This window comes from Schistocerca cancellata, chromosome 3 (assembly GCF_023864275.1).
Source record: "Schistocerca cancellata isolate TAMUIC-IGC-003103 chromosome 3, iqSchCanc2.1, whole genome shotgun sequence".
Classification (NCBI taxonomy): domain Eukaryota; kingdom Metazoa; phylum Arthropoda; class Insecta; order Orthoptera; family Acrididae; genus Schistocerca; species Schistocerca cancellata.
Genome location: NC_064628.1, coordinates 775,708,928 through 775,810,014, shown reverse-complemented (window position 1 = coordinate 775,810,014; position 101,087 = coordinate 775,708,928). Strand labels below are relative to the sequence as shown.

Sequence of the window (101,087 nt, the reverse complement as noted above, 5' to 3'; positions counted from 1 at the left end):
CTGTATAACCATCCATAACTGAAAGTTTGGCCAGTGCATGATTCTGTGCACGAACTGACCATAAATGTATGGGGATTCAATTTGGGCAGTCTGGGTGGCCAAATCATTTGATAGACTTGTCCAGAATGTTCTTCAAATCAATTGTGGCCTGATGACATGGTGTGCTGCCATCCATAAAAATTCCAGTGTTGTTTGGGAACATGAAGTCCATGAGTGTCTGCAAATGGTCTCCAGGTACCTGAACATTATCATTTCCAGTCACTAGTCGGTTCATTTGGAGTAGTAGACCCATTCCATTCCATGTAAGCACAGTCTGCACCATTATGGAGCCACCATAATCTTGCACAATGCCTGGTTGAAAACCTGGATTCATGGCTCTGTGGCATCTGCGCAACTGTCAAACCTTACCTTCAGCTTTTACCAACTGAAATTGGGACTAGTCTGGTCAGGCCACGGTTTTCCAGTCATCCAGGGTCGAACTGATAATGGTCAGGAAACCATAAGAGGCAATGTTGTGCCATTAGCAAAGGCTCTCGCAGAAGTCGTCTGCTGCCATAGCCCATTAACGTCAAATTTTGCTGCATTGTCTTAAAGGATATGTTCGCCATATGTCCCACATTGATTTCTGGAATTACTTCACACAGTGTTGCTTGTCTGTGTAGCACCGACAACTGTATGCAACTGCCACTGTTCTTGCTCATTAACACTTTCGCTGCGGCATCGGTGCAGGCCTGCAACTCTTCAGTGCAGCCCGGCAAAGTGTGGGTGCGGTCCGGTAACACTCTGAAATGGCAGATACCGCTTGGAGCTGACGCTCCTAAGCACACCTGAACTACAGGCTGACATCAAGATCTGTAGGATCATGTTCTATACTGACTTAATGACGACACCTTAGATGCATTACTTCAAATACGCTTCAACTGTATTTTGGTCATATTTTAATGTCTGTTTGCTGTTTGACACCTGTAGGGGTCACAGGCATCATTCAAATGTTCGTGATATGTTGATAATGTAACAAAAAATACAATTCAAACAAGCAACAAATCCACTGCATTCATGAAAAATTTGGATTCAAAACGCAAATTCTTAGGAAAGAGAAAAAGGAAACTGGATTCATTTGAAATTATATTTACTTCAAATGTGCATTTTTAAGATTGACTCTGACAGAGGTCGTCAGTTTAGTAGCATGTTTGCTCATGGTATGAGAGATTTAGCCGTCTACATTTATCAGACACCCAGGGGACACCCGGATGTGTAGAAATTAGTAAGCGAAACACACCGTACGTGGAGGCTTCTCTTGTGTCCCCCCATCACTTCAATTGCGGTGCTATTAAAACAAATTTAGCCCATTAAATTCTTTCGCAAAAACTGCAGTGAACACTTTACAACGCAATAAGAAATAAGTTGACTTAACACAACAGAAAACCTCATTTTCTGAATACTCGTGAAAAAATTTCTAACCTTTCACATCATAAAAAGAAAGCATGCAACGTCAAAAGAAATAAAAGAAGTTGTCTTTGATAATCGGAATTTCCGCGATATTATCGTGTTTTTGCTACTTATGGGAAATTATACGGCAGTTCAAGCAGTATCCAGGTTTGTCTGGGCAGGTTGTACACTAGTATGGTGTATCAGTGCGCTTGCCTTGTTCCGCGCTCTTCTTTCACCGCTTCCTCATAAGTTGCTTCTTCCCTGCAGTAGCTTCCCGCTTTTGCACATCGTGTGTTCGTTTGGGATGTTTCTTGCTCACATTTCGCGTTACGTCCATTGGTGGAAGGAAACCCTTTATAATGTTCATTCTGTAATGGTACGTCGTCGTTTTATTTCCTGAGTATTTGTTGTACAGATATAGAGAATTGAAAACTAGCATATCAATGACATGAAGGAATAGTTTTTTCGGCCAGCTGATAGTCTTTCATTCACATAAATAATACGGTAACATTTGATCTTGTTTATCAGTCCTAGACATACACCCATTGTACCTAATAATAGGCAAAGGTTTCGTGACTATTTGCTGGAGCACATTCGTCACTTGCTCCATAACATTTAGGTGTCCTGTTGAAATGTAGGAAACCTCTCGTCGATCCTTCCATTTTCCAATCATAACTCCATTAGAATACCGTACAATTCTCTCTCCTCTCCCAAGTTTTGTCGATACAATGTCTTCGGGGGTATATTTCCTATTTAATTTCAGAGTACCTGTAGAAAGTGTTTTTAGGTTCAACAGAGTTGTAGCTAAATGAAAACTGTTACAATAATTGTCCAAGTAAATGTGATGACCAACATGCAGCTTTTCTGCCATCAATTGCAAAATGACCTTTTCAGCGTGACCTTTTACCCCCATATCTCCACTACTTCCCATGTACACAGCGCACTTATTTATGAAACCATCTGGATTGTTGTGCATGTACACCTTAATGCCATATTTATTACTTTACTTTTTATGTATTGTGTAAATGACAATCCTCCCCTCTAAAGAATCGTTGATTCATCTATTGATAAATCTCTTCCCGGGCAATACACTTGAGACATTGTCGTATTAAAATAATCCAATATAGGTTTTATCTTATATAAACGATCGTCTGGTTTCAGGTTTCCTGGAAGTGGATTTTTTTGCAAAATGCAGAGAGCGTAATACGATCAAATACCGGTCTTACACTCATTGCTATTCCTCTATTCTCAAACAGTGGTTCTTTCTTCCAGTAGTCTTGTAATCGCGGATATTTAACGTTTCCCATATGTAACAAAACACCCAGGAAAACTAGTAATTCGCCTATACTTAGAGGTTTCCATTTACAGATCCTAGATCCCTCTTTTTGTATTTTCACTCAGCAATATGTTGACTGCGTTATCGTTGGTTTCGTCAACCACAAGTTGCAGCAATTCGTCTGTTACCAATAATTTGAAGAAATCCATAGGAGAATTGCCAGCAGGATGATTTTGCAAAACTTCTTCCTTCGTAAATTGGTGATACTGCATATTATGTGGTTCTTTATGCCAGGACTCACCTTGATTATCTCCATGTGACAGGTCGGGATCTTTTTCGTCGTCGATTTCCACACAATCGTCGTGATCCGTATCGTCAGATTCGTAACTGTCATGAAACAGATTCGAAAGCTGTGCTTCCACACTGACATCACTCTGCAATTCTTCTGCAGCCTCTAAATGACAGTCTCTGTGGTATGCCTCGTCCTCACTACACAGAAAATCATTTTCGTCTAGTACACTAAGTAACTGTTCCTCTGTCAATTTAACACCTTTCCTGCTCCTTTTCACATTGGAAGATCCAGGTGTCGGTTCATTAGCTGCCATTACAAACAATATATGTTCTATAACTGACCACACAAAAGAAAAGTTTACACGCTTATAAGCGTCAGCCGCACTAGCTCATGGCTTGTTTTGACGCTTATAAGTGTTAGCCACAGTGAAAGTGTTAAGGCCTTCAGCCACCGTGTTGTCCATGGTGAGAGTTAACATATGAAAACTGGTATTCTCAGCACACTCTGGACACTGTGGATCGTGTAATATTGAAATCCTTAATGATTTCTCCAATGGAATGCCCCATTCCTCTAGCTCCAACCACCATTCTGCATTCAGAGTCTGTTAATTTCCGTCGTGCGACCGTAGTCACATCGTAGATATTTTCTCATGAATCACTTGAGTACAAATGACAGCTCTTACATTGTCCTTTTATAGCTATGTATGTGGTACCATTGCCACCTTTATGTACACATATCATTATCACATGACTTTTCTCACCTCAGCATCCTAGGCACTGTGGAAGACCATCTGTCTCAGTAAATAGAAATGTATTCTCCACCTGAGGCACAGGGCTTGCGTGACTATCCATAGCTGTCAGTGAACACAGATTGTTGCACCAGTTATGGCTAGGTGGCAATGAGTTTGCTGTCTCCCACCACATGGGCTCTGAGCCACTGCAGTGAGGACTCTGGAGTGCTCCACTTCTATGGGGTACTTTTGGAACAACCTGAGGTAGGGTAAAACAAAGTCGTACTAGAAGTACACTTTACCACACACAGTAAAAGTGTTCACAGAAAATAGATGTGGATATAATCTGTAAATTTGTTCATCAAAATAAAAAAAAATCTAAATGTATATTAAGAACATGACACTGGATTGCATTTAGCTTGTATGGCAATAGTACTGAGCTGGAAAAGAATGGAAAATGAAATTAATGCAGTGATAAACTGATAAAGAAATTCAGTTTGACATGTTTTCTACTCACATTTACACTGTGTAGCCAAAAATATCCAAATATGTCTGAAAACAAAGATTATGTGACTTACCAAACGAAAGCAGCGCTTTCGTTTGGTAAGTCACATCATCTTTGTTTTTAGATATATTTTTCCCGCGTGGAATGTTTCCCTCTGTTATATTCAAAAATATCTAAAGATACATTGTTGTATAAATGAGAATAATCAGTTTTTGAAAATATATAATTGGATGGATAAAAGATGTACTCACGAAGCTATGGCAGGAGTAAACACATCGGCGCAATACTGGCCTAACCCACATTTTTGGAAAAATGAGATATTTGCACAGAACATCACTTTACGCCCTACCATCATGTCCTACAATCGCCAGACATGTATTCGGACACCATGGACAATGTGGCAGTGTCAGATGTTGTTTATGCACCATGCAGTGCCATATGAAATGGGGTGCAATAGTGGCCTATGCCACATAGGCCACTATTGCGCCATGTATGCATAGCGAGTAGGCTGGTGGGACAGCATACCATGTGTCATACAGCACGTAATGGCCAGCGGAGGACACAGCTGCAGTATATACTCACAGTATTGTGGTCGACACACCACTGAACTGTCACTAGTGTTTGCGTACTACAGAACGACTTGCAGTAGCCCTGGTGATGTCGAAGCCGCACTGCGACGTAAGGATGGTGTTATGTTCCCTCATTGGACTCATACGATGTGATATGGACACCGATGCAGGTAAGGAACACTTCCATTTCATACCTATTTGGATATGTGTGTGTGTGCAAGTGTATACCTGTCCTTTTTTCCCCCCTAAGGTAAGTCTTTCCACTCCCGGGATTGGAATGACTCCTTACCCTCTCCCTTAAAACCCACATCCTTTCGTCTTTCCCTCTCCTTCCCTCTTTCCTGATGAAGCAACCGTTGGTTGCGAAAGCTTGAATTTTGTGTGTATGTATGTGTTTGTTTGTGTGTCTATCGACCTGCCAGCACTTTCATTTGGTAAGTCACATCATCTTTGTTTTTAGATATATAACATTATACATCGATTTAAATAGATTGAGGTCTGTAATACTCAGCAGAATGTTTACAGATATCTGCAAAATTATTAGATGCAAGATAAAGTAATATGGCCTGATTGGAAGGAAAAATCAGATGTTATAGCAGAAAAGACAAAATTTAACCATCACACAAAAAGAAGGGACTAGAGAATATGCTGTTGCAATACAACCCACACCATGTAAATCAGCAGAAGAAAAATTACATAAAAGTACTACATCAGAATATTCAATGCACAGGTAACTAAACTAGAACTAAACTCCTAAATGAAACACAACCAGACAGTACGAATCAGTGGAAATGGGCTAACTGAAAGTCAGATAGCTAACCTAACAATAAAGGTCAATATCTTATCCAGTTACATCCCTAGATATAAACATGGTGGGGTTTCTGCATACATTAAAAGGGGGAAGTCTTTAATGACTGTAAACAGTAAAGGTCTGAGAGTACTCATAGCTAGAGAAAAAGACTTTGAAATTACTGGTGTACTGACAAGTACCTTTAAAGTGTTTAGTGTGTATAGATCACCAGGTAACAACTTTAGCAGCTTTCTGAAAAAATTTGCAAACTTACTATGAATTAATATGGAGAAAAACATAGTTACATGTGGAGACATCAATATTGACATGTGAAAAGAATCAAAAACAAAACAAGATTTTGAAGTACTGTTAATACAGTGTAATATGGAACCAACAACTATCTGCACCAACAACAGTGACTTCTCAAAGTCAGAGAGTTATTATGGACTACATCATTACTAACATTAGTAGGTGTAACTATCTACATCTACACTCTGCAAACCACTGTGAGATGTATGGCAGAGGGTGCGTCCCATTGCACCGGTTATTGGGGTTTCTTTCTTTTCCATTCACGTATGGAGTGCAGGAAGAATGATTGTTTGAATGCCTCTGTGCATGCAGCAATTATTTTAATCTTATCCTCACAATCCCTATCTGAGCGATACATGGGGGGCTGTATATATTCCTAGAACCATCATTTAAAGCCGGTTCTTGAGACATCGTTAATAGATTTTCTTGGGATAGTTTATATCTATCTTCAAGAGTCTTCCAGTTCAATTCCTTCAGTATCTGTGACACTCTTCCCCAGATCAAAGAAACCTGTGACCATTTGTGTTTGCCCTTCTCTATATATGTTCAATACTCCTTGTTAGTCCTATCTGGTATGGGTTTCACATACTTGAACAATATTTGGGAACCAGTCACACGAGTGGTTTGTAAGCATTCTCCTTTGTAGACTGATTGCACTTCCCCAATATTCTACTAATAAACTGAAGTCTCCATCAATAAACACTTCTGGGCTAAGTTGCCGTGGTCGATCTGTAGAACTTCTTCTCCCTGACGTTTCGTTCTCAGCTATGGAGAACATCTTCCGAGGTGAGTCAATGAATCAGACTCAGACTCACCTCCATAGCTGAGAACGAAACGTCAGGGAGAAGAAGTTCTACAGATCGACCACGGCAACTTAGCCCGGAAGTGTTTATTGATGAAGACGCCGGCCGTGAAAGCCTACATGGAATGAAACTGAAGTCTACTGCCCACTTTACACATGACTGAACCTATGTGGTCATTCCATTTCATATTCCTACAAAGTGTTCCTTCCAGGTATTTGTGTGATTGGCCAATTCAAACAGTGACTCATTGATATTATACTCATAGGATACTACATTTTTTGGTTTTCTGAAGAGTAAAATTTGACATTTTTGAATATTTAGAGCAAGTTGCCAATACCTGCACCACGTTGAAATCTTATCAAGATCTGACTGAATATTTATGCAGCTTCTTTCAGATTGTACGTCATTATAGATAACTGCATCATCTGCAAAAAGGCTGATTTTACTATTAATATTCTCTGCAAGATCATTAATATACAATACAAACACTGAGGGCCCCAACGCACTTCCCTGGGGCACACCAAAAGTTACTTCTACATCTGCCAATGACTCTCCATCGAAGATAACATGCTGTGTCCTTCCTACCAAACAGTCCTCGATCCAGTCACAAATCTCACTATATACTGCATATGATCATACTTTTGAGAATAAGCATAGGTGCAGCACTTTTTGGAAATCAAGAAACTCTGCATCTACCTGGTTCCTTTGATCCAAAGCTGTCAGTATGTCATGCAAAAAAAGTGTGAGTTGGTTTTTACATTATAAATGTTTTCGAAATCCATGCTGGTTGGCATTCTGTTCAAGATATTTCATTATGTTTGAGCTCGGAATATATTCTACAACAAATTGATGTCAAGGATATTGGACAGTAGTTTTGTGGATCACTTCTACTGGCCTTCCTGTAGATGGGTGTGACCTGTGCCTTTTTCCAAGAACTGGGTACAGATCTTTGTTCGAGGAATCTACAATAGAATATAGTTAGAAGAGGCACTAACTCAGCCACGAATTCCGTATAGAATCTGACAGGGATTCCGTCGGGGTGTGGAGCTTTGTTCAATTTTAATAGTTTCAGCTGTTTCTGAACATCACTGACACTAATACTTATTTCACTAATCTTTTCAGTGGTATGAGGATTAAATTGACGCAATTCTCCAGGGTTTTCCTTTGTAAAGGAACATTTGAAAACAGAGTTAAGCATTTCAGCTTTTTCTTTGCTACCCTCAATTTCAGTTCCTGTCTCTTTCACTAGGGATTGGACACCAACTTTGGTGCCACTAACAGCCTTTATATATGACCAGAATTTCTTTGGTTCTATGAGTCACATGTAGTCCAAACAGAAATGTTTGATTGTCATGGACGGCTGATCTGCTACTGCAGAAGTAATGACATAGCATCTGAATCAAAACCAACAACTAAAGAATTCAGGATCATAAATGAGCAAAATATCAACATCTTTAGAACAGTATTAAGTAGAGAAATCTGGAATGAAACTCTACAGGTGCAGAATGTAAGTGAGAAGTATGGTTCATTTATTACAACAATTATATACCATTTTAATGCAGCATTCCCTAGGGTAAAGAGATAAGAAAAGCTTCAGGATCAAACACAGTGGATTACGAGAGAAATAATAGAGCTGTGTAGGAAGCTCCAGACTCTGAGATAGATGGGTGAAGCTGAAAACTACAAAATATTACAAAACAAGTACATAAAAATAATAAAAGAGACAAAAGCAAGAGCAATTAACACCACCATAATGAACTAAAAAAGATAATAATAAATGAAGGCTGTATGGAATGCAATTAATAGTGAAAGAAAGGAAAAAGATGGATCAAACAAAGAAATAGAAATAAGATCAATGAAAATAGACAACACAGTGATTGTTCAAAGAGATTTCAGGATTGCAGCTGGTCATCGTAAACTTCATTCCATGATGTTTCGGCTGGACAACTGCCAGTCATCTTCAGGTGAGCAGAATGAGGATTGACGAAGACGTTCTCTGCTCCGTCTTATGTAGTGCACTGATGATACTGCCACGCATGTGTTGAAGTCGCAGAGACAGAAGAGTGATGGCTTGGTAGGACATTCTGTTTGTCGTAATCCCACTCACACTGATTTGTACTTGCATTCTTCAAGTTGCCATCAGCCATCCCAAACCATGAGTGTGCTGAAAACCCTTGTGCACAGGACTCATACAGTGTCGGAGATCAGAGAATTTGCCTAAGGAACTTGTACATTTAAGGATGGTGTTCAGAGACAATGGATACTCGACCCAGCAAATTAATAGGTCCTTCTCAACTAAAGCCAGGAACCGGGAAGTGGATAAAGAGGAGAACACGCCAACCAAGTCCCTAGCTTTTCTTCCCTTCGTTGGAAATACCTCCTTCAAAACAGTGAGGATTCTTAATAATTTTCATGTGAAAGTGGTTTTTCATCCACTTTCTAAGATTTTGGATCTGCTGGGATTGGTGAAGGATGATTTGTTTCTGCAGAAGGCTGGAATTTATAAAATACCATGTCAATGTGGTATGGCCTATATAGGACAGACAACGCATACAGCGGAAGAGCGTTGTACGGAACAGCAACGTTGCACTCGCTTACTTCAACCCAGTAAATCTGCAGTTGCAGAACATTGTATTTCCGACGGACATTCAATGGAGTATGACAAAACTTTGATTTTTACCACAGCAACAACCTTTTGGGACTCCATTATCAAAGAATCAGTTGAAATACACATTGTGGAAAATCTAATGACCCATGACAGTGGTTACCAACTGAATAACGTGTGGAAACCCATCATCTCCGAAATTTGCTTGAGACGAAGATGCCAGAAGACTTTGATAGCTGCAGCCAGTGACAATACTAATGGCAGCTGAGTCTTGCAGATCCACCAGCGAGGGCGCTGCCACTAGGCGGTGTGGTCCTTCTGTCTCTGAGACTTCAACACATGCGTGGCAGTACCATCAGCACACTATATAAGACGGAGCAGAGAACGTCTTTGTCAGTCCTTATTTGGCTCACCTAAAGATGGCTGGCAGTTGTCCAGCCGAAACATCATGGAATGAATTTTACAATGACCGGCTGCAATCCCGAAATCTTTTTGAATAGTTGATTTGCCGGGAAAATTTTAAATTTTACAACACGGTGATTAGAGATGATAGAGAAATAGTAAACATACTAAATAATAACATATAAATGTGGCAGAGAATTTAAAATTGGAAAGAAATAATTCAGAAAGGAGGTTTACTAAGGTATCAAAAAATTGGGCAGAACCGTGTTTTTGAAACCAGTCTTAGAAGATAAACTGAGGACAAATGTACAGAAACTGCAGTCCTAGATATCAGCTGGTGGTCATGAAACACTGAATCACATACTAATTACAGTAAGTGAGCAAATAATTACACCATTGCAAGAACAGCTCTTGTAGAGATGGGATTTTTCCAGAAAAACTGATGATAGCAAGATAGCAGAGTGGAGTAGTGATCAATAAAGGGGATAAGGATGACTCCAAAAATTACAGACCATCTTCACTGATATCAGGTTTCTCAGGAATCCTGTAAATGCTTGTGTATAATTGGTTAGTTGGTTGTGTGGACAAACATAACATTTTTGTACCATTACAACATGGTTTTGGAAATGGTAAATCTACAGAAACAGCAACTGTGAGTCTGACAGAATATATTATACAGTTCTTAGATGGAAAAAAAATTGTATCTGAAGCGTTTCTGGATCCCTCCAAAACATTCAACACCAGTGACCATGAAATACTGATTTGAAAATTGGATAACTATGACATTCGAGGGCAAGCAGGGGAGTGGATAGACTCATGCTCATTCAACAGGAAATCATCAGTTAGCCCTGCTCCATGAACCAGCATCGCTTTCATTTCACGAAATGTGTAAGTTGTTGTCCAGTTATCACAGTAAGTGCACATATGACACTGCAGTGCTTGTTGAGTTCTATTGTTGTTATAAACAGCCCTACCATTCTTACCAGGCTTGGGCGGCCAAACTCCATCGGCTCAGTCACAAATGACAGTTTGTAATGGATGCTTATCAGGATTTCTATGCTGATTCTATGGTCTGTGATGCTATCATTCAGTTGGCTCTTGACAGGTAAGTGCGTCAACACTACAGTGCAAGAATCCATCTTTGGCTGAAGTGTTGAATATTGCTCAATCTTTTGATGTATCTCGTGCTGCTGGTGATCAGATTGAGGATTGGTGTGATGTTCGTGCAGTGGCTCCTGTTCCTGGTCATCACATATCAGTTAGTTCTCAGGAGGAGGATGACATGGCAACTGTACGAACATGGCCTCCACACTGTGCCGGACAGCAACATGTCAAACAACAACCATAGCAGCAGCAGTGCTCGGTGCTCCCATCTTGCCCATACTGTTTTGTGCAACAATACAGGGCTGCATGCCCTAAGTGCTGGGTGACTTGCAACAACTGCAGGAAAAAGTACCTATAGCATCTGTGTGTTATTCCCAGCCTTCTCCTGCAGATATGGATGTTAATTGTATGCCTCCAATGTTTACAAATAACAAAAAACTGTTTATTGGAGTGCAAGTGGTGGTCAAGGAGGTCAAACTACACGTGGACTCTGGTGCAGCTTTGATATTGCTAAACTCACTAACCTGTGTGTTCTTGGGATATCCAGCATTGCTTCCAGTTACTCAACATTTGGTGAGTTGCAACAAGCAATATATTCCAGTTTTGAGGCAATTTACAGTTCGAACAATGTATAAGTCTGTGATTCATTCCTTATCTTTTCTGGTACTGGATGACTTTGGTACTGACAATTTGTTTGGTCTGGATGCTTTCAATGTTTTTGGTTTTTCCATTGTGGATCCAGTGCACCTCATTTCCGACCAAGTCCCTTACCAGTAGTTAGATCCCCTGTGTTCTGAGTTCTCACCTCTTTTTTTGTGTGTTAGGTTGTGCCATTAATTTTATGGCCGGCATTATCATGCAACCTACAGTGCAGCCATGCTTTTCCCTTGCGCACCTTATTTTCATGGCTTTGCACATACAAGTGAAATCAGAATTGGACAGGCAGACATTGTTGTGGGTCATACAACATATTACATCAAATGAACAGTCCACTACCCTTGTGATTGCTAAAAAACTGAACTGTCAGCTTTGCCTCTGTGATGACTTTAAAGTTTCCATTAATGCTCAATTTATAATTGACATCTACCCCTTTGCCCCATCAGGACAAGTTGTTTGTCAGACTCACAGGGGGCCAGTTTTTCTCTAAAACTGATTTATCTGGAGCCTATTTACGGTTTCCGTTGGATGCGGCTCCTTGTGATTAATATCCTCTTTGGGCTGTACCAATATCAGCATCTCCTGTTTGGTGTGGCAAGTGCCCACACAATATTTTAGCAACAACTAATGATGTCTGTTCTGTTGTTCATCAACTGCCTTGATGATATCACTGTGATGGGTTCATCTATGGAAGAGTATTTATGCAACTTACACTCCTTGTTCAAGGTCCTACAAGTGCAGGGTTGAAATGCAACTTGACCAAGTCCCAGTTTTCTCACCTGTCCATTACATATTTGGGGTTTGAGGTTTCTCAGGAAGGTGTAAAGCCTTTACATCATGATGTTGCCACTATCACAGCTCTGCCTTGCCCTTCCAGTGTCAAAGAACTCCAAACATTTTAAAGGAAAATTGCCACTATCACAAATTCATTCCAGGTGTGGCCCATCCTCTCCACAAATTGCTCTAGAAGAACTCTCTTTGTCAGTGGATGCCAGCCTGCGAGTGCACGTTCATGCTTTTGAAAGATAAATTATATTCTGCTCCTTGTTTGGCTACCTTCCATCATGGCCACCACTTTGTCTTGGTTACAGATGGCCTCCAGTATGACCTTGGGCCATTCTCACACATCACTGTGGGGATGGTTCGAACATCCGATAGCTTATGCCTCAAAAATGCTCAACTCCACTCAGCAGTGCTTCACCCAAGTTGAAAAGGAAGTGTTTGCTATCATCTACACCCTCAAAAAGTTTCATTTCTTCTTGTATGGGTCTAAGTTCCAATTCATTACTGACCACACACCCAACTATGAGACACATTTTTGACAGACTGTGCAGCATTCCACTGTCCCAGCTTCTGATGTGGCCGGATCCTAGTTTTGATCAGATGAGCTCCTTTTTTTTTCACTTAGATGTTGAGGTGCAACTTACAGTGAAAGATTCATTATTCACAATGTTGATAACGGCTGTTATGTTGGGTCTGAGTGGGGTACTTTCAAGTGGGGAATTCCCCAGGGATCAGTGTTGGGGCCACTCCTTATTTATATAAATGATATGCCCTCTAGTATTACGGGTAACTGTAAAATGTTTCTGTTTGCTGATGACACTAACTTGGTAGTAAAGGATGTTGTGGGCAACATTGGCTCGGTTTCAAAAAGTGCAGTACATGACCTAAGTTCATGGCTTGTAGAAAATAAACTATCACTAAATCACAGTAAGACTCAGTTTTTACAGTTTCTAACACACAATTCAACAAAACCTGATGTTTTAATTTCACAGAACAGGTATATGATTAGTGAAACTGAACAGTTAAAATTCATGTATGTTAAGATAGATATTAAGCTGTCATGGAAAGCCCACATTCAGGATCTTGCTCAAATACTTAATACTGCCATTTTTACTATTCGAACAGTATCAGAAGTGAGTGATCGTTCAACATGAAAATTAGTGTACTTTGCTCATTTTCATTCACTTATGTCTTATGGTATTATATTTTGGAGTAACTCTTCCCCTTTCTAAAATGATATTTTTGGCTCAGAAACGGGCAGTTCGGGCAATAAGTGGTGTAAGTTCACAAACCTCTTGCCGACCCCTGTTCACGAGTCTGGGTATTTTGACATTGGCCTCTCAATATATATATTCCTTACTGTCATTTCTTGTTAACAATATGAACTTATTCCCAAGAATAATCAGCTTTCACTTGGTTAATACTTGGCAGAAAGAAAACCTGCATTTGGATTGGATTTCCTTAATTCTTGTGCAGAAAGGTGTGCAGTATACTGCTGCATCAATTTTCAATAAGCTACCACTCAAATTAAAAAATCTTAGCAGTGATCCATGCACTTTCAAATCAAAACTGAAGAGTTTCCTCATGGGTCACTCCTTCTATTTTGTTGAGGAGTTCCTTGAAAACTCAAGTTGATTCTTATTGTATTGTTGATTGCATTTACTTATGGACTGACTTTCTTTGGGTTCATGAACATTTATTTTTATCTGTTATTACTTTTATGTTGTAATTCCAAGTACTGACAAGTTCCATAATCTTGGAGATTTGCTCCTCAATTTGGTCCTATGGAACTTGACGTGTAAATAAATAAATAAAATTCTCATGTTATTGGCTCCCAGATCACAGCTACTGTTACTGCTGATCTGGTTTCGCCTAGTTCAGCATGGTTGGCCAGACAGGCCTCTGGGCAGGGCTTCTGATCCTCTGCGCAACTGTTTTGCCCTCTGTCACCACCTTTCGGTGTTTTATGGTGTTGTTCCTTTAGCTGGGAATGGGCTGTCGTCCAGGATTGTGATCCCAGCTGACCTATGGTGGGATGTGCTTTAGCTCCTATATCTGAGACAAGTCATTGGCCTGCTAACACCTGTTTTGGTCTGGAATTGACAGTGACACTGTGTCTCTTGTCGCGGCCTGTTCTCAATGTGCTACAGGTAGCACCATGGGTGCGGCATGCGCCCATCCTCACATTGTGTTCTACAGCTTAGTGTACCATTTCTATGTTTGTCATTTACTTGAAAGTGGATGAAAAAAGCTTTTGTTCTTTTCGGCTGCACTAGTGTTTGTGTCTAGCATTATGACATTTTTGTTTTGTTTTTGACTTGTCCTATTTTACATATTACACACCCATGTACTGCACACCATGGAATCCTACCATATCAAATAAAATTCAGTTCAATTCAGTATGAATGTATTAGCATGTATGGTGCACACATCAAAAAAGTTTTGCATCACCTTGGTTCTGAGAGTTGCAGAACCTGTACAGAAAATTGGAATAGAGATCAACATAAACATCATTTGTGCCCTTTCTATTGCTCATGAAAACTACACACTGCATGTTGTACCACCGTACAGCGAGACCTTCAAGAGTGGTGGTCTAGATTGCTGTACACTCCAGTACCTCTAATGCCCAGTAGCATGTGCTGTTGCATTGATGCATGCCTGTATTCGTCATGGCATACTATCCACAAGTTCATCAAGGCATTGTTGATTCAGATTGTCCCACTCCTCAATGGCGATCCAGTGTAGATGCCTCAGAGTGGTTGGTAGGTCACATCGTCCATAAACAGCCCTTTTCAGTCTATCCCAGGCATGTTGATAGGGTTCATGTCTGGAGAACATGCTTGCCACCCTAGTTGAGCGATGTCATTATTCAGAGGTAAGTCATTCATAAGGTATGCATGAAGGGGGGGGGGGGGGGGAATTGTCATCCATGAAGATGAATGCCTCGCCAATATGCTGCCTGTATGGTTGCACTATTGGTCTGAGGATGGCATTGACGTATTGTACAGCTGCCACGGCACATTCCAGGACCACCAGCAGCATTCCCAAAACAGCACGGAACCTCCACCTTGCTGCACTCGCTGGACATTGCGTGTAAGGCGTTCAGCCTGACCGGGTTGCCTACAAACACATCTCCAACGATTGTCTGATTGAAGGCATATGTGATACTCATCGGTGAAGAGAACGTGATGCCAATCCTGAGTGGTCCATTTGGCATGTTGTTGGGCCCATTTGTACTTGCCTGGTGTTGTGGTTGCAAAAATGGACCTCACCATGGATGTCGGGAGTGAAGCTGCACATCATGCAGCCTATTGCACATAGTTTGAGTCATAACACAACGTCCTGTGGCTGCACAAAAAGCATTACTCAACAAGGTGGCATTGCTGTCAGGGTTCCTCTTGGCCATAATCCCTAGGTAGCAGTCATCCACTGCAGTAGCCTTTGGATGGCCTGAGCAAGGCATGTCATTGACAGTTCCTGTCTCTCTGTATCCCCTCTGTGTCTGAACATCATCACTTTGGTTCATTCCGAGACGCCTGGACACTGCCCTTGTTGAGAGCCCTTCCTGGCACAAAGTAACAATGTGGATGTGATCGAACCATGGTACTAACTGTCTAGGCATGGTTGAACTACAGACAACACAAGCCGTGTACCTCCTTCCTGGTGGAATGACTGGAACTGATCGGCTGTCGGACTCCCTCTATCTAATAGGCACTGCTCATGCATGGTTGTTTACATCATTGGGCAGGTTTAGTGACATCTATGAACAGTCAAAGAGACTGTGTCTGTGATACAACATCCACAGTCATCATCTATCTTCAGGAGTTCTGGGTGATGCAAAACTTTTTTTGATGTGTGTATATACCTTTGTGTATTAACATAGCCACAATGTGTTTTGTCATTTCTTTATCACACAGCTGCTGTTAATTTTGCCACAACATATGTGCTGAATTTTAATGTCTATTTTCATTTATTTGCCTGCTTAGGGTAAATGATACTTTATGTTTGCAAACACTAGACATTTTCTGTTGTTGTAAATGTTATATTTTTATGAAAAAATGCTTTTTTCTGTATTTAACATTTTGTTCTCATTAGCCCCATGTCTTTGTGGAAACACAGTATAAGATTTCTGGAATTAAGTAAATCAATAAAAGTCACATTTCAATTTGCCCTACAAGGTTGTAATGAGGCTGCTTTTCGCTGTCCCATGATTTTTATAGATGTGTCATCACTACTATGTAACATTGTTATAACATCACAACTACCTACAAAAATGCTACAGAAGAGAAAGTTGTAGAAGACATCTACTACTAAATGATGTGCATGACGTGTTTTTTTTCACAACAGTGCACGAATCTTTAAAGTTTGAGGAGTTTTCTCTTTGTTGTATTTGATCTGACTGAAGCTCGAGGACTGAGTGCAATAAAATTACAGTGCTTAAAGATGTATGATGGCTAAATGCATAGAGATTTGCACAAATGGCTCTAAACTCAATATATTTTCCTACTTAGACAAGACTGTGGACAAGACAAAGTGGATCTGAGAAATGTGTAAGTGCTATTTTCAGCCAACAAATAATTCCAGACAAATTACACAGGTTTGACAGAATACATTGTTCAAAATACTAAGTTGAATAGACTTGTGAAAGTATGTAGTACTGCGAAGGTCAATAATAAACAACTAGATATGCTATCAAATACATCTTTATTCATTACACATACAGTACAAAACAAAACATGTCCTCATGACAACTTACGACACTAACAATTACTGCACATTGATTTCAGAACTCACCTTACACTATAGTGTGGAGGCTTGAGACTAATTATGATGTGCTGTTACATACAGCATATGCTGAATAACCAGTGGTATAAGTTGAAGTTGTGCAGTAATGTTGCTAGTTAATATTTCAAACTCAAGACAGAGTTAACACACCAGACTCTTCAGGTATTCCATCAATATGGGGTATCTGTAAGATTCAAATACAGACAGTTTCTCAGAATGGAGGATAAAGAGCTAATAGTGCCAGGCCATCATTATATGACTTAAGAGCTGCACTAGAAACAACTGAGGTGGGTCAGAATTTATAGGCAAGTACTGTCAAATAAGTGAGCAACAAAAGACCATATGTAATGTATATGATGATCGGTAACAGATAAATTACAACTGGTCAGCATAATATATGTGGCATTTTAACTGTACAGTGACACATACATAAGTGAGCAGCTGCTTGCAGTGTTCTTCTATTACCTTGGTGTAATCTGCTTGGAATACCGCTCTGGTGTGCTAACCTAATGGAATGTGATTTTCACATTTCATATTGGGTGCAATGTCACTGTAAATGCAGCCTGAAGCTGAAACACCTCCACCATCTATAGTGGCTCTGTAATTTTGCTCTCCAACTAGAATATATTTTATGTGCATGTGAAGGGAGGAGCTAGAAAGGTGTTCTAGTCAACTGTGGATAATCCATTAGATAAGGGTGTGTCTAAGCCTTCTTCTCAGTGTCCAGCAGGGATAGCATCAGTGATTCTTGAATTGGTGACTATGACAAAGTTGTCTATGACGTTCAGCTGAAATACAGGGCTTAAGAATGACATATGAAGAGAGGTCCATCCATGTTGGTCTTGAACAGTTTGTCTCACATTCTGCAAGCTTACAGTGGTGTCAAGATAATAAATGCTAGTAGAATTCAAGGCATGGTGACATTGCAGTGGAACAAATAGGCAAGTCATTCCACAGAAGTATCGGAGATCTCCACCTTAATCATAGGCCAGTAACATGCAGAAGCTGCAAGGCTAAAATACAACAGCGGACATATGAACCCAAATGTGCAGACCCAGATTATAGTGTACATGGTAGCACTGGATGAGGTCTTGATCTGTCACATGTACCAGATTAGGAATAGTGTGATAAGAGTACTCAGGGAGGATTTCCACAAACTTTCAGTCTCCCAGCATAATACCATGTGTACTACTCAAAAACAGCAAGCTCTGATGTGGAATCTTGCAGTGCATCTGCATCTTGAACTATTGGACTGTGGATGGAAAAGGAGCATTAATAATGTGGTGACCACTGTTTTTTTTTTATGTAGAATCCAGGGAAATGATGTGAAAAACTATAGCTGACAAGTATGAGAGGTTTTAAATCACAAAGACTTGCATCAACAACCTTATCCAGCTAGGACAAACAAAGATACCAAAAGGAAAATCTGACAATGTATTCACCACAGGAAACCACATTTATGCCTTGGAAAACTGAAGCCCAAGTGCTCCTCTGATGACATTTTTGACTGACATCAGTCCCTTTCCAATGAGCATGAAGTGTGGCTATAGCTTTCATTCTGGTCATTTCCCAATGACAATTGCGAAGAAGCACCAGCACGCAAGTGGGCAGAGATTGAGGAATGATCAGTCCATTCCACTGATCCACACTTTGTACATCAGTTTTAGGTGATGGCAGTGACTCTGTCTAGCAGCAATCGGGTAACTCCAGTGCTGTGGGTTGGACTATCTTGTTTGATAGAAACTAAATAACACTGAATATAACTGAGGAATCTGAATAAGGTAATTGACATTCTTGGTTTGAACAAATTTATACTTGCAACTAACATCACATACATCAACAAGCCACATTTAATATCACAGTGACCTTAATACAACTGCATTGGTAGTTTCACACTCTAATTAAATTTCAGATGAGTTGCATTTGATGTGAAATATTCACCATGTTGCAGATTCAGCATTTTTGCAAGGATCTACCAATAACATTTTGTGTCGCTGCCCTTCTCTCCATTGTTTCCATCAGGTGTGGATACACCAAATGTTCAGTTCTTAAGAGGGGGGGGCACATTTTTTCACCGTCCCTCTCTGACCCCTCCCACAAAAGACATAATGCCTCTTATAACACGTTGTAATATAATCATAATAATTTGTTTATATTAGTGATTAGTTCAGTGATTTTTCTTCCCTTTTTTTGGGAGGGAGGTGGGGAAGGGTCATCAGACCCCCTCCCCTCCCCCCCCTCCCAGCTCCCTCCCCAAACACTTGGATCTGAGCGTGTGTTCAATTCATTTAATTTCAGAGAATTTAATTTGATTAAAGTTCACTTGTATGATAGGGTAAGCGACGGTCCCCAGTCATTACCATTCCTCTGGTGATGTTATTCCTTAACGGAGAACCTCTGGTTGTTTGTTCAGAAAACATAAGTGATGCAAAATGTTTAAATTGGTCCTGAAAGCATTCTTGGGTGACATAATTGGTCAATTGGTTAAGTTGCCTGCAGTAAAGAGGAAATCCAGCTTCAAATCTGAATCTGGCACAAATTTCCATTTATTGTGACAGTCAGTCAGTCACAGTCAGCACGGATTGAGTGATGGAAATTATGGAATGAAAATATTTGTAGAAAGGATACTACCATCGTCTTCAAAGTCATATGAATGCAAATAAGAAGCTTTGATGATAAAAGTAGCATAAAACCTGGATTACAAGCCACCTGAAAAACATAATTTGAGTCAGTAGGCCTCTGATTACTTTGTTTTTTTTTCCCCTTTAGAACTTTATGCAAGAGAATACTGGAAAAATATAGAACAGAGGCAGTGAACTTGTCACTGTGAAGCATGTTGAAAATTTTGTAGCTATCTAGTTAGTTTAATGTTTCATACTCCATTTTCATAATTTGTATGAAAATGTTATGTAACAAAACAGGTTTAAATGCTAGCTGATATGATTTGTTTGTGTGTATTCATGATTGGTAGCCATTTGGATAACAGTAAATAGCATAATATTTAAATTTAATAGAAAGAGTGAACATACTAATCTTTTAGAATACTCGAACATCTGCTGGCCTGGCTGTGTGTCAGACATTTTATGTTGTGTAGTTCATGTAATATGCATGCTGCACACCTTTCTGAAACGTGTGAAACTTCAATGATACCTAATGAAGGATTCTTTTCTTCTAGTGTTACAGATTTAAAGTCATGATGTACTACTCTCATCACTCACTCTCTTTCATTGTAAGTGTTTTGGCAGTCATAACATGGTGCCCACTAGGTCCTACGCTTACATAGATAGTTAGTTCACCATGTTCATCAATGACGAAAGACGAATAAGTGTAAGCAATGGATTGTGCTTTCCAAAATGATAATGTTCCAAATTTGAAAATTACAAAGCATGTTTATACTGCAATGAAATAACGCTGCCACCAGATTTGAATATTATTATATTATTGAATCAGTGTGGTCTGTATCTCAAAAAGGTCAGTAGCAGTGGTAGTGGCGGTGGTAGTGCTAACAGCAGCAGTCACCAATGGAAATCCGTGCGTTACTTCAAATGGCCCGCCCAACTTTGACGGGACCAAGACTATACCAACGATGTATGTACAAAAACCAAAGATATACCACTTCGCGGTAGACACAATTATTATCGTAGTTGAGAATATCATCTTAGTTGTTTACACTCGTGATTATCAACTGTAGCGCCGGGAAGAATTTGTTTCCGTCAGAGCTGTGTTTATTTATGCGAGCGGGAGAAGGAAATGTAATATATTAACAAATTATTATAAAAGAAAAACAAATGGCAAGTATTCGTTATGGTACCACATTATCATATTTTTCGTAGACATATGAAAATATAATGTTTTAGTTTTCACAGCGCGAAACCAAGTTAGTACGTGTTATTAGTTGTTACTCATTTATGTGTATTGTTTTATGTAATAGAAGCAACAGGATTCGTGATAGCGGTAATGAGAATGTTCTGCTCGACATTTTTTTTTGTTAAGGACGCATAATAATGGACCTTAGTAGCCCAATTTTTTGATCTTCGATAAAGGTAGTGCAGTGTCTGACGTACTGCACTCACGCTCAGCCAGTTGGATTCTTTGATTTGAAGACTAATGGCGATATGGTTTTTACAGTAAGACCACACCTAATTCTTCTGCCCTTGTCAACCGAGATTGTGCTCCGCCACAAAGCAGACCTACCTAGCTGTCAACAGAGCGCTAATTTCTTCTACTGACTTTATTTTTGCGGACTACATTTGAGATGTGTTCATACAGTTACCAAATGTTTACACGACACTGAAGTTTTACATAGATTTTATTGCTTAATGTTTTAATCCTCATTTCTCATGCTTCCTCCACTTTCTGATTTCACCACCAGAAAGCAGTCATGTAGGCCTATCTAACTGGATTGAAGCAGTTGCTTGTAGGTGATAAGTAATTCACTCTTTAACTCCACTATATTACTCAAGACATTGCATATGCTCTGGGAGATTGTGGAATTCATTTATGTGACTTCTCTCTGTACTAAAGTTAAACTCTCAGTCAATCTAGAGATTTTCTTTCGTCCTAGAAGGACCATTTATTATGAAACTTTTTTTTCCAGACACAGTCACATTTTATGTTGCAGTCACAACCAACTATGTGTATGAAATAAGAGGAAGTTCACTATATGTCAATCACTGATCTCCTCCGAGTACAGTGGTTAAGCACACTGGACTCACATTCAGGAGGATAATGGTTCAAACCTGCATCCTGATTAACGTTTTCTGCGATTTCCTTAAATCGCCCCAAGCAAATGCTGGGATGGCTCCTTTGGAAGGGTACAGCCTATTTCCCTCCACATCCTTCTCTAATCTGAGCATATGCTACCTCTAATGGCTCGTTATTGATGGGATGTTAAATGCTGATCTCCTCGTCCTCCTCCTCCTCCTCCTCCTCCTGCTGCTCCTCCTCCACTGATGTCCTTTGATTAAATGACATTTTTCCAAAAGATTACAGAACAATTGTCAAAATGCTAAGCTTTTTAAAGAGAAATCTGCAAGATTTTTGACACAAGGTAGGATTCTTGTAACATTCTTCTGTATTCCTAAACTGTTGTCTCCGTCAGTTAAGTTTCCCCAAATAGTAATTCTGTACCTAACTAGTGACTAGAAATATATGTGGAGTGTTCATTGATTTCTTCCTTTTTAATCACCTGTAGTTGTTGTCATGAATATTGCAAATATAACTGGACTGAGATGCTTCATTAAGTCTTGGGTAATGGATTTATAGATGAGGTAATGAATGATCTGTTAATAGTCCCTAAACTGAGCTCAGTAAAAGAAATATTTCTTTTATTTCATTGTTTGAATAGGTAAGTTAGACAGTCTGGTATCGTATGAGAAGTGTTGCACTGTGTGTATTAGTCTTTTCATGGTATAACACTTCACTATTTGCCTTGACACAGTTGATATCAGATGTTTCAGGGGCTGCTCATTCTGTATGAGGACTATTACTGCTTTTTATTTTTGTACTTCTGACATCTGCAAGGAGGACAAAATTTTGCATAATGTAAATTGAAGTAATCTGCTGTGTTGACTCCTTCATAATGTTATATAACCATCATAATTAGGGTACTGTGGCTCACAGTATCTCATGCAGGTCTACAATAAAGAATACAAGATATTAGTAAAGAATTACCAGTGCCCCTCACCATGCCAGTTCTTTTGTAAAGGCGTGTAGTGCAGAAAAACCCAATAAACCAAGAATCCTTATCTTTTGGAGTAATTTCTGATTTGTAAACTACACTACTGGCCATTAAAATTGCTACACGAAGAAGAAATGCAGATGATAAATGGGTACTCATTGGACAAATATATCATACTAGAACTGACATGTGATTACATTTCCACACAGTTTGGGTGCATAGATCCTGAGAAATTAGTACCCAGAACGACAACCTCTGGCCGTAATAATGGCCTTGATACGCTTGGGCATTGAGTCAAACAGAGCTTGGATGGCATGCACAGGTACAGTTGCCCATGCAGCTTCAACACTATACCACAGTTCATCAAGAGTAGTGACTGGCGTATTGTGACAAGCCAGTTGCTTGGCCACCATTGACCAGATGTTAGCAGTTGGTGAGAGATATGGAGAATGTGCTGGACAGGGCAGCAGTTGAACATTTTCTCTATCCAGAAAGGCCCTTACAGGACCTGCAACATGCGGTTCTGCATTATCCTGCTGAAATGTAGGGTTTCGCAGGGACTGAATGAAGGGTAGAGCCACGGGTCGTAACACATCTGAAATGTAACATCCACTGTTCAGTGTGCCGTCAGTGCGAACAAGAGGTTACCGAGACGTGTAACCAATGGCACCCCATACCATCATACCGGGTGATACGCCAGTATGGCGATGACGAATACACGCTTCCAATGTGCGTTCACCACGATGTTTACAAAACACGGATGCGACCATCATGATGCTGTTAACAGAACCTAGATTCATCTGAAGAAATGACTTTTGCCATTTATGCACCCAGGTTCGTCATTGAGTACACCATCGCAGGCGCTCCTGTCTGTGAGGCAGCATCAAGGGTAACCGCAGCCATGGTCTCCGAGCTCATAGTCCTTGCTGCAGCAAATGTCGTTGAACTGTTGCTGCAGATGATTGTTGTCTTGCAAACATCCCCATCTATTGACTCAGGGATTGAGACGTGGCTGCACGATCCGTTACAGCCATGCAGATAAGATGCCTATCATATCGACTGCTAGTGATAAGAGGCCGTTGGGATCCAGCACGGCGTTCCGTATTACCCTCCTGAACTCACCGATACCATGTTCTGCTAACAGTCATTGGATCTCTACCAACCGAGCAGCAATGTTGTGATACGATAAACCCCAATCGCGATAGGCTACTATCTGACCTTTATCAAAGTCGGAAACGTGTTGGTACACATATCTCCTCTTTAGACGAGGCATCACAACGACGTTTCACCAGGCAACACCGGTCAACTGCTGTTTGTGTATGAGCAATCGGTTGGAAACTTTCCTCATGTTAGTACGTTGTAGGTGTCGCCAACCTTGTGTGAATGCTCTGAAAAGCTAATGATTTGCATATCACAGCATCTTCTTCCTGTCGGTTAAATTACACGTCTGTAGCATGTCATCTTCATGGTGTAGCAATTTCAATGGCCAGTAGTGTACGATGTCCTCACACAAAAGTTAAATACACTCCTGGAAATGGAAAAAAGAACACATTGACACCGGTGTGTCAGACCCACCATACTTGCTCCGGACACTGCGAGAGGGCTGTACAAGCAATGATCACACGCACGGCACAGCGGACACACCAGGAACCGCGGTGTTGGCCGTCGAATGGGGCTAGCTTCGCAGCATTTGTGCACCGCCGCCGTCAGTGTCAGCCAGTTTGCCGTGGCATACGGAGCTCCATCGCAGTCTTTAACACTGGTAGCATGCCGCGACAGCGTGGACGTGAACCGTATGTGCAGTTGACGGACTTTGAGCGAGGGCGTATAGTGGGCATGCGGGAGGCCGGGTGGACGTACCGCCGAATTGCTCAGCACGTGGGGCGTGAGGTCTCCACAGTACATCGATGTTGTCGCCAGTGGTCGGCGGAAGGTGCACGTGCCCGTCGACCTGGGACCGGACCGCAGCGACGCACGGATGCACGCCAAGACCGTAGGATCCTACGCAGTGCCGTAGGGGACCGCATCGCCACTTCCCAGCAAATTAGGGACACTGTTGCTCCTGGGGTATCGGCGAGGACCATTCGCAACCGTCTCCATGAAGCTGGGCTACGGTCCCGCACACCGTTAGGCTGTCTTCCGCTCACGCTCCAACATCGTGCAGCCCGCCTCCAGTGGTGTCGCGACAAGCGTGAATGGAGGGACGAATGGAGACGTGTTGTCTTCAGCGATGAGAGTCGCTTCTGCCTTGGTGCCAATGATGGTCGTATGCGTGTTTGGTGCCGTGCAGGTGAGCGCCACAATCAGTACTGCATACGACCGAGGTACACAGGGCCAACACCCGGCATCATGGTGTGGGGAGCGATCTCCTACACTGGCCGTACACCACTGGTGATCGTCGAGGGGACACTGAATAGTGCACAGTACATTCAAACCGTCATCGAACCCATCGTTCTACCATTCCTAGACCGGCAAGGGAACTTGCTGTTCCAACAGGACAATGCACATCCGCATGTATCCCGTGCCACCCAACGTGCTCTAGAAGGTGTAAGTCAACTACCCTGGCCAGCAAGATCTCCGGATCTGTCTCCCATCGAGCATGTTTGGGACTGGATGAAGCGTCGTCTCACGCGGTCTGCACGTCCAGCACGAACGCTGGTCCAACTGAGGCGCCAGGTGGAAATGGCATGGCAAGCCGTTCCACAGGACTACATCCAGCATCTCTACGATCGTCTCCATGGGCGAATAGCAGCCTGCATTGCTGCGAAAGGTGGATATACACTGTACTAGTGCCGACATTGTGCATGCTCTGTTGCCAGTGTCTATGTGCCTGTGGTTCTGTCAGTGTGATCATGTGATGTATCTGACCCCAGGAATGTGTCAATAAAGTTTCCCCTTCCTGGGACAATGAATTCACGGTGTTCTTATTTCAATTTCCAGGAGTGTATAATGGAACAGTAGACTCAGTTGGTCATGATTTTTATCCTGTGTGCAGATAACAGTGTGTGTAGGGTCCATGTCAGTCACTTAAGTATAAGCATTTAATTGTTTGACATATTTAGACATACTCTTCCATGGTTCTATTTGGAATACTCTACTGTTTCAAATATACATAAATGATATTCCACTTGCTCTGTCAGAATATGAAAGTTTTGTCATTTAAGATGAAGGTTTTGCCCTTTTTGCTGATTATACAAGTATGGGAATAAAAATAAATCCCCTTACCGAAATGGCAGCTAGTAAAAGATATGGAAAATCAGCAGATGGTTCAAGACAAAGGAACTGAATTTTGACAAGCCATGGTGCATAAAATGCAGATTTTTCACAGAACTAACTCCACAAGCCAGAAAAATAGCTTACTCCTAGAATGAAATACAAGAAGTAAAACATGTTACACTTTTGAGACTTAATTGAGAATCATTATCAAATTGTTCAAAGCAAAGGGAATGAATTTTGACAAGCATCAGTACATAAAATGTAGTTCTTATCAAAGAACTATACAAGCTTTGAAAATAGTTGGGTCAGCTGAAAGTTGTGATTCCACCCATCCACTTGACCCTTGATGTAAGTGTGTTGTACTCTGTTGTGGTTTGGTGTTTTTGATTTGGGTTGCTTGGTAGTTATGGCGTGTTGTAGTATTTAACGCTGCTCACTTGTGTTGTATGTTTCTGTTGCTTGTTAGGTAATTTAGTGAGTCATTTAAAGTTGGGACCTGGATGTATCAAAAGGATAAAATGTGCATTTGCATTGGAGGAGTTAGTGCCAGTTTGCTAATCAGTTATTCTGATTTTGGGTATTGTGGCTACTGGATTCATATGTGTGTTTGGAATTAGTAATGCCACATGTATTTTATGGTTGGAGATATAATATTGTTTATTTCTTTTTGTCAGTCATTGCATGAACATAAATGTATTAGGGTTGGGTTGTTTGGGGGAGGAGACCGTCGGTCTCATCGGATTAGGGAAGGACGGGGAAGGAAGTTGGCCATGCCCTTTCAAAGGAACCATCCCAGCATTTGCCTGGAGCGATTTAGCGAAATCACGGAAAACCTAAATCAGGATGGCCGGACGCGGGATTGTACCGACGTCCTCCCAAATGCGAGTCCAGTGTGCTAGCCACTGCGCCACCTTGCTCGGTCATACATTTATTAGAAGGCCAATGGGCAAAGATATGTTCTCTATGATCAAGTTCCTACAGTTATTTGGAATGATTGCGAATAGTTTTGTTTTCTTTTGTTTTTTGTTGTTTGAGGGATTTTTTTTTTGGGGGGGGGGGTGGGGTGGGGGGTGTACATGTGTGTACGTGTGTATTTGACTAACCCAGATATATGTAATGGTGCCTGCAGTTGGTAAGTATTTTTTTGTTTTTTTATCTGTTTTGTATTTTGATATGTATGGGATGTGTGTTCATGTTTATAATTGTTTGTGTATGCCAAAATTGGTGGTGATGCAAATTTTCATGAATTTTAGGGTTTTTCTTGTTAGTATTTGGTAATTGTGTTGGATTATGGTTGGTAGGTATTGTGGGTAAACTGTGGTTGATTAGGTTACATTTTTTATATTTGTTGTGTACATAAGTTTTGGTTTGGAACTTCCTGGCACATTGTACTGTGGATTTTATTTTAGATAGACAGGATAAGTGAACGTTTGGATAATGTGTAATGGAGTTGAAGATTTGAATGTGTTGTGTTTTGGTGCTACTGGCTTCATTTTAACTGCCATATAGGCTAGTGAAATTTGTGGTTTTGGAGCTGTTTGTGTGTCCATGGTATGGAGGACTTCTTGTGAACTATACAGCAAATGAAATTTGCGGTACTTGGTTTTTAAGTTGTGAGGGGGTTACTGCTATTGTGGTCTTCATCTGATCTATGTAGGTGATCCAAAATTTATGATGCCAGTGGTGTTCCTTAAAAAGAGGGAGAGAATTTTATGTTCTTGATCTTTGGGTTAATATTTGTTTTGGAAAGGTATTATTCTCATCATCATATATTTAGTTATGGGTCAAAGGAGACAGGTGGACTCACAACTTTCATTTTTGCCAAATAGAGTATATACAAGAAGGAAAAGGTGTTAAGTTTTGAGACTGCAGATTGTTGTTGTTGTGGTCTTCAGTCCTGAGACTGGTTTGATGCAGCTCTCCATGCTACTCTATCCTGTGCAATCTTCTTCATCTCCCAGTACCTACTGCAACCTACATCCTTCTGAATCTGCTTAGTGTATTCATCTCTTGGTCTCCCCCTACGATTTTTACCCTCCACGCTGCCCTCCAATACTAAATTGGTGATCCCTTGATGCCTCAGAACATGTCCTACCAACCGATCCCTTCTTCTGGTCAAGTTGTGCCACAAACTTCTCTTCTCCCCAATCCTATTCAGTACTTCCTCATTAGTTACGTGATCTACCCATCTAATCTTCAGCATTCTTCTCTAGCACCACATTTCAAAAGTTTCTATTCTCTTATTGTCCAAACTATTTACCGTCCATGTTTCACTTCCATACATGGCTACACTCCATACAAATACTTTCAGAAATGACTTCCTGACACTTAAATCTATACTCGATGTTAACAAATTTCTCTTCTTCAGAAATGCTTTCCTTGCCATTGCCAGTCTACATTTAATATCCTCTCTACTTCGACCATCATCAGTTATTTTGCTCCCCAAATAGCAAAACTCCTTTACTACTTTAAGTGTCTCATTTTCTAATCTAATTCCCTCAGCATCACCCGACTTAATTCGACTACATTCCATTATCCTCATTTTGCTTTTGTTGGTGTTCATCTTATATCCTCCCTTCAAGACACCATTCATTCCGTTCAACTGCTCTTCCAAGTCCTTTGCTGTCTCTGACCGAATTACAATGTCATCGGCGAACCTCAAAGTTTTTATTTCTTCTCCATGGATATTAATACCTACTCCAAATTTTTCTTTTGTTTCCTTTACTGCTTGCTCAATATACAGATTGAATAACATCAGGTAGAGGCTACAACCCTGTCTTACTCCCTTCCCAACCACTGCTTCCCTTTCATGTCCCTCGACTCTTATAACTGCCATCTGGTTTCTGTACAAATTGTATATAGCCTTTCGCTCCCTGTATTTTACCCCTGCCACCTTTAGAATTTGAAATAGAGTATTCCAGTCAACATTGTCAAAAGCTTTCTCTAAGTCTACAAATGCTAGAAACGTAGGTTTGCCTTTCCTTAATCTTTCTTCTAAGATTAGTCGTAAGGTCAGTATTGCCTCACGTGTTCCAGTATTTCTACGGAATCCAAACTGATCTTCCCCGAGGTCGGCTTCTACTAGTTTTTCCATTTGTCTGTAAAGAATTCGTGTTAGTACTTTGCAACTGTGGCTTATTAAGCTGATTGTTCGGTAATTTTCACACCTGTCAACACCTGCTTTCTTTGGGATTGGAATTATTATGTTCTTCTTGAAGTCTGAGGGTATTTCGCCTGTTTCATACATCTTGCTGACCAGATGATAGAGTTTTGTCAGGACTGGCTCTCCCAAGGCCGTCAGTAGTTCCAATGGAATGTTGTCTACTCCGGGGGCCTTGTTTCGACTCAGGTCTTTCAGTGCTCTGTCAAACTCTTCATGCAGTATCGTATCTCCCATTTCATCTTCATCTACATCCTCTTCCATTTCCATAATATTGTCCTCAAGTGCATCGCCCTTGTATAGACCCTTTATATACTCCTTCCACCTTTCTGCTTTCCCTTCTTTGCTTAGAACTGGGTTTCCATCTGAGCTCTTGATGTTCATACAAGTGGTTCTCTTATCTCCAATGGTCTCTTTAATTTTCCTGTAGGCAGTATCTATCTTACCCCTAGTGAGATAAGCCACTACATCCTTACATTTGTCCTCTAGCCATCCCTGTTTAGCCATTTTGCACTTCCTGTCGATCTCATTTTTGAGACGTTTGTATTCTTTTTTGCCTGCTTCATTTACTGCATTTTTATATTTTCTCCTTTCATCAATTAAATTCAATATTTCTTCTGTTACCCAAGGATTTCTACTAGCCCTCGTCTTTTTACCTACTTGATCCTCTGCTGCCTTCACTACTTCATCCCTCTAAGCTACCCATTCTTCTACTGTATTTATTTCCCCCATTCCTGTCAATTGTTCCCTTATGCTCTCCCTGAAACTCTGTACAACCTCTGGTTCTTTCAGTTTATCCAGGTCCCATCTCCTTAAATTCCCACCTTTTTGCATTTTCTTCAGTTTTAATCTACAGGTCATAACCAATAGATTGTGCTCAGAGTCCACATCTGCCCCTGGAAATGTCTTACAATTTAAAACCTGGTTCCTAAATCTCTGTCTTACCATTATATAATCTATCTGATACCTTTTAGTATCTCCAGGGTTCTTCCATGTATACAACCTTCCATCATGATTCTTAAACCAAGTGTTAGCTATGATTAAGTTGTGCTCTGTGCAAAATTCTACCAGGCGGCTTCCTCTTTCATTTCTTAGCCCCAATCCATATTCACCTACTACGTTTCCTTCTCTCCCTTTTCCTACACTCGAATTCCAGTCACCCATGACTATTAAATTTTCGTCTCCCTTCACTATCTGAATAATATCTTTTATTTCATCATACATTTCTTCAATTTCTTCGTCATCTGCAGAGCTAGTTGGCATATAAACTTGTACTACTGTAGTAGGTGTGGGCTTCGTATCTATCTTGGCCACAATAATGCGTTCACTATACTGTTTGTAGTAGCTTACCCGCATTCCTATTTTTCTATTCATTATTAAACCTACTCCTGCATTACCCCTATTTGACTTTGTGTTTATAACCCTGTAGTCACCTGACCAGAAGTCTTGTTCCTCCTGCCACCGAACTTCACTAATTCCCACTATATCTAACTTTAATCTATCCATTTCCCTTTTTAAATTTTCTAACCTACCTGCCCGATTAAGGGATCTGACATTCCACGCTCCGATCCGTAGAACGCCAGTTTTCTTTCTCCTGATAACGACATCCTCTTCAGTAGTCCCCGCCCGGAAATCCGAATGGGGGACTATTTTACCTCCGGAATATTTTACCCAAGAGGACGCCATCATCATTTAATCATACAGTAAAGCTGCATGCCCTCGGGAAAAATTACGGCCGTAGTTTCCCCTTGCTTTCAGCCGTTCACAGTACCAGCACAGCAAGGCCGTTTTGGTTATTGTTACAAGGCCAGATCAGTCAATCATCCAGACTGTTGCCCTTGCAACTACTGAAAAGGCTGCTGCCCCTCTTCAGGAACCACACGTTTGTCTGGCCTCTCAACAGATACCCCTCCGTTGTGGTTGTACCTACGGTACGGCTATCTGTATCGCTGAGGCACGCAAGCCTCCCCACCAACGGCAAGGTCCATGGTTCATGGGGAGGAGACTGCAGATAGATTACCTTAATTGAAAGACCTCCTGCAGAGAAGCCGTGATGTGCTGTAATTCAGCTATGTTCGCAGTACCCATGGTTATTGCTATAGCTGACTTAAACAGTGGATGAACTAGTTTATAATGGTCTTTTCCATTACTTACAAGTTATGCAATCATCTTTTATGGGGAACTCAATTTATAGGGATAGTATTTTTGGAATACCAAAGTGTAAATGTAACACAGGGGTCGAAACATCTTCTACAAAGACTTCAGGTTGTTAACATTAGTGCAGAAAGGAATCGGGTAAATGGGTACACAAGTAGGCCTGCTGAGTATCTTGCCAAAACATATTGAATGGCATGTAAGTAGTGTGGTAGACTTTAACACTTAAAGAACTTCTTGGCAACCCCTCCTACTCCATTAAAGAGTATCATCAGAAACCTTCTTCAAATTTATTTTATGAGCATTAACACTGTAATACAATGACATTTTGTAATGTTATGTCGTTTTATTGTATTACACTTCGATCAAGTCTACATCTTCGAAGTCTTCACACATCCCAGAGACCCTTCCACATCTGATCCAGGGAATAAGACTAACGTAATGTATCATAATTGATTGCCTTACATTATTTATTAATCTGAAAGTTGCTTGTTCATGGGGCAGAATTTTAAAAAATACCAACTGTTTGCTACTTAATGTGTTTGATGGTGAGCTTCCAGATGTTCAGCCATTTTATGCATAAAATCCAGAAGTGCACTATCAGTCAAATATGCAAAGAAAACCTGAGAGATTGCTTACAATATGTTCAACAGTGAGTTTTTATAAGTTATGAGATTGGTCAGTAGTCCTTTACTGTTGCTGCATCTTCCTTGTGTGAGATTGTTTGACGACAGCATACTTAAGTCCATGTAAGTTCCTAGTCTCCCTGATTTGTTTTTACTTTTTTTTCTTGGAATATGTACATTCCAATATACATTAAATTTTTAATTTACGTCTGGCAGATTGTGTGCTTCTCTCCTATCTATATTTCACAAATTCTTCCAAAGTGAAATTTCTTTTTAATTTATTGGGCTTGTGGCTGTCCACTTCTCATTATTTGTGTAGCAGCAGTAGTAGTAGTTTATTCATCAGTGGATCACTTTTGCAGGGATATTGGACATTCCATGAAATTACAGTTGCAGAAAGAAAAAAAAGTAAAAATCATAAGTAGGCTAACAGAAATTAAACTTGTACAGATCTTGCTAAAAATCGTCTTATTTAAAAGAAAGCGACAGATATTTCAGGCTTCTTTACAAAATAAGTTGTTGTTTTATCACAAAAGTTTTCCGTTATCTTTGTTGCTTTATGTAATGTATCAAATTTAATTTTGTTTCTATCCTGGAGTTTCCAATGTTTAATTGTGTTTTGGCATACTAAAATAAAGTCACATGTAATAGTGAGGCTTTGTGTGTGTATAAAAAAGAATAGGAAAGCTTCATGCAAAATGGGTTTATCATGATTTGGCTGACATAAAATTAAGTACGTAATCTAAAATTTTCTGAAAGCTACACAGAGCTGATACTTTTGGGATTCTAGCTCAATAATGTGTTGTTGCAGCAAAATTTTCTGTAAACTGGTGTGAACTTGCGTGTCTCCAGTCATTGATTTTTGAATATATCCTAATATAATTATATATTCTATAATATCAGTTATCCTCAGAAATTCAGACAATATGTAATGCAATATTATAGATATATTTCACTTATGCCAGGATTCACACCCTACTTGGAATGAATATTCTGACACTTACAAATTTTATGCCCATGTAATTGTTGTTACTCTTGATAAGCATCTTGTCTGGATTGTACTCAACAAAATTCTCACTGTACGTTATAAGGGTCAAGAGGAAAACAGAACGTAAGTTATCTCAGTTTTGACTATTGACATAATGTTAATGGCTGCTGTGATGTAATGCATATATTCACAGTTTTGCTGTTAGTTGGTGAAGCCGACGAATGTGAAAGCAAAAATACGGGGTTGTGACGGACTGATGTATAGCTTAGCTTGAGGTCTAGGTTAGTTTGGAAGGTGACAGTTTGGCTGTGAGTTGGTAAATCGATGAATGTGAAAGTAATAAAAAAGCCTGATTGTGGTGACAGACTGACATGTAGCTTTCTGTTTGAAAAAATCACCACTGCTATCACATTATAGTCACCATATTATTTATGGTGTTTGTCGTATGTTTCTGATGGCTTGTATCAAATATTCCTCTTTATCCCATTATAAACTATACGAACTTTTCTGATGATAATTTTCTCATACCTCACTAGGCCCACCAATTACGTACCCCATAAAATATTACCTAGCATGATCTACTTTCTCATCTATCCCCCTACTTTCAACCTCTCCAACTTTCATTTATAAGTACCAGTGTTGTTAGTTACAGTTCTGTTTGTTACTGTAAATTTCTAGAAGCTTCTACAAACTTGTTTTCATTCTACTTGAATAATTTTGCATGTAAATGTCCTATCATCCATCAGCTTAGCAATACCAAAGACTGGACTCTACAACAATATTGACATTTCTATTATTATTTTCATCTCCCTTCCACCCTATAGTCCCTAATAGTAACTTACTCCATACCCCAAAAACATTATTTTGTGTGTAGGAAGCTGTGTGTGTATATAGTTTGAATTATTTGTGTACTGACTTTAAACTAAAATGTGTGTAATATTTCACAGTGCCAAGATGGATTTTAAACTAAGATAGACTCTTCGTATTTCTATTTTATTGATGAAATTCTGCTTCAGCTTATTTTGCACTTAAATGCCCACTGCACTGGTTTGTTATGTTTCAAAAGTACTAGCATATAGATAAATGACATACTTCCAGTCTTTGTTAATATGTTGAATAATGTTTTAGGACAGTACAGCATAAGCTGCAAGATAATATGTTCTGTGAAGTAGCTGTAGTAAAAAATAAGTTGTGGCATTATATTGAGTTCAATGAACAAATTCCTTTTGTGTTCTTCGCTTTTGTGCATTTATAAACAGTGCATTTACTTGAGAATGGTGGTTTTGGTGTGAAAATAAAAAATACTGCAGTAGTCAGGATACAAGAAAGGTTTTCATTGAGAATTTTCATTCCTTTCTGGGTTGCTGAAAATAAGTATTATTCTGGCAGAAACAACCTGGCAACTAATTTGAAGACACAGTTTAAAAACTTGATGTATATAAAAATAAATGAAAAAGTATACCTGATTAGCCACAGATAACAGCCAAAGATTCAGCAAATGATTCTTTTTAAAATTCCTTACTATGAAACTTTGGCTTGCTAACAGTGTGTGCAACTGAACAAAAAACTAAGTATAGTATTATTTAAGAAGACCACACTCCACATTTTTAATACTATGATCTCTCCATTTAGAGTATTTTCTAAAACAAGCAAACACTGAAGATGCTTCAATAATGGTATCATATAAGAGAAAATTGTATATTATTGCACAATGTATCTCATGCCCATTGCTTAATCAGCTTACCCATATGCACAAGTTGATCTCTGTGTTACAAATGTGACCACAAGGATTGATGCGCATCTGCTTGACAGGAGATTCCTTTTTCTCATTCTACCGAAGTATTCTACCCATGAAAAGATGACAAGTGATCTAGTGCTCTACCTTTTGCTTTTGTTTGAATTGCAGCATTGTTGCTTATCATGGCTGGTTTGGAAACTGAAAGTTTGCATTTTACCCAGCTACAGCCAGTGTGGCAGACCCTATTCTGTGCGAACATTGCCCACGTGTGGAGTATACAATATCAAAGGACATTCACTGACCTTGGCTAGTAACATGTGCAGTTGAACTTCATAAGCTGCTTTGTCTTGGTTCAGATATCCTCTGTGATGCTCAAGTTGCATGTCTTTACATACTAAACAAATAGTTTGATTTAACCTTGCTCAAGATGCAAAGCCATAATACATTTACAGGTACAGATCAGTGAACAATCTCGCTGAAATTAGATTGCATACTCTCACACAGGGTAAAATGTGTGCTCCACAATACTGTATGTGCCATACTAATAGGCATTTAGGATATGGTTAACATAATGAATTATTTTTATACAATAGTTTATTTCCTGAATAAAAACAGTAGCTGGGTTATTATTATTATTATTATTATTATTATTATTATTAGAAGGTAATATTATTTGTAATTTAAGTCACATAAAGGCAGACAGGATTTTTACTGATGCATTACCAATTTGGTACAACCATTCTCTCACTCTCCCGTAGGAGACCTATATGTGGAAGTTTTTCAAAATCTGTACTAGGGTGCAAATTGATGATGTTTATGTGCATAGGGCATTGCCAAATGTGGAAGTTATGGTAAGTGGAAAAGGCAGGTTATTGACTGCCGAACTTCCGAGATAAAAACGTAAATAGCAAAGAGTCAAAAATTTGTTAGTTGAACTTGTTGTAAGTGTGTGTATGATTGCTTACTAAATAGTGTAAATTATTATAAAATACATGAGTAGCTTCACAGAATACTTTTCCACATAGGTAATGTCGGATAAGCTATATTATTTTTTTTATCACATGAAGTATGAACAGACAATTCATACGTTATGTTTTTTCATGTTGCATATAGGGTTTGCTTTCAATTCTTCGGAAGCTCAAGTCCTCTCCTGAGAAGGAACTCCGCTTATTGTTGTTAGGCCTTGATAATGCTGGAAAAACAACGCTACTCAAAAAACTTGCATCTGAAGATATATCACACATCACTCCAACACAAGGTTTCAACATAAAGAGCGTTCAGTCAGAAGGCTTTAAGTTAAATGTTTGGGACATTGGTGGACAACGAAAGATTAGGCCATATTGGCGAAACTACTTTGAAAATACAGATGTTTTGGTGAGTAATATATTTAGATATTTATACATAAACTATGAAATGTAAATGTGCATGTGCAGACTTACAAGTGTATGTACATTCACAATATGCAATTGACTTCAGCCTAAAATTTCAGCTAAATTTCGTCGGCAAATTATCCTTACCAGTGCAGTGTTTCTTCCAGATGTACACCCTCCTATTGTAAGGAAACACACATACTTGAGAGTTAATCAATAAAAGTCCTGAACATTTAATGAAATATATTTCTCATAGTAGAGTACTGACACATAGCTGTATGATTTCTATGCAGGCTGTCATTCTTTATGGAAGTCTTCCAGCATTTACACCGCACACAAATTCCTGTGTATTGGTCCACGATTTTTACATAAGAAAGGAATATCTGTCCTTACAGTGTCTCATTGAGTGGCTCAGACGTATAACAGATGGTGGAATTGAGATTTGCTTAGTACAGTGAACAATGAACAGTCACATAATATATGTCTTTTGTGATTGTGATTCTTACAGTGTTAACTTAAGGCTAAAGACAAGTGTTGGCATTCTGTATATCAACAAATTATGCTAGTAGATTTCTTGATTTTTCTTTGTTCTTATTTCCATTACCAAGCACGAAATCAGAATTGTATAGTACTTACTTCCTGTGTATTTAGCTCTTCCATAAGAAGACTGCTTCATTCTAAGAGAGACTTTGTGAGGTGGAATGGTGAATTACCTATTCACACCATATTATTATTATTATTATTATTATTCAAGCTGTCTTCATGTGTGCTTTTATTTCCCCTCTTCCAAATCATTATGACAGTTTGCTGTCATCAATTGGTCTTTCGAGTCTCAACTTCTCAACACCTCTGAAAGTAGCTGTTGTTATTTGGAGTCTGACTGCCTCTCTGGACCATGATGATATGTAGCAAAAGCTTTTGAAGTGGAATGTAGCTCAGGGGAAAACTCAAATATGGTACATGAAGTTGGACCAGTCCCTGGGCTCACATACATCATTGGTATTTCCAGTTTTGAGGATGTGCTTCTTACTTTTGTAAATACCCCCTCTCCTGAAAAGGAGAGGGGGTATTTACTGTCCTTGCTGGTACCTCAGGCATCAAAATTTCTACAGAATCATTTCATGATGAGTGCCAAGTGTTCAGCCATATCCTTCAAATCTCGTGCAGAGGAATCATCCCTGGGGAATGATGATTTGGGATAGTGGAATACTGTGTTTCTGTCTTGTATGATTCATTTTTGGGGAAGGTAGTTCTTGATGCCAATGGTGGTGATTAGTATAGATGGGTCCTGTTGCAGAAATCCTCAGTTAGATTTCCAGTGATCACTTCCGATTTCCACTTAGCCTTGTGAGATCATATGAGAATCTGCACAAATGAAATAAGCAAAAAATTATTACATAAACTGACAGTCTATTACATGAGATCCCGTATGCCTCAGCAAAATTGATGCACAAGTGTGATTTTCTGAGAACGGATTAATGATTGTGGTATGGATCTGTTGGGGTTCTGGATTTTCTTAGGTTGTGCATGTGAGTTTTTAGGCCTGACAGTTTGAGCAGGTTAGCAAGATGAGATTTGACAGCTGAGAACCAATGGTGATGTTTACTGGGGGCTTTTGTAGCCATTGTGAGAAGAGTTATTCCAAAGCAGAAGTATGAGGCAAAACAAGTAGCATTGTGTTTGTTGGAGGACAAAGACTTCATTTTGGGAGATGGGGTGCAGTAATTTTGAATGGCAGAGCAAGAATATCTTATCAAGAGAATGGAGTTAGTTCATAGATTGCATGTGCTTTATTGGTGATGTGAATTTGTAGCTCTAGGTTAATGAGAACTTTGAACTGATGGAACTCAATTGGATCATCCACTTATGTAGCATGCTGCCTAACATAGAGCAGTTGATTGTTACAGCTGGTTTACAACCATGATATATGAGTTCTTCTCTACAACATTAGTTTCTCTAAACTGTGCAGACAGAAACTTTGCCTCCAACAGATCTGTGTCTGCTCACACAATGTTGACCTTGCTCCTGTCATCAGCCTGCCTTTACTCCCACTCCTGTTCTCACCTCATTTAAACATGACCAAATAATTTTCTACAAGTAGTTATCCTCAGAAATTGAAGTATTAGTAATAGTTTTAAAGTGAAAAAACTGTTCCTACCTTTTGTAACTGTTATGAGGCATACATGAAAGGTAAGAAGTGTCCAGTACCAAAGTAGCTATATTCATTAGAAATAGCTCTTATTGGTAGTTTTAGTTATGTACAAAGCTGTGTATGTCTACATGATCGTCATTCACTTCTTAACACTTTCCATGTGTTGTAATAGTGTCTGCATCAAAGTCCCTATGTGGGAATTAAGCTTGTTGTCAATGGTGGTCTTGATATCATCATCTTCAAACCATTGTCCACTGAGCAATTGTGTGAAGTGCAGAAAGAGGTAATAGTTGCTAGCCACGAGGCTGGGGCTGTAGAATGAATGATCAAAAATTACCCAATGGAAATCTGTGGTACAGGCAGTGAAGCAGTATGTGACTGCACATCATCATGGAGGAGGATTATAGTGGACAAATAACCTCTCTCTTATCTCTATGTGAGCTTCTCCATGCTCAAATCGTATGCTAAAACATTCAAAGAGACTTCTCCTTTAGAAGTTTTACTAAATTTGACTAACCAGCATTCAGGGTTATTGAAAAAGATTGACCCAATTTAATTGATTTGTATTTCATTATGTGTAAATTGTACATGAACAGTGCACATACCAGTCAAAAGAGGAAGTTTTAGAAAAAAGCCCACGAACCACAGGTTATAAATATTCAATGCCACCCTCCCACCTTTGCTGCCGGGCAAATATCTAAGCGGTAACCAGACTCGTCCACCATGTGAGGAAGCATGTCTCATGTTACTGAGTTCACCAGCAACAGTGACACGGTTCCATGGGTTGGCTAGTGTTGTTGACAGTATAAATGTGTGAGCCTCCATCTTTTTAAGCATCACCACAAAATTTAGTATGCTATTCTTTGTCATTCTCAGGGAGGGCCTACCCCAGTTGTAAGCAATAGGGCTTGTGCAGTATTGTAAACACTGTCTTACAACTCACCATACAGTTGGTTGATGTATTCTTAGTTCCATACTAGCTCTATTGATTGACTTACATGGAATATGAACAAAACTGTCTTGTATTCAGCTGATATTATACTCTGAGACACCCTTGTCAGCCAGGACTTTTTTCCTTTGCAGAGCTTTGTTGAAATTGCTTAAATCAATGGCTTATGCATTTCCTAGTTCGTGGTTCAGTACTGAATCGGAGAAAAAAATGCCCACTCCACTGCAGCTGCCAACCCACTTCTTGCAAACTTAAGAATGCAGAAAACTGCGTGCGGAATTATAGCCTCTTGTTCACAGCTACCTATTGCCATGAATGCCCTAGTTTACGCAACTATCACAGCTCTTGCAACCATTTATGCAGCTAGTGGTTAACAAAACAAATCTTTGACCTTCCTCTTTCCTTTGGTATGTAGACTGTTCATGTTCTTTTCATATGATGTGAAATGCAAATTAATTAAACTGTGTCTGTCTTTTGGAATAGCCTCATATTATCTAACAACTGGAAAGAATACATCTTCATAGCAATTTTAAAATCAGTAGTGAACCTTACTTCTCACAGTAGTTATTGTAGATCCATTCTCTCTCGCTTTGTAGTAAAGATCCAGGAGCGCACAATCAGTTGACATCTAGTTCCCTCTTGCACAAAATAGATAGAGCACTGTGGCATTGCTTTATTAAAATATTAAGATTTTGTTTATCACTTGACTACTTTGTTACTTGGTAAAAATACATACCATTATTAATACCTTTCTACTCTCCAGATATATGTCATTGACAGTGCCGATCGTAAACGCCTAGAAGAAACTGGACAGGAATTAGAAGAGCTGCTGATGGAAGAAAAGCTTTGTGGTGTACCATTACTTGTCTATGCCAATAAGCAAGATCTCCTCCATGCATTACCAGCATCAGAAATTGCTGAAGGCTTAGGACTACATACTATTAAAGATCGTCCTTGGCAGATTCAAGCTTGCTCTGCCACTACTGGCGAGGGGATAAAGGTGTGCCTATGATGTTTTTCCATCTCTTTGTGCTCGAGGCCAGTATCTGTGTCTTTCAGTCAATATTCTATTTACTGAGCAAGGAATTGCAGCAACCACTTATTAATGTTATCAAATTTATTTTATTACCCTTTACAGGTTTCAGGTGTTTTCATGTCTATGTATGGAAAGTGCACATCTAGATTGTTACTATGAACAAATAGCAGGTCTGATATTTGTTCTCAGCTCTCACATTTTCAGCACCTTTTTCAGAAGTGTGGCTGCCAGAATTTTAATAGAATGCATCATAATCATGGTCTGCACATCTTTTATTAGTGAGATTTCTATGGAGTAACTTTTGTCTGATTGGAACAGGATGCCACAACCAGTTTTGTTTCACATTATCAACTTGCACAACGTTTACTGACAGGTTGCATTCAATTTTGCGCAGTATTAAGTTGTTTGTAAATAAACTTAATTTTAGAAACAACAAGCTACAAAACAGCTTTATACATTCACAAAGTATTATGTTGTTCATAGATAAACTTAATTTTATAAATTAGAGAATACAAAACAGATGCATACATATGATTAGTAAACAAGTAAATTGCATAATATTTCAGTAACTATACGTATGGAAAGCGTGGCGGCGTAGAGCGTTTTCAAAGTTCCACTCACTTTGTGGTGAATCTCTTCCCAAATGCATGCCTCCTTAAAGTTACTGAATCGCAGTTCTCAGCCAGAAAAAGCTATAGGAAAAATGCAGCTGTACACCTTGTAACCACAAGTCACACTAAAAATTGTTTTGTTGGTGGAAGGAATAGTTAAATGAAACTATTTATGTGCGTAACATTTCACTCTATTACAGTAAGCTTGCATACACCAGTTACTACCAAGCCTTATTCTAAGCTGTACAAAGTCTGAAAAGCACACATAATTCATAACTGTAGCCAGTTTATGGTAATTATTAATGATATTTCCCAGAAAGTTTACAAACAGATTGTTTCTGTTAGAATAGCTCACTCAAAGGTTGCTATAATCAATCTCATGTAACAAAATGTTCATGTTCGCAAGTAAGCAACATACCACATGAATTTAATTATTTAAAATGTCACCAAAAGCTTCTGAATTTCACTCTGTGCCTTAAATCAAACCCTCTTCAACTCTTGACAGCACTTCTCAAACATTTTGGTACCAAAATGTCACAATATTAATAATTTTCATCAGAGCACATATCAGTAGGTCTGATCACAATGAGATCCAAGCCCCGACTCTACTCATCTCTCTCCACAAAAGAAGTTTCTAGTTCCCTAAAATACACAAGAATATGCTTATTTCTGATTGGCAGAGAAACGGCACAGCCACTTGGAAAGCAGCTTCAATTCCACTCAGTCCTGCACATATATACAGAACTGATCAAAATGTGTCACTGAATCAGGACAGTAAATTACCATAAATAAAGTCTGAAAACCCACAAATATAAAATTAACTCCCTTTTAAGAATACTACTATACCAACATCATAATCTCATTTCCCAGTACCATAATCTGACAAAATAATTTATAACAAATTCCTCAATACGATTGAGTAACACAAACATTGTTCTCGAATATTCCTCACATGACCAGTTACTTCAGTGTACAGCATAATAACTTTACATAAAACATTATTTCACATTCACATCTTCATTCACTCTCATAACTAAGCACAATAATAGTACTAATTAATAGACAATTTGAAAATTAAACAAACAGAATTGCAAATAAAAATGACAGTATTTTGACTGCAGCTCAGAGAATGTCAGTCAGCTTGTGACCTGTACCAGATTGCATAGAAACTACATACTCAAGCATCTGACTCCACCAGTCCTGCGCATGACTCATACTGCATGTCTGTTCACTGTTGTAATGTCCCATCTAAATAGGTAAGGTACTATGCCTCAAAAGAAAGAAGAAAATGCCAGTGTTGAGAACAATCATTAACCTGGGCATATTGTATTGATGCAGGGCAGGAAGCTAGTTCAGCACACAGTAGGGCAGGACAGCACAGCACAACACAGCACACACTGGGGCACAGACAGCCAACACAGCTACCGTAGGCCCTTACGTGCAACATGTACGGGCAGCTGCTGGTCTGTAAAGGAGTCTCACTATACAGTTGTAATTTGCACTCGCTGGTTTTTTGTTCTAGGGCAGGGGAAGCCAAGAATTTGGCTGCCAAAGTGCTCAGACTTGCTTCACATTTCCCCCACCGCCAAATCACACTGTCTGAGCACAAGAAGGGGGAAGAGGGGAAAACTGTGAACACACCACATTTAAATGGTAGCTGCATACGACTTGGTTTTATATTTCACATTTCTCAACAATATGGATCACAAACAAAATAAATTTTTAATATTATTTAATTATTTTTGGCATGCTGAAGACATAATTAATTTTTATGTTGTACAAACTGTTGACATATGGACAGACGAAGACAATTTCACAAATTTTTGCAGTCAAGCTGCCACATTATGGTGACTGATGTAGTTTCACGATTGAAAAAAAGTCTTTTGCCCAAGTATCATGACTTCAAATACTGAAATGTGGAAATTTTACATAGGGATAGTAATGTAGACATGCTGGACAATTTTAACATAAAAATATTTGTTATTAAAACTGGAATTACCTTACAGGTCAATCATTTATATCTGCATATGCGCAGGGGCACTTTCAACTGAAATGGCAAGTGGTCTAAAAAACAACTCTAAAAAAAAAAAAGATGTAAAATTGTCCTCAAAACCTTTAGAAAACCATCCTTGTACCTCTTTCACAGCCACAATGAATTCTTCAAATGCGAGCCGCTGTGACCCAATGGTTCCAGGCGCTTCAGTCTGGAACTGCGCTGCTGCTACGGTCGCAGATTCGAATCCTGCCTTGGGCGTGGATGTGTGTGATGTCCTTAAGTTAGTTAGGTTTAAGTAGCTGTAAGTCTAGGGGACTGATGACCTCAGATGTTAAGTTCCGTGGTGCTTAGAGCCAAGTCTTCAAACCTCACATTTTCTTTAATGCAAGTGAGCTTAGGGAACTGGACTGTCTTTGCCAGAATCTGCCCCTTCTACAATGTGATTTTCTTTTTTAAATGTATCACCATCAAATCGAAAAGAAATTACCTTGCAATGTTTTACTGTAGTCAGTGTGAGGTCAATCCACTTAAAATCTGCAAGCCATTCCAGATGTTCTAATTTTCGTTAATGCATTCCTTTTTCCTTCATTAATTCAATAATATCCAGTTTTAAAACGAAAAATTGTTCAAGGCATGCCCCTTAACTTAACCAACATACTTTACAGTAATATATGAAGACTCCAAACTCTTCATTCATTTCCATTGAAATCAACTGACAATGAAATAATGCGTGCGACTTCAGAAATTTTACTGTTCATACCGCCAATTTCTTCACACCCTCCAGGCCTGCAAATTTAGCACAAAGTACTTTTTGATGTTCAAAACAATGTATATATCTGTTGATCATTGTAATTTTCACGTTTTCATTATCAATTAAATCTTGAAATTCTTTCTGCATGATATTGTAATGTCGTTTCATAGCAAATGTGCAAACCTGTCTCTTACACAAATTGAGGATTCTCCTCCCTCTCCTTTGTCATTTCCATTTATTTTAAAGGATTGCAATGATAGATCATTAGACTGCCTCTTTTTGTGCAAACAACCACTGGACATGTGAATGTTCTTCTTGCCATGAGCAAATAGTGAACTCGGAGTGTTGTGCCAAGCAAACAATACAACACCGCAATGCTGAATGAAATGTCACACTTTTCTGTGTACTTATGAGAAGGACCGAGCAAAGCAGTGTGACAGCTTGGGGCTTGGCCCACACATGGTGTGAAGTTTGGCACGCTGTGGCTGGCCCTGTTCTAGAGGGTATGAGTCTTTTCCATTGTTTAAGGATTTAATGTGATCTTTCACAAAGAGGCAAGTTTTGAAGACCAGGGCAACAACATTTTCAATTATAGACTGTTGCGAACATGACAAATGGATGAGTGTGCTTTTGGATTGCTGGCAGATCAGTTTAGATTATTCAGGAGTCAAAGTTAAAGTAGAGACTGTAGACAACTTGGTAAAGGCTGCATGTATACTTCTCAACTGCATGTCATTAAATTTGCTCTTATCGGAAGGAGAAAGAGACAATGAAGAACTTCGAGAAAAGCCTAAAATCCAGCCGTGCCCATTGCAGCACATGCGGACTGTAGCTAGGATGCATGCCTTTGTAGCAAAACACAGCTTTAAAAATTATTTCATCAGCCCTGTACGAATCATGTTGTGGCATGTTGCAAGTATCAGAAAAGGACAGTATTAATTTAAATTTCTTTTAATGTTATTTACCAGCACTGTTTGATTTATTGTGGCCATTATTAAGTTACAAGGAAACACAGCTGTTGTAAGTGAGTAGTGTATTTCTTTCACTTGTTTAGTCTTTGAGTGTTTTCTTCATGGAACCAGGATGACTCGTGTCATACAGAAGAGGTTCTTTACACCCTAGTCCTATCAATTCATCCAACATCATAGCAGCTAGCTGTAAAGCAAGTCAACTGCACCATTCAAGAGACAGGAAACTGCAGCACTGCCACAACCCTAGCACAGTCAGTGTAGATGCTCAGGTTTATATGGTAGGACGTTTCACCATTAGAAAGCACGTGCTGCAGAGAACTAGGTCACTCTGCTCTGCACTGTCTGTGCCACCTATGGCCAGATGTACACCCAGCCTTAGACATATATGTTTTATAAAATAACTTGAATGTGCACCTTCCATAGATTGACATGAAAATATGCAGAGACATAAATTTTATAGCATGAATAAGGACTGGTTGCTTCAGTTCATTGCTCATAAATATATGAAACATTCATGGTTTTCTGAAATCAGTTGTAGAAAAAAAAATCATGTCATACTGTATTCACTTTTGTTTAAACTCCAGTTTAATTTCTATTGGTTACCAAATATTTTTATCACCAGGAACTATGTTTTTTGCACTTACTCTCCTTTTTTCTTTTCAGGATGGAATGGATTGGGTGTGTAAGAACATCAAAAGGAAATAATTTTGCCAGTTAAAATGTATCCATCAGGTACACTGATACTCAGTTTTAATATTGAGTCAGTACAGCAGCCACATGAGAATGAGTCTTCAGTGCAATTGAGATCTCACTTTTGATTAATTGTTTTAGTGTTCCAAGAGTTGTGGACCATTAAAGGTTTTAGGTGCCTTCTTTTAGTCGTAAGCCAGTTGTTGGTACCCGCAATGAATTTTATTTTTGTGTTTTTCAGCAAGGTTTAAAGAAATGGCATTAAGTAGTGTTATGTGCTGAGATTTAAAAGAGCACATTGTTGTAATGGGAAGTTTTAATTTAATTTTGATAGAAACTGTAGATCTGCTTTCAAAATGATTGTATGGGGGGGGGGGGGGAGGGGGGTGTCAGTTATGTAATGAAAATATTGAGATGCTTAAAATATGTAAGTCGACCAACATTAGACATGCGATGAATAATTGACTTCACTCTTCAAATTTTTGTGCTTAGTAATATACTTGAACAAATCTTATGTTTCCATGCATTATGTGTGGGTTCACTAAAGCTGAGAAATAATTTCATACTATGTGAAAGTTGAATAATGTGCTAGTTCCAAAGGGAACTGTAATTTTAATCTAGTGTATCACTCCTCTCATGACACTGTAATAGTCCTCCTTGTAATTACGGTACCATATTCAGTGGATGTAATGCACATTCCCTTGTCTGCCATTTTAAATTGGAGGTTCTCATTAATTGTGTAAGATAGCTCCTGATGCTTTCAAGTTTTAAACTTGGAATACACTTAACTGACTAGGTGCCTCACAATAAGAGAGGAAAAAAAAAATCAAACTTCAAAGCATATCCATTACATTGATTATTTAAAATTTTAGTGAGATAATTCTTGAAAATCAGAGCACATAATTAATGAATTATTCGTCACAAAATACATTTATGTAGTTTAAGAATTAGGTCAAATGTCTTCAATCAAAGAGCAAGTGATAAAATTATTGAGCATTATAGTTTTATCCAGAGATATTTTTAATGAATCTATATCATTATGACTTGCACATGTTAGAGTTTTTAAGAAGTTTTAATTTCTATGAATGTTTCCATTTTATGTGAAGAATCTCAGTTTACAGTCTTCTGTAAACTAGTATTACATGACAGATGCTTATTGCAGAAATATTGTCAGTGCCTTGCATCTTTTTCCTGAATGAAATTTGCTTTACAATGCAGTTGTTAGAGCACAGAAACTATCTAGTCATCCGTCCAAAACTGCTTGTGATATTGTTTTTTATTTTCTCATGAGTAAAAATGTAAAGTAGCTCTATGATCTCATATGATATACAAATATTTATATATGAACATGTGATGTAATAAAGCGGTTTTGCTGAATATCTGTTCTCATTATCATTCTTACATAATTTTTTGTTCTAATGGAACAATTCAGACTTAGGTTTACTTAAATAATTTTTGGTGAACGCCAAGGTAAGATCAGTAGTGATGAAGTTGTGAAAGTCCTGAGCATCTTTATATGTAACAATTAGGAGGGCTGGTAGTATACTTTCCTTACCTGAGGCTTTTAGTGAACATATAGTATGAAAAGGTATGTTCAGAACAGAGATAAACCCAGTTTCAGTGGTGCAACAGGAGTGATTGCCTCTGCAGCTTTTTTAATTTGTACAATCTCATTTTCAGGATCCCAATATGAGTGATACATAGAGGGCTGAATAACTTTTCTAGATTCTTAATACCTGTTCTTGAAAGTTTGTAAACTGGCTTTTACAAGATAATTTATGTCTTATAACCAAGAGTCTTCCAATTCACATTTTATTAATGTTTCTGTGACCTCCTTCTGTAAGTCATACAAACCTGTGACCATTCGTGGCACTGTTCTATGTTTACATTCAGTAAATGCTATTGGTCCTACAGGTAATTGGTCTCAGTCTATCATGCTCTGGGTAATACTCTAAGATGAGATGCACAAATGATTTTTAGGTAGTCTCCCTTGTAGACTGACTGCATTTTCCAGCTATCTTGCCAATGAATCAAAATCTGCCACCTTGCTTACCTAAACCTGAGCTTTTATGATAATTCCATTTCATATCTCTACAAACTGTTACACAGGTATTTGTATGACTTCACTGATTCCAGTTGTGACTTATCAGAATTGTAGTCAGAGGATACAAAATTTTTTGTTTTGTGAAGTGCATAACTTTAAATTTCTGTACATCTAAAGCAATTTGCTACTCTTGGACCACTTTGATCTGACTGAATATTTCTGCAGTACTTCATTATAGATAACTGCATCATTGACAAAAAGTCTGAGGTTACTATGAATATAGTCTGCCGGATCATTAACATACAGCATGAACTACAAGAGTCTCAACACAATTCCATAGGGCTTGCATGAAGTTAGTTTTACTTCCGTCAACAACTCTCAATATGAGATAACATACTACACCCTTCTTACCCAATCTCCTCAAGCCAATCACAGATTTTGTTTGATGCCCCACATAATCGTACTTCTGTTAGTACACATTGGTGTGAAATTGAGTCAAATATTTTTCAGAACTTAAAAAATAATACATCCAGCTTGATTCAAGGCTTTTAGGATATCGTGAGCAAAGCACAATTTGCATTTTCACATGCTCAACGTTTATGGAATCCAACAGAGGTAAGTCAGTGAGACTGGACAGTAGTTTTTTGTATCATTTCTGTTACCCTTCCTGTAGACCGGTGCGATCTAAGTTTTTTTCCAGTCACTGGGTCCAGTTTTTTATTTAATGGATCTACAATAATTGTGGTTAAAAGGTGAGCTAACTCTGCTGCAAATTCTGTATAGAATCTGATGGGGATTCCGTCACCCAGGAGCCTTGTTTCATTTTGGCTGCTTCTCAGTGTCATTGATGTTAATATCTGTAGCACTCATCTTCGCAGTAGTGTGAAATGTAAACTGTGGTAGTTTATCCATATCTTCCTTAGTAAAGGATTGAAAATAAGAGTTTAACATTTCTTCTTTTGCTTTGCTACACTTAATTTCAATTCTTGTCTTTTTTGTGAGTGTCTGGACACTAACTTTGGCGCCACTGATAGGCTTTACTTATAACTAGAATTACTTTAGATTTCGTGAGAGGTCTTTTGATAAGATTCTTCTATGGAAGTCATTAAAGGATTTGCATATTGCCCTCATTTACTAATTATTGTTGTCACAACTACCCCATGTTCCCTGATAACATTTTCAGTATGGACATTTTCAAAGAGGTCAGGTCTACTTATTGTTATTAGGTTCAATATATTACCATCATTAGAGTCCCGGAATATCTGTTCTAGATAATTTTCAGAAAATTTTAGTAATGTTTCACAGAATGTCTTGTCATGTCCACCACTTAGGAATCTGTGAGTATACCAGTTGGTTGTTGGATTGTAAGGTCTCATCCAATAATGTCAGTATGATTTGGGAACATATGGAATAGGGGATTGAGATTTTCTCCAAATTTTTTGGTTAAAAGTAGGAGTGATTCTGGTGGACAATAGAAAGGTCCAATTACAAGTTTATGCCCACCCTGGTGGATAGTGAGTGTTGGCTAAACACTTTCACACGCAGGTTTCCACTCTGCCCTCATGGATTTGAGTTACTTGTCTGCTGGGACAAATGCACCTCTTCCCGTTACCCTATCCCTTAAATATATGCTTATACATGGCCCAAAAATCTCACTGCTGTCAGTTTAGGTTTTAGCAATTTTTCTGTACCAAGTGTTGTATGAACTACACTACTGTTTATGACTGCTTCAAACTCTGGTTCTCTGTTGTGAATGTTTCATCAGTTGATCACTACGGTTTTAATTGTTTTTCATTGAATCCTGTGTTAATACTTTGCAGTCTCTTAAAGCTATCATGATCTGTAATACATGGAGAGTTACCTAAAATAAACGCCCTTGTATATGCTCCACACATAGTCAGCCACCTGGGTAGCAACTTCTGTTGTGTAGTGCACCCAGTCCAGGAAGTCTCAGCCTACCTGTCACATAACCTTTGAAGTCTCTGATTCAAGCCTTCTGCTCAGGTCTGAAACAGAGGTACCCAGTCAGTTTTGAGAGCTATGCTACACACTGTGAGCTTTGTTGTAAATTTGTAAAGAAGGCTGGTCTCCTCAACTCTCCCTTCCAGTCACTGAAATGATCCTCAGATCCCAGATGTCAGGTATCTGTGGTTCCACTTATCAATCTGCAGTCAGTTGCACCCTGCTACCTCAATGGCAGCCAGAACAATCTTCAACATGTTGAATGAGACTCCAGCCATACACAGGATACAACTGCCTAAGGGGAGCCATTACTCATCATACATTTGAAATGCTAATAGTAAACATATCCCTATTCTGCACTTGGTTCCTCATGACAGAGGTCACAACAGGCTTTCCAACAATTGAAGTGTGTCTGGCTCAGTTTCAGTGCAAAACAGTACCTTACATACCATGGTTAGGAGGACCTACCACTAACACACCAGTCATGGTCAAATGGATGAACATTTATAGACCCTGTACTTGCTACAGAGGAAATACACTGAAGATCCAAAGAAACTGGTACACCTGCCTAATATTGTGTAGGGTCCCATGAACACACAGAAGTGCCACAACATGATGTGGCGTGGACTCGACTAATGTCTGAAATAGTGCCGGAGAGAATTGACATCATGAATCCTGGAGGGATTGTCCATAAATATGTAGAGTTTGAGGGGGTGCAGATCTCTTCTGAACAGCACGGTGCGAGGCATCCCAAATATGCTCAATAATGTTCATGTTTGGTGGACAGTGGAAGTGTTTAAACTCAAAACAATGTTCCTGGAGACACACTGTAGCAATTCAGGACTTGTGAGGTTCTGCTGGAATAGCCTAAGTCTGTTGGAGTGCACAATGGACATGAATGGATGAAGGTGATCAGACAGGATGCTTACATATGTGTCACTAGTCAGAGTCATATCTAGATGTATCAGGGGTCCCATATCACTCCAACGGCACATGCCCCACACCGTTACAGAGCTTCCGCCAGCTTGAACAGTCCCCTGCTGATATGCAGGGTTCATGGATTCATGAGGTTGTCTCCATACTCGTACACGTCCATCTGCTCGATACAATTTGAAACGAGACTCGTCGAACCAGGCAACATGTTTCTAGTCATCAACAGTCCAATGTCGGTGCTGATGGGTCCAGGCAAAGCATTAAGCTTTGTGTCACGCAGTCATCGAGAGTACACAAGTGGACTTTCGGTGCCGAAACCCCATATTCATGATGTTTCATTGAATGGTTCACACGTTGACACTTGTTGATGGCCCAGCATTGAAATCTGCAGCAATTTCCAGAAGGGTTGCACTTCTGTCACAATGAACGATTCTGTTCAGTTGTTGTTGGCTGTGTTCTTGCACGATCTTTTTCCAGCTGCGGCGATGTCAGAGATTTAATGTTTTACAGGATTCCTGATATTCATGGTACACTCGTCAAATGGTCATATGGGAAAACCCCCACTTCATCTGTACTTCGGAGACACTGTGTCCCATCGCTCCTGTGCTGACTACACCAACACATTCAAACTCACTTAAATCTTGAAAACCTGACATTGTAGCAGCAGTAACTGACCCAACAACTGCAGGAGTAACACTTGTTGTCTTATATAGGTGTTGCCGACTGCAGTGCTATATTATGCCTGTTTACATCTCTCTGTATATGAATATGCATACCAGTTTCTTTGGCGCTTCAGTGTTGTATCCATATGAAAGCATAGTTCTTGAGATACTTATGGTGTCTTTTGTACATAATTCATAGTATTTTGCCCAACACCCACATTCAAAGCAGCTTCCAATCGCTTGTCAGCAGTCAGAGTGACTTCCAGCTGCATATGAACAGCAACTTAACCCATCCTATGCATGAAAACTGCACTCACAGTGGGGCTGCAATCTGGCTGGTACAGTGTTTACCAGAACACTAAATACTGTAACTTCAAAGCAGCCCCACTGGCATTGCTTTATTTTAAGGAACTGTTATACTATGCTGACTGCAAGTCCCCTTTAATACCTGGTACTACAACATTCAAGCAATTGGTTGGTGGAAATAACAAGAGAAAAAACCTGTGATAAGGTTTACAGATTGCTCAAAGATAACTCTATTTTTTGAAACCTTTGAAGAGGTTATGCTCGCTACCAAACTCATTTAACTGTGTTGAAAACATTGCTATTACATGTTGACAGTATTAACCACTGCTAAAGTGGAAAACTAAATGGGATGCAATATGACAGATGTGATATGTGCAAAACACAATATTGCAACACAGTGGTTGAATTTGTAAGAGCCGACATTACCGATAGTTAAATTTCAAACAATGACTTAGAAACAACAGGTCAATGAGCAGAAAAACATGGAAACATTACACTAACGATATAAGTACCTAAGGTGGAAATGATTTTCTAAAAAGATGTTGCTGCCACAGTTTACAGAATGCACAACTGTTGCGCACAATTTACTGTGGAATACATTGCACAAAACATTTGTAAATTTCCAAAGATTCTCAGAAATATAATCCTTTTCACATAAATATACAATAAAATTATGAAGAGATTGTTTTTGGGCAAGGATAATGTTGTAGAAACATTATAAAAAGAAATTTAGTTTACAAGTCACGATATAGTTCGAATTTTGCATGGGGCTCTCAAATGTTTAAAAATGCACAATAATTATGAAAGACACAAACCTTGACGTAATCAGTGAAAGATTATGAGAAATTTTAGAATTTCAGATCATACTAATCAGGCAAATGTGGTCTCTGACGTAGGATAATCTGGAAGTCAGCGTATATTTGTAAATAAATGTGCAGAATGCACCCATTTTTTACTAGGGTGAATTTGTGACACCTTGTACACTATCATGTCATAGATGAACAATACAGCATCAGAATAGTGCAAATTGTGGACCATAAACAATTTGTGTCTTTTGTTTAAGATGGCTAACAATGTAAAATAAGGTAATTTTTAAAACATTCTATTAATCCATCAAGAGAGAGAGAGAGAGAGAGAGAGAGAGAGAGAGAGAGAGAGAGAGAGAGGGGGGGGGGGCACTTTACAACTCTGGCTTTTTATGTGTATTTGCAGTTAATTATAATGAAATCTAAAGCTGTGAAGAGAGAAAAAATATGTCAGGGAGGAGTACTGGTTTAAGGCCCAAGTGATACAAGCCATCTCTGGGGTTGCCAAGCTGTGAGGGTGCCACAATTGTAAGATTTATATACAGAATGCATTGCAATTAGTAGTGGCCATTTGTGGCACTAAGCTGAGAGGGTTGCCCAGGTGCAATATTTGTGTACAGTATGTTTTACAATCAATAGCGAAAACTAACACGGGTGAAAATGTACAAAGTAGTAGTGGGGCAAAGAGGGTGTCAAATAATAAGTTGCTTGTGTGGATATACGTTCTCAAACGGGCCCTGGACAGGATCACCTAAGTTAATTATTCAGAATACCATAGCTGACACTATAATAGTCACTTCTGCCAATGACATACGTTCTTCCAGTTTACACGTAAATAATACTATACATAAACTTCTGCCATCAGAATTATGCAACAGTTCAACAAACACATACAGCGCAATAACTAATATAAATGAAAGCTCTGGTCTCCTTGTTCCTCCAGTTGTAGGACTGCTGCAGTATTACTGAAAGCAAAAGGCACAGGTAGTATTGAAATTAGCCTGAACATAGAATCAGGAGTTATTGTCCTTATATTTTGCAGAGGTGGGTTGTATGCCCTTTTATCAAGGTTCTAGAAGTGTTCATTTTATGCATAATGCAATATTTTGTTCCTTGATTGGGTGACCAAGGTTTCATATGCATGCATGATGGGGACCTGACATCCCACATGCAAAAAATTACATGAATCAGACACAGTGTATCCAAATAAAAAGGAATGTAGTCTAATTCTGAATACAAAAATTCATGTTTGGATTGACAATAATATGTAAAACTTCTTAAGAAAAGTTTCTAATTCCTCCATGTGCCTATGCTTCATGTCATTCTGGAGCAAAGTATCACTAATTAACAACTGAAAAAAAAAAAAGAAAATCGCGTGGTATTACCAGTACAGGTGTGCTTTGAATATGAATTCCACACCTGGGATCTTGTTCTGTTTCTTTCAGTGTTTTCCTGTAGCGACCATCATGTCTTTTACCATGTACTTTACTTCTGCTACCATGCACTTGTCAGCCTTGGCCTGAGATAATTTAATGGACAGCTTGATTTCATCATTTGTATTATGAAGTTCCAATATTTCTCTTTCACAAATATAAGAATGCTTCAATTTGAACAATACGTTGCCATACGTCTGCTGCCACAGACGTTGCAATAAAATTTATATGTTTATATTACCACTTCAGTACAAAATTGTGGTGTAAGAATGGTTCAGAAGAGGAAAAGTATAATACATCCCATAATATGATAGAAAGAACTACAAAGAGCCAAAGGAATATACTTACCTACTTGGCATCACAACAAATTGTGAATAATTTAATCTTTCTGTTGTGTTTCTCTCTGTTCTGTAAATACAGAGGCATATGTGACTAAGTCGTAAACAGTGTCAAACGTAACTTGATAAGAGCATAGTCCAGGTAGTGCTTTTGCTGCAACAATTTTGAATCCGAGATGCTCTGTTGATAGCACAGACAACAGACACCACATTATTTTGTTTAAAAGACCAGCTTTGGTTTAAAATGTATAATTTATTTGTGGAAGTAGGATGATACACATTACAGCTCACTGTGAATATATTCTGTTGTTGCTTTGATGTCTTCTTCATGAAATGTTCCACAATTGGCAGGGTAGTGAATCTGTAAGAAAAGGATTTCAGTTATTCTTCAAGAAATGAAAATACGCTAGACTCTTGCTAATTGGCCCTCAGTAGTATGGCCTCTCGGTAATCTGGCGCACATCCAAAAACACATGCACAATTAATTATCATGCATAACAATGCTTACTTAAACAATGCTTTATATACTGTATTTGAAATTGTAGCTTTCTTTACAGTTCGGAATCAAGTCTTCTAAAAGGAAACACGTTACGCTAGACCTAAAGCAGAAACACAGAATTTTAGATAAGTTAAATCGAGGTTCTTCGCAGAAAGCCATTGCTGCTGAGTTGGACGAACAACTATTTATGACATCAAAAAGGAAGAAGATGTTATTCGACGGTACTCAACACGAATGGATAGTGAGTTGGGAAAATGAAAGGTTATGCGAAAGAGTGAGAATGAAGAACTGGATGGAGCTGTTTATAGATGCTTCATACAATAACCCAGTAAAGGAACTCCTGTTAGTGGCCCGATTATAAAGGAAAAAGCAGCTGCATTTAACAAACAACTTGGCGGTAGTAACTTGTTTGCAGCGAGTGAAGGTCAACTTTCAAACTGGAAAAAACGACATGGCATTCGGCAGCTGACAGTCAGTGGGGAAAGTCACTCAACTAATGATAAGGATGCTGATGAGTTTGTAAGCAAGATACGGATGATAATAGTGGAAGAGGATTTAACTGCTGATGCTTTGTATAATGCTGATGAAACAGGACTCTTTTACAAGTTGCTTCCTTCAAAAACATTAGCTGCCAAGAATGAGAAGGAAGCTCATGGTTACAAGCAACAGGAACAGCATGTAACATTAATGGCATGTTGTAATGCAAATGAGAGTCATAAACTACCGCTTATGGTGATTGGAAAATCCCAACATCCACGTTATTTTCAACACACTGGCATAAATACTCTACCAGTGCAGTATTGCGCTCAGAAGAAAGCATGGATGGACAGACAAATATTCTCTTGGTGGTTCCAGCGCTGAGAAAAGAGCTATAGAAGAAAAAACTTTCACTGAAAGCTATCCTTATAATTGACAATGCTCCCAGTCATCCTTCAAATGTTTCTCTAAAGTCCAATGGTATACAAGCATTCTTTTTCCCACCCAATGTGACAGCCCTAATTCAGCCCATGGACCAGTGAATTTTGGAATAAATTAAACATCATTATCGACATTCACTGCTCGTCTCGTTGCTGAACGAAAATAAAAACGACTCTATCGAGACTATGCTGAAGGCTTGGAAAGTAATTAACATATGTGATGTTATTTTCCAAGCAGCCGAAGCATGGGATAAAGTGGGGAGCGCTACCATAATGAAGAGCTGGAGTAAATTGTGACCATCCACTGATGCCGAGTTGGATCCAGTAGTGAGTGACAACGATGAGCCAGTCAATTCGGAATTATCAATTACTTTGTACACTGATATGTTTCACAACCTTCTAGAAGGAGAAGAAATTGATGATGAACATGTTACTAAGTGGCTGAATGAAGGAAACTGTGATACGGACCAAAACTTTAACAGATGAAGAAATAATCAAAAGTATGCAAGGAAGTAATGATGAAAGTGATAAAGAAGAGGACACAGGAGGAGAGAGCATGAAGATTTCTCACACTGCTGGTGTGAAACTGCCAAGGTCTTCCTGGAGTAAATTATGCAACAAGCAGATATATGCAGTACCGATGTAATGCTTGTAAAGCGATTGTGTGATAAAGCATGCCACTATTGAGTATCATCATTGTGACAGTTAAAAATTAGGGACATCTTTCATAGTGAGTGATATGACTGTATAATTATGTACAGTATACACTCAAGGACTAAGTTTTCTTTGAAAATTAATGTATTTTTGGATTTAATAAAGTATATCCGCTATGTTTTAAAATTGTATTCTTCAGTTTAATAAAGTACAATACACTATATCCTCTATGTTTTCAAAATAAATAAAAAACGAAATAAATGAATAAAATAAATTTCAGATACTCAATAATCCAGCACTTCTGCTAATCCGACACCCATAAGTGCCAGGAATGGCCGGATTAGTGAGAGTCAAGTGTAGTATTTTATAAGAGAATCAATGACTTGGCTTTATTGTCCAAATTCTTAGAAAAAACCTCATTCCACAAAGTGCGTAACACCCAGCGCACTTTGGTCTATTCACTGTTCATATGATCTTGAAATGCAGCCCTGCTGGATTTTGAACATATCTGAAAACATTCTAAGTTGATTTCTGAATGGCTCATAAGTAGATGTTTGAATGTGCGCTTTGTGTATGTGATGTCCCTGCCAGGGGAATCCCTGTCTCATCTATAAATAGGAAACTTTCCCACAGACAAAAGGGTAAGGGCTATACGAGGTGAGCTGTATAAACCCAAGTATGTGAATGCCAATCACATTTTGTTTATGTGGTTGATTGGGTGTGCCAATGATAAGTGTTGTTATAATTATTAGTGAAATCCATAGATTCAGACTACCAGAGTGGAAAGAAACAACTAACAGGAATAACAGGTAAGAAATATTACATATTCTCAGTGTCTCCAAGAAAATAAAATTTTGACAGAAAATTTTTGCCAGAATGTTGTGCTATGAAGGACCAGTTGTACAGTTCCCGGCTAGCAGCCACTTAAGTTCTGTCTTCAGAATAGCGCAGAAAACTCATTGTACAAACATGTAATAACAAGTAACTGGAGAATAAACATGGGATAACTGAACTGGTGATTCTGTCAGGGTTAGTGAAGCCAATTAGAAAATAAAGTTTTGACAATGGCAGGAATAGTTACAGAATTAGTGATGACAAGATTGTTTTTTAGAATGAGGAAGGAGGAGAAATGGGGACATAACACAAATTATATGTAAGAATATGACAAGTCCAAATTTGTATAAAAAATTTATACTACCACTACAACTTTTTGATTCCATGCTTGAGAACTGGAGCATATGAACGAAATGTAAAACTATTTCCTAACATAAAACATATTGTTTGTGCTAGGCCTAATAGGCATTTGATGTTGATATTTCTTGAATTACATTCGGATGTGTTATAGATGTAAATGAGGCAGATAAAAATAACCGTGAGTGCCAAAACAGTCTCGCTTATTTGGCATGGGTTACAATTGCTGCAATATTAGAAAGGCTTATTTTATTTTATCCAGCAGATAGTGATAACAGATGTAATCAAAATGAGAAACTGCACCATTCTTGGGTACTACTCATATTAACAACTTTTTCAGTGTCAGTCAAAGACACTTTGATTTTTCATGTAGCAAAACATTTGAAAAACTTTCATGAGGTAATAGATTCTTTTGTAGAAAGGAAAGCTCGCTGTATAGAGCTGTAGAAAGATTAGAGACAAAGAAATGCTGGGACTTAAGGATTGAAGAAAAGTGTACTGTTTTGCTTGTCTCTTGTCTTTACTGGTTTTACGTTTTTTAATTTTATGTCTTAGTAAAGAAAAAGTTATTAGCTAATAAGCAATAAAGAGTGCAAATTTTCTGAAGAGTTGTTATTCTCTTGGTCACAAATAAGCCCCAATATTAATTGTGTGTGTGTGTGTGTGTGTGTGTGTGTGTGTGTTTTTAGGGGAGTAGGATGTCAAACTGCCCGTCTAGGAGCAGGAGAGGCACCACAGGGCATCTTAATTTCCACTGTCCTGAATATAGATGTGGTGGATTCCATTACAAAATATACATGCTTGAATCCCACAAAGCAAAATACAGTGACATGTGATAAAAGAATGCTGTTTGAAGAGGCATGTCACTGCACTTCGGCATACTTAAGACCCAATAACATGTCTTACATTTCCTCAAACATATATGTTTTATATATCAAACTCTTCAGAAAGATGTGGGTTATAAAATTAAATATTTTTGAAAAATCGATTTTTTTTCTATCTTTGATGTCCTATTGCAAATGCACAAGGGAGGTGGTGGTGTCACTATCAAGCTTTTACCCTGGTTTGGAAATATTGTAGATCTGGGGGTGCATTATGGTGATTACTTTTTAAATAATAAACAGTTTACTTTATTTTTTCCACCTGTCCCATCATTTGTTTGCCCCTTTAATTATTCCAAAAAGGCCCACTTGGTGCTTTATTTATTTTTTGTTATAAGTTTCAAAAAAAGTGGTTCACTCAGAAGGGAAGGAGGAAGCAAAAGGAAACTTAATGTGTTGAGAGGGTATGTTGCGTTATTTAAGTGATAGCCATCAAACTTATATTGTTATAATTTTATATGACAGAACTTTATATTGCAGATTTACTTGAAAATCATCAGCAGTCTGTGCTTCCCAGTCATGACACAATTTCAAAAACAGCTGTTGATGTCGCAGTGTTAGTGGCAGCTTATGCGTGGGGCATAATTCCTTAGTGTGGCAATGCTGGTCTCTGGCTGTTGGTGTGGGGTGACATAGAATGTTGCAGGTATTCCATTACTTGTTCTCAGGTGGCAGGCATAAATGTGAAGGGGTACAGTGTGTGCAGTGAACAATATGTGCATGAAGTTATGACAAACTGACAATGTCTTCTGGTCGCTTCGCTTTTTTTTGTTGGACACACAATGGTGACTTGTTGGTGTAGCATCAGAAATTGTAAAAAAATTAATGTCATTATCAGGTCCCCATCTGCACCCATTATGCAATAGCGAGATTATTATAAAATACATCTGTATGACTCTTGGTTTTACAGTGATTATTGATGATAAGGGTGCTCTTATATGATTGACACTCTTTTGCCCAGCACCCGTCTCTAAAAGTGCTTAATGTTAGATTCTTTAAAAAAGAATGGCTTCCATTGTGTAGTACACCATATTGCACAGATACTATGAGACAGACCTAAATATGATTTATTCAAATCATGGTGAAGAAATGAGTTATTTAAAATTAATTTTAAATAATACTGTTCCTAGTCACCTTGTGGATTTCTCAGAATAAAATTCAGTCATCAGTTGCAAATATATTTGTAATACACTGCAGCAGTTTTGACAAATTAACTTATCATCTTCAGAAGCTTAGAACTGGTTTAGCAGATGACAACATCTTCAAAGAAGCATGTACATAAATATGATTCAGTTACTGTAAATTATCAATCTGTGTTTACAGTAGTCACCGTATACATTATGTACATTTATGGACATATGGCATTATGAGTCTATGGAGAAGGTACTGACATTTTCTAAACTGATACTAAACTTCTGAAGATGACAAATTAATTTCTCAAAACCAGTAAAGTGTATTAAAAATATATTTGCAACTGATGACTGAATTTTATTCTGAAAAATATATAAAACAGTTGCCGAAAATTATAGCCACGAATAAAATACTTCATCTTGTGTACTGATTCCCTTCCCTACCTTTTTGTGTTCTTTCTCTAATTACCACAATATTGGTGGTGGCAGAATATTAAAAACCAAACCTTCCTTTCTTCATCAAGTATAAATACTGTGTTGCACTCAAAAATTGTTGTGATAAAATTCAAAACACACATTCAGAATGAGCAGGGTTCATGTGACAGACATATATGGGCATTTGAAGATTGCCTGTCTGTATTAATATCAGGATAGTTCCTTAGAGGCCAGGATCCATTTGTTCTCATATCATTTTCAAAACAAAATGGATGCATCATCTTGAAAGATATTGTTGTTAACAAGGCATTCATCACTAACAATAAAAAAGAAAAAAAGGTACAACTTTCTGCCGACACATTTTTCCACCTCTTGTAGATACTGAAACAAAGATGGAGAAAGGCCTTTAGCACCAGACATATACATGACCAAAAACTGATCAATATCTTAGTTTTTTTGAAGCAGAGGTTCCTGCATCTGTCAAAGGGAGGAGTGAGTTAAGAAAACATGAGTATTACAAGATACATTTGGAAAGGCACACAATCTCGTGCTCTGAGAAGAACAAAGGACAATATACAATTATCCTCATGCCTCAATTAACCTAGAATATTCATTGTGGAATGAAGGAACCTCTGGTACAGAAGCCTATCACATTGGTCATGTTTTCTTTCTGTGAACAATCTGGTAAGCGAAGGTTGCAAATTAACATTTTGGAATTTGAGAGTTTATCTTCATGTATGAGATAATAGGTGTCCTGTGGCAGTAGAAGGTTCCATTTTTATTTTTATTTTTTTCCCTGTTTTCTCTCTTTGGAACAGTGTAATCCGACTAACCTTTCACATTCTGTCGATAAACTGTAATCGTTAGCATTCAGTAAGGAAATTAAAACCTATAAGCTGGGTACATTGGTACTCATTTCAAGAGATGATATGCAAATGACATGCATAATCATCTACAGCTCTATTGTTTGGTGTTTAATGCACTCGACTCATAGTTGGGAAGAGCAGGGTTAAAATCTCAGTCCAGCTATCTGGATTTGGGTTTTTCATGGTTTCCCTACATTGTTTATGAGGAATGGTTTCTTTGAAAAGGACACTTGCATTTTTCCCTATCCTTGCCTTTATCCTTGAGCTTTTGTTGTCGACAGGCTAGTAAATCCTGATTTCCATTAATTTTTTAGTAGCCCCACTGAGCATCAATATAGGAATTCATCTATCTGTGTAACTGCTACAACATCCAGTGAGGACACTGCAACCCAACTGGGATGAGGTCTATAGCAGTTACTGCATGATCTGGCTGCCAGGACTGATAAAAGGGCAGTAGGAGCTTACTAAAAGCTTCTTCAGTTTTTACCAGTGTCAGTATTATACATTGATCTCACTGGGTCCTTTAAAAATAAACTGTGAGCTTCTTTTGACTATGTTTGTTTTTCTGTTTGGATGTTGCCTGTATCCACTACCACTGGACTTTTTCTTGGGCTTGGGTGATGAAAGGTTTTCTTCACCAGACTTTTCAGCATTATCCTCTGATCTACCTGTCAATACTTTTTGAACCATTGTGGAGTGCGTGGCAGGGGCACTTCCCTTTCTAACACAGGTTAGGTTATCTTCCTGTTCCATTTGCTTATGGAGGGCAGTAAGAATGACAATTTCAATGCCTCTGTGCTTGCTATAATTGATCTAATGCTCTCTTCACAATCCTTATGTGAGACATAGATAGGATGATGTAGTATGTTCCTACATTCTTCACTTGATATTGGTTCTTGAAAGTAGATAGGTAGGTTTTTGTGAGATGGTTGGTGTCTGACTTGAAGTGTCTGCCAGTAGGTTTTTCAGTATTTTTGTGGAACTCTCCCAAGGGTCAAACAAACCTTTTTTGTATACATTCAGTACCCCCAGTCATTCCTGTTTGGTTTGGGCCCCCAAACTCTAGAGAAATATTCTAACACAGGAAGCACCCCAAATTAAACAGATTAAGTCTGAATAAAAAAATATTGTATAACACAGAAATGTGCCCGTGCCACCTCTCATCAGTGTCATTCATCAGTAAAACTGTGCATTTGAGTTCAATCAGTACTTGAAAGATAATGAATCTACAGACAACAGAAGCACAACTTGCTGAAGAAATGTGTGCAAGAGTCATCAATGAGGTTGTGTTTAGCAAAAGACATAAACATTTGCTTGAAACAACATATGTTAACACATGCAGAACTTAGAATCATATTTCCCAAAACAGAAGTAGTTGTCTTGTCAGACTTCCTTCTCTTATTTATCATCAAAGTACATATGTGGATTTTCAATGAAGTAATTAAAATACATATATTGTTTTGAGCAAATTTTTAGCTTTATGCCTTATAGTACCTCTGTTGTGACTCTTGTGAAACTTTTACTTTACTTTACTCTACATGTGGCAAGGGCCTTATTGACCGTATGCCTGCTCTGTGAGCCTCTTCCACTTCTGTCTGTCCAATGTGCTGTTTGTCTAGTTGCTGTTGCTGTTCATCCTTGTTGTGTCCTCCCGAATGTTATCCCGCCATCTGATTCAGGGTCTCCCTCTTCCTCTCGTTCCATCTACTGTTCTGCTGAATGTCATTCTGGGTAATCTATTCTCTGTCATTCTTGCTATAAGGCCTGCCCAATTCAACCTTCTCCTCTTGAGCACTTCGACGAAGTTAAGGTGTTTGTACAGTCCTCTTAATTCCTCATTTCTTCTTATTCTCCATTCCATGTTGTTTTTGTTGTATACAGGTCCAAAAATTTTCCTTAATACTTTTATTTTGAATATTAAAAGTTTTGCTTCATTTTTCATTCTAAATATTAATGTTTCACATCCATATAACATCAGGTATAATGGCCAATTGATATAAGTGGATTTTGAAGTTACTGCTAAGTGATCTTTTTCTTAGAATTTTGATGAAACTAAAAAGTGTCTTGTTTGCTGTTGCTAAACAGGCATCTATTTCTATATCTGTTCTGTTGTTATTACTAAAAAGACTTCCTAGGTACTTGAAGTGGTCAATAGTCTTGAAATTGAATCCATCTACAGTCAAAGGTGCATCTTTTCTGGTTTTCTTACTTATAGGCAGATATTCTGTCTTTTCTTCATTAATGTGTAATCTTGTTTTCTCAGCAATTTTGTAGTAATGTTGCATCATTCTGATTAATTCTGTTTTGGAACTACTTGTTAGTGCTACATCATCTGCATAGGCAAGTCTTGCAATGTTCACATCTTGTAGCTGGATCCCTTGTGGACTGGTTTTAGAAAATTCTCTGTTGATCTTCTCTAGGACAAGGTTAAATAAAATAGGTGAAATGGCATCCCTTTGCCTCAGTTCAGTGTACACCTTAATATTTTAAGTTTCTCCTACCGGTGTCTTTATGTGACATAAAGTTTCATCTGCATACATTTTAACTAATCTGATTAATTTTGATGGTATTTTAAATTCCTTCATTATATTTAGGAGTGTCTGTCAGTGTATGCTATCATAGGCCTTTTTAAAATCTACGAATAATATGTGGACATCTACACTGAATTCCCACTCCTTTTCAGTTACTTGTCTTACGGTGAATAAGTGGCTGCAGATTCCTCGACTTGCGCCATAGGGTGGTGGGGTTTCGGGTTCCGCTGGATAGGTCAGGAGTCCACTACACGCAACAAGCGGCTACACGGGTAGCAGGGGTTGTGTGGCGTGGGCTGGGCGGTTTTTTAGGTTAGATGGCCTCGGGCAAGTGCAGAAAGGACAACAGCCTCAACGGGTGCGGGGCAAAGTCAGGACATGCGGGGACCAAGCAGCAATCGGTATTGTAATTGTAAACTGTCGAAGCTGCGTTGGTAAAGTACCGGAACTTCAAGCGCTGATAGAAAGCACCGAAGCTGAAATCGTTATAGGTACAGAAAGCTGGCTGAAGCCAGAGATAAATTCTGCCGAAATTTTTACAAAGGCACAGACGGTGTTTAGAAAGGATAGATTGCATGCAACCGGTGGTGGAGTGTTCGTCGCTGTTAGTAGTAGTTTGTCTTGTAGTGAAGTAGAAGTGGATAGTTCCTGTGAATTATTATGGGTGGAGGTTACACTCAACAACCGAGCTAGGTTAATAATTGGCTCCTTTTACCGACCCCCCGACTCAGCAGCATTAGTGGCAGAACAACTGAGAGAAAATTTGGAATACATTTCACATAAATTTTCTCAGCATGTTATGGTCTTAGGTGGAGATTTCAATTTACCAGATATAGACTGGGACACTCAGATGTCTAGGACGGGTGGTAGGGACAGAGCATCGAGTGACATTATACTGAGTGCACTATCCGAAAATTACCTCGAGCAATTAAACAGAGAACCGACTCGTGGAGATAACATCTTGGACCTACTGATAACAAACAGACCCGAACTTTTCGACTCTGTAAGTGCAGAACAGGGAATCAGTGATCATAAGGCCGTTGCAGCATCCCTGAGTATGGAAGTTAATAGGAATATAAAAAAAGGGAGGAAGGTTTATCTGTTTAGCAAGAGTAATAGAAGGCAGATTTCAGACTACCTAACAGATCAAAACGAAAATTTCTGTTCCGACACTGACAATGTTGAGTGTTTATGGAAAAAGTTCAAGGCAATCGTAAAATGCGTTTTAGACAGGTACGTGCCGAGTAAAACTGTGAGGGACGGGAAAAACCCACCGTGGTACAACAACAAAGTTAGGAAACTACTGTGAAAGCAAAGAGAGCTTCACTCCAAGTTCAAACACAGCCAAAACCTCTCAGACAAACAGAAGCTAAACGATGTCAAAGTTAGTGTAAGGAGGGCTATGCGTGAAGCGTTCAGTGAATTCGAAAGTAAATACTAGGTACCGACTTGACAGAAAATCCTAGGAAGTTCTGGTCTTACGTTACATCAGTAAGTGGCTCGAAACATCATGTCCAGACACTCCGGGATGATGATGGCATTGAAACAGAGGATGACAAGCGTAAAGCTGAAATACTAAACACCTTTATCCAAAGCTGTTTCACAGAGGAAGACCGCACTGCAGTTCCTTCTCTAAATCCTCGCACCAACGAAAAAATGGCTGACATCGAAATAAGTGTCCAAGGAATAGAAAAGCAACTGGAATCACTCAACAGAGGAAAGTCCACTGGACCTGACGGGATACCAATTCGATTCTACACAGAGTACGCGAAAGAACTTGCCCCCCTTCTAACAGCCGTGTACCGCAAGTCTCTAGAGGAACAGAAGGTTCCAAATGATTGCAAAAGAGCACAGGTAGTCCCAGTCTTCAAGAAGGGTCATCGAGCAGATGCGCAAAACTATAGACCTATGTCTCTGACATCGATCTGTTGTAGAATTTTAGAACATGTGTTTTGCTCGAGTATCATGTCGTTTTTGGAAACTCAGAATCTACTATGTAGGAATCAACATGGATTCCGGAAACAGCGATCGTGTGAAACCCAACTCGCTTTATTTGTTCATGAGACCCAGAAAATATTAGATACAGGCTCCCAGGTAGATGCTATTTTTCTTGACTTCCGGAAGGCGTTCGATACAGTTCCGCACTGTCGCCTGATAAACAAAGTAAGAGCCTACGGAATATCAGACCAGCTGTGTGGCTGGATTGAAGAGTTTTTAGCAAATAGAACACAGCATGTTGTTATCAATGGAGAGACGTCTACAGACATTAAAGTAACCTCTGGCGTGCCACAGGGGAGTGTTATGTGACCATTGCTTTTCACAATATATATAAATGACCTAGTAGATAGTGTCGGAAGTTCCATGCGGCTTTTCGCGGATGATGCTGTAGTATACAGAGAAGTTGCAGCATTAGAAAATTGTAGCGAAATGCAGGAAGATCTGCAGCAGATAGGCACTTGGTGCAGGGAGTGGCAACTGACCCTTAACATAGACAAATGTAATGTATTGCGAATACATAGAAAGAAGGATCCTTTATTGTATGATTATATGATAGCGGAACAAACACTGGTAGCAGTTACTTCTGTAAAATATCTGGGAGTATGCGTGCGGAACGATTTCAAGTGGAATGATCATATAAAATTAATTGTTGGTAAGGCGGGTACCAGGTTGAGATTCATTGGGAGAGTCCTTAGAAAATGTAGTCCATCAACAAAGGAGGTGGCTTACAAAACACTCGTTCGACCTATACTTGAGTATTGCTCATCAGTGTGGGATCCGTACCAGATCGGGTTGACGGAGGAGATAGAGAAGATCCAAAGAAGAGTGGCGCGTTTCGTCACAGGGTTATTTGGTAACCGTGATAGCGTTAAGGAGATGTTTAGCAAACTCAAGTGGCAGACTCTGCAAGAGAGGCGCTCTGCATCGCGGTGTAGCTTGCTTGCCAGGTTTCGAGAGGGTGCGTTTCTGGATGAGGTATCGAATATATTGCTTCCCCCTACTTATACCTCCCGAGGAGATCACGAATGTAAAATTAGAGAGATTAGAGCGCGCACAGAGGCTTTCAGACAGTCGTTCTTCCCGCGAACCATACGCGACTGGAACAGGAAAGGGAGATAATGACAGTGGCACGTAAAGTGCCCTCCGCCACACACCGTTGGGTGGCTTGCGGAGTATAAATGTAGTAGATGTAGAAGTGACCTAGTGTAGATCTGTTTCTGCGGAAACCGCATTGGTAGTCCCCAATCAGTTCTTCTGTTATTGGTATCAGTCTACTTAATAGGCACCTTGATAAGATTTTGTAGGCGACACCCAGTAAGGCAATTCCTCTGTAGTTATCACAAAGAAGTGGATCATTCTTCTTAAATATGGGGCACACAACTGCAGTTTTCCAATCTGTAGGAATGGTTTCTGTCTTCCAAATTGTTTCTATTAAGGCCTGTATTTCTAATTCCAGTTGTGGGCCTCCATTCTTTAATAACTGAGCGTATATCAGGTCTTCGCCACAAGCCTTGTTATTCTTTAATTTCTTTATTGCTTGCTGTATTTCATTGATGGGGTAGCAACTGTATCAGCTGTATCAGTTGTATCAGGTTCTTCCAATTTAAAGTAAGAGTGTGGGTCATTGCAGTTGAGAAGTTGTGAAAAGTATGTCTTCCATCTTTTTTGTATGTCACTTTTGTTGGTCAATATTTTCCCATACTAATCCTTTATAAACTGTTCCCTTTTATTGAATTTACCAAAGGATTTTTTATATTTTGATACATTTTCCTTGTCCTATGATGATGGAAATCATCCTCCACTTCTCTGATCATATTTTTATAATACTCCCTTTTCTCTTGTCTTAGGGTTCTCTGCATTTCTTGGCCGAGTTTATAGTATCTTTCCTTTGATGACCTATTGTCCCTTTCTTTAATCCATGCATTCTTTGCATTTCTTCTTTCCAGTACTTTTTCATGAGACTTTGTGTTAAACCAAATTTTATTAGGTCAGTTTCTTTTACCTATGATTTTGGAAGCTGCTTCTTGAATACAGCCCTTCAGGTGTTTCCATCTGCTTTCAACGTCCTGTTGTTCTGTATTGGTCAGTCTCGGTTTTGTTAGATTGCTCTCAATTTCTTTTGTAAAATTTTCTTTTATATTTACTTTCACCAGGTTTCCTATGTTATATCTTGTAATTTCTTCTCTATTTCCATTTACTTTCCTTTTGAGTTCCACTTTCATTTTTGATTGGATTAACATGTGGTCTGTGTCACAATCTGATCCCCCTAAAAGTTCTGACATCCTTAATACTGTTTTGGAATCATTTCTGGATAGCTACATGATCTATTTGATTGACTACCTTTCCGTCTGGTGATATCCATGTTCCTAAATGAATGCGTTTATGTTGAAATTTTGTGCTGCTTATTGTGAGACCATTTGTCATTGCAAAGTTTATAACTGTTGGTCATAATTGTGGGTTAGATGGTATTGTTTCTTCATTGAATTGTGCCTTGGTAGTCTACATTTATTTAACTTCAAATATCGATTGTACACAAATACAGAGTTTTACAGACAAACAACAGTGCTGGTTGGTAGAACACACACATCCCGTTGCTTTAAAATAATTTTTATTCAATTTCAGTCATTTGTGTTGGAATACTTCCCTTGATGAGATGTATAAGTGTTTTGCAAGCAGCTCTACCAACAAACTGAAATCTGCCACTTGCTTTGCCTATTACTTTGCCTATCTGAGGAACTTGTCTCTTTATTGGTTTATGAGGATGCAACATGTATCTCCAGTGTGTGTATCAAGTTTTGTGCAAATAAATGTTGAATGCTTTCTCTTTTTTGAGTGACTGGTTCTGATTGTAAAGTGAGAGTACAGGTCCTAAGTGATGGGCTTTGGCATCATCACTTATCCTACCAGAAACTACATCAGAATCATCTACATGTGCAGTGTCCTAGACAATCATCCCATGAGGAGACTGCTTAGTTGGTAAGTATAGAGGTAACAATTGGAAATAGGTGTAAGGGGCAGTGAAACAAAAACAATAAAGATGGAAGAAAGTAATTCAACTGTTTATTATTTCAAAAGTTATCACCACAACTGTTAATAAATTTAGGTCACTGTGAGACAGGGTGGTCAGTACCTTCAAGGAAATATATTTATGGTTGCCTACAGAATCGTAATTATACCATCATGCACCTCTTTGTCCAAAGCAAAACGTCAGCTACTAATGTATTTCTCCAGGGCTCCAAAAATATGAAAATCACATGGGGAGAGATCGGGACTGCATGGAGGATGTGCAAGGGCTTTCCAGCAAAATGTCTGTGGCATACCCTATTAACCTCAGCAATATGTGAGCAGGCATTATCCTGCAACAGAATGATGTCATCTGTGAAGCCACTGCTCACTGACTTTTGGGTACATGGAGCCACAATTAATGCACAGTGGTGTGTGGATACTGTCCAAAGCCTCAAGCGTGCTATCACATCCAAACACCAGGAGTGTTGACAGATGGCATCATTCTGTTGCAAGATAATGTCTGCCACCTGTCAACACTCCTGGTGTTTGGACTTGATGGTGTGCTTCAGTTTTCAGACAGTGTCCACATACCACTCTGTGTTAATTGTGGCCCTGTGTTCCTAAAAGTCAGTGTGCACTTGGTTGACGGATGGCACCATTCTGTTACAGGATACTGCCAACTCACATGAAGGCACTGACCACCTTTTCTCACAGTGCAGTAAATGTATTAACAGTTATGGGGCAGGCCTACAGCAATCTGGGGTATCTGCCCCAGGTGGCAATGTCAGAACTGGAGCACATGAATGAAATGTGAAACTATTTCCTAACATAAAACTTTTTGCTTGTGGTAGGCCTAATACGCATTTGCTGTTGGTATTTCATGAATTACATTCGGGTGTGTTATATATGTAAATGAGGCAGATAAAAATGACCGTGAGTGCCAAAACAGTCTCGCTTATTTGGCATGGGTTACAATTGCTGCAATATTAGAAAGGCTTATTTTATTTTATCCAGCAGATAGTGATAACAGATGTAGTCAAAATGAGAAACTGCACCATTCTTGGGTACTACTCATATTAACAACTTTTTCAGTATCAGTCAAAGACACTTTGATTTTTCATGTAGCAAAACATTTGAAAAACTTTCATGAGGTAATAGATTCTTTTGTAGAAAGGAAAGCTCGCTGTATAGAGCTGTAGAAAGATTAGAGACAAAGAAATGCTGGGACTTAAGGATTGAAGAAAAGTGTACTGTTTTGCTTGGCTCATGTCTTTACTGGTTTTATCTTTTTCAATTTTATGTCTTAGTAAAGAAAAAGTTTTTTTCTTAGGAGTCCTTATTCTATTGGTCACAAATAAGCCCACCCAGTATTAATTGTGTGTGTGTTTTTTTAGGGGAGTAGTATGTCAAACCACCCGACTGGGAGCAGGAGAGGGACCACAGGGCATTTTAATTTTCTCTGTCCTGAATATAGATCTGGTTGTTTCCATTACAAAATATACATGCTTGAATTCCACAGAGCAAAATACTGTGCCGTGTGACAGAAGAATGCTGTGTGAAGAGGTGTGGCTCTGCACTTGGGCATACTTAAGACCCAATAACATGTCTTACATTTTCTCGAACATATATGTTTTGTATATCATACTCTTCAGAAAGGTGTGGGCTACAAAATTAAATATTTTTGAAAAATAGATTTTTTTTTCTATCTCTGATGTCCTATCTCAAACGCTCGAGGGAGACGATGGTGTCACTATCAAGTTTTTCCCCTGATTTGGAAATATTGTAGATCTAGGGCTGCATTATGGTGATTACTTTTTAAATAATAAACAGCTGACTTTCTTTTTTCCATATGTCTTCATCATTTGTGTGCCCCTTTAATTATTCTGAAAAGGCCCATTTGGTGCTTTATTTAATTTTTGTTATAAGTGTACAAAAAATTACATAAGACTGGCCAGTTAATAAAGAATTATTGCTGGATGTTGGGTTTTGGAAACTTACTTTCTAATACTTTTTAAATTTTGATCCTAAGCCATCGGCAACAAATCATTCTGGCATCCTGTGAAATGAGGCTTAAGACGAACAATGTTGTGACATATGTAACAAACTGCTGATTCCCTTTGTAGCATTTCACATTCTTTAATTGAGATTAAAAGTTAATGAGAATGCTGGATGTAGGTCCAACTCGAAGATTAAGAGATTGGCACAACAGTGGTTGACTGCAACAGACCAGTTAGATGACACAGAAAAATAATGACTTACCTAAGCTTTTTTCATATTGTAATGAGTACATTTGAACAAGAGGTCAAATAAAGTTTTGGTACATGTTAATTGCTATTTTTGAATAAGTGTTTTATGTTGCTACAATTTTGTTTCCATTATATAATGCTGGTGACATGATTAGAAAAACAATTATGGAGGTATGAAGGAACTTGGAAACACATTGGTAGTTTATTTTGATTTTACTTACTGTGCAATCATGACCTTCAACAGCAGCACTGTAAAGCTTCCAGAAAGAACTCCCATTGTTGCTTGACAGGATCCATATGGCAACCATGCTAAAAGACAGTAATAAACAAATTAAGTTGCAGTACCAGTACCTATTGAATGCAGTACTTCTATGATAAGAGTAATACATCAAGAATGACGGAAACATAAAAATTCCATTCATTACATTGACAATCTTATGTAAACGATAGATTGTTACTCACCATATATTGGTGAGTAGCAATCTATACCTTTCATAATATTGTCTTTATTCTATCCTGGATTTTCCACTGTTCCATTCACTGAATTCCTATTTAATAAAAATTCATGAGTAATGAAACAGAAGTTCTAAACGGATACAGGCAGTGTTGCAGACATTTGTTCAGTATGTTAAGCAGTTTGAAAGTTTAATTTTCATTATAATCACCCTGTATTAGTTTGCAAATTTACTTCTGGGCTGAAAATCAGATATTCTTATGCTGCACCCACATAACAACTAGTGCTAACTGTACATTTCCTCGTGAAATATTCACTTGTAGTCACGCTTACTTGATTTCGTTACTGTATCAATCAAAGGAGCTGTTCTGTGAAGGCCTAGTTTCTTTGTGGATAACTTTTTGTGGTAATTTGCTTTTCTGTTCCCAGAATGAGATATTCACTCTGCAGCAGAGCGTGCACTGGTATGAAACTTCATGGTATATTAAAGCTGTGTGCTGGACCGAGACTCGAACTTGGGACCTTTGCCTTTCGCAGGTGAGTGCTCTCCCAAATGAAGTACCCAAGCACAACCCACAACCTGTCCTCACAGCTTTACTTTTCTGTTAGCATTTAAAATAGAGTCAACATAGTTCATGTTTACACTGTGCACAAAAGCCGATTCTCACACAGTAAACAGCCAACTGCAAACACAAAGTGACATTTGTGGAAATGATTAAACTCAAGCAGTAATGTCTGCCATCAAGGTCACTTGATTAGAATACAAATGAGGCACTGAGACCCATAAGGGCCTAAACTACACAGCTGTTGAGCCCCCATTTAAGTGAATATTAGGGAAACCAGTGGTATAACTTTTCATGAATTTTCATGTATATACAGTGTGGGCCTACAGCACAGATAAACCTGACTCACCATAAGATCAACAGATTTCAAAATCAGGAATAAATGCTACACTCTCACAGCTGACGGTGATGTGATTTAGGCCCTTATGATTCTCAGCATCTCAAATGGATCACTGTATTATGAAATTCAGAACTTAATATACTATAATTCATTCAAAACCCCACAAAATAGGTTTACTGTCAGTACAACTTTAACATATACTGATGTCCGATCTATTTTTACTACAGTATATAGTGAGTGAAGTAGGATATCTGAGGAATGTGCTATCATCTAGCAGGATTTGTGCCAAGAGAACTGGGATGAAAGTCTTCCACAGTGTGCTACCACCTGGTGGCACTGGCTTAAACTTCTAGTTGAGTGGCAAGGCCTAGCTGTGCACATCGTCAACCTTACATGTTGTTTATCAAATCCCTATGTATTGGTCCAGAAGGATATTACGTCATGCGAGTTGCGCATGTGCAAAAGCACCTAAAAATGTGAACAATTGAAGGTTTGCTTGTGACCCTGATGCCAAGTTTCATGGAATCTAGAGGAGCAGTAGCATGGTAGATTTAAGTGCCATATCTTTCAGATTGCAGCATTTATGCTACGTTTAACAGCACTGAAAGAAAAATAACAAATAAATCTGCAAGGTGTCGAAAGTTAGAGTGTTCACATGCTCTCATGCTCTTACACAGCAGCTGGCACTGACTACTTGGCCATTTAGATTTAATTTTTACACATTTTCTCTAAAAACCACTTAAAATGCCTCCGTTATAGAGACTACAGTGCTATATGTGTCTGTATCTGAACTAGTGCTCCATCTCTAGAGACCTTATCATCTACTGGATGTCAAACCCTAATCCTCCTTCCCTCCAGTTAGAATCCAATGAATTAGTCTCAAAATTCATTGTGGGAGAAAGACGACAGTAAACTCTATTTCTTATGGATATAATTACCTTAGAGAGTTATCATTTGTAACAGTTTTCACAAACTTCACAAGGAAGCAGTATACAGAAATATGTTTATAAGAAATATCACACTGAACTTCAATATGAAGTCAGAAAGGGTCTTAGAAATGCGTACTAGACTACATTAAAGACAGATGCACATGTGGGTTTCTGAAATGAAACAGCACTCATGTCATCACAATAGTTTTCAGCAAAGGGAATGGGCAAACACATTCGCGGATATCTGGATATGGGAGTTGTTGAGTAATTTGACAAACAACACACAGAAAGATAAATGTTGTAGATCAGCTTTCAAGGTTGTGTTCTCCATAACATAGGAGCAGAGTGTAGTCAGTCTCCCCCCCCCCCCCCCTCTCAGTCTTTTTTGATTAATATTTTATTTCTTTTCTTTTTATTCCTCTTCACGGCAAAAATGTCTTATGGTAATTTTCTCATATGTTTTTTCAGTAGATACAATCAGAGCATCTATCTGTAATGTAGTTATCATAATTTTTTAATAGTAGAGTGCTGTTCAGACCTTTGAAAGACAAACTTAATCATAACTTACCTGGATAATTTAGTGACACCAGGCTTCAAACCCCCTTCTGTTGCAGTATCTCTCTGGTTGACAGTACATATTACATACTCCTCACACTGAGGGTGCCTTGTTGCATACCAGTAAGCTCTCCAGACCCTCATTGCTGGTTCAATTATGTGACCACTTATTGTGTCTGTAAGTTTGTCTTCAATCTCCTTTGGACTAAGGTGTGATAAGCTGAGACCTTTCGCCTGTCCCAGCTTGAAGACTTCCTGTACATAATTAAGTGAGTTACAGAACATACTCTTAGTCTCATATGGCAGGTATTTACACTTAAGACACTTCCTCCTCACTTCCCAAAGGCTAGCCATTTGTGTGTACAAAGAAACAAAAGCTTTTGCATAGTCATCTAAAGCTGTTCACCATGATCTTCCAACTAACAATGCAAAATGACCTTATTTTATTAAATAAATTATAGTAAAGTGACTCCCAATAGAAGTTTATTGTTAATATAAAACATAATGGAAGCATGATTTTTGCATTGATTATTTGTTGCCACTGGCATGAGCATCTTTTCCATGTTTTTCCAAAAATGAAATCCCACAAGTCTGTTATCCAGCTCAAATGATGCAGCAGATGACATGCCACACCTTCCTGCCGCACCAGTTTGTTGCACCAGTAAGCCTACAAAAATCTCAGTGGCCTGCTCCAATCACTCACATGGCACCATGTGGTAGTGTGTCTTTGGTTGTGGCCTACAGAAAGGGAATTGCCACAGGCTACATATGTCACTCTTGCAGCTATGATTAATCTGCTCTTTGAACACCTACCACTGCAGGCACATTGCTGGATCTTTGTTATGGACTTTGTTTTCGAACTGCATCTGGAACCCCTACTGCTACACAAGATGACTTTGCTTGGTATCTGAACTTTTCTCTTCGAGCTCTAATGATGTGGCCTCAGTAAGACGTTATTCTGTAATAATTGGTAGACTTTATACAGCCTGAGCTGAGAGTGCTCTGTCAACATTGTAGCACATAACTGGCTTTACATTTTCAGTTATTGGCTCATATGGTGTGCATGTTTGTTTATAAATTTTGACAATTTCTTCAGCAGCAATAATGACTGACAAATGCTAACAATAAATGATGAGATCCTACAATAATGGTGTTGGTGAATAACAGAGCTATAAATGTGGATTAACTCCCCACACCAAGGGCTTGAATCAGCATGCAACATCAGAGTGCAAGCACAACAACCAATACAACTTGTTTACCAGTTGTTGCTACTGTCATACCAAGCATATGATCAGACTGTGAAGATCAGCAAGAGTACATTCAGCTCTTCCTGCAGTTCATTGACTTTCAGGTACTCTATCCAGAGCTGGAACATGGATTTTTTCTCATATGGTCAAAACATGAACTATTTTCATTGTTGTATAAGTTGTTAGTACTGGTAGATGATTAGTCACCTGTGTCACATGGTTTCAGAGAGGCTTGAAGTTCTCCAATGCGTAATGAAGCAATCTCTAACTTAAGCAGTCTGGGTAGATGACTAACATTGATTAAGTAGAAAGCGCAACTAATATTCATAATTACTATATATGACGGTAGTATCTGTTCCCGAAAGAACAGTTACCATGGATGACTATGCAGCTTTGCTAGAAATGAAATGATAATTAAATGGACACCCTAGCTGCAAACAGGCGTAGATGTACTTCATTGGGGACATGTCCCCATGTCCCCAATGAAGTACATCTACGCCTGTTTGCAGCTAGGGTGTCCATTTAATTATTATTTCATTCTTAATTACCTTTATAAAATTAGAAATGTACAAAATATTATGTAACATGAAAATTAGAATTGAAAGCTCAAAATGGAAGAAGGTGCAAAATCAGCAAATAAGTGTCATGATTTGTCATTTTTGGCTTTAACTCAAAAAATGAGGCCAAATTTTCTTAAATCAACAGACTGTATGTGACAAAATGAATTTCAGCATCCATGAGAAATATCTACTATATTTTATTTGAGCTCTTTTCATTCACAACCCTTAAAGTGAGATTTTTTTTAAACTGTGGAAAAAAGATTTGACCACCACCATGAAACTTCGATAATGCTGTATAGTAGCAATAACAAACATATACCTGAAGATAAGCAACAGCTGGTTTTATGTAAGTTGCTGAGTCAATTTTTAAACCAAATTGTTTCTTAAAAACTGCATTTACGATGCGAGTCAGGGATTCTGATGGTCTTGCAGGATCAAACATCACAGATTTAGGATAGCCTTGCGCCTTAAGAAATCCATTTCCCATGAATTGTGCTGTTGTTAAGTACCTGAAAAACAAAATTTATATATATTTGTCATGAATCAGCAATAGGTGTCTTATCTCAAATATATATATATATATATATATATATATATATATATATATATATATATATATATATATGTGGGAATGACCAGCAACAAACTGTCCATTCACATGAATGGACACAGGCAGACAGTGTTTGTTGGTAATGAGGATCACCCTGTGGCTAAACATGCCTTGGTGCACGGCCAGCACATCTTGGCACAGTGTTACACCGTCCGGGTTATCTGGATACTTCCCACTAACACCAACCTGTCAGAACTCCGGAGATGGGAACTTGCCCTTCAGCATATCCTCTCTTCTCGCTATCCGCCAGGCCTCAATCTCCGCTAATTCCTAATTTCAATCTGCCGCCGCTCATACCTCACCTGTCTTTCAACATCATCTTTGCCTCTATACTTCCGTCCCGACTGACATCTCTGCTCAAACTCTTTGCCTTTACAAATGTCTGCTTGTGTCTTGTATGTATGGATGGATATGTGTGTGTGTGCGAGTGTATACCTGTCCTTTTTTTCCCCCTAAGGTAAGTCTTTCCGCTCCCGGGATTGGAATGACTCCTTACCCTCTCCCTTAAAACCCATATCCTTTTGTCTTTCCTTCTCCTTCCCTCTTTCCTGACGAGGCAACCGTTGGTTGCGAAAGCTAGATTTTGTGTGTGTGTTTGTGTTTGTTTGTGTGTCTATCGACCTGCCAGCGCTTTTGTTTGGTAAGTCTCATCATCTTTCTTTTTAAATATATTTTTCCCACGTGGAATGTTTCCCTCTATTATATTCATATATATATATATATATATATATATATATATATATATATATATATATATATATTTACAAATGTCTGCTTGTGTCTGTGTATATGCGGATGGATATGTGTGTGTGTGTGTGCGTGCGAGTGTATACCTGTCCTTTTTTCCCCCTAAGGTAAGTCTTTCCGCTCCCGGGATTGGAATGACTCCTTACCCTCTCCCTTAAAACTCATATCCTTTTGTCTTTCCTTCTCCTTCCCTCTTTCCTGACGAGGCAACCGTTGGTTGCGAATGCTAGATTTTTGCGTGTATGTTTGTGTTTGTTTGTGTGTCTATCGACCTGCCAGCGCTTTTGTTTGGTATATATATAGTTATAATAGAAGGAAACATTCCACGAAGGAAAAATATATACCTAAAAACAAAGATGATGTGACTTACCAAATATGGTAAAATGGATGAGCCTCGAAAACGTTCATAATCACCAAGTATAAGTGTCACACATTGTTAGAGTGCTGTGCATGAAACAAGCAGGTGGTGAGGCAATACTCAGTAGCCAGAGGCAATGCACTAAGCAATGTCATTCTTGTGAATCTTCCTGTAGTGTGCAGTGTGCACCTAAGGCTACACAGTGAACATTTGGTACTTGACTGCGTTGTTTCTGTATGTGATGGCTATGTTACTACTATGCTGTTTATTATGGGTGAAATAAGCAAATAATATATTAACAACCATTAGCATTAGTGTTCTGCAGGCTTTTCCTGAGAGGTAATGAGAAGTAGAAATAGCATCTCTGCAGGGGGCATGGCAAGGGAGAGAATGGCTGGAATTTATGGTACAGGACAGAGAAAGAGAACACACTTGTGGTGCCACAAAGTATTCCCACTGCCTCTCTATGGGCATTGTATCATGTTCCCACCTTCTTACATGCATCCTACAAATAATAATCTGCACAAGAGAAAACTGCAAAAGTCATTTATTTTATTATTTAATTTTTGCATTTGACTTACTATGTTTCACTTTTTATCTCATTATGAAAAGAGAAATCGCCCCCTTCACAAATCTGACATGGATTTAAAAGGAAAGTAGAGTTCTAAGAGAAATGAGTATGAGAATAAGACAGACACATGGACTAAAATGGGAATCACATCTGCTATTTTCACCCAGCTGCTAAACAATGACCATGAAAATGAAAGATATGCTTCAAACTGCCATTAATGTTTGATTTTGTCTTGCATATTCATTTTAGTGTACTCCACTATAGAGTGAAATATGTCAGCTGTGGAACAATGTGTCACAGTGACATATTCACTCTTGGCTATTTACTGTCTACCAGCTGAGTGAGGTGACACAGGGACTACAGCATTCATCTACAACTACACACATACACCATGAGCCACCGTATGGCACATAGCAGAAGGTACCCTCTACCAATACTAATCATTTCCTTTAGTGTTTGATCACAGTTACAGTGAGAGAAAAATGACTATCTATATGTCTCCACATAGCCGTGAGTTTTTGTATGTTATTTAAGTGGTCCTTAGCAAAATGTATGTTGGACACTGTAGAATCATTCTGTAGTCAGATTCAAATGCTGTTTCTCAAAATTTTCTCAATAGTGTTCCTTGAAAAGAACTTCACTTCCCTCCAGGGATTCCCATTTGAGTTCTGAAGCATCTCCATAACAGTTGCGCATTGTTCGAACCTACTAGTAACAAATTTAGCAGCCTGCCTCTGAATTGCTTTGATATCTTCCTTTAATCCTGGTTTGGATCCCAAACACTCAAACAGTACTCAAGAATAAGTTGCACTAGCATCCTATATGCAGTCTCCTTTACATATGGACCACTCTTTTCAAAAATCTCCCAATAAAAGGAAATCAATCATTCGCCTTCCCTACCACAGCCCTCATATCCTCTTTCCATTTCATATCATTTTGCAACATTACACCCAGATATTTAAATGATGTGACTGTGTCAAGCAGGACACCACTAATTCTGCATCTGAACATTACAGGTTTGTTTTTCCTATTCGTCTTAATTAACTTGCATTTTTCTACATTTAGAGCTAGTTGTCATTCACCACACCAACTAGAAAAGTCATCTTATATCCTCCTACAATCGTTTCTCTTCGACCCCTTTTCATACATCACAGCATCACCAGCACACAAACACAGACTGCTGCCCACCCTGTATGCAGATCATTTATGTTTACAGTAAATACCAGCAGTCCTATCATAGTTCTGTGGAACACTCCTGATGATACCCTTGTCTCTGATAAACAGTCACCATCAAGGACAACATACTAGATTCTGCTACTTAAGTGCCTTCAAACCACCCACATATCTGGGAAACTATCCCATATGCTCATTTTCAGAAGAACTAGGATTCAAATCTCCATTGAGCCAATTTTCCTTGGTTTCCTTTAAGGCAAATACTACAATGGTTCCATTAAAAATGATATGTGGTTGATTTCCTATCTCACCCTTCTCCCATCTGAGCATTTTCTCTGTCTCTAATGGCTACATTTTCAGAGGGATGTAGAATCCTGATGTATGCACATGCCCTGCAAACCAGTGAGAAGTGCACAGTGGGGGGTACTTCACATTGAACTACATAATAGGGTTCCTTCTTGTGTCATTTGTGTGTGGAGTGTGGGAAGAATGACTACTTAGAAGCTGCAGTGGACACCATAATTAGATCAGTCTTGTCCTTGTGGTCTTCATGAGAGTGATGTATAGAGGGCTGTAGTAAATTCCTAGATTCATAACTTAATTTTTGTTCTTGAAACATGGTACAAAGACTTCTGCAGGACAGTTGGCATATACCTTGTAAGTACTTGCCAGCTTCGATTTTTCACAGTTTCCGTATGCACCTCTGCGGGCAAAAAAAGAAAAACCATCAGTGACCGCTGGTGCATCTCTTCTTTGCATATGTTCCGTATCCTCTGTTAGTCCTATTTGGTATGGTCCCATACACTTTATCAGTATTCTAGGAAGTGTTGTGTGACTGTTATATAATCAACCTCCTTTGCAAACCAGTAGCATTTTCCCAGTATCCTTACAATGAACCACCTGATTTACCTACGAGTGAGCCTATGTGTTCATTACATTCCATATCCCTAAAGATGTTACGTCTGGGTATTTGTATAAATTGCTGGTTCCAATTGCTACTCTTTGATATTGTTGTCATTTGATACTATGTTTCTGCTTATTGTGAAGTGCACAATTTTACATTTGTAAACATTTAAATCAAGTTATTTATATTTGCATCACTTTGGATGATTATCTAGATCTGAATGGAGTACTTTGCTGTAGACAACTGCATCATCTGTGCAGTGCTGGTTTAAGGAACAAGCAACACGTGCTACTGATTGAGGTGCCAAGCTGAGAGAGGTACTAGATGTGCTACAATTGCAAAATTTCTCTACAGGACATATCACAATTTGTAGTGGTCACTTGGTGTGCAAAGATGTGAGGGGCATCGAAGCGCAAGATCTGTATACTGTGCACTTCACAATTAGTAGTGAAAACTGACACAGGTGAAAGTGTATGAATGTAAAGGAGGGAATGGAAGGCTGCCAAATGATAAGTCTCTTGTGTATTGCAAGCATAACACCCGTGGTCTGTATTGTATGACACAAGAAGATCCAACTACACAATGGAATTCAAACTACACAGCATGCTCAGATAATGCAGTTGTATAAACTGAGTGAGAGAGACAGGTGTCAATCTGAGCAAAGGTCTAACATCAATTGGAACAATAATAATTACAGGCTTGTCTGTCTCCCACACAGTAACATAACTTTAATGTTGCTTTTTGGATTTATATAATTTGGATATATTGTAGAAACAAGCAGACAACCATTAGCATTTTTATGGGATATAGTTTTGCACTGCTGGCATTTTTGGTTATTGTCAATAACCAACACAAGTCACTTAAATTATTTGCACTAATTATATAAGGACTTGGAAGAGCAGTTGAACGGAATGGATGGTGTCTTGAAGGGAGGATATAAGATGAACATCAACAAAAGCAAAACGAGGATAATGGAATGTAGTCGAATTAAGTCGGGTGATGCTGAGGGTATTAGATTAGGAAATGAGACACTTAAAGTAGTAAAGGAGTTTTGCTATTTGGGGAGCAAAATAACTGATGATGGTCGAAGTAGAGAGGACATAAAATGTAGACTGGCAATGGCAAGGAAAGCGTTTCTGAAGAAGAGAAATTTGTTAACATCGAGTATAGATTTAAGTGTCAGGAAGTCATTTCTGAAAGTATTTGTATGGAGTGTAGCCATGTATGGAAGTGAAACATGGACGGTAAATAGTTTGGACAAGAAGAGAATAGAAGCTTTTGAAATGTGATGCTACAGAAGAATGCTGAAGATTAGATGGGTAGACCACATAACTAATGAGGAAGTATTGAATAGGATTGGGGAGAAGAGAAGTTTGTGGCACAACTTGACCAGAAGAAGGGATCGGTTGGTAGGACATGTTCTGAGGCATCAAGGGATCACCAATTTAGTATTGGAAGGCAGTGTGGAGGGTAAAAATCGTAGGGGGAGACCAAGAGATGAATACACTAAGCAGATTCAGAAGGATGTAGGTTGCAGTAGGTACTGGGAGATGAAGAAGCTTGCACAGGATAGAGTAGCATGGAGAGCTGCATCAAACCAGTCTCAGGACTGAAGACAACAACAACAACAACAAACAACAACAATTGTATATATTTCTATAATTCATTTTGACCTACAAGATTCCTATTAGTAATTTGATTAGATTAGATTTACTTTCATTCCAATTGATCCATAGTGAGGAGGTCCTCCAGGATGTCCAGGATGTACAGATATGTCCACAAGACTCATATTTTTGAGAAAATATGTTCCAGTTCCAATGTGAAACATCCTGATTTAAGCCCTTCACTGATGAGCTTGCCATTGGCCAGCTGATGAATTAAAGTAAAATTGCAGTTTTGCCAACAGGTATTACATACCCCAACTGTTTTAACAATGCTATGAAATTACAGGTTTCAAATCTGGAAGATTTTTGTAGACAAAGGCACACATTTCATTTTATAAAATTTATATGTTTCCTTCCCTTTTTTGTTGATCTTCGGACGTTTATTCTTTCAGCAACTTTTTGCTAATTTCGGCACTCAAAGTTTTAGTGAATATTGATGATAGAGAAAATTCTATGACACTATGGAAAGACTGATGTCGTTAAGCTAAATATTGCAGCAGATGAAAAACATGGATAAAACTGAATTTAAGCAGTTCACAGAATTCTGCACACCAACATCACTCCACAATCACAGCATCACAAAACTGCTGATATGACCCTATGTCCCAGACTCGCCAATAAAATGTTCACAGAGTGTAAAATGTCTCCTGCTATTGCAACTGCTAATTTCAATAATTTGTGTAAATTATCAATAGTATCTCATTGCTGTCTTGATTTTAGTAATAAAGGAATAGAAATTAGGGTTTAATACTCTGTCAAAAATGAGGACTCTAGAAATGGAACAAGAAATGCCCAATACATCAGGCACACTAATTTAAAAGGAACTATTCTCCCATTTGTGTTAAGTGATTTAAAAAAATTGTAGAAATCTGTACCTGAATATCCAGGCAGTGATTTGAGCCCCACTGCTCCCAAATGCAAGTCTGCCTTGCCATTGCCCTCAATCAACTTCAGTAGTAAAGTTGTTGTGCAGGAAGCAGTCAAACAAAAACAAGACTGATGGAAAAAAGTAAGTAAACTGTTTATTATTTCAAAAGTAATCACCATAACTGTCAATAAATTTATCCCACTATGAGACAAGAAGGTCAAACCCTTCATGGAAAAAATTTTTGCTGTTGTTTGCAGAAACATTCAATTGTTGACCTCTTCATCCGAAGCAAATCGACGGCCAAGAATGTTTTTTGTCAGGGCTCTAAAAATATGCAATCACAGGGGGAGATATTGGGACTATTTGGAGGATGTATAAGGTCTTTCCAGGAAAACTTCTGCAGCATAGTCCAAATGCCCCAGTATATTGACAGACGGCATCATTCTGTTGCAGGATAGTGCTTGTCCACATGCTGCCAAGGTTGTTTTGACTACACTGGAGAAGTTTCACTGCAAAGCCCTTAAGCATCCTCTGTACAGTCCTGATCTCTCCCCATGCCATTTCCATATTTTTGGAGCCCTGAAGAAAGACTTTCATGGTCGTCAATTTGCTTTGGATGAAGAGGAAGACACCCAGGCACCATCATGATTCAGTAGGCAATTGCAAACATTTTTCCCTGAAGGCATTAAGTGTCTTATCTCACAGTGGAATCCATGTATTAACAGTCATGGCGATTACTTTTTAAATAATAAACAGTTTACTTACTTTTTTTATATCTATTTCTTACATGCTCCTTATATGAAATGAAATTCTATACATTGTGCTGACTTTTCAATGGCATCAAATGCTTCTTGAGAAACAATAACTCATAAAACTTTTAATTATAATGTCTAGATCGCTACAGCTTCGTTACCAAAGGTGACATGTTTCAACAGCACTTTCCTATCATCTTCAGACCTAATGATAACAGACAAAAAGAAAAATTAGGAAGGTCAGTGTGTTAAAATGTTGGTACTATATCGAATAAAATATGTAGAACATACCAATAGTCATTACTCCAGTAGCTCACTAACTGAGCAGTTGGTGTACTTAATACTGCACAGATGTCACAATTTGTGGTATAATGAACTGTCGTAATGACTGATTGGTATGTTGTGTGTATTTTATTCTATGTAGGGTAGTTTAACACACTGACCTTTTCTCTTTGTCTCTGAATTAGAATGTGAAGTTTGATTGGAACTGACTGCTTTATACAGGGTGTCCCAGGAGGAATGGTCAGTATTCAGGAATATAACAGGAAAGGCCATTTGAAGCAGAAAAGTCTAGTAAATACAGTCTCTAAAATGTATACCTTAAGAGGTAAGGAACTTATTCAACTACAGTGCCAGTGCTACAAATCAAATCTTTTCCACTGCAAGCTCTTTGCTTTTGATACTTTGAGAGGTGTTAGTAAGGACGAAAACAAGAAAAATGTCCAGTAAATGTGGGCTTTAAAGCGTGTTTCTTAAGAACTATGAGCACCTGTTCATATTCACTGTTGTGGAACACATCTCTTCTACTGAACAAATGGTGATAGCTCTTAAAGTATGCTGGCCGGAGTGGCTGAGCGGTTCTAGTTGCTACAGTCTGGAGCCGCGTGACTGCTACAGTTGTAGGTTCGAATCCTGCCTCGGGCATGGATGGGTGTGATGTCCTGAGGTTAGTTATGTTTAAGTAGTTCTACGTTCTAGGGGACTGATGACCTCAGAAGTTAAGTCCCATAGTACTCAGAGCCATTTTAACCATTCCTTAAAGTATTCACTTTAGAGCCCATGCTGGCTGAACTTTTGTTCTTGTTGTGGTCCATCGTACCACTTCTCAAAGTATGGATAGCAAAGAGCTTTATTTCGCGGTACCAGATCTTAACTAACGTAGTTCTTAAGGTAAGTATTTTAGAAACTATGTTTACTAGACTTTTTTGCTTCGAATGACCATTTCTATTGTATCCCTGAATACTGACTGTTCCTCTCGGGACATATTGTATAAATAAAGTTTAATGATCTAGACATTATAATAAAAAAGTAAAATTTCACAAAGAAAGTAACTTACCGTTTTTGCGTAGAAGGATCTGAAACGTGAGCGATCCACTCAGAGACGTAGGTCGCCAGACTGCGCACCCACCGCTTCCGGAAGCTGGCGTTTTCCAAAGACCTGTATATGCGTTCCGTATCGAGATTTCCGTCTTTGTCGGTGAACAGCCTGAACGTGGCCTCCAGGCCACTGGTTTTCCACAGCGTCTGTCCCAGTTCGGAACTCATGAAGTGCTCCCAGTAATCGCGGAAAGCTGCCAGCACGGGGGCGAACAGAGAGGGTCTGGCGTCGCCGAGGCCGGATTCTTCGGCCCTCGGCGCTTCGCCACTGCTGGCGGCCTGCATGAGGGCGGGCAAGAGACCGAGCAGCCCCTGCAGAGGGTTGCCTCCGCCTCGAGGCTGGTCCTGCTGAGTACCTCCGGCCAGGCTCAGGGCGAGGTCCAGCATGCTGCTCCAGTCCACTTGCCCCTGCTGCTGCGGCCTCCGTTCGTCTCGGAGGTCGCGGCCCTGCTTCACGTCATTGTTGTTCTCGTCGCTGTGGCCGGACGTGAACGCGCCGACCAGGTCGGCGATGAGCTGCGGGTCTATGACGCCCGAGTTGGGGCTGTCGCCGTAGGCGTCCTTGCCCGCGGCGCCGGCCAGGGCCGAGCCCACGGTGGCCACAAAGTCCGAGTCCTTGAGCAGGTCTCCCAGCTGTCGACCGCCCCCGCCCTGCATGAAACTCTGCATCATGGCGCCGACGGCGCCCAGAGCTCCGCCGGCGCCGGAGCTGCCCCCCTGGCCTTGCATCTGCTCTTTCAAGAAAGTCTTCGCCATCTCCACGAAGGGGTTCTCCTCCTCCGCTGCCGCCAGCAGCGCGGAGGACGCTAGGAAACACAGCACGAGTCGCCACTGCCCGCCCATCTCACTCTGAAGTCTCTCTCGTTATAAGTCACGATAGTTTTTCTCCGCCCTCAGTGCGTCGTTTGCGACATCGCTCGGAGGTGGTGCGCCAGCGTCTGCTCGTCAGCCACGACTGCCGGCGAGGGCGGGTTGGGCCGGAGCCGGCTGTAGCGGTACCTGCTTCCCTCTGGGGAGGGGGAGTGGGGGACCGCACGGATTCCTGAGCAGTGAGGCGAGTGCAGTCAATGACCTGGGCCGCCTCCTCGGGGCGCAGCGGAGCTCTGCTCCGGCCGACAGCTGAGCCGCAGGTAAAAGGACTCCCCCTCCAGCCGGCCGCCGCGGGCGCGTGTGTGCTCCTCGTATTCGCCGCCTGCAAACGGCACGTTTCCTCATTAACGGCGCGTGGCGATAACCGGCGCCCGTATACTGCCGGCTAGCGGCGATACAGCACTGCGCCTCTGTTGCAGTGCCGTGCGTCATTTTCGCACGCTATCTAGATTACCAGCAGGATAATATAGCGTCAAGTAGGTCCATCCGCTCTTCCCAAGTTACTAACGCAACCCACCGGAATTCAAAAATGGTTCAAATGGTTCTGAGCACTATGGGACTTAACTTCTAAGGTCATGAGTCCCCTAGAACTTAGAACTACTTAAACCTAACTAACCTAAGGAGATCACATACATCCATGCCCGAGGCACGATTCGAACCTGCGACCGTAGCGGTCGCACGATTCCAGACTGTGGCGCCTAGAACCGCTCGGCCATCCCGGGCAGCCCACCGGAATTTAAGACAAGACTCGCGCTCTCCTCGTATTTGTCATCGTCAAAGATATGAGCTTTCTGAAAATATCGAAACGTTAGGGACTGATGGACTTCAAGAAGAATATAATAACTCCAATCCCAAAGAAAGCAGGTGTCGACAGGTGTGAAAATTACCGAACTATCATACTAACACGAATTTATTACAGACGAATGGAAAAACTAGTAGAAGCTGACGTCGGGGAAGACCAGTTTGGATTCCCTAGAACTGTTGGAACACGCGAGGCAATACTGACCCTACGACTTATCTTAGAAGATAGGTTAAGGAAAGGCAAACCTACGTTTCTAGACTCAGAGAAAGCTTTTGACAGTGTGGACTGTAATACTCTCTTTCAAATTCTGAAGGTGACAGGGCTAAAATACAGGGCGTGAAACGCTATTTACAATTTTTACAGAAACAAAATGGTTCAAATGGCTCTGAGCACTATGGGACTTAACTTCTGTGGTCATCAGTCCCCTAGAACTTAGAACTACTTAAGCCTAACTAACCTAAGGACATCACACACATCCATGCCCGAGGCAGGATTCGAACCTGCGATCGTAGCAGTCGCGCGGTTCCGGACTAAGCGCCTGGACCGCTAGACCACCGCGGCCGGCTTACAGAAACCAGATGGCAGTTGTAAGAATAGAGGGGTATGAAAGGGAAACAGTGGTTGAGAAGAGAGTGAGACAGGCTTGTAGGCTATCCCCAATCTTATTCAATCTGTATATTGAGCAAGGAGTAAAGGAAACAAAAGAAAAATTCGGAGTAGCAATTAAAATCCATGGAGAAAAAATAAAAAACTTTGAGGTTCGCCGATGACATTGTAATTCTGTCAGAGACAGCTAAGGACCTGGAACAGCAGTTGAAAGGAATGCACAGTCTCTTGAAAGGAGGATATAAGACGAACATCATCAAAAGCAAAACGAGGACAATAGAATGTAGTCGAGTTAAGTCATGCGATGCTTAGGATATCAGATTAGGAAATGAGACACTTAAAGTAGAAAATGAGTTTTGTTATTTGGGGAGCAAAATAACTGATGATGGTCAGAGTAGAGAGGATATAAAATGTAGACTGGCTTTGGCAAGAAAAGCGTTTCGGAGCAAGAGAAATTTGTTAACATCGAGACAGACTTAAATGTCAGGAAATCCTTTCTGAAAGTATTTGTATGAAGGACCTTTATTGTTTACAATATACATAAATGACTTAGTTGACAACATCGGTAGCTCCGTGAGGCTATTTGCAGATGACACGGTTGTCTACAAGAAAGTAGCAACATCAGAAGACTCGTACGTACTCCAGGAAGACCTGCAGAGGATTAATGCATGGTGCGACAGCTGGCAGCTTTCCCTAAACGTAGATAAATGTAATATAATGCGCATACATAGGGGCAGAAATCCATTCCAGTACGATTATGCCATAGGTGGTAAATCATTGGAAGCGGTAACGACCGTAAAATACTTAGGAGTTACTATCCGGAGCGATCTGAAGTGGAATGACCACATAAAACAAATAGTGGGAAAAGCAGGCGCCAGGTTGAGATTCATAGGAAGAATTCTAAGAAAATGTGACTCATCGACGAAAGAAGTAGCTTACAAAACGCTTGTTCGTCCGATTCTTGAGTATTGCTCATCAGTATGGGACCCTTACCAGGTTGGATTAATAGAAGAGTTAGACATGATCCAGCGAAAAGCAGCGCGATTCGTCATGGGGACATTTAGTCAGCGCGAGAGCGTTACGGAGATGCTGAACAAGCTCCAGTGGCGGACACTTCAAGAAAGGCGTTACGCAATACGGAGAGGTTTATTATCTAAATTACGAGAGAGCACATTCCGGGAAGAGATGGGCAACATATTACTACCGCCCACATATATCTCGCGTAATGATCACAACGAAAAGATCCGAGAAATTAGAGCAAATACGGAGACTTACAAGCAGTCGTTCTTCCCACGCACAATTCGTGAATGGAACAGGGAAGGGGGGATCAGATAGTGGTACAATAAGTACCCTCCGCCACACACCGTAAGGTGGCTCGCGGAGTATAGATGTAGATGTAGATGTAGATGTATTTGTATGGAAGTGAAACATGGACGGTAAACAGTTTAGACAAGAAGAGAACAGAGACTTTCGTAATGTGGTACAACTGAAGAATGCTGAAGATTAGATGGGTAGAGCACGTAACTAATAAGGAGGTACTGAATAGAACTGGGGAGAAGAGGACATTGTGGCACAGTCTAACTAAAAGAAGGGACCAGTTGGTAGGACACGGTCTGAGGCATCAAGAGATCACCAATTTAATATTGCAGAGAATCGTGGAGGGTGAAAGTCGTAGAGGGGGACCAAGGGATGAATACACCAAGCAGATTCAGAAGGATGTAGATTGCAATAGTTACTTGAAGATGAAAAAGCTTGCGCAGGATAGAATAGCATGGAGAGCTGCATCAGCTGGACTGGAGACCGCAACAACAACAGGAACTGACGCTCAGGGGTTCCACTGCAAAGGTACGTTTACACAGACCATACAAACTGACCGTTGTCGACAATATATCTTGGCAATGCTGCTCGACAGTACTGCGGCCACACGAGTTTCGGACGCATGAAAGGCGGCCACTGTTACCCAGGTATGTATGCGCAAATTCTTCCGAGTCACAAATGTTCACACGAGCCACACTATGGCCGCGAAATGGATGAAAGTGAGCTGGTGTAAGTGAGTACAACACTCCTACATTTGCATTCCACAAGGAAAAAAATAGCATGAAAAAGTGAAAGCGCGCTTGGCGGTCGTTTTCGTTTTATGGCTCCGAACGTCAGTCAACAAACTCAGAGCTCTTGTATGATCGCTTTGTTGTCCGTCGGCCTGTCTGTCTGTCCATGCGACCGACCCTTTTCCTCAAGAACGTGTAGAGGTATTAAGCTGAAATTTATGTCAAATACTAAGGTGTACGGTGCCTTGACGGTGTAAAAGATTGAAGCTCCTACGTCAATGCAATCAAAAGATAGGGTTAATTCACGTCACATATTTTGACACTTGCACACTCACTCATCGAAACCTATAGGATACTTCCCTTTGACCTAGAATCATAAAATTTGGCAAGAAGCAAGGTTTCACATTGTATGAGGGTAATCCCAAAAGTAAGGTCTCCTATTTTTTTATAAGTACATGCACCTGTTTATTTCTACAATGGTTTACATCGGTTTACGGCTTGAACATTTAGCTATTTTTTGACGTAATCACCATTTCTGTCGATGCTTTTTGTAGACGCTGTGGCAATTTTTGTATGCCCGTGTCATACCAGCTCGCCGCCATGCTGTTCAGAAAGTTATGAACCTCTTCTTTCACCTCGTCGTCGCAGCTGAATCGCTTTCCGGCCAAATGTTCTGTTAACCTAGGGAACAGGTGACAGTCACTGGGCGCCAAGTCAGGACAATAGGGTGGTTGGGTGATTATGTTCCACTGAAACTGTTGCAGGAGAGCAACGGTTTCAAATGGTTCAAATGGCTCTGAGCACTATGGGACTTAACTTGTGAGGTCATCAGTTCCCTAGAACTTAGAACTACTTAAACCTAACTAACCTAATGACATCACACACATCCATGCCCGAGGCAGGATTCGAACCTGCGACCGTAGCGGTCGCGCGGTTCCAGACTATAGCGCCTAGAACCGCTCGGCCACCCGGCGGACGAGCAACGGTTTGTCGAACGATGTGTGGGCGAGAGTTGTCATGGAGAATGTATACGCCCTTGTTCAACATTCGTCTTCTCCGGTTCTGAATTGCCCGTTTGAGTTTTTTCAGGATCTCACAGTACCTGTCAGCGTTAATTGTAATCTAAAATTATTGATATGTAATTATATCACACGAAAAAAATATTTTTTGCCACTTGTTATCTGACTGTCCATCCGTCTGTTAAAACCCCTTTCTCTCAGGAACGCGTTGGTGTATCAACTTGAAATTTATGTTACAAACTAAGGTCTATAGTTCCTTGGCGGTGTCAAAAATTTAAGAGTCTATGTCAATGTAATCAAAAGATAAGGCCATTCATGTCACATGAAATGTCCAGACACTCTGTGACCAAAATGGTCCTGAAACAGAGGATGACAGACTAAAGGCCGAAATACTAAATGGTTTTTTCCAAAGCTGCTTCGCAGAAGAAGACTACACTGTAGTTCCTTCTCTAGATTGTCGCACAGATGACAAAATGGTAGATATCGAAACAGATGACAGAGGGATAGAAAAACAATTAAAATCGCTCAAAAGAGGAAAGGCCGCTGGACCTGATGGGATACCAGTTCGATTTTACACAGAGTACGCGGAGGAACTTGCCCCCGTTCTTGCAGCGGTGTGCCGTAGCTCTCTAGAAGAGCGCAGCGTTCCAAAAGATTGGAAAAGGGCACAGGTCATCCCCGTTTTGAAGAAGGGACGTCGAACAGATGTGCAGAACTATAGACCTATACCTCTAACGTCGATCAGTTGTAGAATTTTGGAACACGTATTATGTTCGAGTATAATGACTTTACTGGAGACTAGAAATCTACTCTGTAGGAATCAGCATGGGTTCCAAAAAGACGATCGTGTGAAACCCAGCTCGCACTATTCGTCCACGAAACTCAGAGGGCCATAGACACGGGTTCCGAGGCAGATGCCGTGTTTCTTGACTTCCGCAAGGCGTTTGATACAGTTCCCCACAGTCGTTTAATGAACAAAGTAAGAGCATATGGACTGTCAGGCCAATTGTGTGATTGGATTGAAAAGTTCCTAGATAACAGAACGCAGCATGTCATTCTCAGTGGAAAGAAGTCTTCCGAAGTAACAGTGATTTCAGGTGTGGCGCAAGGGAGTGTCGTAGGACCGTTGCTATTCACAATATATATAAATGAACTTGGAGATAACATCGGAAGTTCACTGATGCTTTTTGCAGATGATGCTGTAGTATATCGAGAGGTTGTAACAATGGAAAATTATACTGAAATGCAGGAAGATCTGCAACGAATTGACGAATGGTGCAGAGAATGGCAGTTGAATCTCAATGTAGACAAGTGAAACGTGCTGCGAATACATAGTAAGAAAAATCCTTTATCGTTTAGCTACAATATAGCAAGTCAGCAACTGAAAGCAGTTAATTCCATAAATTAACTGGGAGTACGCATTAGGAGTGATTTAAAATGGAATGATCATATAAAGTTGATCGTCGGTAAAGCAGATGCCAGACTGAGATTCATTGAAAGAATCCTAAGGAAATGCAGTCCAAAAACAAAGGAAGTAGGTTACAGTACACTTGTTCGCCCACTACTTGAATACTGCTCATCGGTGTGAGATCTGTACCAGATAGGGTTGATAGAAGAGATAGAGAAGATCCAACGGAGAGCAGCGCGCTTCGTTACAGGATCATTTAGTAATTGCGAAAGCGTTACGGAGATGATAGATAAACTCCAGTGGAAGACTCTACAAGAGAGACGCTCAGTAGTTGGTACGGGCTTTTGTTGAAGTTTCGAGAACATACCTTCACCGAGGAGTCAAGCAGTATATTGCTCCCTCCTACGTATATCTCGCGAAGAGACCATGAGGATAAAATTAGAGAGATTAGAGCCCACACAGAGGCATACCGACAATCTTTCTTTCCACGAACAATACGAGACTGGGACAGAAGGGAAAACCGATAGAGGCACTCAAGGTACCCTCCGCCACACACCGTGAGGTGGCTTGCAGAGTATGGATGTAGATGTAGATGTAGATATTTCAATAATCGCACACACACTCAATCTATGGTGTAACTTTCCGTTGACCTAAAATCATGAAATTTTACTAGAAGCAAGGCTTCACAGTACAAGCAAAGGAAAAAACATCCGAAAATGGTTTAATTTTAATTATACTACAGGAAAAATATTAGTTTGCCATAAGAACCTATATTGCATTCATCATCTTTCAAATGCATAATAGAAAAATGTTGCTGCAGGCAAATGTAAATTTTAGTACGTATTTAAAAAAATATTTTACTAAATCTTTTTGTATGGCCGGGCTAACATCAGGATCCACTGTAGAAATTTTGATACGGTCTTTAGAATTCCCGGGACCGGTATCGTGCCATATCGATATCGACAACAGCCAAGAATCGTGAGATTCTCGAATCCAGGGATGAATGATCTATCCGTATTCATAATTAAGTTTGTACGGAAACCTCAGTGCACGCGTCCAACTCGCACCCGGCAAATGTTTTAAGTAAGCGAACTGCTTCCGAAACTTAACTCGGGAACTGGTGCTGGATACTTTTGAATATATTTTGGATATTTTGAATATATCTTTTAAAAGCAATTCGTCTGAGAGTCGCTAAGACCAATACCAATACGAAAGACTATACTTTACATCCAGACAAGCAATCATCCTTTAATTTCTGCCTCGTGATGATTCATAAAGAAGTCTGATGTATCTTCTTAAAGTGCAGTTTTCAGCAATATCTCTCACACGACAAGGCGTTTGCAATGTTTTAGTGGAAGGATTCAAGGAATCCATCAATGTAGTTTAAAATATCACTCAAATGTCTATGTTAATATTTCGCTGAGGTTCGACAGTACAGTGAGGCAGCTACTAATTTGACAAATGCAACCAGAGTTACGGAACGTGAGAAGCAATATTTATAATGACCGTAATAAGAAAACGACAGATGACAAGTTGCTGTCCATAAGAAACACGCGATGAGCTTGAAAGGTCTCTGTTGGATTCCTTTCATGTTAATTTCTTAAATCTGTTGTCATTTACGGCATACATTCCACTTCTAAATTTACTTTGGTGTTTCTGACTCTATCTGGGAGGAAACTAAGCAGTGGAACGTGCTGCTTTTACACATAAACAAGAACGATCTGTCACACTACTACACTTTAAAACACAGTTTATATGTAATTCATGTCACACAGTTTCATACGGAACCTACATCCGCTTTCTTTTATATACTGTATATGATAAGATACTGTCATCCCCCTTCCCTTCTGTGTGAGAGGATGAATGAGCAAATGTATTTCTAGTTGTATGCTTCAGGGTAGCAGACAAGCCTGTCTGGTAGAGAACAGTAGGACCAACGTCGGAACAGGTATCTACGCTTTCTAAAAGCAAAGAGGTTTCTATCCTTAGTATGGTCCTGTCTGTCCCTTGTCATGTTGGTATAGGAAGCTGCCCCTCTGGCCACTTCCGTTTGTATTTGGGAGCCACCCTCAGGAAGGGACCAAGTCAGTCTGTCCGTGGCGAGCGTCTGAAGTGGTAAGATCTCCGGCTAAGCGCGTGTCTGCTAAGTCCGTAGGACAATGGATTTCTTAAGTTCAGCCTAACTGAAAATTTAATCACCTTTATTTCAGATTTAGATCTAAAATATCTTATGTCATCTTAAATTGCAACGCAATGTATTTCGAGTGTGAAGTTCAGAATATCTTCCAGTAGTTGCTTTGTCACTACTTTGTGAGTAAAATGGAACCACGTGTTGATGATCCGTAACTCTAACTAAGATCATCAATCTTAAATGCGAGTGTGCGTGAGATTATAACGTCTCGTCTTGACGATATTTTTCAATATAGCAACTTTTCTTTATGTTCAACCCACGTGGTGTGTACTTTGTGAGACCAGTACCACATGCTTATACAATTGTTTGACCCATCAGGTTAATAGTAAGACGATAGTAACCAGTTCGAGGTTTTTATTTTGTAAATTGCCTTTCGATGTAATTTATTTTAATTATCAAAATTATTGTGGAGTTACACTCTTTGTGTAAACCAAGTTGACCACGTGAAGCATGTGTGTAATCATCAAAGTAGCCCTCAGCTATTCTTTTTGGGAAGATTTCACAGAGAGTTAGTATGAATTTAGTATACCAGTGTGTAGTAATTTCATGATGGACAGGATTGCGCTATGAACGTAACTTCTTTGGGTAAAAATTGAATCGGTTGGTTGTGGTTAATTTCCTCTTGCATATGTTTCAACGTTCTTCGTGCGTTATTTTACGAGTGCAGTGTTGTATGCAGTCTCCCAATCTTGGCTCCATATTTGATGTGTTCCGTAAGATTACAAACTCACATTTTCACAATCCTAAATAAGGCACCAGTTTAGTTATGAATCAAGTTTAATATGCTGAAATTTTAACGGAACAATGATCAATGTTAAAATAAATGTCCAAATATAAACTGATTAATTTCTTATTATTTAAATTCTATTTTTATATATGTATGGCTGGTTGTCGTAAGATGGCTATTAAAAGATTATAATTAATGTTAGTCTGGTTGGCAATTTGGTAAACTAGACTGGATACCTGGTGAAACAGTTGCTCAGTAATGCAAGGATAACTTCCCCAGATAGCTCACAGCTTTTAACCCGCTTTTATTATCTTGAATATCATCACCGCTTTCAGAAGAACTTAATGCATCAACTTACAAGCTTCAAAAAAGGTTAGACGTCTTAACAAGTTAAGCAAAATATAAATAGGTTACTACTGCATACTTTCATTAAGACAATAGCAGTGAGAATGTCCTTTTCAAATTTCGGTTTTTGTATGTACCCTATTACTTTCTATGCACCACAGCTCTGGTCGCAGATGTACCTATCACATGAATGGAAATCATTGTTGTCACGTTTACCCACTTCTACGTTCTTATAGACAACAAACAAATCGAGTGCTTCTACGTTCGCACACCAACTTTCGAACTGATTCGAAATATTGTTGCACATTACTTTACAGATAGGCCAAGACAATTAGGATTCTGCTTTCAAAAAATTAGTAGAATTCTGGAAACTGTTTTGATCACCCAAATAGGCCTCTGATATGAATGATCTGAGTTTCCCCCGATTTCAGAATGAAGCTTAAGCCGTGACGAAAAGAAATCCACCAAAATTTCTGACTTTTTCTGTTTTTTTTTTTTTTTTTTTTTTTTTACAAATTACTCCGAAACTAAGCGCTCAGTCGAAAAAGCCAAGGTTACTAAAATTTCACACTTTTCGGAAGAACTGGTTTCTCCACCATAAATGAAGGCTGAGTTCGTTGTACGTAGAGGATTTCTGTTGCGTAGAGGGGCGACATGCGGTTGGTATCCCTGGGCACATCTGTGTGTAACTGCCGGAAGTTTCATTGTTGTATATCTGTTAGTTACTGTTCAGTGCTATAATGAGTGTAACGTTGTGTCGCAAAGTTTGCGAATTTCGAGATAGCAGAGTTAGAGGAGGAAGCGTTTGTATTAAATTTTAAGTGAAACTCAGGAAAACATTTACAGAGACACACCCAAGTGATGCAGGAAGACTACGGTGATGAGTGCTTAAGCCGCATTCCATGTTACGAATATGTCACCCGGTTTTAAAATGGCCGGATAGGTTAAAGACGATTCTCGTTCAGGACACCCTTCTACTTCTACTGTAGTGGACTGACAAGACAGCCAGTCCACAGTGACGGGTAACCGAAAGGCACGCGTTTACACACGCCGGCTGGCGTTAGGTCTGAAACAGGATACGTAATGAATGCTATAAAGAAAAGTTCGTAGCTGCTGGAATACTTAACTTTAATCCATCATTTGTATACAGCATTCTTGATGATACAAGTGAGACTCTCTCTAGAGATGGTTAATGGCGCCTTGCTAGGTCGTAGCCATGGACTTAGCTGAAGGCTATTCTAACTATCTCTCGGCAAATGAGAGAAAGGCTTCGTCAGTGCAGTCGCTAGCAAAGTCGTCGTACAACTGGGACGAGTCCTAGTACGTCTCTCTAGACCTGCCGTGTGGTGGCGCTCGGTCTGCAATTACTGACAGTGGCGACACGCGGGTCCGACATGTACTAATGGACCGCGGCCGATTTAAAGCTACCACCTAGCAAGTGTGGTGTCTGGCGGTGACACCACATCTACCGACGACGCTCATGTCAGAAACGCCAAAGAAATTGTGCGTGCCAGTCGAAGACTGTTCGAGAGGTTGCAGAAGAATGTAACATGTCATGAAATCCTGACACAGCATCTTGGAAAACATAATGTTGCCGCCAATTTCGTCCCATGGCTATTGAGTCAAGACAAGTAAGATCTTCATCTCGCAATCTGTGAAGAGCTTTTGTATCGCGCAAATGAGAACGAGATGATCCCTAAGAGAATCGTAACTGGTGATGAGACGTGGATCTACGGTTATGTTGTTGAGACCAAGGTTCAGTCTTCACAACTGGTCGGGAAAACTTGCCAAGACACAAAAAAGCTCGTCAGGTCAGGTCAAGTGTCAAAGTCATGCTGGTAGTTTTCTTTGACTTTGAAGGATTAGTTCATCACGAATTCTTGCCACAGGGGCAACCTGTTAATCGATGGTACTATCGAGACGAGTTGCGACGCATGCGAGAAAATGTGAGACGGAAAATTCGGCGAGACAATTCATGGCTCTTGCATCATGATAACGCAAACCGCACATTGGTGCGTGACAACTGCACAAAAAACGAAATCACTGTTCTGCCTCATCCTCTGTACTCTCCAGACCTGATACCTACAATCTTTTATAATTTCCAAAGTTGAGAACCCTGTGGAAAGGACGAAGATTTGCAACGATAGACGAGATAAAAGAAAATTCGCAGACAGCGCTTCGCGCTATCTGGAAAGAGTCGCATCAAGACTGCTTCCGGGAGTGGAAAAGGCTTTGGGAACAGTGTATCAATTGTGGAGGAGAGTATTTCGAAGAGGCCGGCCGCTGTGGCCGAGCGGTTCTAGGCGCCTCAGTCCGGAACCGCGCTACTGCTACGGTCGCAGGTTAGAACCCTGCCTCGGGCATGGATGTGTGTGATGTCCTTAGATTAGTTAAGTTTAAGTAGTTCTAAGTTGTAGGGTACTGATGACCTTAGAAGTTAAGTCACATAGTGCTCAGAGCCATTTGAACCATTTATAATATGTATGGATACTGTATAGATATTTCAGCCCACATCGCTCATTATTTCCGGTTACGTCTTGTCATCAAGTAATGATCAGAACAAATGATAAAAATTAAAGAAAAAGGTGAAAGAGAATATTAGGAAAGTAAATTAGAAATCAAACTAACCTCTGTGTACAACCAGCAGGACAGTTCAAAGTAACTATAGCAATTAGAAACGGCTATAACTGTTTAACACTTAGCGATACACCGATAATAATTACAGAGAATGTAAAAGAAAGTTCAATATTTCGATCATCATGCAAGCGCAGTGAGTCGCGAGCTGCTGCACAATTTTAAATCAACTGACACCAAGGCACTGGTTTGGTCGTATTGGACATGACGATGCTGTTTCCACCCTTGCCCACTCGACCTCCCGACCTGACATCCATTGATTTCTTTCTATTGCAGAAAGATGGGTATGTGCTTCCTTTGACGAAAACAGCTACAGGGCTGTAAATGTTCATTTCTGGAGCATGCTTCAGAATTCATGGCGTGAAATTAATTGTCGCTTTGACCTCGTCCGTGTGGCCAAGGGGAGTTGTACAGAACATCTACAGCGACGAGCCAAAACTTCATAATTCCCCACCGCAAGACTGAATGTCACCTAGTGGCGTTGCGGACATGTGACACGTCAAGTAAAGTATATAAACGGAGCAAAGGCAAAGGGGGAAACATTCTAGCGACGATATGGGCCGCAAATAGGAAAATTCACTGACGTAAGCCAGTTTGACAAAGGGCAGAGTGTTATGGCCTGGCACCTAGTAACGATTATCTCACAAACAGCTAAGCTGGTCGACTTTTCGCCCATTACTGTTTTGAGTGTTCCTGCGTAAGGCAAAGCGCCGGCACGCCAGTCGGGAACGTTAAGAGCAGAGAGGGCTGTGAAGAATACGACAGCCAATAGCATGCTGACTGACCCCTCTCTAGGACAACAGCGCCTCTAGGCGAAGAGGATATAAGCATCGCTCTCGATGGTCGCACCGAGTTCGCTTATTTCTACAGAAGCGTCAAGACCAGCGAACTGGATAGAAGCATCCACTGCATTAGTTCATTTGTATTGGAATCGTCATACTGAAGAACATTAATTATATTGGATGTCACCCTTTGCTTGCGACACATCTACAGTACGTATTTATCAAAGTCTGTGGCTCTTGTGCGCAAAAGTAACAGTTTCGATGCCTCAGATAATTTTCTGCACTGTCCACAGTTTCCATTCTGTCCATATCATCTGCGAATCTAACGAAATTGTAAATTACTGTATTTGAAAAGTTCATTTTTGCTTTTTTATCACATCATAACTGTTTTCCGCGTGTCTGTTTCACAGATGTGGTTTATATACACAACACACACTGTCACTAAAGGCATGTACACACATACTAACACCGCACAGATCCAATGCCTTTATACCGAGTTCCGCCTTCTATCACCTGAATCGATGATATCTTGTTATGCAGAATACTATTGAAATCAATTGCAATACAATTTGACTGCTTTTGTTATTGTATTCCATCTCATTCTATAGCACATACACTGTGCACAACTTTTCCATCTGACAATTTTAATTTTCCTAAAATATCCATGCCTTTATACTGATGTACATTTGGCTACAATACCCAATTCTGGTTCTTGAATACTTTTCTCATATTCTGTATTGATGGTGAACCGTGAATTTACTTTCAAAACTTTTTCTTAAGAATTTACTTTATTTACTAGCGATTCATCAAGAACATCAACACATATAATCACACTATGTGAGTGTGGACGTAGTTGCCAGTGGGTAACTGATGAAAACAAATCAAATTTCTTTCAACAAATGGAAATTTTATTCCCAAAACCCTTATTTTTTTTAGTAGCAGGTTTAAAATTATAATCAGAAAGCACCCTCTAAATATCAAGTTACAATTTATTCAGAGACAGAAAGAACAAATTTTTGACTGTATGAGCTTTCGGGCTGAGAACCTTGCCGCTCCCTTTTGACACGGCCGTAGTCACGACCACTCACAACAACCTCTGAAAGACTGCACTGGTGCAGATCTGCAACACACCATATTACTTCAAACTAAAAATTTTAACAACCCACACAAGCACATAACTATGCACCCCGTAGGAGGGGTGGAAATGGTACAAAACGCTAACATTAAAAGATTAACTTGCCACTAAAGGTGCAACTTGATTTAAAAAAAAAACTCTTACGGTGGACAGGTGGCAACTTTATATACTAAAATGACCCTTTAAATAAAAACCCATGAAATGCAGTCTTACATAAATTATACAAGGTCGGCCAAACATGCTCTACATTACACATATACCGCCTCTCAAGATGATAGGCAAGATAAAAACATATTTCAGGAATTCGGCCGTTACATTTCAAGCAATAAATTCGTTAATACACCGAATCCGACCAACGTGACAAAGGCAGCTATTAACGTACGGCAGACCGACAGACAGACATTAACTGCCTAAAAAATGCGCACGAGAGGCAGACGAGCAAGCTGGGGACAAGAGACTGACCAAGAAAACAAGTAGAATTTAACTGAAACAACATATCACGAATCACTTAACTTCTAATAAACTGTGATGTCTGGCGAAGATCTGGCGCAGCATCCCCAAAACGCTCTCCCGAACCGTCCGCTACCAGCCGCTTCAAAGGACGCAGGAAGGCGCGCCGATCTCCCGTCTCACGGCGCCGCAGCTCGCGCCGGCCAGCCGATGTCGTGGGTTGACTCCCGTTGCTCTCGTGTCGGCCGCGAAGCCACTACCCCTCGCTATACGGCGCGGCCCTCTGGACTGACGTGGCGACCTCACATGCGCCGACGCTCAAGACGGACAAGTCATCTTGGGTCCCAGTGCGCGACCGACCAACCGATAGATCCAACCGCCAATGACCATTGCCTGAGCAAACTTGACCAGACTGGCGGCCTAACCACATACTAGCACTCCGGACGACAGACACTGACTGCCCCACACTGCCCCGGCTGACCAACTGACCTACTGGCGAGTTTTTTTTTTTCCTTTATTGTATGTCAATTCCCCATCGGGGCGGGCTGGCAGCAGCATAGGCGCTGCTCTTCAGCCGAAAGACATAGAGCAAAACAATAGAAGACATTTAAAAACAGCAAAGGAGAGAATAAGGTGAACATAGATATAAAAAAGGGGGATCAGCATGGAAGGCAATAGACAAAAAACGGTGTGACTGTAAAATGGAGATAAAAAACTGTTTAAAAGTAGCACACACAAAAAGCCACACACTGTGACGGTTAAAAGAATACAAGGCACAGTATGACTGGAGCATAAAGGTAGCGACGGATGGCATAGCACATAACGTAACACTGACGGCGAACCTCAAGGCAGGACACAATTAAAATCACACCTCTTGACGCACACGAGAAACAGCACTAAACACAACACTGATGTGGCACACTGATGATGATCAATACAGAGGATCTGCCAGGCGCTAGGAGATGAGGGAGACCTGAAGAAGGGAGGGAGGGGAAGAGATGGGGGAGGTGAGCGGGGGGCGCGCGGAAGAGGGCCAGGTAGGGAGGGATGTGGGAAGGAGAGAGGCAAGTATGGAGTGCAGGGTCTCAGGGGAGGGGGGACGGAGGAAAATCCGCTCTGGGAGAAGGAGGAAAGAGGAAAAGGGGGCCCTGGGGAGGGGGGGGGGGAACAAGGCCAGGTTATAGTTGGAAGGAAGGGTAGATGTCACGGCGAAGTTCGTTATCCGGGAGGGGGAGGCGTTGGAAATTGCCCTGATGAAGGAGATGGAGGGTGTGGAGGTGGAGAGAGGGAGGGATACAGCGATAGAGGCGCGGCAACGGGCGGGGGGTGGAGAGGAAGGAGGAAACCAGAGGGTGGGGGGGACATACTGGCGAGCTTACAGCGCCCCTTAAATGCACGTGAACAGGCAACCTTTCCCATTTCCCACCAGAGGGAGCCACCAAAGCTGCGATTGCCACAGCGGCGCCACCGCCAGGAACAGAGAGCGACTGCTTCACACAATGCGCTGCGGCGCGCTCTTCAAAACAGCAATTTTTTACCATGGCTCAGATGGTACGGCACAAATATCCAGTTCTCTATCTGGAGCTTTCAAAACAATTCTTACATGACGTACTAATGTAGATACGTAATCATTAATACGGATTGAATTGGGAAAATCCCAGATGTATACCAAAGGCGATTTGTCGTCTCGTATTGTGTTACCAGTAGGATTTTTGTACTATATTACCGTATCCTGTTATATTTTCGTCTTGTTTACTCGTTTCATTATGCTGTGGATGTAAAATTTGTTTTATGTCGGTATCTGTCTTTTCTTAAGCCTATGTTGCTTTGCATTAGGTTACGGCTTAAACTAATGTACACCATGAACTGTCAAAATAAACTGTGGTATAAACTTCCAGTGTTGAGTGGGTGTACGGACACGTTCTGAGAAAAAGAAGCCAGGTACGAGTGGGACTCGCGCATTGGGAGTTCAAAAATGGTTCAGATGGCTCTGAGCACTATGGGACTTAACATCTGAGGTCATCAGTCCCCTATAACTTAGAACTATATAAACCTAGCCTAAGAACATCACACACATTCATGCCCGAGGCAGGATACGAACCTGCGACCGTAGCGGTCGCGCGGTTACAGACTGAAGCGCTTAGAACCGCTCGGCCACTCTGGCCGGCATTGGGGGTTCCTTAGAGAATGTTTTAATTTCAACAATATGAATGTGACATAAAGTCATGCAGGAGGCAGGCGACTATTATTATAATAATCAATAGCTCTCAATACAGGCTGGATGGGTAGCAATCGTAAAAGTCAAACATTAGACATAAAATAACTTTATTGCTCCTATGATGCCTTTCGGAATTTATCCATCATCAGATATCCAGGAGCGATTAGTGTGCGTAGATATGGCGTTTTAAAATTTATGTGAAACCAGCATTTG

The 101,087-nt window shown here is 39.7% G+C and overlaps 2 protein-coding genes across 2 annotated transcripts; one reads left to right on the top strand and one right to left on the bottom strand.

Annotated features, from left to right (window-relative positions):
• The first annotated feature begins 20,668 nt into the window (after positions 1-20,668).
• LOC126175821 (ADP-ribosylation factor-like protein 3) lies at positions 20,669-45,509 on the top strand. The gene is made up of 4 exons (XM_049922814.1): positions 20,669-20,832; positions 35,717-35,977; positions 39,838-40,074; positions 45,103-45,509. Exons 1-4 carry the CDS (start codon positions 20,830-20,832, stop codon positions 45,142-45,144), a joined length of 543 nt encoding a protein of 180 aa, XP_049778771.1. The 5' UTR covers positions 20,669-20,829; the 3' UTR covers positions 45,145-45,509.
• An 8,337-nt stretch (positions 45,510-53,846) lies between these two features.
• LOC126175819 (uncharacterized) lies at positions 53,847-84,715 on the bottom strand. The gene is made up of 5 exons (XM_049922812.1): positions 83,599-84,715; positions 74,935-75,124; positions 72,822-73,063; positions 70,189-70,276; positions 53,847-53,974 (listed from the first exon to the last, which is right to left on the bottom strand). Exons 1-5 carry the CDS (start codon positions 84,480-84,482, stop codon positions 53,894-53,896), a joined length of 1,485 nt encoding a protein of 494 aa, XP_049778769.1. The 5' UTR covers positions 84,483-84,715; the 3' UTR covers positions 53,847-53,893.
• Between the last annotated feature and the right edge of the window lie 16,372 nt (positions 84,716-101,087).

What these genes read in the sequence shown, in the direction of transcription:
- LOC126175821 (XM_049922814.1), top strand. An exon ending in TTGAAAATACAGATGTTTTG is followed by an intron (nt 35,978 to 39,837) that starts GTGAGTAATATA and finishes TCTACTCTCCAG; the next exon opens with ATATATGTCATTGACAGTGC. An exon ending in CTACTGGCGAGGGGATAAAG is followed by an intron (nt 40,075 to 45,102) that starts GTGTGCCTATGA and finishes TTTTCTTTTCAG; the next exon opens with GATGGAATGGATTGGGTGTG.
- LOC126175819 (XM_049922812.1), bottom strand. Translation starts at nt 84,482, where the DNA reads ATGGGCGGGCAGTGGCGACTCGTGCTGTGTTTCCTAGCGTCCTCCGCG. An exon ending in CAGCTGTTGCTTATCTTCAG is followed by an intron (nt 73,064 to 74,934) that starts GTATATGTTTGT and finishes AATTATGTACAG; the next exon opens with GAAGTCTTCAAGCTGGGACA. An exon ending in TTGAAGGTCATGATTGCACA is followed by an intron (nt 53,975 to 70,188) that starts GTAAGTAAAATC and finishes CTTTTCTTACAG; the next exon opens with ATTCACTACCCTGCCAATTG.